General features: G+C 32.1%; 1 protein-coding gene and 2 long non-coding RNA genes across 5 annotated transcripts; 2 read left to right on the top strand and 1 right to left on the bottom strand.

Moving 5' to 3' along the window:
- The first annotated feature begins 40,629 nt into the window (after positions 1 to 40,629).
- Positions 40,630 to 73,997, top strand: LOC143072428 (uncharacterized). Its single transcript, XR_012977179.1, has 9 exons — positions 40,630 to 40,790; positions 49,705 to 49,769; positions 50,283 to 50,469; positions 52,230 to 52,355; positions 60,516 to 64,204; positions 67,981 to 68,188; positions 69,162 to 69,296; positions 70,147 to 70,424; positions 73,846 to 73,997. It is a non-coding gene; the product is annotated as an uncharacterized LOC143072428 (long non-coding RNA).
- Positions 63,965 to 65,089, bottom strand: LOC143072429 (uncharacterized). The gene is made up of 2 exons (XR_012977180.1): positions 64,350 to 65,089; positions 63,965 to 64,209 (listed from the first exon to the last, which is right to left on the bottom strand). It is a non-coding gene; the product is annotated as an uncharacterized LOC143072429 (long non-coding RNA).
- A 1,772-nt stretch (positions 73,998 to 75,769) lies between the features above and the next one.
- On the top strand, positions 75,770 to 120,783 carry LOC143072427 (cilia- and flagella-associated protein 206-like). 3 transcript variants are annotated; one of them, XM_076247347.1, is made up of 13 exons: positions 75,770 to 75,882; positions 76,566 to 76,914; positions 79,547 to 79,632; positions 80,004 to 80,116; positions 81,926 to 82,030; positions 82,793 to 82,891; positions 88,426 to 88,568; positions 88,997 to 89,096; positions 105,769 to 105,914; positions 106,316 to 106,402; positions 107,389 to 107,547; positions 110,917 to 111,188; positions 112,124 to 112,245. In XM_076247347.1, the coding sequence occupies exons 4-10, from the start codon at positions 80,018 to 80,020 to the stop codon at positions 106,335 to 106,337; spliced, it is 714 nt and encodes a 237-aa protein (XP_076103462.1). In that variant the 5' UTR covers positions 75,770 to 75,882; positions 76,566 to 76,914; positions 79,547 to 79,632; positions 80,004 to 80,017; the 3' UTR covers positions 106,338 to 106,402; positions 107,389 to 107,547; positions 110,917 to 111,188; positions 112,124 to 112,245. The 3 variants fall into 3 exon arrangements, with proteins under 3 accessions (XP_076103462.1, XP_076103461.1, XP_076103460.1); XM_076247346.1 differs by lacking the exons at positions 75,770 to 75,882; positions 76,566 to 76,914; positions 79,547 to 79,632; ... (5 more) ...; positions 105,769 to 105,914; positions 106,316 to 106,402 and adding exons at positions 108,985 to 109,037; positions 113,405 to 113,746; positions 114,108 to 114,221; ... (2 more) ...; positions 119,380 to 119,513; positions 120,409 to 120,783; XM_076247345.1 differs by lacking the exons at positions 75,770 to 75,882; positions 76,566 to 76,914; positions 79,547 to 79,632; ... (5 more) ...; positions 105,769 to 105,914; positions 106,316 to 106,402 and adding exons at positions 113,405 to 113,746; positions 114,108 to 114,221; positions 115,791 to 116,028; ... (1 more) ...; positions 119,380 to 119,513; positions 120,409 to 120,783.
- Positions 120,784 to 137,155: the final 16,372 nt, after the last annotated feature.

A 137,155-nucleotide genomic window follows, 5' to 3' on the forward strand; every position in this document is an offset into this window, starting at 1 on the left:
GCAAACATACAGCGTATAAAATGTTCCTCTCGACGAGCTCTACATTTTATATGATAAGCCCAAAAATGTCCGACCGTCTGTTCAAAAGTTACAACGGGATGATTCTTAAAAGTATAGTATTTTGTGTATATCTTTTTAAAGGTAACAGATATCAATCTACTATAAACTGCAAAGATGATCAGTAATTCAAGACCTTCAATTTGAGGTCAATGTCAGGTCATGATGAGATTTCACCTTGACCTTCACATTATACTATGACCTTGACCTTGTGATATTTGAAAGGTTAAGTGGTCCTGAGTTGAATGGTGGTAATCCCATGTCTCTACGACTTCCGGTTTTCAAGTTTGGTATTGCATCATATATTTGATGATTAATTGTGACCTTGGTGAACTTTGAAATTGTCCCAATTCTTTTTCTATAATGTTGTCCTTTAACTGTAAATCATTTACCATTTAACAGATTTGAGATATCTATTGTTGTTTTAGAGATAATGCAGTTTGAAGTTTTGCGAGCGGAGGCATGTATTTCTGAATCAACAAGAGCTTACAACTTAAAATGTTTTAGAAATTGAAGAAGTTAACATAGTTATATGTTTGACCAAATACCAAAAACATTCCATTTAAAAAAACACCAAAAAATCATTTTGAAATTTTCAAGTTTTGCATTGACTTTGTAAATTTCATAACTTCTATTTATATCGTTGATATTGCATCATTTTTGGCACTTTGTCAAATGGGGTCATCTGATGTATCAAATTGAAGGTCTCAATAAACTCTACTTAAAAATGAAAATTTTAAACCTCTTTTTCATCCCAGGCGGCAGGGTGGGGTCATTTAGTGCAAAAATTCTAATTTCTCAGATGGTAAGGTTGTCGCATATCAAATGAAAGAACATAAAGCGTACATTTCAAATTTCAAATTGACGTCCACCAAAAATTGGTTGGATGGGGTCATTGAGTGCAAAAAATAAATTTTCTTTTACTATAGGGTTGTTGTATATCAAATGAAAGGTCATGATGTGTACATTTGAAATATCAAATTCCCAACCTCCAAAAATTGGTTGGATGGGGTTATTCAGTGCAAAAATTAAACTTTTTAGAACATGGCGTTGTCACATATCAAATGAAAGCTCATCTACCTTATGTTACATGTATCATACTTCCGATCTCAAAAATGTAGGCGGATGAGGTCATTAAGTGTAAAAAGCGAAAAGTTTCAGAAGGTATGCTTGTCGTATATCAAACGAAAGGTCGTACAAAGAACATTACGAAAACATCACTTTTACAGGAAAGACCTTTCAATTGTTTTACAAACAATTGAGATACTAGTTTTATTGGAATTTTGTTCATTCATATTATTGTAATATATGTCTCTGGGTTCATCAACACGTAAACAAACAATAATTGATATTATGATAGGTTATTTGTAGAAACAGCGGTCGATAATAATTCATTGTTTAATTGACACAAAAAAAACATAAGAGCAATTAAGCTATCATGCGGTTTGTAATAAATTTGTCTTAATATGTTTATGAAAGGTAATAACAAAAACACTGAATTCCACCTAAAGTCTCAACTTTTCAATAGACGTTTAAGATTCATCCGAGTACTCGAGTATCACGACAGAGTATCCGAGTATTAAAATTCAGATATTTTGACATCCCTATAATTTGTTTGTCAATTTACATTAACACATTTATGTCTATACATGTTCATCATTCTGTCTATGTGTCTACAAGTTTGTCTTTATTTTCACCAGTCCTTTATAATAGTCTGACTACATTCTTAACAGTCTGGATATGTTTCCGCAAGTCTGTCTTTGTTCACTAGTCCGTCTACATTTGCATGATCCATCGGTCTGTCTATGTGTCCACTAGTCTGTCTTCATGCCCAACAGTTTGTCGACATGGCTATATCGGTCTATATATCTAACAAGCTGTGTCTTCATGTCCAACAGTCTGTCGAATCGACTGTCAGTTGATCTATATGTCTACCGAGCTGTGTCTACATGTCCAACAGTCCGTCGACATTACTATCAGTCGGTTTATATGTCTACCAAGCTGTGTCTTCAGGTCCAACAGTCTGTCGACACGGCTATCAGTCGATCTATTTGTTTACCAAGCTGTGTGACTGTCTACATGTCCATCAGTCTGTCAACATGTTCACAAGTCTGTCTACATGCTTAAACGTTTGTAATTGCATTTTGTTGTACATTGATTGACTGAACGTCCAACTCATCAATTTGCTAACAGCTTCATGCATTCTTTTGAACTGAAAATTCACTGCGTGTATTCTCCATACCAATACCCTTCACCACACCACCCTTTGTTTGCACCGAACTCCAAACCCAGGGAAAATCCTCTTTTACTTTCTTTTAATTAGCATGATTTTTCACACTGAAATGTATGCAACGCTTTTCTTGGTGGGTATTTTTCGGGTACTACAAGATGCACAACTAATTTGTTCTCAATTTGTAATTTATAATTTTATGAAATATATAATTTTTGTTTTCACATCGAAGGTGCCCGTAAGTGACAAAGTCAGTCTTCGTGCTCATTTATGTTTGTGCACCCGATCTTTAACTTTGTGTTGTCAGGCGCGTAGCTACGTTTACGTCAAAAACGCCCGGGCGTACACTTGAATTTGGATAAAAAAAAATATTTTAATCTAAATAAAATACAAAGAACTGATTAAGAGAACATCGGCCTTGTAATTCTTTTTTTCGGCCTTGTAATTGCGAATAAAAGAGACGAAATTTACTATTCAACCAAATGGTATAAAAAAAAATTGTAATTTGGGAAATAAAAAATTAAAGCAATTCATTATCTTTGGAGATTCGAAATGTGGTTCGCTTTTTTGTCGAGTCTGTGACATTTTTATATGTCGCAAAAGCAAGACATAGTGATCCTAAATTTCGTCTGCGACGTCAATTCAGTATGTTATTAAAAGGTTTTTTAGATATCAATAATTTTGTCAAACCTTATTATGGAAGTTGGACAGAAACTGTTAATGACACTTTTTGAGGGGAGATTGCAGGCGAGAACCATGGTTCAATAGAACACTTCATGCTTTAATATTGTGCCTGATAATTTCTAAACATTTATTATTTCATGTTCATTAACGACATTTACCCCCATGGCTCCTTTTAAACATTTTATCCCCTTCCCTTTTCATAAATGTGACCTACCGAATTAGACTATTCACCAGGCTTGTAATAACGACGGGTGGCACATGTGGAACAGAATCTGCTTACCGTTCCTCAGTGTTTGGTAGGGTTCGTGTTGCTCAGTCTTTAGTTTTTCTACTTAACATAAAGATTTAGCACCTATGTTGTTTCTTGTGTACTATTATTTGTCTGTTTGTCTTTATTAATTTTTAGCCATGGCGTTGTCAGTTTATTTTCGATTTATGAGCTTGACTGTTCCTCTGATATCTTTCACCCCTCTTTTCAAGTATCTGGTTTTGGACATTTTTGTGAAACCAATGACCATTAGATTCCAACTTAACACAATGAATAAGCTAAACATAACTGAAAATAAATCATTTAGATTCCTTAAGTTTGTTGCTATTGATGAAAATTTTTAATAACGAAAATTGTATCTCACTCTCGAAAACCTTCTAGCTTACGGGGGTTTCGTTCCGTCGAACCATCTACCAGCAAATGCCATGACCAGTCACCTGGACCCTCATATTTCTCGCCGAGGTTCGGGCGTACACGTAAAAATCACCTAGCTACGCCACTGGTCTATATGTCTACCAAGCTGTGTATACATGTCCAACAGTCCGTTGACATGGCTATCAGTCGGTCTATATGTCTACCAAGCTGTGTCGTCATGTCTAACAGGCTGTCGACATGGCTATCAATCGGTTTATATATGTCTACCAAGCTATGTCTACATGTCCAACGGTCTATCGACATAGCTATCAGTCGGTCTATATGTCTACCAAGCTGTGTATACATGTCCAACAGTCTGTCGACATGGCTATCAGTCGGTCTATATATATCTAAAAAGCTGTGTCTTCATGTCCAACAGTCTGTCGACACGGCTATCAGTCGGTCTATGTCTACCAAGCTGTGTCTATATGTCTAACAGTCCGTCGACATGACTATCATTCGGTTTATATGTCTACCAAGCTGTGTCTACATGTCTAACAGTCCGTCGGCATGACTATCAGTCGGTATATATGTCTACCAAGCTGTGTCTACATGGCTATCAGTCGGTCTATGTCTAACAAGCTGTGTCTTCATGTCCAACAGTCTGTCGACACGGCTATCAGTCGATCTATTTGTTTACCAAGCTGTGTGACTGTCTACATGTCCATCAGTCTGTCAACAAGTTCACAAGTCTGTCTACATGCTTAAACGTTTGTAATTGAATTGTGTTGTGTTGATTTGTCTGATCGTCCAACTCATCAATTTGCTAACAGTTTCATGCATTCTTTTGAACTGAAAATTCACTGTGTCTATTCTCCATATCAATACCCTTCACCACACCACCCTTTGTTTGCACCGAACTCCAAACCCAGGGAAAATGCGTCTTTTACTTTCTTTTAATTAGCATGATTTTTCACACTGAAATGTATGCAACGATTTTCTTGGTGGGTATTTTTCAGGTACTGCAAGATGCACAACTAATTTGTTCTCAATTTGTAATTTATAATTTTATCAAATATATAATTTTTGTTTTCACATCGTAGGTGCCCGTAAGTGACAAAGTCAGTCTTCGTGCTCATTTATGTTTGTGTACCCGATCTTTAACTTTGTGTTGTGAAACACAGGTCTGAAAATTGCAAATTTAGGGCCAGCTACAGCCCGACTCCGGGTGCGGGATTTTCTCCTTGTGTTGAAGACTCATTGGTGACCTTGGGCTGTTTTCTGCTCTTTATTGGATGGTTGTCTCTTTGACACATTCCCCATTTCCGTTCTCAATTAAGTTGTTTTCAAGATGGAAAAAGGCACAAGGTAGCAATACACAGTTAGGAGTTTAGTTTCGCATTTTGGCCCTTTGGATTTTTTAAATAGGAAAGTTATTGTGTAATAAAATTCTTTTTTAGACAGATGAGTGCTAATTTAGCCGTCAAAGATGGTTTATAAGTGCATCAAGATGATTTATTACTATTACATGTTTTATGGGCTGTTTTCTGTTTGACAATCCGTATTTTCATAGCTAGACCGGCCATCGATCCAGAAGTTAATGTACTGTTTACCAACACTCTTTTTCTACACGAAGTTTTTGACGCAATTTTACAAAAAAATTAGATGAAAGACATATGATTTTCATTGGATTTGCTGAATGATATATGTACACAGTTTCAGAAAAGGTATTACTTCAAGCGATTGAAATTCTACTTTTAGCCAAATTTTATAACAAATAAATGCAGATTGTTGCCATGGATACACCAAAAAGAAATTATATTTTACCATTTTATATACTGGATATAAAATCTATGGAAGATTCTGATACATACATATGCCGATATATGACACAAACAGTAAGCTTGATATTGCAAGAAAGCATGGTAAAATTCATAAGGGCAAATTTTAGTATTTTTTCCTAACTGTTAATTGCTACCTAACTTAATTTATATAAACTAGAACACACCCGCGAAATCGCGGGGAAATAGAGTGTATGTAAACTGTAAAAAAAAATACAACTGGAGAATTCCAGGAGATGTATCAAAAGTCAAAGGTACTTTGGGACTGGGCACATTTATTTTCCCTCCCCCTTTTTTCCAAATACCGATTTTTATTCTTTCTGTTTTTCTGTATACTGTGAACATACATATACTATAATTACTATATAAAACGGTCACTGATATATTAAAAGTCACCCCAGTAAACTATTGGAAATTATAGTAAATTATAGCAAATTTATACAATTTATTCATAGTATATGGGTCGTTTTCAAAAAATGTCGAATTTTCAGTACACCCATGCTAACTTTATTATTTCTAATGGAAATTTCAGTTGTAATGGTTTAAATGAAAGCTTGTCGGATTTGTGATTCAGAACTTTAATAATAAACACACCTTACATCTATTTTGATAAGATTAAACTGCATTTAAGACCCATTTTGGGGGTATTTGTCTGCGTACAGTGTCAGAACAACACATTTCAAATGATTTTTTTTCGATTTTCTGATCGCCTTGATATCTGCAAAAGGGACTTTTTAAGAACGTTAAATATTACTCTAACGAAAAATCGTGGCTTCTATATCATTGTATGTAACATATTATCTACAAACTAAATTGAATCTGCGTACAGGAGGTTCATGTCTTTCCTGTTACCGCTACTTAAATCAGCCGTTAAATTATTCTCCCTATGAATATTGAATCAGTCAGTGTTGATCTCAAAAGTGCAAAGTAATCTTTACATTTAAAACGCCTCGTTTCTTGAACGACAGTGTAGAGAAAAAAAATTTCAAGACATTTAGTGAAAAAAATTTAGCGTACTTTTTTTCATGTCTATGCTGTTACCGACAATTTTGATAAAATACACCAACAGTATACTTGTAAAAAGTGCAATAACGTGTTGGAAACCAAATCCACAATAGAAAAACATAATCACTTCACCAAAGGGAGTAGTTATTTCACAACAGCAATCAAAAACTAAGAAATTTGTCTATCCTGTTATGTCTATCCTGTTACTATGGTTGCTATGGTTACAGTAACAGGATAGACAATTGTAGACAAAAACGTCGTTAATTTTTTTATCTTAACATATAGGTGCAAAACAAGTGAAATATTTCGTTGTTTGAAGACATCTTAAGGTTATAACGTCTTAATCTTCCCAATTAAGCATTCGCAGGTGCAATACTGATATCGGTAACAGGATAGACAAAAAGGTAACAGGATAGACTTTTATATAGTAATATATCAGAAACGTACGTTCCTGTTACCAATGAAATATAGAGAAGAGTAAACTAACTTATGAGGGATTTACTTGATGTTGGGTTTATTTGAAAGGGTGAAAAAATGCCGAACAATATAAATTGCTATCTTAGACTTGCATTACTGGTGGTAATTTTTACAACCTTTGAAAACCAATTTTTAGAGGCATTTTTCAGTACAACCTGGAAAATTGGCAAATAATCTATTATATCACAGAATGAATATATATAGAAGTTTATTCTCTTGAAAACCATCTAACTGTCTACGTAAAACAAGCTTAACATTTTATCTAAACCTTTTCTTAATAACCCAAAATTCCTTTTGAAAATGGTAACAGGATAGACAAAATAATGTACCACCGACCAAAAAATGTTTTAACATATTCTTGTATGACATCATTAAGATTGCATCTTTTAATATGTTGTTCTTAAAGTACTGTGTGTTTTGATTTGCTTATGTAGAGGGTTGTTTGAATAAGTAAATTTTAATAATTTTTTAATTTCAAAATTCGACATTTTTTGAAAATGACCCATATATGTATGTAGTATACAGAAATATTTCAGTGAGCGCCGTGGATAGAAAACTATTGGAATTGATAATATATATAGATAGCAAATACACTTTATCTATAGTATATTTTTGATCATAGTATACAGAAAAACGCAAAAAATAATTTTTCTGTCTCAAATACTTATGCAAATTATGTTTGATTTCAAAACAGGTCTAAAGGGCAGTGGAAGTCTTTTATATTTCTCAAAAAGTCAGTCCGATGAAGGAAACAATATATGGCCGCCTATATTTTCGTTTTCCTTCCAAAATAACCCAAACTGAAATACTTTAAGTAAGGAGGATAGATGCTAGAACACACCCGCGAAATCGCGGGCTTCAATAGCGTGGTTGAAAGAATGTAAAGTGATGTAGGATGAATTTTTGTAAAAAGATTAATGACTGGAGAATTTCAGGTAAGGTAATAAAAAGTATAAGTACTTGGGGACAGGGCAATTGTTTTTCAACCCCTTCTCCTTTTTTTCCCAAAATTTCCAATTTTTTGTTTTCTATTTATTTCAATATGAACATACGTTTAGTATATTATGAACATAAATTACTATAAATGAAGTGGGTTTGTTTTTTACTATCAATTCTCAGTCAACTAATTAATCCACGGCGGTCATTGATATATCATATAGACCCTCTCTATTTCATTTACTTAGTGACCAGATTTTCCATTTTTAGATGGTGATGTTCCTTTGGCACCATCTTACGGTGTTTATATTTCACAACTTGTTCGCTATGCCCGTGTCTGTTGTGACGTTTTTGATTTTAACGAACGCAACCTATGTATTACTGGTAAATTATTAAACCAGGGATATCGTTACCTTAAATTACTTAAAACCTTTACTAAATTTTTCCATAGATATAAAGATTTGGTTTTGAAGTTTGGTTGTACCTGTAGAAAACTTATTTCAAACGGGATAGCACATCCTCATTTTTACGGAAATGTTGTTAACCTTCCCCGGAAATTTAGAAATGATCCATGTAAACTTGTCGCTCCTTTAAATAAACTTATTCTAAAAGGTTACCTATTTAACACTGTAATAAGATCATTGAATATTGTTTTATTGGCATAAACAGAGACATATAATACAATGTATTATATGTCTCTGGTATAAATATTGATTTTGTTATCAGTAAATTAAAAGCTAACTAAATATTACTAGTATGTTATATACATATACATATTCATGGATCTACAATCTGTCGATATCTGTAACTTGGCATTGCACAAGGTCATGTTTTTCTCTGGCTGTTTATGACGTCTTTACACTAAATCCATTGGATGTTGGATGTGTACGGATTGATAGTTTAGTCTTAGATGCATGTGATTTTTTTATTAGTTGTTAGTGGCTTTGAACTAGCTGTCAGATAACTGCGAGTACTCTCAGATCTGTTCATTGCGTCTTTTTGTGTCGGGATGTATAAGTACCCGGCCACGTCTACTTGTATTTTTGTCCATCTGATGAGTTAAAAGCCTTTTCAACTGATTTTTATAGTTCGTTCTTATGTTGTACTGTTATAACACTGTCCCAGGTTAGGGGGAGGTTTGGGATCCCGCTAACATGTTTAACCCCGCCACATTATTTATGTATGTGCCTGTCCCAAGTCAGGAGCCTGTAATTCAGTGGTTGTCGTTTGTTTATGTGTTACATATTTGTTTTTCGTTCATTTTTTTTTACATAAATAAGGCCGTTAGTTTTCTCGTTTGAATTGTTTTACATTGTCTTATCGGGGCCTATTACAGCTGACTATGCAGTATGGGCTTTGCTCATTGTTGAAGGCCGTACGGTGACCTATAGTTGTTAATGTCTGTGTCATTTTGGTCTTTTGTGGATAGTTGTCTCATTGGCAATCATACCACATCTTCTTTATTATATATAGACCAATTGTTTTAGTTAGTGTTTTATCCAAACTATACACTTCTATTTTAACCAATCGTTTATTGTCGTGATCAGAGGAAGAAGAAAAACTCATCAACAATCAATTTGGCTTCAGACCCAGACGATCTACTATAGATGCAATATTTGTGTTACATGGAATTATTACTAATACTCTTCAACAAAAGCAAAATATGTGCTGTTCATTCGTAGATTTCCGTAACGCGTTCGACAAGCTGGACCGAAGAATACTTATGTATGAACTCCTTAAAAGTGGAATTAGCTCCAAATTTGTTACTATTGTGAAATCTGTCTATTCTTCTGTTAAAATGTGTGTTAGATCAGGTGGTATTTTATTCAAATCGTTCGAAAATTTAATGGGGGTAAAGAAAGGGGCAGTTATGGCAGCAGTCCCTTTGCGTCAATTACTGTTTTTCAATGGTATCATTTGCGCCAAATTTTGTTTTCCAAATGTATCAATTGCGCCAATATTCGGAGTTCATTTGCACCAATTTACCTGTACACATCATGCACATATCTATCATAAATATATATTTATTCTTACTTTTGGCTTAAAAAGTATCATATGTTCGGAGATATTTCACCATGTAGATGAGCATCTGGAGAGAAATGACTTAAAATGCATTAGACAGTCCATATACAGAGGGAGAAGAAAACTTATTGCTTTGCTGAATATTAAATACAAGATATGCCAAAAGAGACGAACATAGAAGCATTTGCTGATTATGTTTTAGTCACATATGTTGATGACACCATGCGTATGGGCTGAAACTACATGTATCTACCGCAAGACGTATCAGTAATGGAGCAGAAGCATTCCACAAGAATTACATTGAACTGTTTTATGCATTTCATCCTTCTATTTTTTTGTTTTTTGGACAATAAAGTGCAGTTACAAGCTACTAACTACATACATGCAATAATTTGGGAAGTATACCCAAGCAGCAACAGTAAGAAGAAGATATGTTTCAGAAAAGGAAACATTTGAGGTGTAAACTACCAGTTCTAAGTCAGAATAAAGGTGGTGGGAAGTTTTTTTTCTTCTAATTGGCGCAATCGTATGTTTTATTTTTGGCGCAAATGATACCATGTAATTTTAAAGCAGGTGGCGCAAACGTAGCATTGGAAGAAAAAAGTTGTGGCGCAAAAGGACGCATTTTTGGCGCAAAAGGATTTCTCCCAAACAAGGGTAACCCTTGTCGCCTCTTTTGTTTTTATTCTTCATCATTGACTTGATTGAGGACATTCATATTGATATGCGGGATGATACCGTTACTGTGAATAATATTCTTATATATTTTATTCTTTTTGCGGATGACACTGAGTTGTTTGGAAAATCACCAGAATTATTGCAAAAACTTTTAGATAAATTATTGAAATACTGTCCTAAGTGGAACATACAAGTTATAATATTTAGAAATGGATGGCAACCAGTAAGTGCCAGATTCTTCTACGACAATAAAGAGCTACAAATAGTAAATTCCTGTATATATCTTGGAATGATGTTTTATTTTAATGGAAAATTCGTACAGACCCAGAAACGTGTGTCCCAACAGGGTTCACGAGCTTTATCGTCATTGTTAAACTCAGTGAAAGATTTGCACTTGTCAAAGAAACAACTTGATCTATTTGACAGTATGGTGGCGTCTGTTCTTAATTATGCTTCGGAAATAAGGGGTTTCAATCGAGGTAAAGATGTTGAGATTATTCACTATCGTTTCTGTCGATGTATTTTAAAAGTTGTAAAATCTGGGTTTTTTTATATGGAGAATTGGGCCATTTTCCTATGTATATTATGAGAAAATTTAGAATTTTTTTTGAAATATTGGTTGAATATCTTAACTAACAAAACACCTATTGTTTATGATGTTTATAAATTGTTACTTGATGATGCCAATAATGGCAAAAAAAACCCGGGCTTCTAATGTACGTGACTTACTATGTGATAGTGGTCTCAATTATATATGGTATCAACAATCAGAAATACATACTATTGGATTTATTGATGTAATTAAGAATAGAATTAAAGATCAGTATATACAAAGCTGGTTAGCATATGTAGAAAAGAGAGAAAAACTTAATTATTTATAAGGATATAAAGTTAGAATTTAGGTTTGCCGGAACATTATTTAGATTGCTGTTAAAATTCACACTTTTTAACTTAATTGCGAAGTGGTACACTAAAACTGTACATTGAAACAGGAAGATTTACTGGCATGGCTAGAGAATTACGTTTATGTAAATGTTGTAATATGCAGTGTGTTGAAAACGAATACCACTTTTTATCAGTATGCTCTGCCTATAGATCAATTAGGCCTATATATTTGCCAGAATTCTATTGCTCTTGGCCGAACCTTAATAATTACAGTATCTATTTAAATTAAAGTCTGTTTTACATATTAAAAAAATGTGTAACTACATAAAATATGCGTGGTCAATCAGATCACATATTGTTACTTAATGTTGTTTGCTTTCTTATAATGATTTATATATATTAATCTCTGCTGTTTATCATTTGTCATGTTGTAAATATGTTTTTCGTTGTTATAGCATATATATATGTTTTTTGCAATAAAGTATTCATTCAAACAGTTTTCATTGGGGTTCATTATAAGCCAAGGAAAATTTTAATATGTATCGCCAAAACAATTCAGGTTGTAATTTTACTTTTTTTCTGACAACAGGCTAGTATAACTAGTAGCCTAGGGATGGCAACGAGTACTCGAAAGGCCGAGTACTCGGATACTCGTTTGCTGTTATACATCTTGAGATATTTCTCTTCACATTTCCACTCACTTTAGTTCCAATGAAATATCCCCTTCGTTAGGCAGCAACCATTTGATTTTCTGGGGGGGGGGGGGGGGCTATGGTTTTTTTCTGGACAATCTGGTTTTTTCGCGACAAGTCGAAAACAATTTTTTTCTTTCAATTTTAGCATTACATATAGTGGCAGCTGAGGGTGAAACAAACAATTTTTTTTTCTCAAAATCAAAAACAAATTATTTTTTTCTCCAAAAACTGGAAACAAACTTTTTTTCCCAAAAAAAAAACCATAGCCCCCCCCCCCCCCCCCCCCCCCCCCCCCCAGAAAATCAAATGGTTGCTGCCTTATACTAAAACAATTAAGGATGAACTTAGGTGATCTAAGGTAAAATTAAATAAATCTAGAAATCAAAATTGATACTTTAAGCTGGAATAATATTGGAAAAGGATCAAACTAAGCTAAAAATATTGATAGGTCATGGAGCTCCTTTTCGAGATATTTGATTTATAAAATATGGCGGGAAAAGGCTGACTCGGACTTTTACCTTAATTTTGCATTGGTATTATTTGGGTCTCAAATCAAAAGAAAGAAAATAAGAATCTGCTTAAATTTTGTAAAATGACCTTTTATGAATTATTAAGTCTTATGTTAAAAGATAAATAGGTGTTATGGGGCAAAATATTTTTACATTGTATCGTATAAAAAACACCGAGGAGTCCGAACATTTGACACTTATTTCAAATCCTCACCTAAGTACATCCTTAACAGCATAAATATGTTTCCCTTAGGTTAACTTACTATTTGTTATAGTAGTACCATCAACGTCCTTTTCTTCCGAGGGAATGTTTTCATGTGCACTACTTGAAACAAAAAATAGAAAGTCAAACAGTCTTTCGTCTCAAACTGTTGACCGATTAGAGACATTTGAACGGTGGTTATTCACGGATCAACACTTTCATGGATTAACAATTAACTCATCACGAGTGTAAAACTTACCTTTGTTCGTTAATCAAGACTTCTATATAAACGTGATTGGTATGAGATGTATAATTTAATAACTTAATTACTCTGTGTTTGAAACTTAACTAAAGATAGGCGAAATCAACTTTCAAACCCAAAAGTCGAAAATAAACTGACATTGTCATGGATAAAAAAAAACCAAGCTATGTTTGTGATAAATTTGTCTTATGTTTATGAAAGGTGATAACAAAAACACTGCATTCCACCTAAAATCTAAACTTTTCAATAGACGTTTAAGATTCATCCGAGTACTCGCGAGTACGCGAGTACTCGAGTATCATGACCGAGTATCCGAGTATTAAATTTCATATCTTTTGACATCCCTAATAACTATTAAACTTATTTTAATGATGCAAATAAAGCCTCAAAATTAAAAAGCCTACTTATATCCGGTTGACAAACTGTCGTTTCACAACCATAATAAATATACGTTTTCGCAGTTTATGTCTATCACTGCATGATGTGTGTCCTTTTTTTATATGAAATATAGCATTTGCGCATAGATCTTATCTCGTTAGTAGTTGTTTCGTTATTAAAGAACAACCCGTCTGGAAGACTATAATCATATTAGTTGAAATGGGCTTTGTCATAGCTTTCTGTAAATGAGTGTGCTATTTCGGTGCTTTTTTTTTGTAAGTTAATTGTTTATTAAAAAACACTTATACTCCCATAATATGTACCCATGGCTTACTGTACAAACATTACACAGTCATGATATACATATAATACAGTAAAACAATGAAGATGAACAATATTGTAACCCGTACCTCTACAATTTTAGTGAAGCAAATTGTAATTGATATTTTACATTTAGTTCCTATTGTGTGCTGTCCTAGGTAGGAGCTTTCTTGTGTGTATTTTTTTTTTGGGGGGGGGGGGGGGGGTGTAGTGTCGAGCGCCCATGAATATATTTATTCCCACCACATTCTGTATGTGCTATTCCGAAGTTAGGTGCTTGTAGTACAGTAGTTGTTGGTTCGTTTTGTTTTCTTAAACTATTTTGTTTTAACAATTAGGCCACTAGTTTTCTCGTTTGAATTGTTTCACATTTTTATTGCCGGGGCATTTGATAGCCAACTATATATGGTATGGGCTTTACTCATTGTTGAAAGCCGGACTTCTTCTGAAAGAAAGCTTTTAAGCGGCGAGTATTTTTTTCTGTCCAGCTTTCGATGTGTTCTTTTTCTTTGTCATCTCTCTTTTAGTTGTTATCTTTCCTAATGGCGGCCATCTAACTGGTAGAGTGTACTGTCCATTCCCCCTTAGCTAAAGACCAGTCGGCAGTTGTACTTCCTTGTAAAGCTAGTACATGTACCGGGTAGCCAGTGAGATAGAGTAGGTTCTTTGCATGATTCATATGAAGTCGTTTTACCATACTAGTATTACGAGACATCATAAACATGTCTGTCCAGGGAAATGTCTTAATTCTAACTGACCTGAAGTGGTTTAACTAATTGTATTCGTCTAGTCATATAAAACTAAGGGTTCACGATTGAAAATGGATGTGATCACCACATAAGAATGTGCTTCATACGCCAAAGGTTCGGTACCGCTAAACTAATCAAAAGAAGTTATTATTTTTTTTTATAATTTCTAACTGACATCGCCGTTAATAATCAACAATGGGGAAAAATCAGCTTCTCGTGCTATAAGGGGGAGGGGGAAATTGGCCTGATCCTGGTTTGCCCCTCCCTTTCACATCACGCCGAGTGGGAAAAGTAGGATCATGCCAATTTTTCCGGGGGGGGGGGGGGTCTAGATCGATCCAGTTCTATACCGCCCGGAAAATAGCATGGGGGGTAGAATAGCTTTAGGACACCGGCACATAAAGCATTTGGCGGAATTCAACATGTGTGTGACTCGCCCCTTTAGTCTGACTGTTCCGTGTCAATTATCAGACGGTTCGATAGTCCGACAGTTAAATATTCCGACAGTTCGATAGTCCGACAGTTCGATAATCCGACAGGGTGACACATATAATTATACAAGTCAAAGGCTTTAAAAATATTCTTATTTTTGTCCCGCTATCAAAAAAGAGTTTATTCAGGTTTTTTAACCCATCTTAACTTGTCTAAGCACTTTCTCTTCTCGGTTTACCCCGAGTGTGATTTAACGTACTAACATATTGTAACAATATGCATGCATGCACGTGTCAATGTGCTAAACCAAGCATAAAGTGTACATTTGAACTTCTGCAAATAACTTGGATTAACCATAAATCACATACTTTTTTCATGAACTTTATGATTTAAACAATTATACTTCTTCATGCATGGTAAAAATTCTGCATGCTGAGGAATCTGTCATATAAGGGACTTATGAAATGGTCATTTAAATTGATTTATATTGTGAATACCAGTGAAAATGGTCTTTATGTATTTAAAAAAAAAAGTTCTAAAATTCCTTCAGTTACGTACGGAAGCCGATAAGGGCCATTCAAAAAAAATATTTTATGTCGTAATTACAACATAGCATGTCGTAATTTCGACATAACATGTCGTTATTACGACATCGCTATGTCGTAATTTCGACATAACATGTCGTTATAACGACATCGCTATGTCGTAATTTCGACATATCATGTCGTAATAACGACATCGCTATATATAAAAGAATATGTATTATGATTGCCAAGAGACTAAATGACACAGAAACTAACAGCTATAGGTCAGTATAATGCCCCGAATAATTAGAAAAGCCCCCGATTAGTCAGCTATAAAAGAGGGAGGAAAGGTACCAAAGGGAGAGTCCCCGAAATGCTGTGTGGCAGACAGTGTTATTAATTAATTATTAGCTCCCTTGGTAAAACTCCAAATTTCATATTTAATGTATTTCACTGTTAAATAATTTACATGAAACTTAATAAGTATATATTTGTTAATTGCATAGCTTTTGCTATTTGAATTCATTGGTTAAATATTTTTTATTTATATTGTAAAGTTTAATATTTGCCTCGTCGCAAAATCTTTGGTTACCTTCTTTGGATACCTTCAGTGAGAAACTTATATATTTTTAAAATCCCGTCGAAATTATATAAGTTACCTGCCGTGGAATGGCTATACAGCCAGACAAGTTTGAGTTAAACAAATATGACGTGGAAATATATGAGGATTGACATTGCATGCCAAGCATTCCATTTCCCTTTATACAAGCGCAAACTACGTTGCTTCTTGTAATAAGTGTGAATTGAAGTATTGATAGCTCTATTTCTACTTTCAAACGTTGGGCACGACATTATTGCATTATTGTGTCATTTAGTCTCTTGGCAATCATAATACATATTCTTTTATATATAGCGATGTCGTTATTACGACATAGCTATGTCGTTTCAACGACATATTGATGTCGTTATTACGACATGATATGTCGAAATTACGACATAGCGATGTCGTTATAACGACATGTTATGTCGAAATTACGACATAGCGATGTCGTAATTACGACATGTTATGTCGAAATTACGACATGCTATGTCGTAATTACGACATAATTATTTTTTTTTGAATGACCCTATTCGGCTTCCGTACCAAGAGACTAAATGACACAATAATGCAATAATGTCGTGCCCAACGTTTGAAAGTAGAAATAGAGCTATCAATACTTCAATTCACACTTATTACAAGAAGCAACGTAGTTTGCGCTTGTATAAAGGGAAATGGAATGCTTGGCATGCAATGTCAATCCTCATATATTTCCACGTCATATTTGTTTAATTCAAACTTGTCTGGCTGTATAGCCATTCCACGGCAGGTAACTTATATAATTTCGACGGGATTTTAAAAATATATAAGTTTCTCACTGAAGGTATCCAAAGAAGGTAACCAAAGATTTTGCGACGAGGCAAATATTAAACTTTACAATATAAATAAAAAATATTTAACCAATGAATTCAAATAGCAAAAGCTATGCAATTAACAAATATATACTTATTAAGTTTCATGTAAATTATTTAACAGTGAAATACATTAAATATGAAATTTGGAGTTTTACCAAGGGAGCTAATAATTAATTAATAACACTGTCTGCCACACAGCATTTCGGGGACTCTCCCTTTGGTACCTTTCCTCCCTCTTTTATAGCTGACTAATCGGGGGCTTTTCTAATTATTCGGGGCATTATACTGACCTATAGCTGTTAGTTTCTGTGTCATTTAGTCTCTTGGCAATCATAATACATATTCTTTTATATATAGCGATGTCGTTATTACGACATGATATGTCGAAATTACGACATAGCGATGTCGTTATAACGACATGTTATGTCGAAATTACGACATAGCGATGTCGTAATAACGACATGTTATGTCGAAATTACGACATGCTATGTTGTAATTACGACATAAAATATTTTTTTTGAATGGCCCTTATCGGCTTCCGTATCTTGGCAATCATAATACATATTCTTTTATATATAGCGATGTCGTTATTACGACATAGCTATGTCGTTTCAACGACATATTGATGTCGTTATTACGACATGATATGTCGAAATTACGACATAGCGATGTCGTTATAACGACATGTTATGTCGAAATTACGACATGCTATGTTGTAATTACGACATAATTAATTTTTTTTGAATGACCCTATTCGGCTTCCGTAGTTACGAGACATTCAGTAGCTGACAAAATTGATGACGTCAGTATAGCGATTGGACGATATAAAAGGACAGACAGAATCAAATTAAAATGCATGAACTTCAAGCTTTACATGTGGAAAAAACGGTGATGTGTGTTCCCCGGTTGATGATGCAAGCACAGGAAGTGTCAAAATAGGGCTCTGTGTTATATTTGTAAAAATGTCAGTATAGTTTTTTTGTAAATTGACATATTTGGTATGTTGAAAGTTCACATGTAACAATACAATTTCTGTAATGAAAGCTGAAACTATATTTCTTATCATTTTCTGTAATAGTCACCGAATTATTTCACTATTGGAATAACCGGGCTTGGCTGAAGTGTGCTTCATACGAATACAAGAACAAATCGACTGAAAGGCGGTGTACAAATTGTACCAAATTGATGTTAACTTTGTTCAAACACAGGCCCCAAAATCAATAATATGCTGTCAATAAGAAATCAAGTATCTTCCAAGTACAATTTTGTTGGAATTTATAGTTTATAATTATTTTATATGTTCAAAGAGTCAAAACGGTTATCGAAGCACGTTTTCGAACTTAGGAAGTCTCCTCCTTGAATATACTACAATTTAGTTTACATGTAAAATATATATGCACTAATGTTGTACAAAAGATAATTTCAAGGAGATAGATTTAAAGCAAAACTAGAAAAAGAAGCACACAGGAGAAACAGCTACAAAAATAGACGAAAAAATGTGAGTGAAGTATATGGATACTGTCACGGAGTATGATAATGTATACAGCATAGAATAGTAATGTTCAATAAGGTATCTTAGACCCTTTGATAAACGGTACGTCTAAACACCGCTCAGGACCTCCTGAGTGCACTCAGGACATGAACTATATGTTTTAGTGAGTGGTGGAGGTATGCATTCGATAGATAATTTAATTCTCCATTTAATAATTTTTGTTTTTATTAAATTATTTTAACATTTAAGGAGTTATTGAAGATTTCATCGGCACGTGCCGTTTTGGGAAATATGTCAGTCATGAACGTGGATTATATTGAATACCAATTATCATGTTGATTAGGTCATTTAATCTTTAATAATTAGGAGTGATTAGTGATGGTACAAACCCCATACAAGTAAGCTTTTAAAAACAAGCAAAATCAAGATGTCTTTTGAAAAATAAAGAACAATGAAGATATATTGTTTTAGAAAAAAAAACTATTAAATAAAGTTAACCTTTTCTTTTTGTTTGTAATAATTGAAGCCAGTCGAGAAATATGAGAAATGTACATATATAGTTATATATATAAGAAATTTTCGTTCATAAAATTCATTTTATTTCATTAAAAAAAATATCGTTATTATATTCTTTGTATAGAATCAGATTTTCGTATTTTATTCAAATTTCGTGCAATAAAAAGTTAAGATTTATTTTTAGTTAAAAAAAATTAAAAAGAATAATTCTTTCGTATTTTCATATCTCTAGATATATTACAATAGTACGGAAGCCCTGGAGTTCCATGAACAAACATTACAACTTGCGCACAAGATAGTAACCCATGCGCAAGTTGTAGTTTTTTTTTGCGTGGCACTCCAGGGCTTCCGGACAGATCACTCACTAAAAATAGCGTTGAATTTAAAAATGAATATATTGGTATCATTCTGTTCTAATTCTTATTCATATAATTGTGTGTGTGTGTGTTTTTTTTCTATTTTCTTGTCTTTGAGATTCATTCAAATAATTAACCGACTTTTTAAGCAATGAGAGGCTGTGTATGTATAACATAACGATTCAATCAAAATTTCATTTAGGTAGATTGATTCCCCTATTAGAACTCGTTCTTGTCCTGTAATAAATTCCTTAAACGAGTTTGAAAAGGGAAATACATTTGTCATACTTTTCATGAATTAAGATTTAGTTTTGTAAATGGAATCCGTTCTTAACTGTAGAAGCCGTACTCACTAAAATACGCTTTTCAAATAATCAAATCTCATGTAGTTAGACGTGAACTTTCTCATTTTTATCGTTCTTTTGCAGTAATTTTATTCTTGAGTAATACGAGTGTTTTAACAAATTTGGTAAGATTTATCTTACTCATTAAAGTTGTTCTTGTCTAGCTGTAGCCTTCAGTTGAACGAATTCAAATGTGAAAATAAATTCTGAAAAATTAATTTGTCTCCGTTTTCTGAAAATTATCATATTTGGTAATTATTTCTAAATGATTTGTAAGTAAACGAAATCCGTTCAAACCACGTTCAAAACCACGACTAAGTCTTCTTGCACAGAGTTTGAAGTGCCCCCCCCCCCCGAAACTTTCTATTTCAAAAAATTTGTTATATATACCAAGGCTGTAAAAATCTTTAATAAATTTTTAACATTCATGAAAAAGGTCATAAAGTGTGCATGCCATAAGAAAATGTTTATCAGTCTCTACACTGCAACTTTCACAAAACTTAATAACATAGTGCTATTCATTTTAAACGTAACACGTACAGTACTAACAACACAATTCATAAACAACAATAAACATAATCCAATCAATTTTGTTGATTGGATAATTCACGGCTCAGTAGTTGTGTAATCAGTGACACGTGCCCTCGTTATTTCATAAGAATTAACATATCTATCTAAGTTCGATTTCAAATTCTACCAAAATCTAACTCTTAAATAAGCAGCATGTAACGAACATATTCATCCATCCTGTGTGTAAATACGATGACCATAAAGGGTCCTGAGTGCACATTGTATGTCCTGAGTGCACCCAGGAGGTCCTGAGCGGTGTTTAGACGTACCCTCTTAGACCCTTTGATAAATATAATTATAGACATTTTTTTTTAAATGTTGCAGTTTTCTTCATGACTAAGGTCCGGTGGTACTTCATTTGGTCACCTAAGCAAGATTATCAGTTATTCTTTCAAGATTTCGTATATTCATTTTAAAGTTGAACTTTCACAATAAATCTGGCCAAGTGTTTCTATATATATTTGTATATATTTTCAACATGTTGGTTCCTTTTTGCATGAGAAGAAAGAGTTGCTTCTAAGTGTTTTGGCATATCGTTGAGAATAGTGTACACAATTTCATCATGAATGAAAATGGTCATAATCGCCATAAGTTTCAAAGTGCGTACAACTTACAACTTTCTTACATTGTCTGAATTTTTATTCAAAGATTTTTAGATGTCAATATTGTAACCAACCATTGTTTGAATTACACCAAAAATAATGGCACAGTCATGCAAGAACCTAATGTTCAGTGGTTGTCGCTTGTTGATGAGGTTCATAAGTGTTTCTATGTGGTTCTATGAATAATGGACGTACTTCAGCGCGGTCTTTTTTATATAGATTAGACCGTTGGTTTTCCTAGCTGTTTGAATGAGATTACGCTAGTCATTATTGGGACCCTTTAAAGCTTGCTGGCGGTTTGGTGTGAGCCAAGGCTACGTGTTGAAGGCCGTACTTTGACCTATAATGGTTTAAATTTACAAATTGTGACTTGAATAGAGAGTTATCTCATTGGCACTCATACCACTTCTTAAGATTACCAGTTGCCTTAGTTACAGGGTCATGAGACGAAAATAAAGGAAAATTAGGTATAAAAGTCAGGAGCCTCTGGCCTTTGTTAGTCTTGTATGATTTTTAATTTTAGTTTCTTGTGTATAATTCGGAGTTTAGTATGACGTCCATTATCACTGTACTAGTATACATATTTTTAAGGGACCAGCTGAAGGATGCCTACTGGTGTGGGAGTTTCTCGCTACATTGAAGACCCATTGGTGGACTTCTACTGTTGTCTGCTCTATGGTCGGGTTGTTGTCGCTTTGACACATCCCCAATGTCCTTTCTCAATTTTATAATAGACAAACGGAAAAGTGGGAACATACAATCATTTAATAGAGTAGTCCGATGTCGATAATCTGCATCTTTTCTGCCTACTTGGCCCTGATACATGTATACATTTTCTGTTGATAATCAATTTCAGATTATAATTATAAACTATTATGATTACCAGTGAAACAACTCTCCAAAAGACACCAAAAATGACACAGAAATTAACAACTATAGGTCATCGTAAGCATGTCTTACTATGGCATAACATTTTTTTTTATGTCTGACAGTGACAATAATACAGCTACATCCAGTTTAATGAATCGATGTTACCACTGTGCTACCATCTTGTTGTTCTATTTCTTTCCTCCTTTCCAACAGCCAAGAGAGAACTGAGGAATGTTGAAAATTAGTTTACGAATTGTCATGGTCAATTTGTATCGATTTAAAACTGTCTGAACATCGGAAGATAGTGTTTATTCTTTACAGGTGAATCTGGTCACCATAAATCCTTCGAAAATGCTGACAAATACAAACTTTGAATATCGATCAAAGGGAAATGACACTATTTATACTACTAATAATAATTCATTGAAATTTTACATGTAGACAGATCTTACTTATTACAATATTTTATGCGAAAAAAAATTTGGGGTCACCGATGTTGTTTTCGAGATATGACGTCATTAAAAAGTAAAGAATTGCGTTATACCGAAATATAGAAATAGCGCTCTAAAATGTTAAAAGAAGGCAGCATTATTGAAAAACGATGTTTAACTGGTTTAACTAAAACAGTCAATTGTAACTTTTACCTTATACACATTTGTTTTTCTCAGTTTCCTTATTTTTTAAGGCCTTTTTACATTTTCCGCCATTTTTAATTGCTATTTATTATAGATTTTTCTTGAAATAAAAAAAAAATACTAATGTTTTCTCCTTCAAACATCTGCATAAATTGCAGCTTCAGGGGAAATTTTAAAAGCATAAATAAAAAAGGGGGTCATCGATGTTTTAAATCCGCTACAACGGAAATAATCTTATCGATTTTTGGCGGGAATTATAACTTCTTCTCTTAACGTTATAGAACGACGTTGCTAGCACATCAGCATTTCTTGCAATTCTTTGAACTATTGGGTTAAACCTTTTTACTAAAAAATAGATTAATAACATTTTTTCAAGGTATGTTCGGTGTGAGACAAGGCTCCGTGTTGAAGGCCGTACATTGACCAATAATGGTTTACTTTTATAAATTGTTATTTGGATAGAGAGTTGATTCATTGGCACTCACACCACATCTTCCTATATCTATTTTGAATATTTATTGTTAAACATACAGCAAAAGTTTGTTATAAAGTTATTGTCAAAGTTGAAGTCATCTAAAAATTTTAATTGCATTTGTTGTATAGGAAAAACGAATGTTTTAATAAAGAATTAGTTTACGGCTTAAGCTCGGCACTTTAAAATAAAGACCTCAATGACACCGTTTTTGGAAGAAATTTAAAATTTGTAACATATCAGTAATTACACAACGCTCCATAATCGAACCAAATTAATTTCGAGTTCCAGTTAAATTTTCAGTAAAATTTCAAGTTTTATTTTGATTTCGAATAGTTGTTCTAGTTAGAGTTCTAGTAAAAGCTCGAGTTACACTTAGAAACTTCTGAGTTATACTGTTAGATAGAGTAAAAATTCTGTTAAGAGTTTAGATTTTATGATCCGATGTAGTTTAAGAGTAAGACTGCGGTTTCTATTTTCTGTTGGTGCACCTCTTTTTTTTTTAATGTATAGAATGAAATTCGAAACAGTGTGGCTGTGGCCATTGATTGACACATTAAATTCATCCATTGACTGGGACAATTTACATGAACGTTTGTCTGTAACGACCACTGTTCACGACGTACCTACGATAGACATTTAAACTGTGAGGTCACCAAAGGTTTCTTGACGCCTTTAATTATAAAATAATTCAAAAAATTAATCAGGAATAACCTTTATGTTTCGATTTATATAATTGATATAAATCAAAACATCGTGTTATTTCTGATTAGTTTTTCGAATTACTTTATTAAGGTGTTGAGAACCTTTGGTGACCCCATAGTTTAAGTGTCTTTAAAAAGTACATAGTGAGCAGTGGTCGTTACATACAAACGTTCACCTAAATTGTCCCAGTCAATGGATGAATTTAATGTGTCAATCAATGACCACAGCCACACTGTTTTGAATTTCATTCTATTCTTTTATCCCATTTAATTTTCATTGTGGTAAATGCACCTATTTTCGCAAAATTTAATACCGATTAAAGATAGTTAATTTGAAAATAATTGATTGAATTTGTGTGCCAATTTAAGCACTCTCTGCTATATCATGTTGGCTATTTTTTTTTTAAAGAACCAATGAATCAAGGGTTAATCAGCTACATGGTCGTCATCGGGATCCGACAAACTCCCTATATCACTATCGACAGTGATTAACATTGAGTGATCTGAACTCGAACCTACATCTGAACTATTATTACTAGTTTTTTATTTCATTGTTTTCTTGATTTTTGCAAAACTTTCAGTGGCAAATATTACATGAACATCAGCACAAAACATTTGTCTATATGAGTGGAATATTCTTTCAACAGACGGACCTGGAAGTTCACTGTTTCGCCCTTTTTACCGTTCGGTCAACTCGGATGCAAAACCTTTCAACGGTATTATGTTTTTCTTAAAATGTTCTCGGTTTAACGAATATGAATAACATACCGGTATGTCACTGAGCAATACGAAAACCACAAAAAAAGTACACTCAAGTAAATGGTGCAAATATAATGCGGTGACTGAAGGCAGATTTTTTTAAATTTAATCTCCCCACCGAATACACACCTACATAATATATAATTGGCAAGAGGAAATCGTGTACTATAATCATATACCTGTCGTCAGGACTTGATATGGTCACATTTTTTAAATTGAGGTCAAAGGTCATATGTAAAAATCTGTGAAAATTTGGGAGGCCGTTTCAATTTTGACATTTTTTTCTATTTCTAAACTCTACCTAAATACAAATGATACTGTTTTGGCTTTAGTAATGTTTGTTTTATACATAAACCTTAATCATTGAGATTTTTTTTTCTCAAAAAAATGACGTTTTATAAACAAAACTTCAAAAATCAAGTTTTCAACATATAAAATGTTTAGAGCACCTTTGTGGCACCGTTAAACTCCACAATTCCTCTAAAGTCCACAACAAATTTCCGCTAAGGTCCACAACGCCGCTAAAGTCTACAAACTTTCCGATAAAGTCCACAAAATGACCTCCGCTAAAGTCCACAAGAAAACGCCGTTAATTTTATTTTTATCTAATTTTATTTTTATCCCGTTAGTACAATACAAAGCATGGGCCTTTCTTCTCGGTATTATTTTTTTTTAATCAGTTTGATACATGAAAAAAGTACAATATCGGTATATGATTTTGTTCTATCAATTTTGATCTTGATGGCCAATTTGGACATCATTTCTAAAAAGTTTGTAAATTTATTACTGCATTCAACAAGTAATTTTTCAATTTTTGACATAGTTAATGTACAAAGCAAAGGTGCCTCCTAATCTATAACATTTGAACGGCATGCAACAATCTTGATTATATTATTAAACAAAAAAATACTAAGTTTATGAATTCCCAATCCCAAAGGTCTCCTGTCGCAAAACTTTTCAGTAACCAACGTTTAACGTTATTAATTTCTGTTATGATTTTCAGAAAAAGAAAATATTTTATGCTTTAAGTTATATTTTTATCGATTAGTATCAGATATCGATGCGTTGAATGGGTTTCTACCAAAATGTCACAATAAAACCGGATTTGATCGATATAGGAAGATGTGGTATGAGTCACAGTGCCAAAAAGACAACTCTCTATCCAAGTTAAAGTACGGCCTTCAACACGGAACCTTGGCTCACACGGAACAGCCAGCTATAAAGGTCCCCAAAAGTTACAAATGTAAAACCATTCAAACGGAAAAACCAATGCCCATAAATGGGGCTTAAAAATATACATACACTAGTTGTTTATCTTGGTAAAGTGTTTTAATCACATGTAAAATTACTCACAAGATTAATATGTATAAACTCACAAAACGCTAAATCTGTTCTACAGTATTAAACCAATAGAATTGTATTGAAAAGAACAGAAACATTCTTTGATATTATATAATTCGTAAAAGTTTCAGCTTAAAACTTCATACAAGTCTTCCATTTAGCCTTTTCAAAATACTAAAAAGTATCTTTAAAAAAGAATAAAGAAACGAAATTAACTCTGAAAGCGATACCGTGAACTTTGATGTGACGTACATTTTATCAATCAAGTATGACTATAGGATAGTTCAACAATTGTTGGTGTTCGGGCTCAATGCAAGATGAACTCTCCTATCGCCTTTATTCTATATCCACATCCTGTCTTTATCCTATATCCACACCCTCCAATGCTCATAGACGCTTATTTTTATTAGTTCTGGATTTCTCAACACACAAATACATCGGCAAGTGAATGCAAAATAAATTACATTTGACGGCATTTACAGTTGGATTTTCACAAACCATTTGATGAAAGGCGCAGAATTGTCTGAATATATATTTGTTTATTTGGTCACACTTTTCTTCGGTTAGTTTTGTTTTTCATTTGTGGTGTAAATCAAATTTTTGGATAAGATATAAACTTTGTGTTATATCATCAGAAATTGAGAATTAACGCTTCAAAATAGATAAATTACCAAATAAACAAATAAACCTATGAGAGTTCTGCTTCTATTGGTACTATTTTTGATTAAAATCTTACATGAAATAGTTCCTAAATATTTGTTATGAAAAATACCCGTAGATTTTATGATATATATAACTACTAATTGTAGGTGACAAATACTTCTGACCATTATACTTTACTGGCTTGACGGTTTTTGAAGTACAACGTTCCTAAATGTTCTAAAAACTTATCTTCCAAAAATATACATGTATGTACTTCCATAACTTCAATTGCAATTTGAGCATTTGAACTCAATTTCGGCGTTTTACGTTTCCGCAAATTGGCATTACTTTTCCGGAAAAAAAAGATGACGTTTCCGGAAAAAAAAGTTTACGTTTCCGCAAATAAATATTTGTATTTTCCCGCGGTTCGTATAGTAAAGCGGGAAAATATTGTATTGTCGTTACGTTTTTCATAAATATTCATAAGGCATGACAAAATTGACCAATCAGAAGTCGAATTTTGTCCTACGATATATTGGTGTTTTTCAAGCGCTTCATTTTCTAGCCGTCGTTCAACATAGTAAGCTCCTTTATTTTTAATTGCTGATTGCAATTAAAGTTGTTTTTTCTGATTTTCTATTTGTATATGTATTTTCTAATTAAAGGTGTGGTCCGCCACTTTTATCCGGAGATAGGCTCGAGCATTGGCACGGATACAGGTTTCCATTCATATTCATATATCATGTGAACGATTGTTGGTTTTTCCTGGACGGCCTTGACTATCTATGAAGGGTAACATTCAGAAATTTAAGCAAATACTGTGGATACATTGATATTTGAAATATTGTATATATGTTTTAATATTTGTTAAAATGTGTACTGCTGGAAATTATTTGAGATACAAATTAAATACGGCGTCTATCACGTTCGACGGGCTGTCGGCAAACTTATATTTGTGTTTTAGTTATATTTAGTCATGGAGTAGAGGTAATACCTTACTTTTCCGGAAAAAAAAGTAACTATTCCGGAAAAAATAAATTATTGCTTTTCCGCAAATAATTGAGGAATACCTGTTGATCGAAAGCAAAGCCATAATATAAAATAAATATTAAGTAAGTCAAAGGTCATCATAACATGCAAGTATAAACTTCATCATTTAAATCTATGCAAACGTATGTTCAAAAGTCAGCACTAATCAGAAATATCTTGATATGAGTTCATAAGTCAGTTCTAGCAGAATATTTGTAGCCAACCAGTGGCGTAGCTGGGTCGTTTTTACGTGTACGCCCGAACCTTGGTGATGAATATATGAGGAGTTCCAACCGCTCAATGTTAAAGCCGTGACCTGCTGGTAGTGGGTTCGAAAGGGAAAGTTATCGAGAATGTACTATAATGATTCCTGTCAGTAAAAAATCATTGATTGAATCTAAATGGTTTATTTGTTTTGGTTAAATTTTGTAATATGTTAACTTATTCATCGTGTTAAACTGGAAGCTAGCCTAATGGTCATTGGTTTTAGAGAAAACGTCCAAACCAATATTACTTTTAAATAAGTCAGAGACATATATACACATATATATATGTGTGTATATATGTCTCTGAATAAGTTTAAAGGGTGCCGTGAGTGAGCATACAATCGACAAAAGCACCTTTTAATGAACACGAGAAAAAAAATTCTAAGAGAAGCAATATAAAAAAATTCTGGAACACCTAGGATTTCTTCCAACAAAAAGTGAATCAATTTATGATTCCTTTAAAGGGATTTAAACAAAAATTTAAAATTTTCTTTTGATATTTTTTTCTTGATCTCAAATATTTCACGACAATCTATGAAGGTTTTAAAAATTGAGCACGTAAAGAAGAGTCCGGCTATCTGTCTATCAGAAAAGAACAGAAAATGAACGAAAACAAATGCTTTCAAAATTTTAGCTTTAGACATTAGTCATAGAAAAAGCTTCTTCGGCATTTTCATAAAATTCGATGAAGGTTCGACAAGTAGTTTTAATGTAATTGAAAAATAACAAAATGTAAGCCCAAACTGCGGCCACTTATTAATTGCAGAAAGAAATACATTTTGTCCTTAAAATGCGGGAAAATTAAAGATATAATTGCATTATTATATTGCTCTGAATACTCTTTTGATCATAAACAGTTTCTGTCCAACTTAGGTAAAATTTCACGGAGAGTCATTCAAAAGACTTTATTCACATTCGGAACCTAAAAATGGACACCGATTTGTCTCGCTTTTAGGACATAAATCACAGGCTCGACAAAAATACAAACAGCATATCGAATCTGAGCAGATAGTGAATTGCTTTAGATATAAGAAAAGTACCTAGAATTCATAGTTGATTCAGACTTTTACAAACGATTCGAATAAATATATTAAATGATCTATTTGAGTAAATTTAGTCCCTCTTTATTTAAAATTACAATCCATTGAAAAAAGAAGAACAAGGCTGATGTGCTTTTGACCAGTTTTTCTTATTCTATTTCGATTATTTGTTTTATTTTCAAAATTCAAGTGTACGCTCGGGCGTTTTGACGTAAACGTAGCTACGCGCATGTCTACATCGACGAAGATAATTAAAAGTGTCAGTTTCCTAAAGTCAAACTAGATAATTATGCCTTGTAATCTTTGAAATATAGAGTTTCCAACTATCCAAATTTACTTCGAATGAGTTATGTGCTAATGATAATGATCAAGGAGTTTTTATGCCCCATTTTCGTTTGTCCGTTTTAATTTTAATGCCAAATTAGAGTTTTTATCCCAATTTCACGGCACATTAAAGTATAAAACGACAGCGCGAGTGGGGCATCCGTGTACTATGTACACTTTCTCGTTTTTTTAATATTTAATATTTTATTGTTCAGGGCCTTTTCCTAGAACTACTAAATTTAATTAGGATAAAACATAAGAAGACGCGGTATAATTGCAAATGAAACAACTCTCCACCACAGACCAAATAAGGAGCATATTTTGCCTAAACAATAAAGATAAATCTTTTCATATGAGTGCAACATGTCTTAAAATTTGATAGCTGAATACACTTGAAATATATAATGGATGGTGTTGAAAAAATAAAAAACAAAATATTACTTTTTTTTTGCTTTTATTTTACTTTGTCCAACAAGTTTGAACTAATCCCTCCTTTGCACATTTTTTTGACAGAAAGAAAAGCACTTTTAACTAGTCTCCATTACCCTTTGGGTTATTATTTTTGTGATCAGATTTTATACGGTACACCATACGAAATTCATAGATATACGAAGATGTGGTGCGAGTGCCAATGAGACAACTCTCCATCCAAATAACAATTTATAAAAGTAAACCATTATAGGTCAATGTACGGCCTTCAACATGGAGCCTTGTCTCACACCGAACAACAAGCTATAAAGGACCCCAAAATTGTATGAATAATATGAGATAAGGAGTATACGCCAATGAGACAGGAACTCAACAGCAAAAAATAACTTAAGGACATATAGATGCAAATATTCAGTTAGTTACATATGAGAGGTGTCATCCTGTTTAGCTCTGAATTGTCCCGATTCTTTATTAAAACAAACTTCAGATGAACTTAACAGAAGCAATAAAAGATGTTCATTAAACCCCAGTTCCCAAATAACGATAGACCCAACGATTAAGAGACAATCGTTTATTTACAAGTGACCAATCGCAGGCCTCTTTTAAAGGCTTATTTTCACTTTCTTAGTACAAGATAAATCTCTCATGGGCCGTGAATTGACCATGTCGTCCGCATTTTCTATGGTGTGTCTTACGCTGGTTTCTTCTTATATTCGATAAGTTCAGAGGGAGAGGGATGTTTTAAGCTTCTTTTTTTAAAAACAAAATTGTAATCCAAGACCACAACAATAGACCATCTTGTACTGTTATACCACTGTCCCGGGTTAGGGGAGGGTTGGGATCCCGCTAACATGTTTAACGCCGCCACATTATGTATGTATGTGCCTGTCCCAAGTCAGGAGCCTGTATTTCATTGGTTGTCGTTAGTTTATGTGTTGCATATTTTTTTCTATAAATAAGGCCGTTAGTTTCCTTGTTTGAATTGTTTTACATTGTCATTTCGGGGCCTTTTATAGCTGAATATGCGGTATGGGCTTTGCTCATTGCTGAAGGCCGTACGGTGACCTATAGTCGTTAATTTCTTTGTCATTTTGGTCTCTTGAGGAGAGTTGTCTCATTGGCAATCATACCACATCTTCTTTTTTTTTTATATTAGCCTATATAAAATTGAGAATGAAAATGGGGAATGTGTCAAAGAGACAATAACCCTACCATAGAGCAGACAACAACAGAAGGTCATCAACAGGTCTTCAATGCAGCGAGAAATTCCCGCACCCGGAGGCGTCCTTCAGCTGGCCCCTTAAACAAATATATATACTAGTTCAGAGATAATGAACGCCATACTAAACTCCAAATAGTACACAAGAAACTAAATCAGTATCGTAACTATATCCCTTCTTAATAAGTCTATTTAAAGGTTTTGTTAGCTTCTGATGTGAATACTGACATTTTTGTGCTTTATAAAGAATATTTCCATAAAATATTGGATGTGCAATACCTGAACGTATAAGAAGTCTGCATGTTGAACTATATTTACGAATGATGTCCTTATACCGATGATAAAATTTTGTATATGCTTCTTTCAGAAAGAGTAAATGTACAAATTTGTATAAAACTTAGGAGGAGACAAAGTCTATTATTTCTTTGTAAATTAAAACTATATCTATATATATTACTTTCAAGACAAAGTTTGGTCCTTAAAGAAAACGTTTCCCTGAGCGAAAGATAAATTTCACTCGATACGAATTTCGTCACATAGACAATGTGATAGACAACAAATTCTATCATTTTTATTTTAGACTCCCATACCACCTTAAGTGACAATTCGTGTATAAAATATTAAAAATTATTACCAATCATATATTCTATTACTGTAAACAGAAATAGAATTGTAAATTCATTTGATCAATGATTAAAGCAAGGGGTTTGAGAAAAAAAAGTAAACAGTTTGCTGTGCTTTATCCAGATTATAGCACAGTAAGCCTTGAACAAAGAGATTTTACCCATGTCATGTGTTAAGTATCCATAGGACAGTATGACTCGCTTAAAATATGAAATGTTCATGTTCAATGAATCGCAAAGTATGGCCCAAATTCCTAATTTGGAATACATTTCCAATTGGAATACGTTTCCAAAAGAACATGTGAATAGTTAAGAAATAATTCATGGAAGCCATAGATTGTTGGAAATTTACACATGGCCTGGGCCGTGATATTCGAATTTTATCCTGAGCGTTTTCCAACAATCTATGGCTTCCATGAATTATTTCGATTCTAATAGGACAAATACGGTCATTAAAAAACTGAAGCGAGGGTGTAGGTATGCTGTGTGTGTGTGGCTGTTCTTTTTTACTCCCTGTTAGATAAATCTCAAATATCTTAATAAATATGTAGCTTGCGTAGGTTATTTCGTGAATAACCGCTAGAAAGAAACTTTTTAATTCTTTAAATCATGTACAAGAATTAGGGGAGATAACTCGTATGAATTTTCTATTCTGGTTCCCATATTGTTCTCATCGTCTGGTGACCAGAAGATAAGAAAAGATAACTCCCATAAACGAACACCCCACCAATAGATGTCGCTTTGCCGTTAGGCATATCGCGTAATTAACATGTTAATTCCGATTTAAAGATGTGGAAACCCGTAATAAAAATAGATGGCCTCAAAATGATTTAAAAGCAACGCAAAAAATTCCGTTAATATAAACATGTTGAACTTCGATCCTGAGTTCAACCGGGGTTATTAAAACCGATTCACAAAATTTTATAAAGATCTCCTTGAGCTCAAATGACCTCAAATGTATTTCTTAGTGAAGTATACTGGTAAATTCGTACACTTTATCATTAATATATTACCAGGCTTTTGCATATTCACGTTTTTTTATGCTCAACTTTAGTCAAATTCAATTCTATACATTTTTTTTTACGTAAAGCAATAGGAGTAAGAATATTATTTCGCGCCAATTTAACCAGCATCATCACCATCATCAAAATTATTTGCCGTTATCTTTGTGAAAATCAGTTATATAGTTTATTAATTAGAGAAATTTTGGTAAGTATTACTTATCAATGTTAAGTTCTACTGATGTGCTTCTCTTCTAGACCTTTTTGACGGTCAGTTGTATCCCATTTATCTCAATATTATCCCCAATGACAGAAATGTCAACCCGACCTATTTGTGTCAAAAGTGAAAATCGCATCTATTTCAGTGTTTGATGAACTAATTTCTTCATAAACTGTACATGCAATATTTCTGTATTATTTGATAACCAATCACATTCACGTTGCATGTTTGCATGATAATGGGTTAAGGGGGGGGGGGCAAGGGGGGTCCCAATAACAGCAAAACAGCAAATTGATTTGGCTTATAACAGATGAAAAGGAATTAAAATGGACAAAAACAGATAACAGTAAATGAAATATTAAAATAAGTCGGGTCCTTGACAAAATCCAGTATTTCTTATTACGGGTATAATCCTAAAATTGTAATAAATTCCATATTCTTATGAATATGGTTTTTAGAATTATGTATCTAGATATGTATTTGGTATATTCTTGTCCGTCCGTCGTCAATATGTCGGACATTAACTCAAACACTCTTTAACCAATTTAGGCCTACATAAAACTTTGGGAAATTATTTACATCTATTGACATGAGCTCCCTATAGGTTTTTTTTTTTATATAAATTTTAGATTTTAAGTTTCTGAGTAATGGAATTTATTCAATAAAAATGTTGTTTTTTTTTTCAGTTTCTTATATCTCAAAAATCCTTTCACAAATTTGCAAAGAATTTTGGTGAATTGTTTACTATATCTATTGAGATGAGCTCCCTTTCAATTTTTATAAATTTTAGATTTTACGGTTCCGAGTTTAGGGGTTTTATTAATTAAAAAGGGGGGATTTTCTAGTTTTCGGACATTAACACAAAAACTTTTTCTGCAGTTCTCATGGAACTTTGCTAAATTGTTTATATCTATTGTTGTAAGCTCCCTTTCGATTTTTATTAATTTTCGATTTTATGTTATTCAGTTAAGGGGTTAATTTATTCATTAAAAAAGATGGTATTCTCCAGTTTTCGGACAATAACTCAAAAATGTTTTCAGCAGTTCTCATGAAACTTTGATGTATTGTTTATATACATAATATATATTGACTGATTTTTATAAATATCTGATATGGCATTGAGAAGTTATCGAATATTTCAAAAAGATGACGGGCGTATCATGCACTCATGGCGTAGCTGTTAATTTGTTATAGAATACTTTTTTCAGCATTTATTTTCGTACAGTTATCGAAACTCACACATGCTTGTAATTTAAATAGAGTGTAATAAAATTAAGAATGGAAATGAGGAATATGTCAAAGAGACAAAAATGATATCTAGTAAAAATTCAAGGGCACTTATGGTATCAAAGTAGGCTCAATTGACATAGTTCTTGTGTTTGTTGCTACTTAAAAATTACCTAAAAGAGTTTGAATATATATATTCACATTCTGACTTTTTTAAATGCCCATTTAATAAGGTGTGTGATTTTTTCTGAATAAGACTATGAGGAAAAGTTGTCATGATGATATAGGGTAGAAAAATCAAAAGCACCAATTATAAGCATGCAATTTGTCAAGTACCTTGAACCAATTTTGACACTCCAAAAAGTAATTTATTTCACTATTTTCAAAGGCCTTATTTGAACAATTTTTTATCAGGTTTTTGATTGTACTGCTTTGAAAAGAGCTGAGTCTATCATATGTAAAAGGTTAACTGGTTGAAAGGACCTAGCTATAGTCCTTACAGTGGCGTAGCTTGCATGTATGCTCAGATGCTCAAGCATCCACATCATTTTGACAGGAATAAAAATATAAATAAAGATATGTTCGCAACAGATAAACTTGGAGGTATCCGTATGTAACAAGGGTTAGGATATGAGGATAACATCCATGTTTCATCTGAAATTGAGCCTAGCGGAGCGATGGCTTCTACAACTGACAAACAACATAACTGACAACTAAACCACCATATCCTGATATCGTTTCCTGTGACATGAAAGACGACGTGAAAAAAAAACTAATCTGTAATAGAGTGTGATCATTCCTAGGCTTATCAGTAAATTCCAGTTTCTATCTAGGTCCACATATTAATTTTATTTTCAACAAAAGAACAAAGTTCCTTTGTCCCCTCTGGGAACAGTATATCTAACGGGAATTGAATCTCGTACGCTTTTCAGTATAAAATTATTGAAATCCCGTACTACACGAAACTTCGCAAGATTATAATATGTTCCTGGTCCCCTGCATTGCACATATTTTATGTAACCAATGAACAAGAGCAATAACTAATAAAAATTAATGTTTTTCCTTTTCCTTTTATTTTTAATGGAGAAATAAAAGCTTTAGAGAAAATGCAATGGGATTTCCGTTATAATTTATATTTCAAAAGGTCAAAGCTTAGGACTTATTTTCGAAATTGTCATTGCTGATGATATAAAAATCTGGCAAGAATTGTACACATGAGAGTGCAAACAAAACCGGATGGACGGACACCAGGTATTTCGATGATTTCCCCTGCGACGCGTTAATGGGTCACTTCAGTTCCTATATTCCGAAGTGCTGCTGTGATAGGCCCGTTTTTTTGAGAAATGCTAGGAGAGACAACAAATGGAAGTTTTTAACGACCTTGACTGGCTATACAGCCCTTGCACGGTCGGCCGCTAGGAAAGGGGATCACTTCAGTTCCTTAATACAGAAGTGCCGCTGTGATTGCTGTGATGGGGCCATTTATGAGATGTCAAATATTAAGATTCGCGGGAAATTTTTACATCAAATAAATAAATTATGAATTACATTCAGTTTCGAGAATTTCAAGAAAACATTAAAATTATGTTTGAAATATGATTATATGAATTGGTGGGTATTTTGAAATTAAACAAAAATCTAACCAGTGTCGGATTCTATTGGAGCAAATGTGCTTACAGGAACAATGTCTGTAAAAATATAATTTTCTGCATAAAATAGTCCAAAAAAAAATTCGCCTCGCTCCGCTCGGCAAAGGCATCCACATCATTTCAACCCTGGCTACGCCACTGCCTTAATTGAAATCCTTGTCAGAAATTCCTGGCCATATGTTTTCCTTTTTGTCATATTAAGAATTGTTCTAATTTGATATGTTCGTACGGGATAATTCTAAATAAATGTTAAAAAAAAAAAGGTATATATTTATTACAAAGGACAATCATAATATATACTGGAATTTTTCTGGACCTCACTTCTGTGATGGGTATATGTTAATGGAATCCTTCTCCGGATACGGGACCAACATATTAGTTGTGGTAGACTCTAATGTCCAATGATCTTTAATTTCTATCGAATTTTGGCTGTCAAAAAAATGCTAACATTTCAATTTTCAATAACAGTTAACAGCCAATACATTCACAATAACAGATAACAAAAAAACAAAAAACCCAATAACAGCTAACAAAGAATAAGACAATAACAGCTAACAACAAATATATTTTCAGAATAACAGATAACAAAGAATTAAAATGCCCCATAACAGCATAACAGCTAAACCCCTTGCCCGCCCTCGGTTATGTATAAGTGGATTGTAAGGGCGATGCAACATGTGAGGTCTGCGCGATCACGTGACATTATTATTTGTAAACAAACATGCTCCCCGTGTAACACGTGTGAATTATCCTTTCAAAGTGTTATGAATCTTTCAATCACTATTTTATGATATATTTTTATACGACCGCAAAATTTGAAAAAATTTTCGTCGTATATTGCTATCACGTTGGCGTCGTCGTCGTCCGAATACTTTTAGTTTTCGCACTCTAACTTTAGTAAAAGTGAATGGAAATCTATGAAATTTTAACACAAGGTTTATGACCACAAAAGGAAGGTTGGTATTGATTTTGGGAGTTTTGGTCCCAACATTTTAGGAATTAGGGGCCAAAAAGGGCCCAAATAAGCATTTTCTTGGTTTTCGCACTATAACTTTAGTTTAAGTAAATAGAAATCAATGAAATTTAAACACAATGTTAATGACTACAAAAGGAAGGTTGGTATTGATTTTGGGAGTTTAGGTCCCAACAGTTTAGGAATTAGGGGCCAAAAAGGGACCCAAATAAGCATTTTTCTTGGTTTTCGCACCATAACGTTAGTATAAGTAAATAGAAATCTATGAAATTTAAACACAAGGTTTATGACCATAAAAGGAAGGTTGGTATTGATTTTGGGAGTTTTGGTCCCAACAGAATAAGGGGCCCAAAGGGTCCAAAATTAAACTTTGTTTGATTTCATCAAAATTGAATAATTGGGGTTCTTTGATATGCCGAATCTAACTGTCATGACTGTGTATGTAGATTCTTAACTTTTGGTCCCGTTTTCAAATTGGTCTACATTAAGGTCCAAAGGGTCCAAAATTAAACTTAGTTTGATTTTGACAAAAAATGAATCAGTTAGGTTCTTTGATATGCTGAATCTAAAAATGTACTTAGATTCTTGATTATTGGCCCAGTTTTCAAGTTGGTCCAAATCGGGGTCCAAAATTAAACTTTGTTTGATTTCATCAAAAATTGAATAAATGGGGTTCTTTGATATATACCAAATCTAACTGTGTATGTAGATTCTTCATTTTTGGTCCTGTTTTCAAATTGGTCTACACTAAAGTCCAAAGGGTCCAAAATTAAACTTAGTCTGATTTTAACAAAAATTGAAATCTTGGGGTTCTTTGATATGCTGAATCCAAAAATGTACTTAGATTTTTTATTATGGGCCCAGTTTTCAAGTTGGTCCAAATCAGGATCTAAAATTATTATATTAAGTATTGTGCAATAGCAAGTCTTTTCAATTGCACAGTATTGCGCAATGGCAAGAAATATCTAATTGCACAATATTGTGAAATAGCAAATTTTTTTTTAATTAGAGTTATCTTTCTTTGTCCAGAATAGTAAGCAAGAAATATCTAATTGCAAAATATTGTGCAATAGCAAGATTTTTTTTTAATTGGAGTTATCTTTCTTTGTCCAGAATCAACTTAAATCTTTGTTATATACAATATACAATGTATATTCACTTTTTACTACCAACTGATAAATTAAAATAATCTTTACCATTCAGTGATAACAAGCAGTTTTTTTACATCTTAATATTTTATGATGTATTTAAATGAGTAGTTATTGTTGCAAACTCCATTAGAAATTTTAATTGAGATTAGTTTTGGAATAAGGGAAAGGGGGATGTGATTAAAAAAATTGGGTTCAATTTTTCTCATTTGAAATTTCATAAATAAAAAAGAAAATTTCTTCAAACATTTTTTTGAGAGGATTAATATTCAACAGCATAGTGAATTGCTCTAAGAGAAAACAAAAATTTTAAGTTCATTAGAACACATTCATTCTGTGTCAGAAACCTATGCTGTGTCAACTATTTAATCACAATCCAAATTTAGAGCTGAATCCAGCTTGAATGTTGTGTCCATACTTGCCCCAACCGTTCAGGGTTCAACCTCTGCGGTCGTATAAAGCTACGCCCTGCGGAGCATCTGGTTCTGTTTGTTTTTAGGTTTGCATATCAGTAGTCAAAGTGAATTGGACATAGTTCTGAGTAGTGTGTGTGTTTTTTTTAGAATTAGAAGGTAAGTCTACATAACTTCATAAGTCATTATTTAACTGAAGTCTGAAAAGATGACTCAACTTTCCCTCTAATTCTCCCTCTATTTTTGAAAAAACCTGCATACCAAATTAAAGGGCATTTGCTCCCCTTGAACACTATTTGGCCCCTTCCCTGTCATTTCCCTTTAAATTTGCTCAAAAGTCATACTTTCAGTCCATTTACAGTAACGGCTGATTTGTGATTTTACCATCTTAACTGCAATCAGTGCGCCTTCACGTGACATAATTATTTGTAAACAAACTGGCTCCTCATGTAACACGTGTCTGAATTGTACATTTAAAGTGCAATCAATCTTTCAATCACTATTTTATGTTATTTATGTGTCTGTTTTTAGCTTTGCATATTACCTGATCAGTAGTGGAAGTAAATCAGACTTAGTGTCATTTTTCCTGTTGTGAGTTGCATTTTTTTTTTTATAGAATTAGAAGGTAAGTCTAAATAAGTCATTATTTAAGAGTGGGATTGGAGTTGTCCTGATCACGAAATCCTGACATAAAAAACATGAAATCTTGAAGTCCCAAATTAAAAAAATATCAAATCCCTACATCCAGATTAAGAAAATAAAAAAAAAAGACACACACCGAAAGGGTCAATAGAAAATGGGTTTGAATGCATGAAATCTCTTGTCTAAAAATGCCAGTGATAGAAAGATAAACAGATGAGCAACTGTCGAGGGCCAAATAAGGGAGGGGAAAAAAACAGTATTAGTACTATTTCGCAGGACTATAGACAGATGCATACAGACCAAGGGGGTGGGGGAAATTAAGTTGATTATATACACGTAGGAAATCATTGAACCATGACGGGAGAGGGCAACCCTCTGGTCAGTCAGAACCCACCACCCCTTTATGAAAAGTTCTGGATCCGCCACTGAGATTTGCAGGTTTTCTTGGTAAAGATACCTTTAAATATCACCAACTCTGATTGCATGAGCACACAGTTTGATTCACTTTAGCTCATTAGCTGGGCTCACTTGCTAAAAATGTTCATTGCGGTTCACTGGCAAATATTTTATGATAATCATGTGCAGGTAAGCTGATAATTTATACATGTGTGCGAGATAGAATGATAAACAGATAATCAGGTTTTCTTCGTATAGATCCCTTAATATATCCCCCACTGAGGACACAATTTGATTCACATTAGCTCATTAGCTACACTCACTCGCCATTAAGTTCATTGCGGCTTACTGGCTTATATGAAGAAAAGCTGATAACATGTACATACATGAGGGTGGTAATGCCCTTAGATTTACTGTCAGGTGTCGAACAGTCATTCTCCGCTACTGTTAGCTTCAAATTAGTTTAAATTTAACTTTGTGATTCGTGAAAATATTCTGAAGGTGATTTGACAGATTTTCAAATAATTATCATTACTGTTATTTTTGGAAAACATATAGCATGATTTGTCAAAATTCAGCTGATTTTTTTTTATCTTCTGAAAAAAAGTGTACATTTTATCGTCATGTCTAAAAATTACCGTTGTTTTCATTTGGCAAGAATACTTCAATTCCACGTTCCATGGAACATAGAAAATGAAATTGCGAGTTTCAGGTTAAATTTTTTGGTCAAGGTAGTTTTTGATGAAGTTAAAGTCCAATCAACTTGAAATTGGGTACACATGTTCCTCATGATATGATCTTTCCAATTTAAAAGCCAAATTAGACTTTTGACCCCAATTTCATGGTCCACTGAACATAGAAAATGAAAGTGCAAGTTTCAGGTTAAAGTTTTTGGTCAAGGTAGTTTTTGATGAAGCTGAAGTCCAATCAACTTGAAACTTTATAGTACACATGTTTCTTATGATATGATCTTTCTAATTTTAAAGCCAAATTAGACTTTTAACCACAATTCCACGGTCCATTGAACATAGAAAATGAAATTGCGAGTTTCAGGTTAAATTTTTTGGTCAAGGTAGTTTTTGATGAAGTTAAAGTCCAATCAACTTGAAACTTAGTACACATGTTCCCTATGGTATGATCTTTCTACTTTAAATTCAAAATTAGATTTTTTACCCAATTTCACAGTCCATTGAACATGGAAAATGATTATGCGAGTGGAGCATCCGTGTATTTTGGACACATTCTTGTTTATATGTAAATTACAAATACCCTGACTTAAGCCATGATTTTTATACCCCACCTACGATAGTATTAGTTTCAGGTTAAAGTTTTTTGTCAAGGTAGTTTTTTGATTTAGTAGAAGTCCAATCAACTTGAAACTTTGTACACATGTTCCTTAGGTTATGATCTTTCTAATTTAAATGCCAAATTATATGATTGGAGTGGGGCATACGTGTACTACGGACACATTCTTGTTTAACTTTGTATCTCCCACTGATTTAGAAAAAAATCAACTCAACATACATGACATACATTTACATGTAATGCAGTATTTCTGTAACTTATTTGAAACATGCATGTATCTCAGTTTACTGGTATTAAGCTTAAGGAATGCAACAAGTTATGCTATCATACATATACAATGTACATGTAGACCCGTTTTGTAAGCTTTTGTAAACAATTATTTCTTTTTTTTGTTATTTATAAGCATGATAAGAAACAAAATCATAATACTTAATTTATCTTTCTAACTTTTTTTTAGGTCGATTACCGCCAAAGTAAAAGAAAAACTAATTTACAAGGACCTACTAAGCTGGCCTGTAGGGCTCTTGTAATGAATCAGTATAAGACTGCACTGAATCATCTACTTCAAATTGACAAGGTCAAGAAAGAACTAGTTAAACACTGTTTAGAAAACTGGAAACCAGTAAGTAAAAATAGTATGTTCAGATAAAAACACTGTGTTGAGATCATCAAATATAGCTAGATTTTCATGGAAGTACACAAGCAATTGCTGAACACATGCCCGACTTTAGTTGACCCCCTAAAACTTCTTGCTGGCAAAAAGAGAATAATGTACCTAAAGTTGTGTCTAGTTTTGCCATCCTACTTTTTTCAAGAAACCAACAGATCACACTTTTTAAGCAATAAACAGTGTACTGATGTTCAGGGGTCATGTAAGAACTAAGGTAAATATATTTGCATTTGGTTAAGTTAAAATTTTAACTTGTGGGCTTGAGTTAAAGTGGATTAATATGAATTTTAAATTTTCAGACTGGCAATGGCATACTAAATATAGTTATAACATGTATGCATTTGGTAGATAAAAGTGTAAATGGACAAGAGATTTGTATTTAATCAGTATTATTTTTAACTACAACTAGATTTTTTTCTGTATTGGCTGAGTTATTCTATATTGGCCGAGGTGACACAATACAGGATTTCAGAACATCTCTAGTTTTCATATCGAAAGTCATGATAAACACAAACTGAAAGTAAACAGTTGGAAGACACAGTTTTCATTTAGTCATCATAAACATGCTGTAAAGTTCAGTATGGCAGATTAGTTCAGGCTAAAGACGGTCACTTTAATTTAAAAAGCATTTTGAAAGCAGATGATGGAATTATTTTAGGTTTGGGGAACGAGTAGATTATCACAAAGTTCATTTCTTGACGACCTCATAAAGTATTTCAATGGTACAATACTACAAATCGATTAACTGTTTACTTTCGCTTTTTTTTGTAAACTGTCATTTATTTTTTAACCCGAACCAGGCATATGCATTCTGTAATTATGCAAATCTTCCTTCTTTGGTCATTTGGCTTATGGATAGTTGTATCATTTTCAACTCCTACATTATTTTTTTTTAAATACATTCAATTAGTTTCTGCATAACACATGCAATGGCAATACCTTTCCAGTTATTATTTATGTGTTGCATCTAAATAAAAATTGTAACACTTTATAGTGACTGAAAAGGGTAGAAAAAATCATCAGATGAGAAAATGCTGAAGACACCTGGAAACAGCACCACTTTGTCCAGATCATTACATCTAATCATATAAAATGAAACTGAGATTTGGATAGATCCACTTTAAGGTAAAAATATTTATCTCTTGTGAAATGAAATTAAAAAAAATATTGTAACACTGTACATGTAGTTAATTAATAAAGATACTATTACGTGTATTTCTGTATTGGCCTTGTTATTGGTCCGAGGCTTGCTGTATTGGCCTGAGGCGAACAAGGCCAATACAGCAAGCCTCCGACCAATAACAAGGCCAATACAGAAACACTTACGTAATAATATCATAGTACAGTAAATGTACAAGTAATTACACACTTATTTTATGCCAAAGTATTAAGAAAAGGAACTTGTTTAAAAGATGAAAGATGTTTATCTTGTTTATACAATTTGTATACATATAGCTGTGGATATATATATGCATACATGTACATGTTTATATTTTTTATTAATTGTACATGTCAAGTATTAGCCGCTGTACATTTACTAAGTAACTAACGTTACCTATTGTTTTACGTTGCCTTGTGCGCAACGCCACATAACTTGAATACAATTTGATATGAACACAACACCTTTCATTACTAACCCTTAAGCGAAGTACTAACCACAAGAAACACGATACACTATATTGGTGCCGTGACCCATGGAGAAATTAAAAGCAATTTGTGGTGGTCACCGTAGTGCAGTTACAAGATTAATTAATAGAACAAAGGAAAGAATTCGCAAGATGATATTGGAAATGAAGAACTTTCGGCTGCCGCAGACAACCTTACAAAGAAGAGGAACCTGCTTGAATCTTTAGACTCACAGATCTTAGATGGAACCGAACTAGAAGACATGGAACAAGAAATTCTTGACGCGGACGATTATGCAATGAATATGGAAGTCGCCATTCGCCGGTTCAAGGACATAGTTTCTGGAAACAAAACAACCCCATTTCAGCAAACGGTGAGTGAAACAACTTATGTTCCAATAGCCAATACACTTGATTCATCAAATTTTCCGTCAACAAGTATTGCAAATCATAATTCAAACCATTCAGAAAATGTATTTTCCTTAGATAATAACTCCGTTTATACGAATGCAAACCCAACAACAACTACAAACTTCTATCACAAACTACCTAAGCTTGATTTACCGAACTTTACGGGAGATATATTAACATGGCAGACATTTTGGGAATTGTTTGAGACAACCATTCATCACAATCCCTCTTTGACAAATATACAAAAGTTCAGCTATCTCAAATCTCAGGTACACAGTGAAGCCGCACAATGCATATCCGGTTTATCTCTATCAAACGCCAACTATGAACACGCAATAATATTGTTAAAGGAGAGGTATGGACAGAAACAAACCATTATAAACGCGTACATGCAGAATCTACTTGAACTTACGCATCCGTCACTTACATCGCACAGCATAAGAGTATTTAACGATAAAATGGAATCGTGCATAAGGGGATTAGAGTCGCTTGGACAATCGCAAGACACATTTGGATCACTTTTAGTACCAATCATATTTGGAAAGTTGCCCGACGAAATGAAAAAAACTCATGACCAGAGAACACGGAAAATGGAATTGGGATATAAGGTCCCTTAGAGAAGCAATTGGCAAAGAGATGTACGTACAGGAAACTGGTAATTCAGATAAATTAGACAGTTTCACACCACAGCGTCATTTCACACAGCAGTTGAACCCAAAATCACTGCACGACCTCAATATGTAATAAATCAGTTCAAACCCAAAACCTGTATTTATTGCAAACAATCGCATTCGTCCGTCGAATGTACCAGTGTTGTAGACAGAGAGAGCCTCTTAGCTACATGTATCATTGAACAGAAAAAAGTATGTTACAGTTGCTTTGGAAGTCATAAAGTTTCAGAATGCCGCTCGCGTTTTAGATGTAGAAAATGTGATAACAAGCACCACACTAGTCTTTGTGACAGTAATAAGAATCAAGAAAAAGAAAGCGCAAGTACAGCAAAACCTTTACCACAAAATACCATAGTAAGTACAGTAGAGAGCGAAAATGATGCATTAACATGTTACACGTCGACATCGACCATTAAACGAAGGACAGACGTTTTATTTAAGACAGCCATTTCACCAGTTTGAGTAGATGACCTAATATTCTTTTAGATGAAGGATCACAGAAGTCGTTTATTAGCGAGGAATTAGCCGCTGAATTGCAATTAAAACCGAATGGAACCTCGACAGTTAGCCTAGCAGCATTTGGAGATGAAAACAGAAATATACGCAATTTGGACATTGCCGTAATAGATTTACAAACTCAGAATGGGGAGAAAATACCAATGGAAGTATTGATTGTTCCTACTATCGCAGCACCGTTACACAATCGCACGACATATAATGCTGCTAATCTGCCTTACCTCAGTGGACTTAGATTAGCGCACCCTGTAAGCGACATAGATAAATTCAGGATTTCATTTTTAATAGGTTCTGATTACTATTGGGATATCGTAGAAGACACAATTATCCGTGGACCAGGCCCGACCGCAGTAGAATCAAAACTCGGATACCTACTTTCTGGACCAATGAAAGCCTCAGCTGGACCCACATCCTCATCTTTCATGTTACAACACAAAACAGAAAAAGTCGACTTGAAACGTTTTGGGAAAATCGAATCAAGAGGAAGTAAGTAAGAGAAGTATCTGACAATTAAACTGAATTTAACAAAGACTTTTGTGAGATGTCTCAATCAAACAGCAACACAATGAAGAATAATGGTAGGATACACACATTTAGCAGGGAACCTGAGATCTAGAAATGATGAAATTCACGGAGACAGAGCACCTAGTAAAACTGAAGCCAAGCTAAAGATTCAAACATGGACTTGATATTTTCATGACAATATACTTATTAAGTGTGCCATAATTTTGATAATGATCATAGTTCAACAATTTCATTTATTACATGGACTTTAAATGATTAATTATCATTTCAAACTTTGTATGCTAATATCTTTTTCATAATTTTAGATTATTTTCAATTTTCGTCGCCCCCCAGTGTCAAGTATTAGCCGCTGTACATTTACAAAGTAACTAACGTCACTAACGTTACCTATTGTTTTACGTTGCCTATTGTTTACGTATAGTTGCCTTGTGCGCAATGCTACATAACTTGAATACAATTTGATATGAACACAACGCCTTTCATTACTAACCCTTAAGCGAAGTACAAATGTACTAACCACAAGAAACACGATACACAATAGTACATGTTGATCTTCGAGTCAACAATTTCAAGTGATATTATTATCAGATTATTACATGGCATTTTTCATATCGCATGTATTATCAGCCCTAGGTTCAATATCAGCCCAAGAGCTGCATGGCTCGAGGGCTGATATTGACCTTACATGCAATATGAAAAATGACATGTTGTGATCTCTTTAAATGACTGCAAAAATTAAAAATTTCCTGGTCATATATTGGTATCATGTTGTCGTCGTCCAAAGACGGATGGTTTCCAGATAATACATGTAACTGTAGTATAAGTAAAAAGAAATCAATAAAATTTTAATACAGTCAATGTTTGTGACCACAAAAGGAAGGTTGGGATTGATTTTGGGGGTTATGGTCTAAACAGTTTAGAAATTAGGGACCCAAAGGAGCCCAAAACAAGTATTTGTCTAGTTTCACTGTTTCAGGACAATAAGTTGTGTATAAGTACAAAGTATTTCAATTGCTCTGATATTGTACCACAATTGTCATACAATGAAGTAGAAGGTTGAGATTTATTTTAAGGGTTATGGGGCAAACAGTCTAGGAATTAAGGGCCAAAGAGAGGCCAAAAACAAGCATTTTTGTTGAGCCTTCAACTTAAGGGGGTTCGCGGGTCTAAATCATTTATATAGGATTCTCTATATTTTTCTATAAAATTAAATGAACTTTATCTTATAGTTAATAGAAAAATAAAATAAAAAAGTGGAGTCACCGTTCATTTGCGCTCACAATCTGCCTTTGAAAGAAGCATACATTTTTGTAAAGGTGTTTTTTTTCTGTTGAAGTAATGGGAGAAATAAAGGTAATATCGAAATAAAAAAAAAGAAATTTATTACAGAAATCGCTAAAATTTTACAATAATTTAGTTTAAGTACAGCTTATATGGAAATTATATTAAAAAAGATAGGTCACCGATGAGTTGAAAAAGATATTTCAATTTTAGAGCCAAAAAATGGCATTTTTCCACCAAAGGGAGATAATTTGGAACTTTTTCAGTGATGTATACATTTTGAAAGTCATCTGGGGCCAACACGAATTGATTGTTTTGAATGATTTTTGTACCATATGATAAAGTAACAACTACAAAATGAAATAAATAAAATTTGTAATGAAAAACAAATGTTTGATTTTTTTCTGAAATTTTTATACCCTCGAGCCTCCTTAAGCGAAAAAGCAAGACCAAGCAATCGTACATTCTGTCGGTGTCTGCGTCCACAAATATTCACTCTGGTTAAAGATTTTGAAATTTTAATAACTTTCTTAAACAATTCTTGATTTCTATTAAACTTGGACAAAACTTGTATATGAACAGAAGATAGTATCTAGAAATAAATTTTGTAAAAATAAAATTCCATTTTTTCTGTATTTTACTTATGAATGGACTTAGTTGTTCTTCTGGGAAACACTACATTCACTCTGTGGTTAAAGTTTTTTTTTTATTTTGGATTTGTACCAAACTTGGACAGAAGCTTGTTTATGATCAAAAGCTATTATCTACATGTAGATGAATATTTTTATTGATTTTTTTTTTAGCTCACCTGACCTGAAAGGTCAAGTGAGGTTTTCTCATCACTTGGTGTCCGTTGTCCGTCGTCTGTAAACTTTTACAAAAATATTCTCCTCTGAAACTGCTGGGCCAAATTTAACCAAACATGGCCACAATCATCATTGCATTATCTTGTTTAAAAAATGTGTGGCGTGACCCTGCCAACCAACCAAGATGGCCGCCATGTCTATAAATAGAACATATGTAGGGATAAAATGTAGATTTTGGCTTATAACTCTAAACCCAAAGCATTTAGAGAAAATCTGACACGGGGGTAAAATTGTTTATTAGGTCAAGATCTATCTGCCCTGAAATTTTCAGACAAATCGGACAATCCGTTGTTTGGTTGCTGCCCCTGAATTAGTAATTTTAAGGAAATTTTGCAGTTTTTGGTTATTATCTTGAATATTATTATATAATTTAATTTTGAATATAACGCGTCTTCTGATTTGCTGACTTTTTTTTGTTAACAACCCATAGACATAATTAAGTCATGTGACTGTGACGTCATCAATTTTTTTTTATGGTTTTCTAAGGTTTAAAATGGAATTTAGAATTAAATTATAAGAAATGACTGATTACATTTATACATTAAAATCGAAATAACAAAAATGTGGTGCATACTGTTAAATAACCCGCTACGCGCGTTATTCAGTGTGCACCAGATTTTTTATGTTATTTCTTCATAGACAGAAAAAATATTACAGTCATTCCTTAAATAGAAAGAGATTAACTGTTTGGATTCATTTTAGGGGTTATGGAGCCAAAGTTTAGGAATTAAGGGCAAAAAAGGGGTCAAAACAAGCTTTTTTCTAGTTTCAAGACAATAACTTGTGTGTAATTGTATGGATCTCTCTGAAATTGTACCACAATGTACCATATAACAAAGGGGAGGCTGGGATTAAGTTTTGGATTAATTGCCCAAAATATGTAGGAATTGGGGGCCAAAAAGGGCCAAAAAGAAGCATGATTCTAGTTTCCAAACAATCATGACAATAACTTGTGTTTAAGTGTATGGATCTCTCTGAAATTGTACTACAAAGTTCAATACTGCAATGGAAAGCATGGGATTGAGTTTAAGGGTTATTGCTCCAAGGGGGGTTCAAAAAGTTGGGTGGATTTTTTGTTAACTATGTTTTGAAGGGCTTCCTTTTTTTTCAAAGAAGTTTCAAGAAGAAATCTTCAATTGCACAGTATTGTGCAATAGATTTGTTAGATCTTTGACCACATTAATTTTGTGACAAAAACCTATATTATGTCAAAAATTTGATCACAATCCAAATTCAGACAGAATCAAGCTTGAATATTGTGACCAAATTTGCCCCAACTATTCAGGGTTCAACCACTGTGGTCGTATAAAGCTGCGCCCTGTGGAGCACCTGGTTGGTTATTATCTTGAATATTATTATAGATAGAGATAAACTGTAAACAGCAATAATGTTCAGCAAAGTAAGATCTACAAATAAGTCTACATGACCAAAATTGTCAGTTTACCCCTTAAGGAGTTATTTCCCTTTATAGTCAATTTTTAGCAATTTTTCTGCAAACACATCATGATCACCAAAACACAATTTTGTCATGAATTAATCTGTGTCTATTGTTTAATACATGTATGCACATAGACCAAGGTGAGCAACACAGGCTTTTGAGAGCCTCTAGTTTCTCATTTTTGTTGAGTCTGTGATTAACAGCAAAAGAAGGCAAGCCACTGGGTTCCGTGGAATCCTTACAAATTTTTGTAGTTTCGGGACAATAACGTGTAACTGTATGGAGCTCTCTGACATTGTACCACAAGGTTCCGTACATGTATAACAAAGTGATTAAGCATTTTTGTAGTTTTCAGTCAATAACTTGTGTTTAAGTGTATAAATCTCCCTGAAATTATACCACAAGTTTCCATACTACAAACGGATGGTTATGGTTCAAATCATTAAGCAATTAGGGGCAAAAAAGGGGGAAAACAAGTTTTTTTTCTGGTCAATTTAGACAATTTAAAAGCATTGTAAGGGAGGTAATGCAATTAAAATTTAAAGTATACTGTTATATATATGTTTGATTACTTGATTCCCTCGAGCTCACTGCTTGTTTTCAAAAGTTTAAAGAAGAAATCTTCAATTGCACAATAGTATTGTAAGATCTTTGAACATATTTATATTGTGACAAAACCTATATTATGTCAATTTTTTTTATCACAATCCAAATTCAGACAGTAACAAGCTTGAATATTGTGACCAAATTTGCCCCAACTGTTCAAGGTTCGACCACTGCAGTCATATAAAGCTGCGCCCTGTGGAGCACCTGGTTATCACATGCTTCAACAATGGAGAAAAATAGCAGATTCATATATTGATCCTTTTACGTGGTTCCCAAATAGAAGTTCAAAGAGTGAAAAGTTCATGGACATCGTACACCAAATTTGGAACATTCAATATGAAATCTTTCTATCATATGCCTCTACAGAGAAGAAAAATATTTTGATATGGACAAATCAACAAAAATATACATAATGAACACTGTTTGGAGAAGTCAACTTTTTCCAAGTAACTTTTTAAATTATGTTTGAAACTTTTAAAAATGCATTTATTTAATAATTTGTTTTTTTGTTTTGTTTTTTATTATTATTTTACACTATACTTTCTTGTATCCAAATAATTGTTTTTACACTACTTTGTAATGTTTCTCACTGAAAACATAGCATTGAGGTGTATTTTCCAGAATTTGCCGAGCGTCACGTAAATTCCATGTGATAACGTTACGGAAAGGCATGTGATAACAATAGAAGCATGTGATAAATTTTTCATATCAGCCCGCTAAACACCATTTTGGAAAAAAATATGGAAATCACGTTAATTTAATGCTATTATCATACTGTAAAAATATACGTTATTTTCTCTAAGTATATGATAAAAAAACTTGTACTATCATAAGCAAATGTGAAATAGCAAAACTGTTCATTTATTTTTGGATACTAGTACATAGCTGTATTTGGGCCATTTTCTCAAAATATTTTTTTTTTTATAGGAGGATGCCACATCATGCATAGCAATTGCTGAGGAAAAACGAGAACGACACACACTATTGTTGAGGTCAATATAAATTTAGCTACAAATAAGCAATTGAATCACAGCCTGAACAGTAAATAATGCTTGTAATTGGGACTTGAATACATGTATATACATGCACATTTTAAAAAGAAGATGTGGTATGATTGTCAATGAAGCAACTCTCCACCAACACTCAACAAGAGAACAAAATTAACAACTATAGGTCACTGTATGTATGGCCTTCAACAATGAGCAAGACCATACTGCAATGTATTTATGTAGAAATATCCACTCTGATATACATGTATTTAGATTGATCTTTTTCACCTATACGAAAATAGCACTGACCTAGAAGTATGTTCCCACAACGCAATAAGTTTCTATTTTGTTTGTTAGGATATTTGACAAAAAGTCTTAAAGAAACAGAAAACCAACATAAAGGTAAATAATGATCTAACTTAAATATTAGTGAGCTTCTTTTAATTTAACATAATTGATTAAGACATCCATTTCTTTCATATAGACAAGTTGTCCAGTTTTCTTTCACTTTTACAGGTAAATTGATTTTCTGATGCTGTCAGATAGTGAAAGCCAGCCAATATTCAGCCAAGACTCTGAGGAATCTGTGTGTGGCATTGTGAAACTTGAGATGCTAAATGCTTATCTTGAAATAAAAAATTTTCCTCCAATAAAAGAAAAGACAAAGCCATTAAGTACTTCCTGTAAGAAAAAAAGAAAAAAGGTGTGTATCCAAAGCATTGGAGTGCCTTACTGCTATTTGCAGCACAATATGCCCAGGTGAAGGGAAGAATTGGAAACCTCAGGCATAGATTACCTTAGCTGTATTTGGCAAAACTTTTAGGAATTTTGGTCCTCAATGCTCTTTAACTTCGTACTTTATTTGGCATTTTTAACTTTTTTGGATTCGGGCGTCACTGATGAGTCTTTTGTAGACGAAACGCGCGTCTGGCGTATATACTAAATTTAGTCCTGGTATCTATGATGAGTTTATTTGCAACCACTGGGTCGATGCCACTGCTGGTGGAGATTTATTTCCCCGAGGGTATCACAAGCTCAGTAGTCAGCACTTTTTGTGCTGACACATGAATTGTCATTGATATGGTTATATTTATAAATTTACTGTTTACAAAGTTTTGAAATTTTTTGAAATACTAAGGCTTTTCTACTTCAGGCATAGATTACCTTAGCTGTATTTGGCAAATTTTAGGAATTTTGGTTCTCAATGCTCTTCAACTTCGTACTTTATTTGGCATTTTTAACTTTTTTGGATTCCAGCCTCACTGATGATTCTTTTGTAGACGAAACGCGCATCTGGCATATATACTAAATTTAGTCCTGGTATCTATGATGAGTTTATTTTACAGGCAAAACAAACTCTTTTTAATAAAACGGTAAGAATTTAAATTGCAAATATGGCAGTTTTACAAGATAAACTAAAATCTATAGTTAAAACAATTGTCCTTGAATATAGAACAAATCAAATGGAAATTAGCCTCCTCAAAGTTACCTATAATTGCTTACATCTACTATATTTGAAATTTGGTGGATAGTTGTTTAAGTACGTAGATCATAAGTAAATATTTTTTGAGACATAATTTTCTTATACTTAGTCAAAATGAAGATTTTACTAAGCTCTTTCAAAAATATAATAAAAAGTATGGGTCACCGTGCTATTTTTCAAGCTACATGTATGAGTCGTTGAAAATTGTCTAAATTTGGTTAGGTTGTTCATGGAAATGCATATTTGTGCGCATAAAAAAAAATCTATGAGATAGAATTTTGAAATAAATTGTGAAAAGATAGCTTATAGGTTTTGTAATATATTTTAAGAAAATAAAAAGAGAAATGGTGTCACCGAACTTGTTTTCTTGCTTCAAGTAAAAAGATTTTTTTTTTCTATCAGTCCAGTAAATAAAAATTGCTAAAAGAGTTATCTTCCCTTAAATGGCTCATTTGAAAAAAATAATTCTAAAAGAAAAAAAAATATATGTTAAAATATTTTTAATTATACAATAAATTACCAAGTTTTCTTTATATTATTGAACAGTCTAACCTTTAAATTGCAAATCTGTCTCCAAATTTGCAGATTTAGGCAAATAACTAGACCGATTTTTTACTGTGATTGTACAATCCAAGATGGCGGTATACCATGTATCTACCTTAACTGGCAATTATACCACATGTTTTTTTATATTTTTGAACTGTACTTGATGTATGACCACATTACTCTGATGATGTCTATATAAATGTACAATTAAAATATTGTTTTTCTAGAACTCTTTATTATATATTTAAATGCATCTGTAATAACATAATTATTGAGTTTAGATGTGTCATAGATTTAGTGTTGATATTGCCTTTATTGACCTAGGCTCAGTCTCAGTCAGTGTTGGTTCTTTATGGGGAATCTCACCATATATGTATGTACATGTATAAATATTGACTCACATATCTAAAAACTTTCCATTGTTACAATTACAGATTACAACATTAGATCAAACTAGCTTTTTACTGAAGGAAGTATATTTACAAGCTGAGTCTTGGACTTTATAGAGGCAAATACTGTCTATTATTTGCAAGGACAGGACTTTTGGAGAGATTAAGGAAGTAAGATATTTTTATTACAGAAATAAAAAAAAATTTGATACAAGCAGCTTTCTGTGAAATGTTATCAAATTATTTCATGGCATTTTTCATATCGCATGTATTATCAGACCCAGGTTCAATATCAACCCAAGAGCCACATGGCTCGAGGGCTGATAATACAATTCAATTCAATTCAATTCAATATTTTATTGGAAAGAGCACAATAGAGGCGTGATCCAAATACAGATAATTATAATATTAAACAACAAATAAATGAAATAAAGATGCATATAACAAGTCATAAGTTAATTCTATGTATACAAATACATTATAAACTGATATTGATACCATAAACTTATTCTAGATTTTCATAAATTTACTTAAAACACACAATATAAGATATATATATGTATATTCACAAACTACGGTAAAAGATTATTATCTGATGAAACGGTATGGTGGTCTCTCAAATCAAGAGCTTCTTCAATATACATACAAATAGATTTTAGTTCATTTTCAGACATAGGATTTAACATTTTGGTAAAATTTTCATCCAAATTATTTGAATTAATATCATTAAATTTATATTTAGATCTAATTTTGTTATATTGCGGACATTCAATCAAGAAATGTATCTCATTTTCAATTTTTCCTGTGCAAAAATTACAAAATCTCTCATTAGAGGGTATTTTTGGTCTTGCATACCTACCAGTTTCTATTGCTAATGAGTGTGCACTTATTCTTAATTTAGTGAGTTTTTTTCTAAGGTATTTAGGAATATTAAAGTTTAAATATTCTTGTTGTTTAAATTTAGTATAAATTTTACTAAAAAATGAAAGTTTACCACAGTTTTCATCTTTTATCTTAGATAGTTCAAATATAATTTTATTTTGGTAGAAATCTTCTAGTTTCTGTTTGAAATTACTATTACAATGCTTGTTTAAGGGTATTCCAATATATTTCATTAATTCAGATAGTTTATTAGACCATGAATTTTGTCCACTTCAAAAGCAGCCTTGAGAATTTCATGTGGACCACAAGACCGTTCACCAATATCACTGAGACGCACATAGTATTTATACATAAGTTGATAACATTTAATGCTAATGGGTAAAGTGCCCAATTCACACGGCACTGCTAGATTGGAAGACTTTCCATGAACCCCAAGTATGTTTTTGAATATGGAATTTTGTGTTTTTTCTAATTTACTTTTGTCTAATGCTCCAAAATTTGGTTTGAATTCTGATATCCATACTTCTGATCCATAAGTTAAAATAGGAATTATCATTGAATTAAAAAGCTGGAGCCAAGTCTTAACAGACAAATTTTCACTATATGGTAGTTTGACTTCAATGCAAAATATGCTTTTTTAGCTTTATCTGAGAGGCTTGACACTGCCTGTATAAATTTTCCAGAGCTATGAAAATCAACTAAATATTTATAACAATCAACAATTTCAATTGCATTAGAACTGTAATAAAAGTGAAAGTTTTCTTTATTTACTTTATTTTTAGAGAAAATTATAATTTTTGTTTTCTTAAGGTTCACGTCCAGTTTCCATTCAGTACTATATTTTTGTAAAGAATCAAGAGAGTTCTGGAGACCATCTGCAGATTCTGATATCAATAATAAATCATCAGCATATAATAAATGGTTCACTTTTTGACCGTTTAAATTAACTGCACTAGTTGAGTTTGTATCTAAGTATTTTCCTATGTCATCAACAAATATATTAAATAAAGTTGGACTTAAACTGTCTCCTTGTTTGACTCCCTGATTAGCAAAAAAAGGCTTAGTAAAAATATTTTGATATTTACATGAATATAAGGTATTAGAGTACATGTCATGAAGTATATTATAAAATTTGCCTTGTATTCTTTTATTTTGTAATTTTAAGAATAGAGCTGATCTCCAGACACTGTCAAAAGCCTTTTTAAAATCTACAAAACACACATATAGTTTCTTTTTACATTTAAACAAATTTTTGTTTATTATTGTTTTTAAAATAAAGACATGATCTACAGTTCTGTAATTTTTTCTAAAACCACCTTGATTTGAAGATAATAAATTTTGTGTTTCAAGAAAATCACTAAGTCGTTTTTGTAAAATGGAGGTAAAGACTTTACCAAGACATCTTGTTATGCTATATACCTCAATAGTTCCCACAATCAGATGGGTCACCAGATTTATAAATTGATGTCAATAGAGAAATGTTCCAAATTTTGGGAAATTTTTCTGAGTTAAGTATCTTATTAAAAAGTTTTGTCAAAAGTAAAACTAGAGTGTTTGACCCCACCTTTAGAAATTCATTGATTATCAGATCAGGACCTCCAGATTTTCCCTTTTTTAACTTCTTAATGCAGTCTTTGATTTCTTTACATGTAATAGGGACATAATAAGGGATGTATTAGTAAAGTTGTGGTTTTTGTTCTCTATATTTTGATTTGTATCAGTTTTATCATTATCACTTGAAGCAAGCAAATTTTTATAATGAATCTCCCATTCTTTGGCAGAAATAGCAGGCTCACAGTTATTATTCTTTTTTTTGTAATTATTAATGCTTCCCCAAAATTCTTTGGTGTTCTTTGGGTTTATCTCATTTATTTGTTTTATCAAGGAATGAAAAAAATCCTTTTTCAATTTATTTTTCAATTTATTGTACATGTGTACTCTCTTTTACAGTTGCAATAAGTCAATCTTAAGGTAGATGGGGTGTCTAAATTATAATCCATAGAATGTTTTAATAATTTGCCAAAATGTAGTTCATATCCTGCTTGTTTAAAAACATTAATAAAAAGAATGGGTCACCCGACTTATTTTCACACTACAGGTTGTGCAAAATTGTCAAGATTTTGTATAGATTATGCATGGAAAACCCAATTTTCCGCCATAAAACGCAAACCACACCATAGAATTTTGAGATAAAATATGAGAAGATAGCTCCAATATTATGCTTTCAGATAAGAAAAAGAAAAAATGGGGTCACCGAACTCGTTTTCTTGCTACATGTAAAAATGGGTAAATTCCTAACACATTCTATTGTAAAAGTAACACTATCTGAATTATCTGCCCTTGTATTTGAGTTGCCTCCCCTTATTTGACAAAGTTTGAAAAAAATGAATCAAACAAAAAAAATCTTTTTATTGTAAAATACAATTATAAATATGATCAAACATGGCATTTACTATATTATAATGAAAATTCTCACACATGAATTACCTTCTACTCTAAAAATTTGCACATTTCATCAAAGATCTAGACCTTGTTTTCTAGTATTTCAAAATCCAAGATGGAGAAAGACACCCTATCTACCTTAATGCATTATTATTAGGGGCTTTAGCTAATCTATTTCCAAGGGAACGAACTTTTTTTTGTAAGGAGTAAGCAATCATTTGACATCCATACTTTTTTAGGTTTTGCCTTTTTTGTATGTCTTTGCATTATGGACTTTTTTTTAAATTTGCTTTAAAAGAAACTGATTTTTTTGCAGCCTCTAAATAGATTTCATTAGTTTTGGTCACTAAGAAGTCAATATCATTAAAATTATTATCATCAATTAGTTTATTATACCCCACGCAACGAAGTTGCGGAGGGTATAATGTTTTTGACCCGTCCGTCCGTCAGTCCTGTTTCTTGTCATCGCAACTCCTCTCAAACCACACAACAGAATTTCACGAAACCTTTTCAGATAATAAGGACATACTATGTAGTTGTGCATATCGACGGGAAATTGCGATTCAATTTTTTTTCTAGGAGTTACGCCCCTTTGAACTTATTTACTTTAATGTACTACTGCAACAGTTTGTCATCGCAACTCCTCTGAAACCACACAACAGAATTTCACGAAACCTTTTCAGATAATAAAGACATACTATGTAGTTGTGCATATCGACGGGAAATTGCGATTCAATTTTTTTTCTAGGAGTTACGCCCCTTTGAACTTATTTACTTAATGTACTACTGCAACAGTTTGTCATCGCAACTCCTCTCAAACCACACAACAGAATTTCACGAAATCTTTTTATATGAAAAGGACATATTATGTAGTTGTGCATATCGACGGGAAATTACGATTCAATTTTATTTCTAGGAGTTACGCCCCTTTGAACTTATTTGCTTCAATGTACTACTGCAACAGTTTGTCATCGCAACTCCTCTGAAACTACACAACAGAATTTCATGAAACCTTTTCAGATAATAAGGACATACTATGTAGTTGTGCATATCGACGGGAAATTACGATTCAATTTTATTTCTAGGAGTTATGCCCCTTTGAACTTATTTGCTTCAATGTACTTCTGCAACAGTTTGTCATCTCAACTCCTCTGAAAACACACAACAGAATTTCATGAAATTTTGTAGATAATAAGGACATACTATGTAGATGTGTATATTGACAGGAAATTATTATTCAATATTTTTTCTTATACAATTTTTTTTTCTTATACTTATTTAATTTCTCCAATGACAATGTGGGGACGTGGGGTATGTGAGCGTGCTCACTAAGGTTCTTTAATTTAAAGATAGAATGTCTTCTACACTGTTTTCTTCTAATAAAGCATCAATATAAATGTCCTTGCTCTGATCCGTCCATTTAAAAGTACCAGGAAGGACCATAGTTCTTCCTTATCTATTTCTTTAGAATTTTTATAATTAAAAATATTCAATGCTATTAAACAATGATCTGATAGATCAGTAGGTGGTTTTACCATAAAGTTATTGATGGTATAAAATAAATTCTGTGATGTCAACATATAATCTACTGTGCTCTTACCATTACTATTATAAAATGTAAAGTAGCCAAGTGAGTCACCAAGGAATCTTCCATTCACAAATCTCATTTGAGAGGACTTACAGATATTTACTAGTAAATTCCCATGTAAATTGTTTTTTTGATCTAATTGATTTCTTTCTAAGGGTAGATCAGGTGTATAATCTTCCGGTACTGGACAGTCTGTAAAATTGTCATTAACACCATCATTTTGAATAAAGTCATTTAACCCTCCTGTGCGTGTGTTAAAATCACCACTTAAAATCACCTCACCTTTCGATAAGAAAAAAGAAATATCATTTTCCATTTTTGTGAATGTCATTTCAGAAATATCTTTATTAATATATGGTTTGATGTAGGTAAAACAAAGAAAAATGTTTTTCTCCAACTTGAGAAAGTTCCATCTATTTTCAACCATATTGAGAAGTTGTTCTGTTTTATTTCAGAAATAACATTTTTAGCTCTGACACCTGGCCCGAAGGGCCAAGTGAGCTTTTCTCATCACTTGGCGTCCGGCGTCCGGCGTCGTTAACTTTTACAAAAATCTTCTCCTCTGAAACTGCTGGGCCAAATTAAACCAAACTTGGCCATAATCATTATTAGGGTATCTAGTTTAAAAATTGTGTCCGGTGACCTGCCCAACCTTCCAAGATGGCCGCCATGGCTAAAAATAGAACATAGGGGTAAAATGCAGTTTTTGGCTTATAACTCAAAAACCAAAGCATTTAGAGCAAATCTGACATGGGTAAAATTGTTCATCAGGTCAAGATCTATCTGCCCTGAAATTTTCAGATGAATCGGACAACCCGTTGTTGGGTTGCTGCCCCTGAATTGGTAATTTTAAGGAAATTTTGCTGTTTTTGGTTATTATCTTGAATATTATTATAGATAGAGATAAACTGTAAACAGCAATAATGTTCAGCAAAGTAAGATTTACAAATAAGTCAACATGACCGAAATGGTCAGTTGACCCGTTTAAGAGTTATTGCCCTTTATAGTCAATTTTTAACCATTTTTCGTAAATCTTAGTAATCTTTTACAAAAATCTTCTCCTCTGAAACAACTGGGCCAAATTAAACCAAACTTGGCCACAACTATCATTTGGGTATCTAGTTTAAAAAATGTGTGGCGTGACCCACCCACCCAACCAAGATGGCCGCAACAGCTTAAAATAGAACATAGGGGTAAAATGCAGTTTTTGGCTTATAACTCAAAAACCAAAGCATTTAGAGCAAATCTGACATGAGTAAAATTGTTCATCAGGTCAAGATCTATCTGCCCTGAAATTTTCAGATGAATCGGACAACCCGTTGTTGGGTTGCTGCCCCTGAATTGGTAATTTTAAGGAAATTTTGCTGTTTTTGGTTATTATCTTGAATATTATTATAGATAGAGATAAACTGTAAACAGCAATAATGTTCAGCAAAGTAAGATTTACGAATAAGTCAACATGACTGAAATGGTCAGTTGACCCATTTAGGAGTTATTGCCCTTTATAGTCAATTTTTTACCATTTTTCGTAAATCTTAGTAATGTTTTACAAAAATCTTCTCCTCTGAAACTACTGGGCCAAGTTAATTATAGATAGAGATAATTGTAAGCAGCTAGAATATTCAGTAAATTAAGATGTACAAACACATCACCATCACCAAAACACAATTTTGTCATGAATCAATCTGCGTCCTTTGTTTAATATTCACATAGACCAAGGTGAGCGACACAGGCTCTTTAGAGCCTCTAGTTAAATTTGGCTTTTATAAATATAAGCATGTCACCTTAACTATATAGGGAGATGTAAATCCTGGAAGATTTCCTGGAGACTCTCTCAACATTGTTTCTGCAAAACAAACTATATCATATTTACAAACATTTTCAATAAACAAATCATCTTGAAATTTGTCTTCATTTAAACTATGAATATTCCAATAGGCAATATTCATATAGCAAGTAAAAAATCTATCTATTTTCAAAGGACATGGGGAAAGGGAAATAACTCAATTATTATTACTTTAAAGATCTTTTTGGTTAATTAAAAAATATATGCAGGGGCATATATATTTGTAAAATCATTGATATGTGTAATGTTAATTTTTCTTAAAAATTTCTTTCAGTTATCAAAATTATATATAAATTTATAAGTTTCTTTTACTTTAACTTGAAACACCAAAATGAGATTCAAACATGGAACAAGGGTAGAAATTCTAAATTTTTGTTTCTTGAAATGTATGCTAATTTCATGTATCATAAACATTGTTAGCAATATGTATGTAATAGTGCCTAAACTATGTAGTAACCATATACTTTTAAAAAGTGTATAATACAATATACATGTTATTAAGCAACTTAAATAAATAAAAATAATACATGTGATATGAAAAATGACATGTTATGATCTTTTTATCACATGCTTCAACAATGGAGAAAAATAACAGATTAGCATATCGATCCTTTTACATGGTTCTTAAATACTAAAGGAGTTTAAAGAGTGAAAAGTTCACGGACGTTGGACCTGAAATGTAGTACATTCGATTTGAAATCTTGAATCATATTCTATCATATGCATCAATAGAGAAGAAAAACAGCAGTATGAAATATTTTAATATGGAAGATACCAAAAATAATTAAACAATATACATAATGAACACTGTTTGAAAAAGACAACATTTTTAAAGTAACTTTCTACATTATGTTTGAAACTTTTAAAAATGCATTTATTTTATCGCATGTTTGTTGTTTTTTTTTGTGTGTTGCTTTTCATTTTACACAATTTATACTTTCCAGTATCCAAATAACTGTTTTGTACCCTGTTTTGTAATGTTTTTCACTGAAAACGAACCATTGAGGTGTATTTTCTGGAATTTGCAGAGTATCACCAGAATTCCATGTGATTAAACTTTGCGGAAAGGCATGTGATATAAGACGAAGCATGTGATAAAATCTTCATATCAGCCCACTAAGTGCCAATTTGAAAAATATGTATTTTACATGAACTAAGTGCTATTATCATACGGTAAAAATCATATGTTATTTAGTCTAAGTATATGATAAATATATATACATGTATGTATAGACATCTATTTCTACATTTATGTGTATGCCATAAAACACTTTTTATAATCTCAAATATTTAGAGGTTATGATTCAGTGCTCCATTAGTCTTTTTGGTTTCTATTAAAACTTTAAACAGTTTATTTAATTTTCAAAAGTAATTCATTTTAATGGGTTTAATAATAAAGAATAGATTTTTTTTTTAGAATATTTGGGGATTTTAAAAAAATGTAGTTATCAGATCTTAATTCAGATGTTATATTATTGACAGGAAATAATTTACTTTCTAGACTTACAGTTATATTAATACATAAATTTTCCGGCAAAATAATAAAAATATTTTACTTTATCACTTTTTTCAGTTATTACCTAATGTGTCAGCCTGGAAGTTTAATAAAGCCAAGCTCCATACAAATGATGTTGGATGTGGTGTCAGCCTGGAAGTTCAATAAAGCCAAGCTCCATACAAATGATGTTGGATGTGGTGTCAGCCTGGAAATTCAATAAGGCCAAGCTCCATACAAATGATGTTGGATGTGGTGTCAGCATGGAAGTTCAATAAGGCCAAGCACCATACAAATGATGTTGGATAAGATAAGATAAGATAATTTTATTAACAAATCATGGTGCCCAAAATTTGAGCTATACAATAAAATGAATTACAAAATAAAGCACAGAAAATGATTAGAATGATTGAAATACATTTAGACTAAAAAAAACTATAATAAAAACCATGAATACACATTCACACTAATTAACCTGATATAAACCAAGTTATTGACAAAACAGTTATTATGGGTGCCACTGTGACCTGGAGAAATTACATAATCTTTATAGTTCTAGGTCTATGGGAGACAACTCCTGATCGATTTTATTACCTATATATCTATATATATCTTTTTCTTTTATTTTTTTTCAAACAACAATGATATTTTCTATGATTTTCTTTTGTTCTTCAAAAAGGGAATGCAAAAAATTAGATAAGTTTGAAGTAACAAACAAATCTTCTGATGAAAGAATCCAAATAAATTTCATTTCATCAGATAATCTTGAAAATTTGAAAATTTAGAATTTAAATTAGACAGATGTTGATATCTAGTGTTGGATGTGGTAAGGCAGTTGTACAGGAAAAAAACCCAACTAGGAACAGGGTAGATAATGAAAAACTGGAACATTTTATTGATTACATACTGTCATCTAATATTATAAAGGATTTGCCTTATGGTACAAAGACCATGAAACTTTCTCTAGGAGAGATTGTTAAGTCCCAAACCTCACAAGACAGGCCATTCATTAGGAGGCGGTACCCAGTACTTTTACCCTCCTATGCTATTGACAAGTACCGCCCAAATGTAGGAATTTTTATATAAGATATTCATGGAATAAATTGAAAAGTACCACCTAGAAATGTGGAAAGTACCAGGCAACATGAAAGATAATGAAACGGCCCTGATAAGAAGCTTAGCACCATCTTCACTGATAAGGCCAACTAAAATTAATTAGTAGATTTTCATCCAGATTTAAAAAAAAAAAATGGGGCAGGTGGGAGGATTTTATCTTTTTTATTTTATTTCATATGAAATATGGTATATGAGAACATGCATGCATGGACTACTTATGTGTCTTTGTGGTTGATCTTCGAATTCCCAGTACCATTAGTAAAATGTTTCATTTAAATGTCAAAATTGTTTCTCAAATTATAAAATATTTAATGGTTTTAAGTAATGACAATTCCTTGCATGATGCTTGGATGTAGATGAGCTAGAAAGTAAACTGAATCAATAATATATATACATATCTATAAGACTCACATTGACATCCAACATCCAGTCTTTACTAATAATTCTTTTTAATCATTTACTCTATTTTGACTATTATTTGAGACTGTTTACTGACCTCCAGATGTCTTTCAATTACATTAAGTTTTGCATTGGACTGATTGCTGTTCATGTAATATCTGACAATGTGGCTTTGTTCATAGTTGAAGGCTGTACAGTGACCTTTGGTTGTACATTCAGTTTTGCATTGGACTGATTGCTGTTCATGTAATATCTGACAATGTGGCTTTGCTCTTAGTTGAAGGCTGTACAGTGACCTTTGGTTGTACATTCAGTTTTGCATTGGACTGATTGCTGTACATGTAATATCTGACAACGTGGAATGTGAGTAACAGCTATTCGCCAACGTTCAAATAAATTAGATGTAAGCAATTATAGACCACCATACAGCCTCCTACAATGAGAAAACCCCATAGTGGCATACTGCATAATCCACTGTAAACGAACATTTATAGCTGACTATGTGTAAGATATTGGCTTTACTCATAGTTGAAGGCTGTACAGTGACCTTTAGTTGTTAGTCTCTCTGTCATTTGGTCTCTTGTAGAGAGTTGTCTCGTTGGCAATCATACCACATCTCCTTTTTTATATGTACATTTATGTAACCTGTTCATAATGCGATACAATTTATATTGATAAGATCCATTTAAAAAAAAAGACATGGTGATTATTTTCATAGGATTGATAGTCATGATAGTGGTAAAATGTATAAGGACTGAAATAAGATCAAATATATATATATATATTTCTGCCCAACAGTTTTATGATAAATCAGTTGCAGTAGGTTGTTTAAGGTAGCAGCATTATTAACATTGCATATCTTTTTGGGGTCTGCAATCAATATAATGCTGTAATTATACCCCCGCTTTAAAAAAGGGGGGGTATACTGTTTTACCTCTGTCTGTCCGTCCGTCCGTCAGTCCATCAGTCCGTCAGTCCGTCCGTCAGTCAGTCCGTCCCATGAAACTTTCGTCACATTTTTCTCAGGAACTGCACATCCACCCTTTCTGTAATTTGGTATCAACATTTATATATGTCAGCCATACCGTGTGATGCGTTTTCAGATTCATCACTTGACAACTTCCTGTTTACCGAACACTTGTATGATTTTACACATGATAGCCAAGTTGAAAATTTTCGTCACATTTTTCTCAGGAACTACAATACAAGGATTTCTGAAATTTGGTTTCAGGATTTATATAAGTCAGCTATACCGTGTGATGCGTTTTCAGATTCATCACTCGACAACTTCCTGTTTACCGAACACTTGCATATTTTTACACTATTAATATTATCCACTTGCGGCGGGGGTATCATCAGTGAGCAGTAGCTCGCAGTTTCACTTGTTTGAATTTGATTCACAATAACTAATTTGAATCAGATAAATTTCGAAATATTTGACGTCCAAATGTAAAGTCTTACACAAATTGCATTGCACGTCAAATATGTGTCACTCTTGGATCGATCAGCGTGACCTTTCAACATTATCAATTTCTACAATAACCCACATTTCCTTATTGGTTTTTATGATGTCAATGGAAGAATTAAGTTCCTGCGGAAATGTCATGTGTTAAACAGGATAGACCAAATAGAATTTTAGGTTGATGTTGTGTTTAAACAGTTAAGGCCATAGTTGTTTTTTTATTTGTTTTGCGTCCGCGTGCGGGTAGGTTTTCGGCCAATTTGTGTCAAAAACAAACACAAACTTTTTTTTGTTCGTCAGTAGAAAATCCGTATTTTCCGGGTTTTTCCAGCCGTGTTTTTGTGTATTCTTATACTCAAATCTATTTTGCGCTTTAAATAACAAGTACGCTCCTTATTTAAAGCGTTTAAGCTATCTTGACTTCGATACATGTGACAGCAGAAATGGCCAGTATAAATGTGCCGGCAAGCGAGATCGTTTGTGTTTGAAATATAAAAAAAAAAAAAAAAAAAAAAAAAAGATCGTTTGTGTTTCACTTTTCAAAGATAAAAGGATCGTTCTGGCTCCATATGCCTTTCCGCTCGCCGGCACAGAAACTTTTTCTCAGATCCTAGAGAGCCTTTACGTAGCCAGCATAAGAGACACGTTAAATACAAGATTCAATGAACCTATCACCATAGGGGATAAAACTCTGATAAAATGTTATGTTTCATCTAGCTCAAACGGGGAAAAAATTGAAATGAATACATCTCTCAAGGCTATAGATGCTGTTAAAATGTTTGGTGCATATGTAAGCTTTGAGCTGACTGACAAGTTTTGATTTATTTGTTTTAAATTTTGTTTTAAGAATTGTTTTCAATTAATAAAACATTTGAATGTATCAGAGCTTTTATTTAATATTAAGATTCACTAAATTTGATATTGAAAAGATCAACCAATTTCACTGTAATGGTTCTTCCTTGGTACAGGTCTTACAGCAGGCGTTCCTTACTTGCTTGAAGCAAGAGTTACCTCCCATTTGCACAGTTATCTTATTTTATAATTGAAATAAATTTTTATACTTTTTTAAATGAAAAATAGTAGTTTTTGCAAATATTTCTAATAAATTTCTTTAAATGATATCTACTGTCTGATAAAATAGGATAAATTAGTATGTACATTTTTAATTCCACAAGATATTAAGATATAAAACATAATTTCATTAGTTTATTTTCTGAAAAAAAAGTATGCAGAACAAAATATTAATATATTGCCAAAAAGTTTACATAAAGTATTCCAATTATAGGAAGATAACTCTGCAAATGGGAGATAATTCATGCTTAAAGCATTATTGATTTGATACAGGGAATTATTGATTATACATAGGTTTTAATACAACATGACACATCTCAGATCAAAACATGTCTCTTCTCAAAGGCTTCAGTATAAATGGGAAATGTTTGAAATACCAAGGCCATTTCTCAGAATATAGTCATATCAAGTTTGTACATTGCTAAATTTCCTGTTTGTCATGTTTGCTCTTTCACTTAGATATGACAGTATTGATCTAAAGTCACTGTTAATCAGTCCAGACTCTTGTGTTATTTTCTTTGTGTGTGTTTTTTTTCCTTGCTGTCTGGTAGGTTTTCTCAGAATCAGTTGACGCAAAACAAAGAAAAAAACAGACACGGCCTAAATAAATTATTAATGTTAACTATATATATTTAGATTGGTTTTGAATTTGTTCCTTTTTCAGACCACTCTAAGTGATATACATTAACTCGACACTGAATCCAAAACAAACCTATGGCATCAGATAATTTGTATTGTTATGTCAAAATATTATGGGAACCTGTGTGATGTCCAGTATTGCAGTAATTATGGCAGACAAATATCAATATGGTGCATAGGAAAACATAATATAACACCTCATTTATTTAAGATGCAAATATATGAAAGCTGAAATCATATCCTTAATCATATGATACATAAACTGAAGTGGAGAGTAACAATTTTTGATAAAAATTCCCTGTTGGAGATTTAATGATGGAGTATAAATATTTCATCGAGCTTAGTTGATTCTTAAAATGAGGGGTGGTAACTGCAATGGAAAAATTTGAGTCGTCTGCAACGTTAAAATGTTTTACCTGGATGGAAAAGTTTGGAATTCTGACCTATTTGGTCAAATGAAAATATCTTTTTATTGTCTCCTCGGAGACGATATTAAGAATTGAACGATGGACAGTCAGTGCGTGAATGCTTCTTACTACCTGATTGGAAGATATTTCAAAATGTGAATAATCAAAGTTTATTGATTGGTTAGGACAATCCAAACCTAGTAAATGTCCTTCAGTCCCGTAGAGTATTGGATTTGTCCTCTCTATTTTAGCAATTAGATTTTGCATGGTCATTAGTAATCATGCATATTCATGATATTGGTACACAGGTAACTTTTATCTATAAATGGTCGATTCTTTTGGAGTTTCGTAAACAACAACGTTAAACGATATATACTACTTCATAACGTGTGAGGTAAAATTTGTTGATTGATGCACGTGGCTATTCTAAATGAACTAATCTACAAAGCGAGAAAACTTTCCATTTTCATCAGCTAAGAGACGGCTAGCCCTTTTTTGAAAGGCTAATACTTGTGTTACTATTGTTGTTAACCATATTGTGACAAGTTCTTCATACCACGGGGGCATAAGCAAGTGTAAAATTAACTTGCATGTCATGTTTTGCGCCTGTCCCAAGTCAGGAGCCTCTGGCCTTTGTTAGTCTTGTATTATTTTAACTTTTAGTTTCTTGTGTACAATTTGTAGTTTAGTATGATATAGTATGGCGTTCATTATCACTGAACTAGTATATATATTTGTTTAGGGGCCAGCTGAAGGATGCCTCCGGGTGCTGGAATTTCTCGCTGCATTGAAGACCTGTTGGTGACCTTCTGCTCTATGGTCGGGTTGTTGTCTCTTTGACACATTCCCCATTTCCATTCTCAATTTTATTTTACATGTATAAGGAATCGTACAGGATTTTCAAACTTTTAAATAAATATCTCTGATTTGCAACCACAGTATACTATATATAGTAAACATAAAAAAAAGTGGAGAAATGCTGTCTTCAGTTCTACATCTACATGGCCGGATGGGTAATCCGTAAAGAGTCGGTTGACACATTACAGGAATGTGTTAAAATTAAAGTTATGTCATTCAAAATGTGCTCTGTGAAAATCATATGTACAGGTGCCAGTGCAGATAAAAACAGTTGGAATATACCTACTTATAATTTATTTTTCTTTCTAAGCGATGGTTTGTAGTTGCCATAAACTTTTATTAATTGGTACAAATGTATGCAACACAAGTGTTAAATAGTACAGAATAAAATTGAAACACAAACCCTATTACTTTCAACACTGTTTGTGTTTTAACTTAAAGCAAGATCCAAATATGATTATGATGTTAAACATAAACTTAACCAAAAAGAAGTTGTATTGAGACAGAGGGTGATTGCTGTCAACAAAAAAAACAACAGCCATGTGTAAATCTAAGGTCTTGCTATGATAATAATGTTTGTTGACTTTTTTTTTAGCTCAATCTGAGACTGTTATAGTAAGGGGGAGCATAGTAGTCTCAGGCTCAATATACAGTCATAAATCTAACAAGTTCGTGCTTGTGTCAATTTCTTTAATCCAGTCATGTTTTTTGTACCAATTTGTTCCACGATACTTGCGCTTTGGAAATCAGACATAGTCCAAATTTCCTGACATAAAGTCATTGTATAAATAAAAAGAATGATCTAATCTAATATCTAATCATTTGTCACATACTGCAAATTGCGTTCTTGGACACAGCCTTTTACTTGTAACCCAAATATTTCATGCCCTTCTCGTGATCAATCTCTTTCCTTGGTAGATGATGTTGTCATCTTTAACCAGCAGAATATGTCGACTTAATCATTTTCGTAAGATTACTCGAAGAAATACAAAACCGAAATTGGACACAGGAAGGTTTGAATGAAACGAAAGTATGATCAATGGTTACTGGTAACGGACATGAAAAAAGTCCAGAAATCGTAAATTTTTAAAAATAAAAAAAATTGGGGTGGGCAGGGAAGAAAACCTATCAATTAATTTTAATTGGCCTAACCCAGTACATACAATATTGTGAAACAGAAGATATCAAACCATTAGGTATAATAGAATATTAACTGTTACAATTGGTCTTAGCTCACCGGGTAAAAATTATTATTTGAACTTCTACATGTAAAAAAATTATTTTGTGGCTAAAATGGAATACTAGGTGTATAATTCTTTAATGAATACAAGACAATATGAAGAGATAATCATGCATGGTGATTACCCCTGAAAATTGGATAATTTAGACCATATTTTTCGAAATTTGCAAATGTTTTAATTTTACTAATCAGAGATATAACGACACAAGATGAAAATTAAGTTGTACCTCTATATGATAACCTCATGAAAATATTTAGTTGACCGCTATATGATAACCACATGAACATTAATTTTATCTTCCTCCAACTTAAAATTGGATTTTTGAGATAAATTTACACCTCATTTTACAGGTACCTCAACATTATACAAGATTTTAAATGATCGTTCTGCATCTGTATGAAAATGTACAGAGGGATTAGACTACTATGTGGCTGAAAGGGGAATATCTTTCCTAGACCTGGAAAACAGAAAAATTAGAGACCACTGATGAGAGAAAGAAAGAGATGATTTCATGTCTTCTAAAGTAGTGGTAAAAGCTATCTAAAGTCAGACTTTAAGGTAATATATAGAGTATGCACATATAAACCAGAATATTTAGAACAATGATATTGGAAATTTGTGGAAAAAAACATGAATGGCTAATAAATCAGAACATGGGCAATATGTTTCTCATAACTTCATATTGAACTAAGATTTATTCATGGCAAGCCATTGTTCTTTCTATTTCAACTTTATGATATCTCATATGATATAAAAGATATACCATATAATATGTAAGATATACCATATAATATGTAAGATATCTCATATAATATGTAAGATATCTCGTATAATATGTAGGATATCTCGTATATGATTTATAAAATTCATATATCTCAATTAATATAGTTTTTATGCCCCACCTACGATAGTAGAGGGGCATTATGTTTTCTGGTCTGTCCGTCCGTCTGTTCGTTTGTCCGTTCGTTCGTCCGTTCGTTCGTCCGTCTGTCCCGCTTCAGGTTAAAGTTTTTGGTCAAGGTAGTTTTTGATGAAGTTGAAGTCCAATCAACTTGAAACTTAGTATACATGTGCCCTATGATATGATCTTTCTAATTTAAATGCCAAATTATAGTTTTGACCCCAATTTTACGGTTCACTGAACATAGAAAATGATAGTGCAAATTTCAGGTTAAAGTTTTTGGTCAAGGTAGTTTTTGATAAAGTAGAAGTCCAATCAACTTGAAACTTAGTATACATGTTCCCTTTGATAAGATCATTCTAATTTTAATGCCAAATTAGAGAATTTATTCCAATTTCACGGTCCACTTAACATAGAAAATGATAGTGCGAGTGGGGCATCCGTGTACTGTAGACACATTCTTGTTATGAGATACATTGTATTAATTTTATAAAATAAATTATTTATCACTTTATAAGATAAATACTTCTTAATACTTCAAATACTTCAAATTGCACAATATTGCACAATAGATTTGTAAGATCTTGACATTTATTTTGTGTCAAAAATTTTATAACAATCCAATTTCAGAGCTGTATCAAGCTTGAATGTTGTGTACATACTTGCCCCGACTGTTCAGGGTTCGACCTCTGCCGTCGTATAAAGCTGTGCCCTGCGGAGCACCTGGTTTAGAATTAGGAGAACAAAGATGCAGTACTTTTTCGGGTACTATACATGTTTTTCCTACTGTAAAATAATTAATTAGAACATGATTGCATAATTATGTTGTTATGATTTAGAATGCCATTTTATTGAGAGAGGTTTTCCTTTTTTTTTTTAGGTCAAGTGAGCTTTTCTCATCACTTGGCGTCCATCGTCCGTCGACATCCAGCGTCTGTAAACTTTTACAAAAATCTTCTCTGAAACTACTGGGCCAACTTGGCCACAATTATCATTGGGGTATCTAGTTTAAAAAATGTTTCTGGTGACCTGGCCAACTAACCAAGATGGCCGCCATGGCTAAAAATAGAACATAGGGGTAAAATGTAGATTTTGGCTTATAACTCTGAAACCAAAGCATTTAGAGCAAATCTGACATGGGGTGAAATTGTTTATCAGGTCAAAATCTATCTGCCCTGAAATTTTCAGATGAAAAGGGTTGTTGGGTTGCTGCCCCTGAATTGGTAATTTTGAGGAAAATTTTGCCATATTTGGTTATTATCTTGAATATTATTATAGATAGAGATAAACTGTAAACAGTAATAATGTCAATGAAAGTAAGAGCTACAAATAAGTCAATATGACCAAAGTGGTCAATTGACCCCTTATGGAGTTATTGCTCTTTATAGTAAATTTTTAATAATTTAAATTTTCCACTGTCACTTCTGGGCCAAGTTCATTATAGGTAAAGATAATTGTAAGCAGCAAGATTGTTCAGTAAAGTAAGATCTACAAATGCATCACCGACATCAAAACACAATATTGTCATGAATCCTTCTGTGTCCTTTTCTTTAATATGCACATAGTGAAATGTGCTTAAAGTATTACAACTTTTTATTTATTAATCTTCCATTAGGTTGAGTCAGCTGGTGATAGCATTACAGACTGGAAAGCCCATTTAATGAGATCACGAAACCAAAAAGATGCAAGGTTAGATCTTGTACGAGATTTGAAAGATGGACAAGTATTAGTGACCTGTGATTTGGCAATGAAGATGTTGTCAAGAAAATATAGGGAGGGTCAAACCGACTGGTTTGCAAAGAGAGGCAATTGAACTAGCACATTTCCTTGTCAGTTTTTAAAGAACAGGGATGCATCAAAAACTTCACACATGTGCATATATTTTCAGCTCAGGTATGAATTCTATATTTCTACTTGCTAAAATACCATTTAATTCACTCACCAATTTTTATACGACCGCAAAAATTTTAATTTTTTGGTCGTATATTGCTATCACGGCGTCGTCGTCGTCGTCCGAATACTTTTAGTTTTCGCACTCTAACTTTAGTAAAAGTGAATAGAAATCAATGAAATTTTAACACAAGGTTTATGACCACAAAAGGAAGGTTGGGATTGATTTTGGGAGTTTTTGTCCCAACATTTTAGGAATTAGGGGCCAAAAAGGGCCCAAATAAGCATTTTCTTGGTTTTCGCACTATAACTTTAGTTTAAGTGAATAGAAATCTATGAAATTTTGACACAAGGTTTATGACCACAAAAGGAAGGTTGTAATTGATTTTGGGAGTTTTTTTCCAACAGTTTAGGAATTAAGGGCCAAAAAAGGGCCCAAATAAGCATTATTTTTGGTTTTCGCACAATAACTTTAGTATAAGTAAATAAAAATCAATGAAATTTTAACACAAGGTTTATGACCACAAAAGGAAGGTTGGGATTGATTTTTTGGAGTTGTGGTCACAACAGTTTATGAAATTTGGGGCCAAAAAGGGGCCCAAATAAGCATTATTTTTTGTTTTTGCACCATAACTTTAGTATAAGTAAATAGAAATCTATGAAATTTAAACACAAGGTTTATGACCATAAAAGGAAGGTTGGGTTTGATTTTGGGAGTTTTGGTCCTAACAGTTTAGGAATAAGGGGCCCAAAGGGTCCAAAATTGAACTTTGTGTGATTTCATCAAAAATTGAATAATTGGGGTTCTTTGATATGCCGAATCTAACTATGTATGTAGATTCTTAATTTTTGGTCCCGTTTTCAAATTGGTCTACATTAAGGTCCAAAGGGTCCAAAATTAAACTTAGTTTGATTTTAACAAAAATTGAATCCTTGGGGTTCTTTGATATACTGAATTTAAAAATGTACTTAGATTTTTAATTATTGGCCTAGTTTTCAAGTTGGTCCAAATGGGGGTCCAAAATTAAACTTTGTTTGATTTCATCAAAAATTGAATAAATGGGTTCTTTGATATGCCAAATCTAACTGTGTATGTAGATTCTTAATTTTTGGTCCAGTTTTCAAATTGGTCTACATTAAGGTCCAAAGGGTCCAAAATTAAACTAAGTTTGATTTTAACAAAAATTAAATTCTTGGGCTTATTTGATATGCTTTATCTAAATATGTACTTTGATTTTTGATTATGGGCCCAGTTTTCAAGTTGGTCCAAATCAGGATTCCATATCAAGTATTGTGCAATAGCAAGAAATTTTCAATTGCACAGTATTGCACAATAGCAAGAAATATCTAATTGCACAATATTGTGCAATAGCAATTAATTTTCAATTGGAGTTATCTTTCTTTGTATAGAATAGTAGTTGATAATATATGTTGGAAATTTGCCAGACATGACTATGATGTCATTTTCTATTTGTATTTGCCAATAACTTTATGTAAATAACTTCATTGGAAATTTGCCAATATAAAATGTTGCTGATGAAGCTTTTTTTCCTTATCTTATCTAAAATGTTTTTAGATAATGTATGTTGGACATTTGCCAGACATGACTATGATGTCATTTTCTATTTTTATTTGCCAATAACTTTATGTAAATAACTTCATTGGAAATTTGCCAATATAAAATGTTGCTGATGAAGTTTTTTTTTATTGTTTTATACAATAAACAATGTATATTCACTTTTACTACCAACCAATCTTTACCATTCAGTGATAACAAGCACTTTATTTTACATTTTAATATTTTATTATGTATTTAAAAGAGTAGTTATTGTTGCAAACTCCATTAGAAATTTGAATTGATATCAGTTTTGGAAAAAGGGAAACGGGGATGTGAAAAAAAGGGGGGGTTTAAATTTTTCTCATTTCAGATTTCATAAATAAAAAGAAAATTTCTTCAAACATTTTTTTGAGAGGATTAATATTCAACAGCATAGTGAATTGCTCAAAGGCAAAAAAAAACTTTTAAGTTCATAAGACCACATTCATTCTGTGTCAGAAACCTATGCTGTGTCAACTATTTAATTTTAGATTTAAAAAGTTTGAAGAAGAAATCTTTAATTGATTTGTAAAATCTTGACATTTGTTTTGTGTAAAAAAAAAAAACCCATGTAATGTCAAAAATTTGATCACAATCCAAATTCAGAGCTGTATCACGCTTGAATGTTTTGTCCATACTTGCCCCAACTGTTCAGGGTTCGACCTCTGCGGTCGTATAAAGCTGCGCCCTTCGGAGCACCTGGTTTATGTTACTTTTAGAATATTGTGATAAGAACATGTTGTCACTAGCATATATCAAACTATATAGTAAATATGCATAAAACAACATGTCAACTCACATACAGTGAAACAAGAAAGAAAAAATTGCATTGCAACAACCCTTTTATTATTTTTTTGTGGATCAGAAAGTACCTGCATGGAAGCCTTCAACAAAAAGAAACAAAAAGAAAGCACCAATAGCAAACATAGCTCTAAACCTATGCCTTTTTTACTCACAGATGAAGGGCTTTTAACAAATTATAGAATAACTAATAAGATATGTTTACAAACTCTTTAGTCAAATACAGAACAGTTGCGCTACAACAATTACAAGATAAAGGAGTAGGTTCAGTTAGACCCTTATTTGGCCCAAAATATAGCAGTTTTACAAAATTGTTAAAATGTAACCTTTGAGTTATTTTCTGGAAACTATAATACCTCTGCTACATTAATATGGGCTGCTTGTGACATTATAATGCACATATATCGGGTACTTGCATCATTAAGTCGTGCTAAATTACTGAAATCTTCACAATTTAAGCATTTTAGTTAAATTTTAGACGGTTTCCGTCTTTAATAAATGAAAGTGGCCGCATTCGTGTTTATTCTTGATATTGAAATGTAAGTTGTGTTTGATGATAATACATAACATATATAAAGGTCGAGGATGAACACGGATGCGGCCACTTTCATTTTTGACAAAAACCATCTGAAAAGTGACAGTTTTTGGCATATTTGATAGATTTCTCATATTTAAGCTAGAATCGGAGTGTTTTTATTGAGTAAATTAGTTAAAACCTTTCACTAAAAATAATTGAATCAATTAAAATAGACACTTAAGTGTTTAAAAAGTGTCCAAAATCTTTCGTCAAATTATCTTGAAATTTGAGGCCAAAACTGGCCCTTACCGGACCTACTCCTTTGTAGGAAATAATTGTCAGGAAGTAGAAAGAATTTACATATATGTGCACAAGTGTTGCAAAGAAAAACAGAAACAAAGTTTGAAAACAAACATTTTTTGCATATTTGTTGTTTCAAATTTAAGTTAAGAAATATGTGTCTTGTTATATTATCATTTGTCTTATTAAGTCAACTTTTTGTTATTCAGATATCTCAAGATTCCCCTATAACATCATCTCTGATCAAAGATACTGTTGCTGGTCTTCATACCTTGATACCAGATATTAAAGAAATCCACATATATTCAGACAATGCAGGATGCTATAAGAACACATTAATGATGGCTTCACTCAGAAGAGATGTTGGCAATAAACTCAAATTGAACAACTTTTCATAAGCTCAGGATGGCAAAGGTATGATCTGCAGCATTTATTATATACACTTGACAAAAAAATGCATATAATAAATTCACCATTGAGTATTTTATTTTGTTTCAAAACTTAACATTATGAGGACCGCTCACAAAAGATTGGCAAAATGTAAAATGAATTTCTTTACAAATTAAAGTTGAAAAGATGACACTGTCTACAAATTTTTGTGCAGATACTAAATTAATTTGCTTAATAGTTGCATTTTGTTTCTTTATTTTAAGGCAATGTGATCGTAGAGCCTCCCATTTTAAGTCAGTTATCAAGCAATACATAAATGAAGGTCATGATGTTACTTCAGCTGAAGAAATCAAGTAGTATGTATATATAGTAAATTTGTAAATATTTCCAGTAATCTTGATATCTCATAATTTTTTATATGACCGCAAAACAACTTAATAGTTTTCTACTTTCTAGACAATAACTTGTGTTTAAGTGTATGGTGCTCTTTAAAATTGTACTACAAGGTTCTATTTTACAAAGTTTATATTTTTTTCAAATTTCATATATTTTAAAAGTTTCAAGAACAAATCTTCAACAGTTATTGCACAATAGATTTGTTAAATCTTTGTCCACATTTATTTTGTGTCAGAAACCTATAATATATCAACAATTTGATCACAATCTAAATTCACAGTATCAAGCTTGAATTGTGTTCCCAAATTTGCCCCAAATAATTAGGATTTGATCTCTGCAGCCGTTTTAGGCTGTGCTCAGGGAAGCATTTTATTAGCATTTAAAATGAAATTGTTTTGTATGATAATTTTTTGCATGCAAAAAGAAATTGTTTAGTGTGATAAATTTTAGCATGCAAAAAGAAATTGTTTAAAGTAAATAGACTTCATCAGTCCTTTAAACCATGAATTGATGGACAAACTTCAGTGACAAAACAGTGTTTTAAATAGTTTTGTGATTTCTCTTTTCCTGTATTTGTGTCTGTTTAGACATATACTTTAAATGGTACTGTACAGACACAAGTCGATGCTGACTTTGTTATGAAATTATGAAGTTATATCGTAAAATAAAAACCCAACTAATGTATTTTGTGTCGTATATAAAATGTGTTTTCAATACATGTATCAACAAGGTATATTTTTTAGGCCATAGATGCAAGACAAAATGGTCAATTTATAGTTATAGTTGTGGACACAGTAACTGTTATCGATGGTGAAAAGAACAATATGAAATCAATTCCAGGAATTACCCAACTTCATAATTTCCAGTTTGTGTCTGATGGATTGAGAGTATGGAAAGCTTACATAGGAAAATAGGAAAAGGTAAAGGGCTCTGTGAATTACATAAAGATACTTTCTCATATACCAGTATAAATAAGAAGATATGGTATGAATGTCAATGAGACAACTATCCATCTAAGTCACAATGTATGAAAAGTTAACAATTATAGACCTGTCAAAGTATATCATACTTTATCAGTAGAAGTTTTAAGAAGTATTTATAATTCAACCCAATAATTTGATCACTTTAACCTTGAAACAACTCAAGCTTTTGCAGCAATACTCTGTCCGTCCATCTGTCCCTCACTAAGCCATTACAAGTCATAAAAATGAAAACTAAGTATATATAGTGTGACCAATATTTTCTGCATGAAAGACTTGATGACTTTGATAAGTGTTTCATTCATATCTAAGGGTACGTTATCATTTAGCTCCTATTTGTAGAAAAAATAATTATTTTATTTATTTTAGGACAACTTATTCCTTGGAAATCACTTGGGTCTCAACCAAAGCCAGCTGAACGTCTCGTGAAATTGAACTGGACAAATGTGAAAACTGTCAGCAGATCTTAGAATACTGAAGGTAAGGAACCCTAAATAATAATGTTGTATTCAGCTGTTATAATTAAGAAAATGTTAAATCATATAAGGAAAATATTTCAAACTGGATGAAATAAGCATAAAATTATTATACTGAATGTCAATAGCTATATTTTAGATAAATGTCATGATTGAAAATGAAACCTCAGTGCATTTAAGTACTTTATTAAATTTGTAAAATGACTCTAGAATTAAGGCATAGTATGATTGTCCTAAAGATTGCTTCATCAAATCATTTAGCTCTAATGAGACATTGGATAACCACCTTCTGCTGGGAGATTGTAACTACGTACAAGTCATTTCTGTGCATGACTAGGCTAAAACTATGTGTGACACAGAAGTAAATTTCATTGATACCCAATCAGTGTCAATACCATCAGACTCAATTGTAGGAGAAAGTGGGCTGCGTCAGGGTTTGGCACTTAAAACCAAGAAATGATACCCAGTCAGTGTCAATACCATCAATTGTAGGAGAAAGTTGGCTACGTCAGGGTTGAGCACTTAAAACGAAGAAAAAAAGAGTAATTTTCAGTGAGGCTCAGTGGAAATACATGCACGATAGGTTCTATGCAAGAAAAAGAACTGGCAGCTGCATAGGAAATGAGAAATATGAATGAAGAAGATCAGCACCTATTCAATGTTGATGAAATTATTATTTAATTTTAGGCTGACTTTTTAGAAGAACACAGAAGAGTTTTAGAATCTAGGTTACAACCAGTGATCCGAGAAATCACAGACATTAGGGCAAGAACAAGAGAAGAGTTAGAAAGCTTGTATCGTAAAATTGTCTCAGTTGTTTTATTAAGATCTGGCCTTGGGAGCCCTACATATATAGCTGTAGTAAGGGAGGCAACTGCAGATCTTCAGAGTGTCTTCCCACAAACAGAATTGGGAACTGTCATGTCTCTGAAAAAGCGTGACAAAGAAAGACAACTCCTGGAATTGACAATGATTGTGACTGGTATTAGACTGTTCAATAAGGAATGTGGTAAAGGAGGAGAAGAAATTGATGATTGTAAGTTTTATGTTCAAATTATTTTAGCAAATTTCACAAGATTTTAGACAATAAATGTAAAAGTTCAAAAAATGTACTTTGAAATTCTGAATTCAAGAAAATGGAGACAAAGCATGATAACTTAGAGATAAATTTTGTCTGATCCCATGGTTATTTTAAACAGCAACATTTAGCACCATTTTTAAAAGAAATATTGAATCAGCAGAGCTCCAGATAAGAATTCACAAATTGGGTTTTTTACCCACCATTTTCTTATATAATTGGGTGATAAAGTTTTTTGATTGCATTATCAATTCCAATTCACCCCTCATGTTAATATCAAATTGGGTTTTTCACCACCAAACTCCTTAATGTATTGGGTTTTTTTATCAACACAATATTGAATATTTAGGCAATATCAACCCCAGATTTTTTTTCCATCTTAAATATGTTTCTTTCTTTGTTTAGCTGTTTTATTTGGTTTAGGGTTAGGGTTAGGGTTATTTGCTAGCTGTTTTATTTGGTTTATTGACTGAGAAGCAATTGTAGGTTTAATTTGTGTTCCGTTTCAAACCTTCTGCCAGTTTTGTATTTTCTCATATAAACTGTAAAAAAACGGATATGTGTATTCACAGGCACTCGTCTTATACCTTTATATAATAAATTCTGAGACCAGTGCCTGTGTGTGTATTCATTAATTAACTGTAAATGAAAACAAAGAGTATATAAACTCTAATTATACTTGAATGTTTTTGTTTTATTCCAATTTTCATAAATCTGGGTTTAGTTGTCTTTTATTAGAACTTTTGGTTTCTGATGCTTTATGATCATGTCAAAATTAATTTGGCCTTTCACTTTTTCCAACTGATTTCATTTTTGAGGAAACCCTGCTTTTATTAGCAATGTTCTCGTTAAGGTACGTACACACGCCTGTGTGTTCGATGGACGCTTTCCTAAAAACACTGACTGAGTCTTGTTATCATCATAACTTTCCCTAAGCTTTTCAAAAGAAGCAGAAAACATGCTTCTATTCAATAATTTTTACCGGACATTCACTTTTGTTTTAATTCAATGTATGTAATGATAAATCCCAAGCAATGCGAAAAAAATATGACTTCATGACACACGCTAATTGGATAAACGCCGAGAAGATCGAAATGTTTTCAAAAACACGTGTACCTATTGAGCAACGGAAAACTCTAACAGGGACCCATTTCAGCTACTTGATGCAGGGATCTATTTTTAGAACGAAAGGAAATTTCCAATTATAAATATTATAAAAATAGTTTAAAATTGTAAACAGATAAGGGTAAATAACGCAAATGGTAGCCAATAAAAGGGTTGAGAACTCATGGTTTTGGAATATAATTGGGTTTTCCTTTGAATTAATTGGGTTATTGAACCCTGCAATGGGCAATTGCATTGGGTTTTTATACGCCCGTCGTCTTTTAGACGGGACGTATTATGGTATACCGTTGTCCGTCCGTCCGTCTGTCCGTCCGTCGTCCACACTTCGGACAATAACTCAAAAACACTTTCACCAATTTCCATGAAACTTAAGTGAATTGTTTATATCTATTGACGTAAGCTCCCTTTCGTATTTTTTTAATTTCAGATTTTAAGTTTTGGATTTATGGGGCTTTATTCATCAAAAAGGGGGGATTTTCAACACTTCGGACAATAACTCAAAAAGGCTTTCACCAATGTCCTTGAAACTTTGGTGAATTGTTTATATCTATTGATGTAAGCTCCCTTTCAATTTTTATAAATTTCAGATTTTAAGTTTTGGATTTATGGGGCTTTATTCATAAAAAAGGGGGATTTTCAACACTTCGGACAATAACTCAAAAAGACTTTCACCAATGTCCATGAAACTTTGGTGAATTGTTTATATCTATTGATGTAAGCTCCCTTTCAATTTTTATAAATTTCAGATTTTAAGTTTTGGATTTATGGGGCTTTATTCATAAAAAAAAGGGGGATTTTCAACACTTGGGACAATAACTCAAAAAGTCTTTCACCAATGTCCATGAAACTTTGGTGAATTGTTTATATCTATTGATGTAAGCTCCCTTTCAATTTTTATAAATTTCAGATTTTACATTTCCGTGTTATGAATTTTTATGCTTAAAAAAGGGGGGATTTTCCAATTTTGGGACAATAACTAACTCTTTCACAAAATTTTATGCAACTTTGATAAATTGTTTATATCTCATAAGCTCCCTTTCCATTTTTATAAATTTTAGATTTTACGTTTTCTTAAGTAATGAATTTTTATACTTAAAAAAGGGGGATTTTATGAAACTTTGGTGAATATATTAATGTAACATCCCTTTTGATTTGTATATATATTTCTAGTTGATCATATAAATTCATTTAAAGCATAAAAGACAAGTTAAAATAGCAACGGGCGTATCATGCGCTAAAGCGCAGCCCTTTATTTATTATTTGTATTGCGTGATCACGCAAATACGCAGCTTATCTGGAGCTCTGAATCAGGCTACTGAACTTTTAAAGAATCAGTTTTCTTGAAATTATAAACAGTAAGTCTTATTATAAAATGATAGTAGCATCTGTTCAACATTGATATGATTCATCACATTTTTATTAGTTTTTAACTGACATGGCATCTTTTGTCTTTCTATTGTACCAGCCATTTTAGATAAAGCAGTACCTGCCACAACACAGAATGTAGATTCAGAAATCCACCCACATTGTGTGCTGCCAATAAATATACAGGTAACTGTGTTTTGCTGAATTCTTGTTTCAGCACTGTACTACATAGAGAATTGATGATGGACAAATGAACATGGGAGACAACTCATGATTATCTTGTGTGACATTGGTTTCATTTGAAAGTTTAGGTTAAAAGGTAACCTTGTCCTTTTAGATATGGCTGCTTTGAAGATGGGACACTTTATGAATGAAAGCGGACATCAGTTTCTACTACCATTTTCTTTTATCTTAACCATCTAATCAGACTTAATTGTCTAGAATATTTGAAAGTTTTATGTTTATTGTTTTAAAAATGTATATATAAAATTATCATAATTCCACTTGATACATAATATACAGTTACAGCATCAACTAATGTTACTGCATTTTTGTAGATTTGATAGAAAAGATGCATTCTGGTGAATCAAATGAAGGTCCATCCACCCAGTTGTTAAAGGAATCACTGATAAATACAAGACAACATGAGGCTTTCCTTAGAGTTATATTAGTAAGTAGATTTGAATTGATATTCAGCATCTATATCATATCAAGACATCTGATTCTATTATGTTGGCAGGGAAAAAACAAAGGGTGGCTGCTTAAATATAGTTCAATACCCTGTAGAATAAATATTTTTTTGAAAAAAGCAACACTTTTATTGTGCTTTGAGAAAGTCAATTAGTTTATGATCTAAAATATGTTATATAAAAAAAATATTACAGAAAATAACAAAAATAGAATTGATTTGGTAGTATGCTGTGTCTAATAGACAAGAAAATGCATTTAATCATACTATAAATCAGTCTATATCAGTAGATAAGCTTGAGTTGATGCATGATTGATGTTGGTTATAATTAATCGGTTTTCTTGGTCCTCAAACGCTTTATGCTCTGTATTTGTAAGATAATATATATAGAATACAAGTAAATTTTAAAACAATGACAGCGACAAAGTCAGTATTGCACCGTAGTAACTGATCAGCATATCATTTTACACTGACATAACAAAGACTTTTTAGGTTACAAACTTAACATTCAAATTGGTATATTTGTACGTAATCTGTATAAGAAATACTAAGATTAGACTGATTTTCTCTTGATATTTGTCAAAGAGTTACTGCAATTTAAATTATTTATTTGTAATTTTAGAATGATGTTATTAGCTGTGCTCATCAAGTTGAATCACTAGAAAAGCATTTAGCAACTAGAATGGAGCAGCTACAAGCCACAGTGCAATCAAAAACGGCTGTGCCTACCGCTTAAGTTTATGTACCGTATTTATTCTAATAAACGCCCCGGGAGCGAAGACAATTTCCGAAAGGGGGGTGTCAATTAGAGAAACGAATTTCGTACCTTACTTCATTGACCTTTACCTGAATTTTGTTGAAACTGACTAGTAACATACACGTGTTTCTTATTGTCTCCATAATCTATAAATAGCGTTTATCTGTAATGTGACTCATCAAATAATTTGTTAAAATTTTCGAATGAACAAGCGTGCACATCAATGGAACATAATTTCAACAGTGTACTGTGTAACTGACAGATCTATTTTTGGAACTTGTACACACTGTGTTGGATTATCGGAGTGGATTAAAACATGGGCATTATTGATTTTTCGTTTCATGTTTCTGAGTGACCGGGTCGATGTCTTTGCAATATTGTAATGGGTTAGTTTCAATTTTATTTGTTTAACTACAAAATGGGGGTGTTTATTAGAAGTCAAAAGTTCTGAATGCACGATTTTCGGTAGGGGCTTTAAATAGAATAAATACGGTAAGTATTCATCCACAAACACACATGTAGTCCACAATAAAATGTATTTTTATTGAATAAAAAACAATCAAAACATTGTTAAGTTAGAAGAATGGGAATTAAGATCTAAATCCGGCTCGAAATGTGGAAATAAAGGTCAAAATACTAATAAACAAATATGTCCTGATAACATCAAGTCAAGTGATGTCATAAAAATACATCAAACTTTTACATACTTTATCTAGAATGGTAAAAAAATCATATTTTGAAAAATAGTTTCTTGATTTTCTTTGAATGTGACTTGCATTTATCCTGTATAAATTACATGGTAATAAACATCATTTAAAACTTGATTGCACAGTGGAAATTATGTCTAGCTCCTTCAAATTTATATACATGAATTATTCAATTGTTTTAATTTGTTTTTTTGCCTGACCATACATGCTATACATGTACCTTTTTCGAAATATTTAACATTTGCAAGCAGCATCAAATACCTCAATGCAAAACTCCCACTTAGCTGACCATTGAAGACATTTAATTTATCTTGCTTTATTTTACAGCCTCAGTTCATTCATCTGTCACAGTTGTGGAGTGGTTTTCAAGATGAGATGGTATTACTCAGTGTTCTTAGAAATATATTGGCTAGTCTGGAACCATTTACAAGGGTAGGTATCCATTGAATTAGTCACTCAGAAATATAGTCCCTTAACCCTTTAACCCCCAATCCCGCCTGTAGGCGTGATGGCGACAACCATTATTTGATGGCCCGTATGACCCTCTATACTTTTTTTGAATTGCCCCAACTGAACTGTCATGATAGCAGGGACTTCAACCAAGCAGTTCATGGTCCATCAACTCTTCTCAGATGTCTGTTCATGAAAATTTGGCACTTTGAAAGCCATTTAAGAGTTCAAAATCAGAAAAACATGAAAAGTAGCCAAAATCAGGTGGGGGTGGGCATCTTTTGATGGCCACTACGTAACTGGAAGTGACTGTTGGTAAAAACTATTATCATATATGCATGCATACTAAGGTGGTATAGGAACACAACGAGGTATAATATGGCCAATAGGAATCTAGTCTGTAAAATCTAGGTCACCGTTTTGTCAAAAATCCATAAAAACGGACATTTAGGCAGACCTGACTTGACAATAATAATTCCCAAGCAAGACACTGAAGTCCAATATACTCCCAGCTAGCATGAATGGACTACTGTAACTATAGGGTAATACTTGAATATTTTACAAGTAAATGGGGGAAAAATACATCCTATATCCCAAATATCAGTCAATGTATCTGACCAAATAATTTTCCAATATGAAAAGTCAATATGTATATTAGAAGAATACAAAACAATGCTTTGCAGCAGGATTTACATCAACATTATCAATATAATTGTGACAGGGGAGATAATCTATCTTTTTCAGTCAAAGGGAGAGAAAATTAATCCTAGTGATTTTAAAGATTTGGATTGGTTGTTTCCAGATACAACAAAGCATTTTAACAAATTACCACTGCAATATAGGGTAAGTTATTTCACAATATTATAATTGATTTATTAAAATAAAAATATATAAACAAGAATGGTATCTTCTTAGATCTTTAAATGTCAAAAGTTCATAGTTTTCTTTTTGTATTGATATGGTCAGAGAGTAAATAAAATTTATTCTAATATGACAGCCTATTATCGTCAACCAGTATAATCACAATATATCTACCTTTAGTGAAAACGCAGTAATACACAAAAACAGCTGTTCCGCGTTACGACCAACTTATTTGTACAAGCTGCCAGATATTCTAAATTTTTGACATCAAAACCCCCAGTTTACGTAGGCTAAGATTCAGATACAATATTATTTATCTCTATTCTACAGCAAAATAAACAAATCAGTCCATTTCTATTTATTTTTCATGGTAAAATATTCATAAAACGAAAATTCCACGAAATGATGTTATTGTCTTGGCATGGCAACGAAACAAGGTGAAGTCACAAGTATGGTTTTCGTAAACAAAAAATTAAATGTAAATACCGCAGGGTTTAAAGCTTCTTGTATGCCTCAGAACGAATAAAATTACATTGAAAGAAAATATATAATCATTGAATAATATAATATTACTCATATTATCAAAATTGGGTAAAACGGAACAGCCAAAATAGTATCGTATGTATAGGCCTTTCATTGCTAACAAAATTACCAAATTTGTCCTATTAGAATTGTATGTATAGGGCTTTGATGGCTAATATTCTAATAGCAATACCCTTCAGATGTATTTGTGTGTAAAATTAAGAAATAATTCATGGCAGCCGTAGATCTGTTTTCATTTAACCATGGATTGGGCATTTATATTCGTTTATTTTACCCTGAGACTTAGTGAGGGGTGAAATACGAATATAAATGCCCAACTCATGGTTAAATGAAAACCAATCTATGGCTGCCATGAATTATTTCTTAATTTTACACCATATACATCTGAAGGGTATTGCTATTAGAATATTACAAAAAGTAAATAGGTACAAAATTAAAAAGGAACAGAATTTTGACTTGACCCATGGTATACTAAAAGGATTACTTTGTTATAAATGGTGATTGAGGCAGTAGCAGCTACTTGATTTATGCAAATTAGAAGTTTAGAGGTCAGTTTGCAGCATTCCAACATGTACATTAGTGCATGCAACTTATCACAAACTTTAAAAATTTTGTCTTTTCTAATAATGTTTAGAACAATGGAAAAAATAACAAGAGACAATGACTATCATTATTGAGATTCAAGCTGGGATAATGAGGATCGAGGCTTAACTGAAAAATTTTCCTAGGAACCTTGACATTAAAGGGAAAATTCGCGATTTTTTACTTATGGTTTAAATATGTTCATTATGACATAATATATATATTCACAAAGTTTTATTGCTATATGTGCAGTAATAAAGGAGAAATTCAATAATTAATGAAAAAATATTAACAACTTCCTGTAAGTCGTGACGTTTTCTCCTGGTTTTTGCATGCCGGGATTTAAAATACAATCATTAAAAGTCTTGGTTTTTAATCATATTTTAACGTAATCGTAAGCGCGCCGATGACTTATGCTTTATCTAATAACCAGCCGATAATAAGAAGATAAAACGCACAGACGTGCAATTGTACACATTCATGAGATAAATTTTCTATGTTCAACGTATATATTCGAATTATTTTTTTAGACAACACATAAAGTTATCAATTTATTTTTAATTAATGCATTTTCGGACTGACAAGGTGAACAAATTAAAGTACAATAATCTGTAAAGACAATATGTTGGTGTACTCTTATTGACCTTTTACTGTCTCTGCTATGACTAGGTTTATACGATGTGTGTATTCACGGTTCTGTGGCAATACTCGTAGATGGCTTGTTGAAAGGTAAATTGTTATTTGCACTTCGGTATTTAACCACGCCTCTAGGGCACACCTTGCCAGGTGTGACTGTCTTTTCGGATCAGTGGATTATAAAACAAGGGAGCATTTAATACATACATTTAAAATACATATTCAAGTTGGTGACAAATGAAAATAGATCGCCGTGGAATAATTTAATTATATTTGGTGCTATTATTTATTTGAATTCAAATAAATTAATTTACTAAGAAATAAACAATTTTCGGTTAAAGACGGGAAACTAACTTTGATAATTCAATTAACTTTTACTCACATATTTTTTCTCTTATGATTTGTGCGTGATTGTTTCTATAGGACAGTGTACATGTATAAATGGTCCAAAAATTAATCATATAATCATAACTAAAAATGTCTTGTTCGGAGAATGATAGTACTAACAGTGGTTCCAGTCTGTCAAGAGAGGCAGATTTTGACGAGTATGGTCAATTAGGGTACGCACTAGAGCCAGGGTATACCGAAGAAGAGCTCAATGAAATGGAAGCTGCAGAAAGTTCCCGAAATCAAGTTATCCTTAGCAACCCTCGCCAGTTGAACACAGATTGGTGTTCGTGTACTAAATGCATAGTTATGCCGTTATTGAAGGAATGTCTTTGTTGCCACGAATTTACTCTCTTTGATGGTAATATTGAATTGGGTGAATGCATTAGTGACAATATGGATTTCAGAACAGTTTGTCTGAACCCGGTTGTTTTTCAAACCAGCTATATTCAATTCAAAATATTTTATTGTTCAAGTATCAAATGTACATTTAAACAAAGGGATTGGACAAAAGGCAGCTATATAAGTTTTTTGAGGTACAAGCGCCACAGAGGGAGAGCTCCAGACGTACTAACTCACAGCCAAAGCCGACTAATGGCTTATCGTCAGTTTGTTTGTTGGGTTAGAAAAGGGCAACCACTTGGCAAGAGAAACAGAGCTTGTGTTGTTAACATTATTAGGGAAGCATTTCCGTCACAAGATGGTGTTTATGAAGGCTTCAAAGAATGTGAAAGTGACACGTCAGACTCGGAATAGTTGTAAAATAGACATATGTTTGATTTGAGGCTCAAAGTATTCTTTTGTATATGTATAGATAAAATATATATGTCTGCTTTAATTCTTTCATGTTCACATTTAGTTGACTTATACAATATACTTTTACTATTGGTCACTGTTGAAGGCCATACCGTGACTTATATAGCTGCTTAAGTCCACTTTATTTCGGTACGTGTCTCCCAAGAAAACAAACCACCGTTTGAATGGTTTTACACTAGTAATTTTGGGGCCCTTTATAGCTTGTTGTTCGGTGTGAGCCAAGGCTCAGTGTTGAAGGTCGTACTTTAACCTATAATGGTTTACTTTTTAAATTGTTATTTGTATGGAGAGTTGTCTCATTGGCACTCACACCACATCTTCCTATATCTACTCACAACTTCTTATTTAATCAAATGACAAATCTTTTTGCGAAAGTTTGGTATGCAAAAGTACTAAGTTATAAATGGGTGTCTTGCAATATCAAAGTGATAATCTATTTGTCAGATCTCTTATATCTTTTGACGAAATCAAACCATCATGGTATATTCTGCATTTGTATAGACCGAAGTATTATTAAACCTATCTTTTTATTGTTTTCTGCCCATGTCTGCTCATCGCCAGAAATAAAGTATCTCACACGAAAAAATGGTATTAATTCCAGAGTCAAAATTTAAAGAACTTATTTTCCATGTTTTCTGGTATTGTACGAAAGAGAATTGACCTAACAAAAGAATTGCTATCTCAGGCTGTTAGTAACACATGTAGAGCAGTGGGTCGTTGTTGGACATATAAATCTTAGAAAGTGTATCATCTGTTAAATTTGCAGGTCACTGAAAGGGGAAGTCCCATACGGAAGTAGGTGTTGAGGATGATTTTTTTTTTATATCCAGTGACACATATTACATGCGTATTCTTGAACGTTTGATACATCATTTACTCTCAAATTGCAAAAACGAAAACTTCCACTTGTATTTATAGTATTTGTATTTTTATCCATCTGATGAGTTAAGGTTTTTTCTACTGATTTGTATAGTTCGTTCATATGTTGTACTGTGACACCACTGTCCAAGGTTATGGGAGGGTTGGGATCCCACTAACGTGATACCCCTAAAGCGGACAAGCAGTTTATTCTTTAAATTGCTGTCATTGAATATCAAGAAAGAAAATAAATCCCGAAATTGATTTGAAACTTTAATACTCAATAGTTTTCCTAGAAAATATTCACATCCCTTGGGGATTATTTGTAGTGTACGTCCAGTTGTATATATATTACATGAATGTCGGAACAATTGTGATGATGACGAATTTCTTCCTTTATTCGAGAACAATCTAATTGATATATAAATCTGTGATTTAACTATGTTCATAACTTCGATCTGTATTTAAATCAAATTGGTTCTCTGCTTCTTCTTCTTCTTTTGGTATACAATAGTCTATCGAATTCGTTGATTACATACTGTTCAGTCTGTTGGCATACGTGGACTAGTCTATTTACAAAACTTTTACCCCAATTTACACAAAATGTATGTTTCTTATGTTCAATGTATACATGTATATATTTTAAATTGCGCTATAGTTCCGTAACTTTCTATCCAGGCGTATAAACGAATCGTCGACAAGTGCGTACATTTTTTAAAATCAATATTTCTGGTATGTTCCAGTCTGTCCTTTACTATTGACAACGAGTATATATTACATTTTCCCAAATTAACCCTTGGAAAAAATATGTAAATAGATTTTTATTTCTTCAAATTTTTGTTTTTTATGGTATTATTTATATTTTTATAAATAATGTTCTTTACACCAGAAATGTTGTTTATAAACAAGCGTACGAGTTAAGTAATGACTAGTATATTATATCACTTTCGGACACGCAAGACAGAGATGTATATTATACACCTGATAGTTCAAAATGGAGAGTTATAAGTTATCGGCCGTGTACACTGATCAATATTTACAGAAGTGAAACGATGCATGAACTTGCAAGCCCGACAGGAAATCGCTTGAATACCTGGACGTGTCACCACACACCCCTCACAATACCTTTGGGAGAAATACCTTTAGCCATGCTGGTGATCAGATGAGGGAAGATCCGAATTTATTTGAATAAAGTTTATTACTTAAAAGAATTATGAACAAATTAGATTTTCGAATTTTCACGGAACACTTATTTAAGATTTGAATTTTGACTTTTTAACTAATTCCAATATTAACAGTTTAAAAATAACAGACTATGGTTATTTAAAAAAAATAAGAACATTTTCCGTATCAAGTTAGTTAGTCAGATAAAACAACCGTACGATTGACAAGCTATCAACATGCAATTACGACTACATCGGTTACTGTAGTTTTGGTCCTTTGTGGTTTATAGACATATCGTGATTTTTAATCTTAGAAGATGACAAAATGGCGGAACGCAGAGAATTGATACTCATAATTTAAAATCGATGGTGATCTCTTATCTAGCGGAATAAAACTTTAATATCTATAAATTTGAGAATCTTTATACAGAATGGACATAATATCAATTTTTGATTTTTTTGCGAAGTTTCCCTTTAATTTTCTTGTTTACAAAGGTCATTACTATGTTTATTCATTAACCATGTTAACAGGGTTACTGTGCTTGGGCTTTAGCAAAGTTTGACAGATTACTGTTACCTAGCAACCCAGATATTGATGTACTTAGAAATAAAGATCATTATTATGGATTCAGCAATAAACAAGCAGCAACAGAATTTTCTCAAAACCCAGATGGGTAAGTTTTGTTATGTTACATTTAAGGTTATAGTAAGTTATTCTTAGCAACATTCAATCATCAATTATAGGTTTTATTACAAAACAAGAATCATAGATAGCAAAACAATACAAAATGGATTATCTTTTATTAAGACACAAAGCTAATATATCATTATTACATTATTAAGGATTGATTGTTACTTTTTTAACATCATAGTGGCCATTATTTGGAAGGAAAAAAAGAATTGTGGATATATATCATGTATATTTCTTATCAAAACCAGAATTCAAATATGGTAGCTGAATTTAGCAGTTCCTGATTTACAGATTATATATCAAAATACTATAGTTAAAATGTCTTCAGAAGTCAAATGTAAAACGGTCATGTTCAGGTTATTGCTTGAGTCTATGATTGAATCTTAATGACTTGTTTGATATCTGTTTTAGATTTATTCGTCTGGTAGCTGAATGTGCCAAAAGAAGTCCAGACTTAAAACAGCTATTAAAACTTCATACACAATTTGCCAGTATAACACCTTACTCACAGGTATACATTATAATAGTAATACTTATATGATAATCAAATTGCCACATCAACACTTGTTAAGATAAGTATTTATATTGAGATAAAAAAAAACACAAGATTTTGTCAAATTGAATGACATTAAGAGTCGTTCTCTGTAAGCACCAAAATGACAAGGAAATGGTATGTCATGAAATCAGACAAAACTTGGCTGAATGGTGCATTATAGGCATAAAACAATATTCATATGAAAAAAAATGTTAAAAAAATATGTGTTGCCATGGTAACACATCATATTTAAAAAGACTGTTTTTTTCGATTCAAAATCTGGAGAAATTTTTTTTTTTTTAAACAATCTTAACATAACAAGGAAGTAGTTGTAATTTTATCACTGTTAATACCCTGAAAGGATTATTATAGTTCTGCACAAATTAAAAAAATGAAAGGTTTTACTGTACCAGCCTGTGGAACATCTGGGAAAATACACTAGTTTTCAAATTTAACATTTTCAGCAATTTTCAAAACAAATTAAAAAAAAAATTGGACAACAGATCTGTAGAATTTTTAGGGATAAATCTTGAAGATATTGTTTTCAAGGTATGTTAAATTATAGAGAGGTGATATTTAAAATAAAAAAGTTAAATGCATTGCTTTGGCCCTATATTTGCATATGATTTGTTAAAAAAAATGGTGACGTTTTTGTGATTTGAAATAAATATTCTTTTCAAATGCTGCACTAGAGTACTATTTTTAATGTATTATATAATATAAATAAAAATAAGTATCTTTGTTTACTGCATATAGCTGTCTATAAAGTTCAGCTAGTGCTAACATCAATATTTATTCCAACATAGATATAAAGTTATCTCCCTTGTTAAGAACTCTTCCTATTATGAGGTAACAAATAAACAAGATGTCAGCAGACAACAAGATGTAAACAACCATCACCTTAACTTTATAGTAGATTCAAGGCTTTGTGATCGACAAATAATGATTCAGGGTGATTGAAAATGACTGACTTTCTGCCAGTTAGGATCGTTATCCAAAGAATTTATCAGATGTTCTGAAGACTTTTTCCATTTAAAAACATGTTCATTTGATGACATTATTATTGTGCTTACTGAAGCTGGTATTTTACCACAAAATGTGTTAGCTAATACCTATTCTATTTGTTCGTCACATTTCAATAACTTCCTTAAACTGAATGAAAAGAAAAGAAATAGACTTCTTTGCCTGGTACCATCTCACATTAGTACACATCCAGAAATAGACCACACCCATTCGTCAGAAGTTGTTAGGCACAATGAGAAGAAGAGAAAAAGAAGCAAATGTCTTCACTTTGATGATGTAACAACTTTATTAAAAAAAACTGGTGTTGTTCTGCCAGTAGGAACATGTAAGTCAATGTACTTTTGTATATGGGTGGGTGTGGGGGATATATGTCCAATACATCTAATCGCTATTTATTCCATTCCGGATAAGTTCTAAAATTACACAACTTTTTCATCCAGTTGAAGCTATCTGGGACCCTGTTTAAACAATTCACCATACATGATACTTTTTAATGAGACCTGTTTAAACTACCGTAAATACTTCAAACAAAATATTTTTTTACTTCAATTTTAATTTCGAAAAAAGTGGATAATACTATATCAAAGTTTCTTGATGATCACTTTCTAAAGTTTATTCTCCCTCAGCTCACTACTGATGACCTCCATTTTTCGGCCGGTGACCCCAAACAGGAAGTTGTATAAATGACTGTTTTTCCCGGAATGGACTAAATAGCGATAAGGTGTATTGTAAAACTCATTTTTTAAAGCAAGGGAGGATGCTATGCCTTTGTATCATACAAATATCCAATACCTTGAAGACATATTAAGTTGAACAACAACAAAAAACATACTTAAATCCACAAAGATATTTTAAAGTCGATATTTGTCAGATAACACATTTACTTTATTGAAAAAATAGGCATATTCCACATATATTTTACATAGGTGCCGAAATTACTAAATTAATGGCCGTTTTAACCAGGTGCCGATTTGACTAGAATTACATTTGGATATTCTCAATGGGGACAGGTTCTAGTTTAAGAAAACAGATATTTTTATTCTTCTTTAGTTTAAGTATCCATGCAGTCTTCACAAAGGCCCAGCAGCCCAGGCAAGTAAAATTGTTTTCGGGCCTGTAAATATCATTTCTACAGGCCAACATAATCTAACTAAATTTGTCCCACAATTAAGTCCTGGGTCTGAAGATTTAAAAGTTCATCCTGAAGTCAAAGTATCACAATAAATTATTTTCTTTATTGTGTAAGTTAGTTTCAAATAATCTTTAGGCAGAAATGATTTTTGCTTTTAATAAAGTTGGACCATTTATTTCCAAAATCCCCTTGAACCCTCTCTCCCTTACCTCCTAGAATATCAAAGCCATCAGGCATCTATAGTAAAACTATAACAAATAATGTACACTATGACAAGACTATCACTCCCCTATCACTATTTCTTATGTTAGAGGTCAATGGGTACAGAAACCCAGTAACACAAGAAAGACAATTTGACATTTCAATTACAATTAAAAAAGTAAAAGGGGGTAAAGATTATGGATGAACAAATATAGTAAAAAATCTGTTAAAGTTTTTATAGCTTCCAAACACCTAACAGGTCAATAAGCCAGTAGTGTTGTTTAAATCTAAAGTTACATTCAATTATAACTGAACATATAGCATGTATAGAAACATGATTTATAAATATCAAAGTGAATTAATAATGAAAATCTCACTTGCCACAACTACTCAAACAGAAGTCTAATTTTCATGTACATGATGGCAAAATTTATCAAACATTTTGCATATATATATATGATAATGATGATGGTGTTTTATAAAAATATTTAGACTTGAAGTTTGAAATTATTGTTTTTGAATAAATTCATGTCTGTACTTGAAAAGTGGTTAAGCTCAACTGTATATCAATACAATGCTAGATAATATTTTAGATAAAATATTCTTTATAGTTAACAATATATATTCTACAAACATACACCAGGCAGATTATGTTACTTATAATATTTTGACTTATCTAATTTTACATTTGTAGCTGTCTGTATTAGCTGCAGAAAAGAATTTACAAGAAAAGAACTAGATGAGGATATATATGCATATGAGGAATGCATACCTGTCAACCTCTGAAAATGAAAAGTCAGGTCATGACCTGCATTGAGAAAAAAAATCTCAGGTCATAACGCGTAGGACATTTTGCGGGCTCAATTGAAGAACAAAAATATGTTTATATATAATTTATATAGTCAATATGTATATGAAACAGTTAGAACATGTATACAAGTTTATTTCAGACTATTGTTATATTCCATAGTAGCAGACTTGGCATTCTTTAAAAGAACTGCACTTGGTTTCAGTTCATAGCAATGCAAATGTGTATTCATTTTACAAGAAAGAAGAGCACACAGTGTATCCTTATTAAGATCAGCCCTAAACTCTGTAGCTATTTTCTTTACCAAAGAAAATGCCCTCTCACTGTCTGCATAGCTGTTTGGCAAAACCAGTAATGTTTTAGCAAGTTTTGACAAAACAAAAAATCTTGGCTTGTTTTCAACTACCACTTTGTTATTTTCAACTGAAAGGGCCCTCTTTACTATTTGGGTGGTTTTAGTTTTTCCACAGGAATAACCTGAAGCTATTTCACTGTCAGAGAACATTAATTTACACGGTACGTAGCTCAGGTAAACAATCCTACATTTTGACTTTTGGTTACATTGAAAAAGACCGATAAAACCGAAGGTCGTATTACTTCTAAATACCGGAAACAATTCTGGTCAGAAATCCGGGTGAAACGGGTAATGGTAGAAAAAATCCCGGGACCCGCCGGGTAAAGAAAAACTCCCGGGTGAGAGGTGAAAATAACGGGTGTCACCCGCAAAAAACGGGTGAGTTGACAGGTATGGGAATGTTCATCAAAGGTAACAAAATAAGAGCAGTTTGCAACAAAAATATATAGGATAAATATAATTTTTCAAAAGTTTATATTTGATTTTAGCTTTTTTTTGCAATCATTTTATCTTTACATGTACATGTTGAAGGCCGTACATTAACTTATAATGGTTTGCTTTTATAAATTGTTATTTGGATGGAAGGTTGTCTCAATGGCACTCACACCACATCTTCCTACATCTATATAAATATGTTAAATTGAATATGTCTAGTAAGAATGATTTTATAGATGTCATATACTGATAAAAATCGCATTTATAGTACAGATATGATATTTTAACACATTTAATGAAGCATAATCTTCATCTTTGGTAAAAAGGGTTTTAACTTCTTTCAGACATGTCAGATTTATGTCTGTCTGTCTGTCTGTCTGTCTGTCTGTCTACAGATATGATAATTTAACACATTTAATGTAGCATATTCTTCATCTTTGGTAAAAAGGGTCTTAACTTCTGTCAGACATGTCAGATTTTTGTCTGTCTGTCTGTCAGTCTGACTGTCTGTCTGTCTTTCTGTCTTTCTGTCTTTCTGTTTGTCTGATTGTAGTATTCAAGTATGTTATCTATTTTTAGGTTAAAGACAGTTCAATACATTGTATGGATACTTTGATTGAGAGCCAAAATACAATTGAGACACAAACAGATGGAATTGTAAGTACTACAAAACTTGTATAGTCTTTATGGAAATTTGATTTTATGCTCAATTATGATAGAATAATTCAAATTTGGTATATGGCATATTAGATATGAAAGTGGTCTGTTTAACATACATGTCTATTATTGGAATTTCATCATTTTGATAGTTGTTATAAAAAATTGGTTGGATCAAGATTTCATGTATATAGTTTTATAGATATGTTGATATTTTTTATTTTCACAATTGCAGTCATCATGAGCATATTACCTCTGAAACAAATTTCTGGTGTCAACAACATAATTATTTTTCATTTTGATCTTTTTTAACAGATATTAGTTAACATGTTATAGTTTTATAATATAATAAATTGCTTTGCTGAGCGCGTCCCAATACAACCGCAGATGTTAAACCCTGAACAGTTAGGGGAAATTTGGACACATTATTCAAGCTTAATATACTGTCTAAATTTGGATTGTGATCAAATTTTTTACATAGTATAGGTTTCTGACACAAAAAAAAATGTGAAGATCTAACAAAACGCAATACTGTACATTTAAAGATTCTTCTTGAAAATTTCCAAAATTTTTTTAGAGCCCCTTTAAAAATTAGAACCCAGTGGCCACCCCCCAACTTTTGAATCCCCACTTGGAGTAATTAACCCCACACTGAATCCCAGCCTTTCCTTTGTAGTATGGGACCTTGAAGTACAATTTCAGAGAGATTCATACTCTTAAACACAAATAATTGTCTCGAAACTAGAAAAATGTTTGTTTTTGGCCCTGTTTTATCCCCAATTCCTGTATGAATTGGGCAATTACCTCCTAACCTGATCCACGCCTTCCTTTTGTGATATGGAATCTTGTACATGGTACAATGTCAAAGAGATCCATTATCTTACACACAAGTGATTGTCCAGAAACTACAAAAATGCTTTCCTTTTGTAATATTGAACCTTCTTCTTAGATTTCATAGAGATCATTGACAAACTAAAGTTATTGTTCGTAAACCAACAAAGACGAAGAGGACGATGCAGACAACGAAGCAGACGACCACATCATACCATTATAAGATCCCAAAAATTTGTTTGCGATCGTATAAAAACTCAGGATATAGAGTATCCATCCATAACAAAAAATCAGTAGACACACTATAACAAATAAACACAAAAAGCAAAAGAACAGCACTGCATTGTTGTTATTCATCTAAAATTCACAGTAAGGCCCATCAACAGAATGTGCAAGTTAAAAAAATGTAATCCTCTCAGATTTACTGTTGCCTTGTGCCTTCCCTTACCAAAAAGTGCTAACATGTTGCACATAAGTTGCACATATGATGCTCACGTTAGAAACTAACATGATTGCACACGAGTTTTTTAACATGCAAATTAGGTGAGCATTTTGTGAGCAAAAAATTGCACATATGAAACTAACCTAATTTGCATGTTAAAAACCGTACGTGCAACTGCTCATATAAGCTTTTGTTTCACATGCACATTTTATTAGATTGCTCATATGAGCAGTTGCACACATGAATATTATAGTTGACCAAAACAAAATGGCTGCTTCAAAATAGGAATAGTTTTCAAATTTAAATGAAAATCTTAAATATATAATTCAGTTGAAAATAAAATAACTGATACATCATGTTAAAAGAGTTATTATTTAATTATTGTCAGTTAATTATGATTTTCATATCATTTGGTCTTCATACATGTAGTACTAATTTTGAAGCAACCTGCATATATAATATTCCCATAAAGGACTTAAAATTGTAATATATTTCAAAATCTGACACAAAAATGAACATAATGAAATAGAAATGATATAACTTACAAATAATTAACCACAGCCACACTGGTTTTATCAGATTTCAACAATGTTATTTTCTCCAAATAGCACAATGTAGGACTTAATATTTTTCATATCCATCTCCCTCCAATTATTGCATGCTTTTCATGAATTTGAATTTACAGGAAGTACATGACTGGGCATGTCATTTTGAAAAAGCTCATATGAGCAATGATGTAGGTTAGTTTTAAATGGTTAGAAGAATGGAAAAACTTTTCAAGGTACAAAACTAACATAAAACTAACATGGATGATAAAAGCTCACCTGAGGTTTGAATTGCACACGTGAGCATTATGTTAGATTTTTGTGGGCACATATGAACTACCAAACTGCACATATGAGCAACCTGATTTGCATATAATTCTTACTTGCATCTCATGTGCTTCACATGTGAAACTTATGTGCTTTTGTTAGCAATTTCTGTACGGGTTGTGGTGAATTTAATTTTTATATGATTTACTTACAGACCCATGAGACATGTCAAATGGAGTATGATGGAAGTAATATATTTTCAGATTCAGAAACAATTGAACAGCAATCTACACAGGTATAAAATTTTATAACTCTTTTATGATATCATTTATTGCTCAGTTAAGCTGAATCATTATAACACTGCTTTAATAAAGGGGGTATACTTTTTTACCTCTGTCTGGCCATCTGTCCCTCTGTCCTATGAATATTTTTCATCGCTCCTTTCTCAGGAATTACATAAGAAGGATTTTTGAAATTTGGTTTTAGAGTTTATATATGTCATCTATACCGTTTGATGTGTTTTCAGTTTCATCACTCCACAACTTCCTGCTTACTAAATACTTACATGATTTTACACATGAGTAGCTAACTTGTAAATTTCTGTCATTTTTTTTAAGTTGGGGTTTATTTTTTTTACTTCTGTCTGTCTGTCAGTCCGTCCCTCCATCCCATGAATATTTATCGTCTCATCTGTCTCAGGAACTTAGACCAAAATTTTCTCCTCTAGTCACATTCAATTTGCCATGTCAGAAGTTTTCCCACACATAAGACAACCTGTTGTTGGGTTGCTGCCCATAAATTAGAAATTTTGCAGTGTTTGATCAAGTTGGTTATCAACTTGAATTATCTTTGAAACCTTAACAAAGATCTTCTCCTCTGAAAATACAAATTAAACCACAGTTGGCCTAAAAAAATTAAGTGTATCTAGAGCCTCTATGTTTATGTAAAATGAACATTTTGTGTTGCTCATATACTCATCCTTGTTTATGCATCAAAATAGCTGCTGAATGTTGGGCTTAAAATAAAATTTCTCTTTGTTTTTTCCAGATCCCTACATATAAAATTAGCACTACCCGTGTATGTTATATCTTTTCATAAGAAGAATAATTTCTCTATATATACCTACGCAATAAGAATAATATACAAGTAGGCAACAGGGAACACAGAATTTTTTTATCATCATTTAATTTGTCAACCTAAGCTTAAGTTTTCACAGACTTTTGCTTGACTATTCACCATAGTGAGTTTGTAGATCAGACCTGATACTGAATATCAATATTGATACAATGAGTAAAGAATACTGTATTATTTTACCATTAATTTGTCGTATTTATTTTATGAACCTAAATGATGAACATTTTTTTTACAGGAATCACAGGCCAGTTACCAAAGAGAAGAGGCACTTCAGTATTTAAATCGCTTTTAAGAAGATAATGGCAGCAAAACTATTTCCAGCCTTCCATCAAAGTCCTGGTTTGAACTGTCCAAGAAATCTCAATACTTGTATGTTGATAGACTACAAAATATTATTGACTGTGTCATAGGATGTTTTTTCCCTGATTCCCTGAGAATTTTAGTGATGTCTCACAGCAGATTTTTCTGTCAAACTCAACTGCGAAGGTCTCTTCTGAAGAAAATATCAAACCTCTTGCAATGTTATCAACAATTGCTAAGTTTTACCAGAAATCAGAATCTTGGCAGCATAGAAGACAATTATTATCAATGCTTTCGTTGTTTATGACACACCAAGAAGTATTGCAACTTATCCCTGACTTAACAGAGTTTAAATACTACACTTCCAAAAAACATGGAGAGAAATTTGGCTATGGGCTGCCTGTACCACAGGCAGAAACACACAGACAAAAAATGGATCCAATGAAATTGGACAGCTTCTTGGAATTCATAACATCACCACATATTATCAGAGATTTACCATATGGTGAAAAGAAATTGAAATTATCTGATGGAACAGTTCAAAATGTGCCAAACCTGATTCGATGCATGGGCTCATCAGATATTATTCAACAGTACAAACTATATTGTGAAGAAAACGCTATTATCCCATTAGGTAAGAATAAAATCAAGAAGTTTCTCTTCATGTATTATACATTTATGTACCTATAAAACACCATTAAAGTGCATGTAGGTGATTAGATTTGGTGTTAAATTCAACAAAATAATATTAAACAAGAATAACAACTTTTAAAAACTGTATTTAATTTGGCAACATCATTACACTGCTACATTAATCAGAAGTAATTTCAAAATTCAAAACTAGACTTATCCCAAATACTTTTGATTTTATTCCTAATGGACTAGGTCATGTAGGTGAGTTACTTGAAATTACTTTGTCAACACATTCAATACTGCTTTTTCTAAGGATGATATTTTTGTATGAGAGAATGGTATTATAAATTAAAACAAGTCTATTACAAATGCTTTTTTTAATCATCATTGATCCTTTCTACTAAAATTTATATAAACAAGAATGTGTATACAGATGCCCCATTCATTTTCTATGTTCATTATACTGTGAAATTGGGATCTAAATTATAATTTTGCATAAAAATTAGAACGATTATTACATAGAACATACATGTATAAAAATGAAGATGTGGTATGAATGCCAATGAGACAACTCTCCAAACAGGACAAAATGACACAGAAATTAACAACTAATGGTCACTGTACGGCCTTCAACAATGAGCAAAGCCCATACCGCATATAGTCAGCTATATATAGTAGACTTTAGTTTTATTAAGTCTACTGGATTCAACTTCCTCAAATCTACCATCACCTAAAACTGTAACCAAAAACATTAACTTGAAGCAGGACAAACGGAGGAATGAAAGAACGAAAGAATGGACAGACAAAGGGATGCACAAACATAAAAACATAATGGTCCTAAATGGGGCATATAAATGGGGCATAAAAAGTGTATAATATTTTGATTAAAAATATAAATCTGTTTTAGATTTTTGTAAATGACAGCAATTTCATAGTTTGAAACCAAAAGCTTTCAATTGTTCATGGTCACAAGATATTGATTATCAATGCAAAATTATCCAAATTAGCAATCAATATATTGGTGTTTTTTTTTTCAGGCCATTGACAAGTCAATGAAGAATGTTAGATACAGAATAAAAGTGGTAGACAATATGACAGCAAAACCTAAAAGTGTGGACCGTGTCATTCCATCAATATCAAGTTATTCAAACTTCACCTTTGAGAGGAATGGAATCAGAGTATGGAAGGCATACAATATTGGCCAAGGTATGTGTTATAAATTGACAATTTTCGTGAATGCAGAGGTTGATGAAGATTTAGTTCTATATAATGCTCTGCAATTGAGTTATAGTTTCAAAGAAAGAAATTTTAAATTATATATAAGACTAAATCTTTCATAGAAGTTAATTTCCACCAGTTGCTCTACACCAAAATTACACCTGTTGAAGAATTATCAATCGTGCCTCTGTCCTAAACTTTTGAATTCAAAACTTACTAAAAAATAATGACCAGCAGCTTCATCATGAACTTTAGAACAAAATTGGGCTAAAAGCTAACACTTATACACATGTAGTTTTTAAAAAGATTAATTGTTTATTATACGATTAACTCACACAAACTGAATAAAAGTCCAAAGGACTTATATCGTAAGTTTGTGAGTTAGAGACCCAGTTTACACATCAATAACATCTAGAAAAAATTTGTTTAATCCTTTTAATTCTTCAGTCAAACATACGCCATTATTAATTTAAATTATTTGTTTGACGGCTACTATAATTTACAATCAAAAGCACAATGGCATGTCGTAACTAAGGAGTATGCCGCCATCTTGATTTGCTAAAAAACATAAATGTCCAATAAATGCAACAGAATCTAAAATGAAATATTACCTACCTCAAAAACTCCATTTTAGTTAGATTTTATCCTAATTGAAAATTTTCATTCATGTGACGTACATCATGTTTTGCCATGACGTAAATTCGCCAAATCCTTCATGAAATTTCTTGGAATTGTAATAAAATTTTATTTTTATACATTTTTGAAGCTTTAGGGCATTTTTTTTGGTTTTTTGTTATATATGCATTACAATAGAAACACCTGTTATGCAATTGTTTTATAATCTCAATTTGCTGAAAATCCCAGTATCCTTGCAAAAATATGTACTGCGCATGCATAGATTACAAAAGTAGTTTCGGAAACATGGTTTATCGAAGTGTAAACCAAGAGAAAAATTGACCAATCCAATTCAAGTATTTATAGATATGCAAATGATATTAGAATTATTGTATGATTAAAACAGGTTTTTAAAGAAATTTATTGGTGCATATTTACTAGATTAAATCACCAATTAGCACATACAAGTCTGAATATGTGAGTGAAAGTTTGTTTTTTTTTCTTTCTAGGATGTCTTATTTCAAACATATCTACAGTAGAGTCAATACAACTCCAAGTGATAGAAGATTCAGGTCACATACATTTCCATCAACTGAAACAGAAGATGAATATACCTGAAACAGATTCAGAAGATGTGGTGGTTTGCTCAACTGAGGGTCGCACAAAAACATTTGCAACCAATGAAGAATTAACGAATCACTTATATGGGCGTTTTTCAATAAAAGCGTACATTTCAGACCTAAAAAAAATGGAAAATCAACTTGTCTAAAATTTAATTTCAAGAGTTATTTTGAATACTTCTATAATAGACCTGTTTGTAAACAAAAAGTGCAATCTTAAATATTCTTTAAAATGATATTATTTTCATAATTTGTGTACTGTTTCTTCTAAACACACATATTTTTTTCAATTTTAAATGTTTCCTATAGACATTCCAGTTTGTTTACTTTAAATACTAGAAAAATATCATTTTTTTTCTGAATTGGAAAACCATTTTTATCGATAAAGATTAGACAGTACTTCACATATGAAGGTTCAACTCACGTTACGTAGTGGACATTTTGATGCGTTTCGTAGTGGACAAAAAGTTTCGTAGTAGACATCAACCCTATTATATGTTAATAAAAACATAATAAAAATTACATGAAACTAACCCTTGTTATTTGTTTTGCACGAATATAATTGAAAAAAGATTAAAAAAAGACTCCATGGTAGTGGTAGTGTCCACTACGAAACGTTTTTCTCCCATACTTGTTTCGTAGGGGACCGTTTCGTAAGGGACGTATTCGCATGTTTTATTTTTTCCCCACAATCCCTATATTGCAATAATAACAAGACTGATTGTATTCATCAAAGCATTTATCAAGCTGTAAACTGATATTTTTTTCATAATTTTAAAACCAGATACTGAAGGAGATTTGACCCGTTTCGTAGGGGACATTATCAAAAATACGGTATCACTCTGGTCCATTTGATGTGCTCAATTTTTCTTACCAACAATTTAATTGCCGTTATAAAAGCATCACTTCTTTTGTAAGACCCTAATGTATATATCTCTTGCAAACAAAAATTACATTGATTTTATAAAACTGTTTATTGGCAAATTTTAATGACTTCGTTTCGTAGTGGACATTTTGTGAGGGACACACCTTCTGAAATTAAAAAACCTATATTGAAATGTGTTTATTAGAATATGTTGGCTCTGAACATACTTTTGAATTATTAAAGAACTTATGTAAAGTAAAAAAAACATTTATTTCTTCATTTTTTTACGATATTTTAGAGTATGAATGTTGAACAGGCGGTCTAGGGACATGCCATTTTGGTTGTTTTGGACCATTTAGTAGTCAATATCTTATCAATCCCTCTAAAAATAAACTGTTTCTTTGCTTAAAAATGTTAAATCTAATTCAATGTACTGACTGCACAAAAAATTACTTGCAAAGATCAAACACATTTTTTTAAAGTGGATAGGACAAGAAAATACGTTTTTATTGAAAAACGCCCATATTCAGAAAAATGTACACTTGTATTTGATCAAAAATCTAGTTGCAGCTCTGATATATCCAAAGTCAAATACCTTGAAAAGGTTGCTGAATCAAGTGTTAATAAACAACTAATGATCATGCCATCTGCAACTAAACTATCAACATCTGATTCAGAATTGGACATGGGATGGGCGTTGAAAGAAGAAAGAAAAAATAAGAGGTTTAATAAAAATCAAACAGATTATCTTTATGAAAAATTCAATAAAGGACAAAAAAGTGGTAGAAAAGAAGACCCATACAGTGTGTCTGAAGCAATGTTACTTGAAAAAAATGAAGATGGTTCTAGGCGTTTCCATTATAGTGAAATACTCTCTGTCCAACAAATTACCAGTTAATTTTCCCGGTTATGTAGAAAGTTGAAGCTTGATGAATCCGGTTCTGACGCAGCCAGGGAGGAAACCATCAGCAATTTGACTCAGCAAATCAATTCAGACAATTAACTCTATTTATTGTGTTATATATTGTTATATAAGTTCATTTCTCTGTGAGAGCCTCTACACAGAATTAAAGAGAGCTATTTTTATCCTGTAAAGAACCTCTGTAAGAATTGAAACCAAACTTAAGTGTGTATGTTAATATCAAGGTCTTGATTAATGTATTATAATTATCATCAATTTGATGCTAATCAGAATTCCAAAATGTCAACTCAAAAAATCAAACTCTATATTTTTTTTCCATTATTAATCAATCAATCTAAAGGGGTTAAGGATATTTGCTTGTCATGTTTTAGTATTTTTGTTATATTTTTTAGAAATTCTCTGCTTTTATCCATTTAAATGCCTTGAAAAATTTTGCCCATGGACCCCCATTTTTCTTTTCATAAATCTTTTACATATACAATTATAAGCCATTTGTAAAAGTCTTATACAATCTTATTTATTTTTTAATAGTTGTTGAGAGCTTAAACTGGTCAAGGATAATGCTATGAAAAATCAAGAAAGAACTTTTTCCTGCCAAATTTCAATGGCTAATACTTGGAAAACAAGCACATTGACCCCTATTTTTTTTATTTTTTTTTTATTCATCAATTAATCCCTATTAATTTAGACTAGTGTTATAGAAAGCTCTTTATTTTGAAACTGAACAGCGAACTTTCTTAACATTTAATACAGAATTCCTGTTAACAACTGAGTTATATAATGCAACATTGGTAATTGGTCCTTGGCCAGAAGGTCACATACATTAGTCTGATGCTGTAAAAGAACAGGGTATCCAGGTCTGAATGTTCAATATTATCAATACAGGGCTGATATTGTATACAAAATTCTTGCCCGTTCGAATTTTGTAAAATCAGGAAAAGGGGGAGGGGTGGGTGTGGTTGAGGGTTGGTTGTTGTTGATGAACTGATTTTTTTTGTTTACATGTATTATCTTAATTCATGCATGTTTAAAATAATTTCACACTGTCATGTTGTTTTTAATAATCTTGTGCAAAGCGATATATGATATCTATTGTTTTCATGCTAATAATAGGCTATTTATAGACAAAATTATGTTTCCATGGCAACCACATAAAATGATAAAAACTGAAAAAGTGTTGTCTATTTCTCTCAAAAGGCTGTTCATAAGATTTCTCTTGGAAAGTTTGTCTCAATATTACTCTTATGCAGTTTGGTTATATACTGGTTATGTATCACTGCATGTATGTAGATTTTGTCAAATATCAGGATTTAGAGCAATTTCCAATTAAAAAAAAAAAACTACCAAAAATATCACCTCTCTAATTTTTTAATATTGTGATGATAACTAATGGAACTTCATTGTCAAATAGTTTCAATAAGGTCTGTTGTCCAGTTTTTTGTTGTTAGACTCTTAAAAAAGACTGAAAAATCACTTTTTTAGCTTTATGACAAAAGTGCCAAATGACTACTTTATATGCATGCCACTGCATGTCTAGAATTAGTTTTAATCTTTAATACTTTAGTTATATAAAGTTAAAGTGTGATAGATTTGAACATAATAAGTTTCATTATTGCAAGTTCCGTGTATTTTGCATATGAAGTGCTGAAAATCTGAAAAAATCATGTTTTTCCAATGAAAAATGGCTCAAAATGAGGGTAATCAGTTTCCATGGCAACCAGATTTTTTTTCCCACTTTTTTTATTTTTTCCACAATAAGACATCTTAAAGAAGTCTTGATACAAAATTTCATTAAAATCTGTGACTATGCGTTTCTTGCTTTTTCCAAATACTTTGATATTTATAGAGAATGAAAATAGTTAACTAATAATTCATATTTCAAAGAAAAGTTTCATATTTCTATGAACGCCTGATAGAATGGGTCACACTTATTCTGTAACATGCATGTTAGAAGACATATAAACATATAAGTACTGTAAATTCAGAAATTATTGCTTTTATCATTGTGAAAAATGCAACAGGGTTATAATAATTTAAACTCACATTTAAAAAAATTAACTCTATCAATTAAGGTAGCACAATAAAAAGATTTTTTCACTCCCAATCAGACAACTTTGAACTGATGTAATTCATTTCATCCTTCTTTATATTTCATAAATGAGGTACCAAAAGAAAGAAGAAAGATTAATCTTTCAAATTGTGATAATTTCATTATGACATAATTATTACATAATCAATTGTTATGTAATTAGTTGCTATAGTGTCCACACTTGAATGAATTTAGCATCTTTGTTCTTCATAGCATCCCAAAATATTTTATAGATTCTTGTACAACACAGCTTGACCTCCAAAACTGTGTCTCAGATTTCCAAAAACATCAGTAGAACACATTTTATACCCAATTGAATTAAGTGATCTCTTATGAATTGATGTTGCAGACTTCATTGAAGATTTATGAGAGAATGAAATACAATAGGAAAAATCTGAGACACAGTTTTGGAGGTCAAACTGTGTTGTGCAAGAATCTATAAAATATTTTGGGATGCTATGAATAACAAAGAAGCTAAATTCATTCAAGTATGGACATCACAATATAGCAACTAATTACATAACAATTAATTATGTAATAATTATGTCATAATGAAATTATCCCAATTTGAAAGATAAATCATTCTTCTTTCTTTTGGTACCTCATTTATAAAATTTAAAGAAGGATGAGTGGAATTACATCAGTTTAAAGATGTCTGATTGGGGATGAAAAATCTTTGTAATGTGCTACCTTAAACAGGATTTTTCTTAATATTGCAAAAATTACAAAATCGCAATAATAAATGTATACAATAATATCTGAATTTACAGTAGCTTTCATCCTTAAACCTTCAAAAAAAATATTAAGGAATACAATCACCAAAATTTATAATAAATATTAAAGTTAAAATATATATTTTTATGCCCCACCTACGATAGTAGAGGGGCATTATGTTTTCTGGTCTGTTCCTCCGTCCGTCTGTTCGTTTGTCCTGCTTGAGGTTAAAGTTTTTGGTCAAGGTAGTTTTTGATGGAGCTGAAGTCAAATTAACTTGAAACTTAGTACACATGTTCCTTATGATAGGATCTTTCTAATTTTAAAGCCAAATAAGACTTTTGACCCCAATTTCACGGTCCACTGAATATAGAAAATGAAAGTGCAAGGTTCAGGTTAAAGTTTTTGGTCAAGGTAGTTTCTGATGAAGTTGAAGTCCAATCAACCTGAAACTTAGTACACATGTTCCCTATGGTATGATCTTTCTAATTTTAAAGCCAAATTAGATTTTTTTTCTAATTTCATGGTCCATTGAACATGGAAAATGATAGTGCGAGTGGGGCATCCGTGTATTATGGACACATTCTTGTTCATAGTAATTTTGAACATTAAAAACCTACAGTATTAGTTAAATGTCAATATTAACAGACTGTTGAAAACTTGAAGGTATGACTTCCTGAAAAAGTATCTGGTATCTATTAGGTCGTTCAAATCTGGTTTAAAAATTGATCTTGATTCCAAATTTTACCTTTTCTAAACAAAGATCTATACCTTATGTCATATAAATCAAAGAAAGAAAATATAACTGTTAAAACTAGGTAATATTCCCGATTCTATTATAGGGCGAAGATGCTGGTCGGATGATAGAGAAACCAATCCCAAAGTGTGACAGTCTGGCACACAGACAGACACACATTTCATGGAGACAAATATTGTCAAATCTTATGAATGGAATGAAGGGGAACTTTGGCGGAAAGCAATTAAACTGGTGAGGAACAAATCATGAACTAAGAACAGAACGAGTTCCAAATATTACAATTTTTTTTTATTTGTAGTATGATCTTGAAATAATTTACTTAAAAATGAATATGTGTGGTAAAAGTCAGTGGGACAGTAGACCAACAAGCACATCCACCAAACACTAGAGGTTCCATACAGTCTTTTCCAAAGGCACAAATGATTTCTAGAAGCTTTTGGTACTTTTTTGTTGGTTTAAGCTGTAATACAACATGGTAAAAATTTACATATGAAAGATTGGGTATACATGTATAAAAGGCGATGCAGATATGCCAATAAGATGACTATCAAATAGCCCAATAAAACCACAAAATGGACATTACAATATACACCAAAAATGTCATTATGCATTTATTGTTTGTTTTATTTCAGGCTAACCTGTGAACAAGAATAACCCACTTTACAAAGTAATCTGAGTAATATAAGAAGAGACACAGCCATTCAAGTCTGGCCTTCAAAGTATGTATATGCAAACATAAGAATAATAATGCTTCTTTATTAGTTTTTAACCAATATTTTATCATTTAAAAATTTGATAGTGGTTAGTTATATTCACAGTATTGAAGTCTAATAGAGAAGTAAAAATATTATTTAAATGTTTTTGATAAAGCTATGCAAATGCAACTTTTGAAATGTACTATTATTGACCTGTAGATTTTCAAAAAGCTTGTCTGTTTCTTTATTTTGTAACATACAGTACCTGGCCAAAAGTATTTGTCACCTGCATTTTTTTGCTATATATTCATACAAAAACACTTTTTTTCAAAAAAATATTTTGAGGGCATTTATGGTTGGATTTTGATCAACAAGGCCTTAAAAGACATAGGATTGTCTAAATTATGTTTATTTATTTAGTAATAGTTTTGTCTTCAGTTGTTTTTGTTTTCTCTTGATGTGAACACATACAATAAATTTTTGTAATTTAATTTGGTTGAATATATAGCGAATTTCTGAACAGAAAATAATATTTGTGTTTATCTTGTGAAAAAAATGAAAATGATAAAAAAAAAATATATATATAACCAAACAAATAAATAAACCTGTGACAATTCTGCTTTTATTGGTACCAAATTGCTTAAAATCAAACCAAAAATGACCCCAAATTATTTTTGAAAAAATGTAGTTTTATATACAATATAAAGTGAAAAATCCCAAGTGACGAATACTTATGGCCACACTCTGTATATTGCTAAATTGTAGCTAAAAAGGTTTTCTATTGAAGTGAGAGAAAATAAAAGAGAAAAATAATACCTTATTGTAATGATATACAAGTTTAAATTTTCTTTTCGAGTTATATATTTGAGAACCCTTTACCAACAGAAAAGAAAGTAGCAGAGTTCTTTCAAATATTGAGTTCACGTATTTCATTCATTCGGTACATTTGATTTTGTTTCAATACATGGATTAAAGTAGCATTGACAACATTCCTCTTTTTCTTCTTCCAGAGATCATACAACACAGACCAAGACAGATTCCTACACAAATGTACCCCAGTCAACTTCCAAGCATGGACCGAAGCTCATGAACCTGTCAATCAATCCTTGCCGTCACCTGTTTTCACCAGTTCTCATTCACTGCTGGATTGTAACAGTTACTGGTATAAGGTAGATAACTCTTACTCCATTTATTCAAGATTCCCTGGGAAATAAGCCTGAACTATTTTTTTTAAGGAAGTGACATAATGAGATCATTAGATGGAACGCTGGATCAGCTGATTGAGAATTATGATGAAGAAAATGAACTTTAAAAAGAAATGCAGAAGAACCCCATACACAAAGATTGTTAATTATACAATCTAAATGTAAATTCCACAACAAAACTTTCAACAACAATTTGATCTGGTGCCTTATTTAATATAGAAGCCCCTTGTTTCTGGTGTTTTTCACAAATTTTGTTAAGATGTACACGTCTAAATAAATAATAATATTCTGTGATGGCAACTAATTTACCAATAACTTTTTAATCTTCTCTGAAGCCTTCAAAAACTATTTATACAAATGGAAGGGAAAATACAAACAAAATGAAATAATATAAATATAATATACAGGTCTGAAAGTTATATAAAACTTCACTCACCTTGGAACAGAAACTCCTGTACACACACATGTATAGTAATTATAACTTCTACATTGCCTTGACAAAATTCCCTAAATCAATCCATTGAGGGACTGCACTTCAGAATAATAAATAGATGTTAACACATAAAACTGAATAAGCATGTACTTGGATCTTCACCACTCATGAGACCATCATACTCGTAAACACCCCTTAGTATCTACATTTATTGCTTTATTAATTAAGAAATAATTGATTTAAGCTATACTATGTTGTATTTTTAAAACCACAATAAAGTATAGCTTGCATCAATTATTTCGATTCTGAATAGGACAATTAAGGTAATTTCTATGTTTGATAAGTATAAGTGTAAAAGCGATTGTGTAGACTCTTCCAGGAACCTCCCTTTTTTGTTTGTAAAGAAGCAAATGGATGGCACTGTGATTTTTCAGAGGGAGGAGTTTAAACAGCTAGCATGAACGGTTGTCGTTTCTAGGTCTAATATGTCAATTTCGGAGTGCAACACATTACAATTATAATAAATGAATTAGTAAGATCATGTGTACTACCATTTAAGAATTTAGAGTGTTTTAAAGTTAAGGAAATATATTAAGTGCATGACAATTTGATAAATTCATTATTTTGAAGTAGTCAATATACGCATGTGCAAACAAATTTTATTGGATTTAGAGCAGGTTTGTTCACAAAGCGAAAAATGCACGTCATATTAGAATACAAAATGTTTCTGATTTAAAATGTCTTTAGAATAAATAACTTTTATCATGTTTATGAAAACAGATGTTTTGTCTTGCAAACTGAGCAATTGAAAATTGTCATTTATGTTTATGTTAACAGACAACACCCTGGACAAAAACAAAACTAAACATTATTAAAGACATACGGAGAAGACAATCTTAAAGCAAGTCACACTTACTCCTCCTAAAATGAAGAGTAAACACTTTTATCTTACCTCCTATACATTCTAGGAATATGATTGGTTAAAAGTGTCTGTGTGGAGACCATGTATATTTCATATTAGGTTAGAAAGGAGGCGGGGCTTATTATTTTATACATGGTAAGTAGTGGTGTTATGTCCCTTTATATTCCATATTTGGTAAGAAGGGAGGCGGGGCTTATTTCATCCACGTTTAGTAGTGGTGTTACATCCCTTTATAAAAACAAAACGGTACTGAGAAAAAATCTTAAAGGTTTCAACAGAAGAAGAAATTGATGAATAAGATGGAAATACATTTTTAAAACACATTTAAACCTAACAAGTCTTCATAGTTGGCATCTGTTTTGGTGGCATCAATGGAAGTAGTTTCTTAATGCTAACAGTATTGAAGACTTGCTCATTTTGATATCTTTGATAGGTCACTAGTCTAAATTTTACACGTAATACTGTATATATGAGGTCAGTAAGTTTCATATGGGGATTTGAGCTTCACTCTCATGATCCCATATGAAATTTACTGACCCGGTATTAGGTCACTAGCACACTATGTAACTAAAAGTATCAGCTGTTGTGATGATGAAGTAAAGACCTGTCAATAAGTTATATCGCAATCAATTTAATCAAAAGCATCAATAGAACAGGTCTAGAAATTCAAATTAAATTCTGCCATGGAACATCATTGTTTATTATCAACAGGCACTGTAATGCCATGTTTATCTACCTCTAGTCTGTTTCCCTGCCGTTATTGAAATTCTTAACAATACCGTCTGGTATGGGCTAATTTTTCTATTTCAAACAGCCAATTTTGGAGCATGCACATTCACACTGATCGTTTAAATTGTTCGCTTCGAAGGGGCCTCGGTGGCTGAGTGGTCTAAGTAGCTACTACTGTAATCACTAGCCAGTGAACACTGAGGTTGTGAGTTCCAATCTTAATTGACTAGGATTGTCAGTTTTCCTATCAAAGGTAGGTGGTTTTCTCCGGACACTCCAGCTTCCTCCACCAATAAAAACTGGCCGCAACGAAATAGCCAAAAAGTGGTGCTTGAAAGTGGCGTTTAAACACCAAAAATCAAATCAAATCAATCAAATCGAAGATGTGAGAGCTGGACAGAAAGCCCTGAAACTGTTGACTGAAGTAATTTTGAGTTGCCCAAATTGAAAATAAGAAACATACATATCATCTGAACGATATCATTCAGTTTTTGAATATGAAAATTCTATATTCTCAGATGGGCAAGCTTTTGAAGTGGTCAATTTGTCCATTGTTTATGTTTTACCATGAAAATTGTAAATATTAGCTATGAAAATCTTCACTTTCCAGTTCATTTAATTTTAAAGATAAGGAAATGTAGTTTTATTGCCAATGAGACAACTCTCAACCAGAAATCAAAAGATGTGATATAGTAGCAACTATTGGTCACTGTATGGCCATTAACAATGAGCCAAACCAATACTTCATATTAAATTACTGTAGCAATTAGAGCCTTGGTGTAGTGGTTAGTGCATTGGACTACTAACACAAAGGTTCCTGGTTCGATTCCCATTCGGGATGAAAATTTCAGGAACTCAATTTTCGGCTCTCCCTTGACACCATCTGAGAGTATGGTCGTGAGGAAATGATGATAGTCCGTCGGAAGGGGACGATAAAAGGCTGATAAAAGATATTTCAATTTAAATGACCAAAAATAGCTTTTTTGCACCACAGGGAGATAATGTGGAGATTTTCAATGTATACACATTTTTAAAGTCACCTGTGGCCAAACTGAATAGATTTTTTGGGTTCATTTTTGTATCATATCATAAAGTGATAACTAATAATGGAAAAACAAATGTTTAATTTTTTGCTGAATTTTTTGTACCCGCAAGCCTCCTTAACTAGATTGAAACCCTATTTACTTGGTTCAAACATGTAAAAAAAAAAATATAAATTAAGCATAAATTTAAACTTTTTTTTTTATAGATGGAAAGGTAACAGCAGAGAAAAGTGGACGACCATTAGGAAGTGTAGAGCCAAAAACATTGACTGCCCTAGCGTGGCTTCAGGATTTTGCAAACTCTTATGCCGGTTTTATGCCAGACAGTAAGCAGCTTCATCTACCTTGTTGTTTAACAAAATCTTCAGTTTACAGTACAATGGTCAGTGAATTGGAGGCACCAACTTCACAATGTATATCACTGTCTCATTTCCTTCTTGTATGGAGAACAGAACTACGCCATATTGCAATACCAAGAGTAAGTCATGAAGTTATAATTGGAACTGTATTTTATCCATAGAAATGTACAAATTCATTATTGCCCAGGCAAACTATGTTTCCATAAAAAAATTATTTCAAGATATATGCAAACACAAGCTTGTTATTTTAAAACAGAGTAGCGAACATAAAATGAAAATTAAAACTTTTTTGTTAAATTTAACTGACTTGGACCTTAATGTTCTTTTGAAAAAGGGGGATATGGATGATTTTTTATGATGATGGTCATTGGGAATTTGTTATGAAACCCGTCATATTAGTTTTTTCTTATTATAGATAAAGGAGTAGGTTCAGTAAGACCCCTTTTTGGCCCCAAAATATAGCAGTTTTACAAAATTGTGAAAATGTAATCTTTTAGCTATTTACTGGAAAGTAGAATGATTGTGCTTCACAAATATGGGCTGTTTTTGACAATACAATGCACAAATATCGGGTACTAGCATCATAAAGTCATGCTAAATTACTGAAATCTTCACAATTTTAGCATTTTAGCTAAATTTTTGACGGTTTCCATCCTAAATGAAAGTGGCCGCATTCGTGTTCATTCATAATATTGAAATCTAAGTTGTATTTGATGATAATACATAACATATATAAAGGTTGAGGATGAACACGGATGCGGCCACTTTCATTTTTGACAAAAACCATCTGAAAAGTGACGGTTTTTGGCATATTTGATAGATTTTTCATATTTAAGCTTAAATCGGACCGTTTTTAATTACTAAATCAGTCAAAATCTTTCACATACACGAATTAAATCAATTGAAATATACACTTAAGTGTTTAAAAAGTGTTCAAAATCTTTCTTTAGATGAACCTAAAATTTGAGGCCAAAATCGGCCCTTACCGGACCTACTCCTTTGTATCTCCAAATTCATGCAAATCATTTGATATTTTACTTATAATATTTTGCAGAGATCAAGATTTTCAGAATGTAATACTTGTGTTCTTCTGAAAAATGAAATAGAATCTACAAGGAATAAGGAGGTACGGAAGCAGCTGATGCAGCAACGTGATACGCATCTTAAACAACAGAAGTAAGTTACTGTTCATTCTTTGAAATATCTTATCATAGGTACGCCTGATTAAATTTATTAGGTATACAGGTTTAAAGCACCAAATATTAAATACCCCCCCCCAAAAAAAATATAATAAATAATAATAAATAAATAGATAATTAAATAGATAAATAAACAGAAAAAAAAAAATGAAAAGCTTCTTGATTCCTGCTAACCAATCTTTTCACATTAGTTCTCTAACTTCAGTTTGCATCAACCTAATCTTATGGAACTTATACACAAATGTTTTTAACACAAAACACTGATCAAGTTTGAAATTTGGTAAAAATTGGTTTCATCTGTTCTGAAGTTATGCCCATTTACACATGGAAAAAATATTAAAATTCTTGTTTCCAATCTCCAACTTTAGTTAGTCTCAACCAAATGCCATGAAGCTTACACACAATGCTTATTACCACAAAACAATATCATTGGTTTCTGGAAAACAACTTTAGTTGACATTAATGGATCTTATTTGAAATATTATAAGAAGGTTCATACCACAAAAGGAAGGTTGGGGTTGATTTTGGGGATGATGGTCCAAAAAGTTTAGGAATTGGGGGCCCAAAACAGGATAATAACTTGTGTATAAATATTTTGATTGCTCTGAAATTGTTCCACAATGTTTTATACCTCAAGTAGAAGGTTTGTATTCATTTAAGGGGTTATGGTGCCAACACTTTAGGAATTAAAGAGGGGCCAAAAATGAACATTTTTGTAATTTCTGGGCAATAACTTGTATGTAAGTGTATGAATCTGTCTTATATTGTACCACAAGGTTCCATATCACAAAAGGAAAGCCCAGGATTGAGTTTGGGGGTTATTGCCCCATTCATGAAGGAGCAAAGCATTTTATTTCTTTATATAGTTATAGGAAGATGTGGTGTGAGTGCCAATGAGACAACTCTCCATCCAAATAACAGTTTAAAAAAGTGAACCATTATAGGTCAATGTACGGCCTTCAACACTAAGCCTTGGCTAACACCAAACAACTAGCCTGGCATCCGGGCCCAATCTAGCTGTGCGTCGCAACAAGATTAGCCAGGACCCCAGGCTAACCGAACAACAAGTTATAAAGGGCCCCAAAATTACTAGTGTAAAATTTTATGTTTTTATTTCTATTAATTTTATATTTCAGATCTGAAAGAGAAAAGTACTACAAACATGCCATGAAGGCCAGGAGGAATCCTGATAAGTACCTATCTATTATCATGGACGCAATGGACCAAGCAAAGACTATGATTCCACATTTAACAGCAACACCAAAGTTTGCAGACGGAATGTGGAAGCTTAAAACCCATCTTCTTGGTGCCATTGTTCATGGGATAGGTGCTTATGGATTTTTTGACATATTCCAATGGCCTCATGGCAGTAACTTAACCGTTTCAACTTTAATGAATATTCACTTCATGATGAAGGACTCGTTACCTGAAGTGCTATACCTTCAGATGGATAACTGTGGGAGGGAGAACAAAAACCGGTATGATTATTATATTAAGAATAGTGACAAATACAATGCACAAATAGAAATCTCTAAAATTCACCATTGTCTTATTTTGATGTACCTATTTCATAGAAATGAAACTGATTTTGTAATAATTAACTGCTTTAAATAATTCCAGGATTCATAGTTATGAAAATTTTTGAGCTGTTTGATTTTTAAACAATATTGCAACAAGCATATTGTAAATATTCAATCTTCTAAGTTCTTAAAACAATTGGGAATCCAGAATTTGTCATAAATGGGGGACAGCGACGATCATACTTTATTGACTACCTAAAAAAATGTTAACCTTTTAAAGTTTTTATGTCTATTATTTAGCATCAAACAATTTTTTCAGATATCTGATGTCTTTCCTGGCCTTCTTAGTGGAACTGAAGGTATTCAGGAAAATAAAATTAAGTTTCCTTATGGTGGGCCACACTCATGAAGACATAGATCAAATGTTTTCAAGGTAAAGTATAATCTATATATAAGAGTTGAAAAGTATATATTTTTTTTAAAACTTTTTAAAGTCATGACTGTAAAGGTCACATGATGTGTGAGTTAACAAGTAAGGCATCTACAAGACATATTAACTAACATAAATGTAGATGTTCATCTTTGTTAACATCTGTAACACCTAGCTACATTCCTCATCTGTATCAAAGATGTCCACATTATAGTTCATATTATATATTCAATTGACTGCATAATACAATGAAACTTATATTCCAAAGTTTAGCACTATTCAACAGCATACTGAATTGCTCAAAGCAATAAAAACATTTTAAGTTCATTAGACCACATTCATTCTGTGTCAGAAACCTATGCTGTGTCAACTATTTAATCACAATCCAAATTCAGAGCTGTATCCAGTTTGAATGTTGTGTCTTAACTAGCCCCAACTGTTCAGGGTTAGACATCTGCGGTCGTATAAAGCTGTGCCCTGCAGAGCATCTGGTAGATATAGGTTACTACTAATTTATCAATAAATAAAAGCTAGCCATGAATATTATTTGCAGACAAAACAACAAAACACACACTTTCCTATCAAATTACTATAGTATTAATGAATGGGTGTTTTTATAATGGGCCTGTTATATGTCCAAGGTCTGTAATAATGGTCGAAGAAGTCTGTAATGGCCTGAGGCAACGCCGAGGGCTATTACAGACATCCGAGGCCATTATTACTGACCGAGGACATATAACAGGCCCATTATAAAAACACCCATTCATTAATACTATAGTAATGAATAATACAGGGCCATTATAAAAACACCCATTTCTTAATACATTTATTAACCAACTGAACAAAAGTTTATGTGTTGCTGCTAACTTGATGTACTGTCTTACTCTTTTAATGACAGTTTAGTTTGAACAAAATAATTTGCACTTCACCATTATAAAGCTTTAAAGATACCAAATATCCAAGATATTAAGTTGAAAGAGATATGTGTTAAAAAACAAGATGAACAGTGATCCCTTTATATGGTTCTTTAATGTTGGTTGCTGGTTACAAAATTAAATAAAATACAAAAAGGTATTATACTCTTTACAACTTAGTTTTATTAACATTATTAAAAACCCTAACAGGGCTTAATACAAACAAACTGGGCATTAATACAGGGCCATTACAGAAAAACAGGGCCATTACACAAAAAACAGGGCCATTACAGAAAAACAGGGCCATTACAGAAAAAACAGGGCCATTACAGAAAAACAGGACCATTACAGAAAATATGTAGTTTTTAATGAACAGTCACTTTTGGCAATAATGCACTTTTGGTTGGTTAATAAATATAATTATCTCCACTTGATTTTCAAATGACCTTTTTATACAATTTTAAATCTGTTCTAAAACACTTGAACTTTTTAAAATTCACATTTTTTAGGGTTTCTGTTTTATATTGAATGATAGGTGTGAAATTAATTTAAACTAGATGTTTTTCCAACATTTACAAGAAAAAGACTCCAGACCTACTTCGTATGTTATATATACATGGCTCATTTTGAATTCTTTATAATTTTTTTTCAATTTTAGGTTTTCCATTTGGTTAAATCACAATAGTTGTAAAACCATGGATTCACTAATGAATGGATTTCAAAACTGCTATAACCCCAAACCAACCAGTATCAAAACGTGCCAAGTATACAACTATTCAGAATGGATTACTCCCTACCTTGCACCAATGAGTGGGCATTCCACACACCATGTGTATAAGTTTAAACTAGAAAATGGCAAAACAAAAATGGTCTTCAAAGAATGGACAACTACAAAGGTAATACATTGTTAATATATTATTCACTAGATCCTGGAATATATACTTGAATCTTTTTCCTTCAGGCTCACCAGATATTTAACAGTGATAAAGTCAGTATCAAGAACAAAAGTCCTTTATTTTATATATACAAGGCATTTAAAAATTTTGTGACTTGTTTTGTGTCACACATAAATTCAATGTTCTTGGCTCAATTACTATTTATCAATTTTAAATTTAATTTCCAAGATGAATTTCTGTGTAGGAAACTGTCAATTGGTTATACATGAAATAAATTTAAAAAAAATTAGATGTGGTCTATAAATAACCACTAAAAAAAAAAAGTTCACAATTTAAAATGTTTCTTTGTCATTCATTAGCTCGAAAGCCTTTTACTGTAAACTAATTGAAGTATGAAATATCTTTCACTGGTATTATATTTGTCAGCTTAAAATAATTGATGATTACTTTTCATGTTTTAATCTTAATTATAGGCTTGGAGAGAATGTGAGGGCAGTGATAGATATCCCCTATTAAGGCTGCCCACTACTCAACCAAAACTATTACAACCTAATTTCCAAGATTTGGACAAAGTGGAAAGCTCAATCTTGGGAGCAAGGAAATTTATAGATAAAGAAGATATGATATGGTGGGAGAGATTTTTCCAGGAAAAACATAATGAAGGTAAGGCCTGGTAATTCAGAGTTATTATTATTTATGCACAAACTATTTGTAGACCTGCAGTTTATGACTGTTGTCTTTTATTTAGAATTTCCTTTTCCTTATATTTTCCTTTACTTGAGTAAAACAGAGCTGAAAAGAAATTCTAACTTGCTTCCAAGGATGTTTGCTATTTGAATGTATAAGTTCATGGTAAATTTTTATATCTAATAAAAAAATAATAAAAATGATAGGTCAACAGGCATTTTCTCATGCTACAGGTTGTGACAAAATGACACATTTTGTATTGCTTATACAGGAAAAAACATAAGCTAAACTAAATAATAGAATTGTAAAATAAAATGCTCTGAGAATATTTAAAAAAAGGCGGGTAACCAGGTGTTTTTCCAGCTGAACTAATAGCAAAATTCCAGGAAGATTCCTTCAGAAAATGCACTATTTTAGAGTTACCTTCCCTTAAAATGTAAATTCAAAAACAATCAAAAAAGAGCAAAAGATAATCTTTACATGATGTAGATATGAATATTTATGAATTATAATCCTATAAATGAGTTCTTTTAAATGCTTATTCACATTCATCAGCTGTATTCCTGCATCAAAATTTTTGAAAATCTGGAACTTATTATTTTTTAAATCGAAGAATGAGAAGGACACCTATACCTTAAGTAGTAATTGTATGCCTAATTTTGGTACATCAAATTTAAACTAGGCCTAAAATAAAATTTCATTTGTTTGGCATTGCCGCCCGACCCACTGAAAAACTTGCCGCCCAAATAATTTTATTTGCGTTTCAGAAATTTATTTTTTTTTTTATTTAAAAAAAAATCGAAATTGTGCCGGAATTCGTTCGTATCCGCCTAGTTTGTTCCTGGCTTAACTTATTTCAAATCACGATCTTAAAAGCGCTTGCCTTACACTATATTGGGAGCAAACATTTAAATGACATGGAATAGAAAAAGTCTGCCAAAAGTAATGTCAAAGAGGCCGGCAGGGGAAAGCATCTCCCTATGCTGCAATGCATTGGTTAAGGGAGATGGATTTTATCAAAAATCAAATTTTCAGCTATTCTTTGAAAGAAACGTTCTGAGAGACCTTGTAGAGGACTCAAATTTTATCTTTTGTAAAGCAGAAACAGATGATTTCTGCTTGACTTTGTCGCTTCATGAGATAGAAGTTTTTTCACCGGGACATCACAGAACAAATATGCGTGGCTTTTTACATTTGTTGAACTTATTAAATATTTGAAATTTATCATTGACAAATTTTCCCTTGAACCAGAGAACAAAGTATCTACTATAGTCAGAACCACAATGATGCATTCAAGATAATTATGGCTGTAAGCATCAAAGCTTAAAGACCAAAATGGTCCCAGATTTACAGGTTTATAGTAGTTTTGTACCAGTAGATGCTAGCCTGGTACAAAACATACATATTTTAAAGACTAGCATCTTGTGTCAATTGAAGTACTTCCCACTTTTCTTGCCTTTCTTCTTAACATGAATAAGATAATTCTTAAAACATAAGAGATACTGACAGAAACATATTTATAAATGTATCTAGTGTACTAGTGATGAATAAAATCCCCTCCTTTTCCACAATTCAAAGGGCTCATTAATTTATCTGTATTCATGTAATGCATGTCCAGATTTCTGTTCATCAAACGCTTTACAACCCATAATTTATTTATCTGCAAAATTTGTCTGTCCTGCTTCATATTTCCATTTTGAATTTATCATACATTTTAAACCTAGCCCTGAAAAACCTTGCACTTGGATAATATTAGTATAAACACCATGTCTATTTGTGCCAACCTTCCAAATTTTTAATATTTTGTTATCCTAATTTGGTACAGATCCTTTATCCTCAAAACTTATCAGGGGCAGTAGGCGTGTTTGTATGGTAGTTCGTCACACCTTACTGCTTACATGTATGATTACTAGCCTCTAGGTATTGGTTTGAGCCCTAGTTGGACAGTTGAAAAATTAAGGTTTGATTTTCATGTCATATGTGATAAGGTTAGTAATTTCCTCCCGCAAGTTGGCTTTTTCCTTCAAGTACATGTACTTAGGTTTAGTACGCCACTAAAACCGACTGCCATGAAATTACCCATATGGTGTAGAAAGTGATGTTTATAAAACCAAAGCAAACAATCAAAGTTTTAAATCTTTGTCCATTTGTACAAGGAGCCGTAGTGGTTGAGCCATTTAACTTGTGGTAATTTTACCAAACTGTGACCCACTGCTGTGACCACAACTTCAAGATGTGACATCAGGCCTCTGTTCAACGGGCAGTCCCACAATAAAAGTTCAATTTTCAAGTCATACATTTTATATGGTTAATTTGTCAGTTTCCTGCCTCAGTTCTGTTTTTTTTCTGGGTACTTTGGTTAACTCTGCCAATAAAACTGACTGTCTTGCATGAAATTATCCATATGATGTAGAATGTGACATTGACGGTTGACCCCTTTCAAAGAAACAACCAGCATGTACACACTGCAATGCTTTAGACAACATTGATCTAGAGACTTCATGATTTACCTGTATAAAGCTTTTAAATGAAAAAAAAAAAAAAAAAAAAAACCCTACCTACCTACCCACCTGCTGATAGTGTGGGTCGGCAATGCCAAACCAACAATTTTTTAAGGGTGGCCCTAGTTATGCAAAATTTATTTCAAATATTTAATGTTTGCAGAACTGGAATATGAAGATGATGACTCGAGTTTTAAACTATTTGAATTGGCCCGATTTGTGGCGCAAAGACCACTTCCTGATATAACAACATTTTCAGTGCCAGAGATAGTAGTGAACAGAGATGTCATGCCACCTGTAAGTTGAACTCTTCATAAATTCCTCAACATTGCTATAGTTTGCAATAAATGAAGATTACATATGAAATATATGAATATTATGACACTTTATTTTACTTTGTTGGTACACGAACTTGAAATAAATATATACAAAAGGAGTAGTTTTGATAAGGCCCTTAAATAGCTCTCTTTTTTACACTAAATTTCAAATTTGGATTTATTGACCACTATCACAATGAATAATAGCTAAAATAGTGACAAGGTACAAACGACGCCTTTTTGTTGAAAATTGAAGTTCTTGTGTTCTGCTGATGACGTCATAAACAGTAATTATTTTTATTGTCCATGAAAAATCAATAAAAATTAGTAAATTTTATCTGTTTTTTGGACAAGAAACCTAAAGCACATATGTAGACAAAATTGATTTTTGAAAAAAATGTTTGTAATGACATTTTACATGTTAAACCTTGAATATCTAGTTTCTTGACACCTGCACTCTATGTTTACTGGTCCTAAATTTGGTTAAAATCTGGACAATTTTGTCAAATTTCCTCAAAATCACTTACTTTTTACCTATTTAGGATGAAAAAATCATCATTTTCGAATAAAACTTTGACACAAATAGTTCTATTTAACTTTCTCACATGTCTTTATGACAACTTAAACATTTTTTACCTCTTACCATTGAACTTAAAATCAGGGTCAATTCTGTATACATCATGCATTATACCATTCTTTTTGATTATTTGGTAAATACATGTACAGTAAATTAAGACAACTCAATAGATATTCATTAAAAAATAAAATATATCAAGTACATTGAATCAAACAAATATTACAAATATTCATATGTTTTATTATCTTATAATAAATGTATCAACCATGCACTTCAACTGGTTGCTCATCCTTTTTAGGTTATCCTTGGGAAGAAAACAAAGCCTGCCAAGTCTCAACCAATCATAATGGAGGAAGGTCTCAAGGCAGATGATTTTGTTTTAACAAATGTGGAAAAGTACAGCGATGAGTGGCCACAAATTGGAAAAGTAATTTCAATTTGTGGTCACAATATACATATACTATGGTATAAGGGCAGTAAGCCTACAAGCTGGTCTCCATGCACAGTGCCTATTTCAGGACAAAGAAGAAAGAGGGAGCCTTTCACTGAAACAGTAACAAGAGACCAAATTTGGAAAAGTGGTTTCGAATTAACCAACAATGGACACTTACCAAAATCTGTCAAGGATGCCATTGACAGATATTGAATAAAATATTTATTTTAACAGATAGAATGCACTTTATTATTTTAAAAAAGTTTATGAATAGCAGCTAATTATATAAAAGAGCCTAGAAGTTATTAAAGAGACCAACCATAATTTGCAATCATAAATAAATGATGATTATATGAATAAAAGGTGATGTGGGAAAGGAGTCAATAAGACAGCAACATCTGTTATGAAAAAAACTTATCATTTACCACAAACACTTCATAGCAGCTGTACTATTAAAAGACACTTAGTATTTATGGAAAGCACATTGAAAATAAAGTAGCAAACCATAGAAGGTGATTTAAATTCCTGTATTTGTTTCACTTGTGTACAATATGAAATTTTCACCCATCCAAAGTGGTAAATTCAATTTTTCATTCATTGGGTCCCCAGTATACTTTTTATAGAACTTTTCACACTATAAGTTAAATAGTTAATCTGATGCAGGTGAACTGAATTAAGATGTGGTAAGATTGCTAATTAGACAACTCTCCCCCAGACAACAGATGTCATAGAATTTAAAAACTATAGGTCATCCTTCAACAATGAACAAAAACAAACTTGATCAATTCCAGAAAGAAAGTATAAGCTTTCTTGCTGTTCTATCTTTAATTAAAAAAAAAGTCAGGAGTGTAGTCAGGTCAAACTGTAACAAACAAAAAATGGTGCTAATGTATTAAGTATCTCGGTTTTGGATATGCGCTTAAAGTAACAGACTCAATATATGAATTATGGTTGGGTCACATATCTGTCAGAATATTTTTATTATCCACTGAAATTTAATCTTCAGAAATTTATTTAGACTGATAAAATCAGTCTACCTCCATAACACTGACACATTTCTTCATCCTCATTCAGAATTTGTAGTTGAAAAAGCTAACTGCATATATGTAAACATTTAAATGAAAAAGATGACAATCAAAATGAATAGTAATAAAATCAATTTTGATCTTAAAGGATAACCTCTGTATTGGCTTCTATAGTAGATAGTAGGTGACATAGTTTAATAAATTTACATCTGGCTCATTTGCTGACGTCATCATGGAATCTTTGGTCCTCTAATTGGAGCAGTATGCTATAATTTGAAGTTTTCAGTGATGGATTATTAATTTACATATCTTAAGGTTCTATTATCACATTCATTTTTTTGTACTACCAATCTGGATCTACAAAAAATGCAATCATTGTTCAAAGTATTATTTTTGATAATGTTGAATGAAGTGTTACCATTCCAGAATGGTCGATGTAGTGTTACCATTCCAGAATGGTCGATGTAGTGTTACCATTCCAGAATGGTCGATGTAGTGTTACCATTCCAGAATGGTCGATGTAGTGTTACCATTCCAGAATGGTCGATGTAGTGTTACCATTCCAGAATGGTCAATGTAGTGTTACCATTCCAGAATGGTCAATGTAGTGTCACAGTGTTGTGACCATACATACATGATCACGGGTTTAACCACACATACATAACATGATCACAGTGGTGTGACCATACATACATGATCACAGGTGTGTAACCATACATACATGATCACAAAATAGTTTGTGGCCAATGAAAGGCCTTTTTTTAAGAAGAAAACTAATGACAATGCTACAGTAACATCCCATGATCCCATGATCTAAACCTTTCCATTTATAGAATTTTTAATAAACTCTTAATCTAAAAAATTCGCTGTTTAATATAAGTTGCAAAACTTGTTGCCCAATCCACTATAAATAAATATGTTTAAACTAAATTGCTGTACTTTATATAGTCATGCAATGTTTTAATAAATTTTAACCTTTTTCTACAATTTATTAATATTCAGATTAATAACCTCCAACTTCTGGAGGGATTAGACAATAATGCACCTCAGAAAGCATGGCAAGATGCCAGTCCAGTTGACTTTATGACAACTAGTGAAGAGCAGGTTGAAATTAAGTTATCATATATCCAAATGATATGTAAAGTAATTAGTAGATTTATACCAAGTCTAAGTTTTATGAGAGAGGTTGTTCTCCAGGTTATGAAAGGAGATCATTCCAAATTATTGACAGTTGAACTATGCAGAATGTTCTTATGAATTCATATAAGTTTTACATGCATTACATAAATAGTATACATATTTTTTTTGTGGGGCCAGCTGAAGTACAATATGGGAGTTTCTCGCAATATTGAAGACCCATTGGTGGCCTTCGGCTGTTGTCTGCTCTTCGGTCGGGTTGTTGTCTCTTTGACACATTCCCCATTTCCTTTCTCAATTTTATTAACAAGAATAAAGCAGATTATTAATAATTTTCATCAAATTTTAAGAAAAAACAGTTATACCACTTGAAACAAAACCCTTGAATGAACAGAAGTATGAAGATGTGAAAATTTTGGAGCATTATGAAAATGTTATTGATGAACTTCATCAGAAGGCCAATGTTCAGTGGCGGATTCAGAGGGGGTGTAGAGGGCTGAGCATGACAACCATGACACCTTCAAAGCCAAACAGATTGAGCAAGAACGTGTTGACTTCTATTTCACAATTCCAAGAAACAGAAAGTTATACTCTACTACGCTCTATTGAAGAAAAAAAATTCCACAGCAATATTATTTACCGAAATTATGTCTAACCCCAAACGCCCTAGTCTATTTTAAAATAACATAGCTGATAATGATCCCCAGTCAGTATAAGCTTTAGATAGATTTAAAGTTTAAGGTATGAACCATTTGTTTGAGGAGGCAGTCAGAGATATTTAAGAGAAAAAATCTGAATGACTTTTGCCTGAAAACATAAAATCTTGTCCACTTTTTAGCTCACCTGCCCCAAAGGGCCAAGTGAGCTTATGCCATCACTTGGCGTCCGTCGTCGTCCGTCGTCTGTTGTCGTAAACTATTTCAAGAATCTTCTCCTCTAAAACTACTAGGCCAAATACTTCCAAACTTTAACTGAATGTTCCTTAGGGTATCTAGTTTATAAATTGTATCCGAAGTTTTGATCTATCAACAAAAATGGTCGCCATTGCTAAAAATAGAACATAGGGGTCAAATGCAGTTTTTGGCTTATATCTAAAAAACAAAAGCATTTAGAGCAAATCTGACATGGGGTAAAAATGTTCATTAGGTCAAGATCTATCAGCCCTGAAATTTTCAGATGAATCAAACAACCCATTTGTTGGGTTGCTGCCACTTAATTGGTAATTTTAAGGAAATTTTGCAGTTTTTGGTCATTATCTTGAATATTATTATAGATAAAGATAAACTGTAAACAGCAAAGTAAGATCTACAAATAAGTTAATATGACCAAAATTGTCAATTGACCCCTTAAGGAGTTATTGTTCTTTAATGACAATTTTTCACAATTTGTTCATCATATTTGCTAACTTTAAAAAATCTTCTCCTCTAAAACTACTCAACCAAATTCAACCAAACTTCAACTGAATGATCAGTAGGGTGTATAAAATAAAGTTTGTGTTTTATTTTCTATTTCGTCGAAAAACATGGCCGTCATGGCTAAAAATAGAACACAGGGTAAAATGCAGTTTTTCAAGAATCTTCTCTGATGAAACTACTAGGCCAAATACTTCCAAACTTTAACTGAATGTTCCTTAGGGTATCTAGTTTATAAATTGTATCCAAAGTTTTGATCTATCAACAAACATGGTCGCCAGCCTTTAAAGACAATTTTACACAATTTGTTCATCATATTTGTTAACTTTCAAAAATCTTCTTCTCTGAAAGTACTGAACCAATTGCAGGTAAACTTATGCTAAATGATTCTAAGGGTATCTTGTATAAAGTTTGTGTTTTGTAAAAAAACATGGCCACCATGGCTAAAAATAGAACATAGGTTAAAATGCAGTTTTTGACTTGTATTTCAAAAACTAAAGCATTTAGAGCAAATATGTTGAGGAGTTAAAGTGTGTGTTAGGTCAAGATCTATCAGCCCTGAAATTTTCAGACAAATCGATACTCATTGTGGGGTTGTTGCCACTTAATTGGTAATTTTAAGCAAATATTGCAGTTTTTGGTTATTATCTTGAATATTATTATAGATAGAGATAAACTGTAAACAACAAAAATGTTTATCAAAGTAAGATCTACAAATAAGTTTAATGACTAAAAATGCCAGTTGACGCCTTAAGGAGTTATTGCCCTTTAATGATAATTTTACACAATTTTTCATTGTTTGCTAACTTAAAAAAAATCTTTTTCTCTTAAACTACTGAACCAATTTCACTTTAACTTAAAACTTAACTTGTATTAATTTGTGTTTTTTATATCCCCCAAAAAACAAAGTTTTGGGGAAGTATATAGGAATTACCCTGTACGTCCGTCTGTCTGTCCATATGTCTCGTAAACGCAACTCCTCCTTAATGGATGGACCAATATTAATGAAACTTCACACAGTTGTAGTACACAACCTGAGGATGTGCATGAAGGAAAATATTTCTGGTCGGAATTATTTTAAGGGAGATAATTGATTTTACTTAGTTAAATATAGCTATAAATGGCAACAAGTCTGTAAGCGCAACTACTCCTAAACAGATTAATCAATATTGATGAAACTTTACACAGTTTTTGTACACAACCTGTAGATGTGATTCAGATGTGCATGAAGGAAGATATTTCTGGTAAGATTTTTTTTCAAGGGAGATAAGCACAACTCCTCCTAAATGACTGTACCAATATTAATTAAACTTTACACAGATCCAGTACATGACCAGAGAATGTGCATAAAGGAAGATATTCTTGGTCTGAAATATTTGAAGGGAGATAATTAACTTAGGCAGCAACCATTTGATTTTCTGGGGGGGGGCTATGCTTTTTTTTTCTGTACAAACTTTTTTTTTCGCCTGCGGCGAAAAACAATCTTTTTTTTTCGCGAGAAGTCGAAAACAATTTTTTTCTTTCAATTTTAGCATTACATATAGTGGCAGCTGGGGGTGAAACAAACAATTTTTTTTTCTCAGAATCAAAAACAAATTATTTTTTTCTCCAAAAACTGGAAACGAACTTTTTTTTCCAAAAAAAACCATAGCCCCCCCCAGAAAATCAAATGGTTGCTGCCTTAATTTATATAGATTTAGTTATTTTTTGGGTTTCTACACACTGACTTAAAATATGCAAAGAGAGATAACTCTAATTATTATTAATTTTAAATGTTCTTTCATTTCCTTTTACTTCAAGAAAAATAGCCAATGTTGCTAGGGGTAAAATGCATTATTTTTGCCTGTGAAGAAAATATGACAGATACAAAGAATGTTTGAATGGCATATTTTAACACACACTGAAAAGCAAAAATAATCATTGATGAATGATTTAAACAAAAATATTGAAGGTGAGCGATTCAGGCTCTTGAGAGCCTCTTGTTGCTATTAGAAACGAAAATTTCCAACAGAATTATAAAGCATTAAATGAACATGATGAATAAAAAACGGGCCCTTTTTTGGGCTGGGGGTTTGCATGTCTGACTGGAATGTTATTTGACCGATCTGATATATTGAATACTTTTTTCAAGACCAGACTGAAACCTGTCTGCTTGGTGTTGCCTTTATGTCTCTTTTTGGCGACTGTTGTTTATAAATTCGTTGTCATTTCAGACTAATTCGTAGCCTTTGGTTAATTTAGAACCCCTCACTTCCCTTAATATTGTATGGTGAAACATATCAACAAAACATTTGGATAAAAAATGCTTGTTTGTTTTTTTCATCTCGTGTCGGTCGTATTGTAAATTTCATCGAATAGCCCGGCGTATATCTTCTTGCAACAAGAATTCTGTGAGGTTATGCCAACTTAACATACAACAATCGAGAATTATTTACGGACACATCAAATATATATCAGTACATAGCTTTGAACCCATACTTATGATAGACAAATGATAGAGAGAATACAGCATCAAAAGTGTCCAACCCTTACACTTTACAGCAACAATAAAATATGCATGCCCATAGTCAGGAACCGTTTAAAAAGTGCATTTTATGCTAAGTTATTTTATGTTTTTTAGCCCAAAAACTTTAAGCCTCGCTCTGCTCGGCGATCTTTAAATACTTCCCCCCCCCCTTTCCAAAATCCTGGATCTGCCCCTGATGTTGATCTTAAAGATGAAGATTGTTTCCATATTGGTATGTTTACAGTAGTCCTAGTTAATCACTCATTATTGAGAAAGTATGAATAAGTTTCTTCCTAATTTCTTTAATTTTTTTTTGCAGGTTGTCCATGTAATGCTGATTTTTTTAGTAGTTAAAAGAACATTTTCCAAGAGAAATTGGTGCATAAATTGGTCTGGGATTAACTTATGGCTAATTAGAAAGATATTTTCAACTCTGCAATATTTATGATTTCCAGATTTTTGGTTTGTGTAATTGGGAAGGAATAGCCAATAATAGGATTTGGAGGATGGATTTATAGCATGTTATGTAAAACTATGGTGATTTTATTCAGTTCTGTCAATAGACTCAGCTACTTGACAAGGTGTTTTTTTATTACCTTGCCATTTTAGCTTAATCTGTTGTAGAGCATTTGTTTCAACAAAGTATAAAAGATGTCTGGTTTCTTCATAAAAAGATGATGATCAGTTGACAGGTGAGCGGTTTTCTGGAGCCAAGAGAGTAAGAGCTAGGACAGACAACATACAAGACAAGTTTGGACATCTTCATCCAATAAAATTTGAATTTTTTACATCTTCTCATGAATTTTCCAAAAGCATTCAACTATTTCTTGTTTGATAATAGCAGCATCCAGGTAGTATTCAGTAAGAATAATTATTGTCAAAAATATACAAAATATATATCTATTTTCTGGTATGTTGTTTCTTTCCATATATTAATGGATATGGTATTGACTAATGTTTGATTGATTAACATCTAGTTAAAAAGTATGTCATGCATGTTCATGGTTCAGATAAGTTAACATGAATAAAATTGAGAAAGGAAATGGGGAATGTGTCAAAGCGACAACAACTCGACCATAGAGCAGACAACAGCCAAAGGCCACCAATCGGTCTTCAATGTAGCGAGAAAGTCCCACACCTTTAGGCGTCCTTCAGCTGGCCCCTTAAAAATATGTATACTAGTACAGTGAAAATGGACGTCATACTAAACTCCAAATTATACACAAGAAACTAAAATTAAAAATCATACAAGACTAACAAAGGCCAGAGGCTCCTAAATGAAATTTGTTTGACTAATTTCAAATATCTGACATTTTAATAGGTAATTTTGGCATTATCTGTTAATTAAATGCTACTATAGCATGTATAGTTCAACATGAGAAATAATATAACCCATCAGGAAAAAAAATTATTTACAAAAATGGCACTTGCTGTAACAAAATATGTCAATTTATACCTTTTAATAAGTTTTTATGAACTATTTGCATTGCATTATAACTATATTGTGCTATTTTATTATAAAGGAAGTTGGAACTATAAGAAGAATAAAGAGGACAAACTTTTAAAGAAGATTTAACTCTGCATATGATGCTGACAGGGATTTTATTGTGAGCTTCACTGATGCACATATCATAGAAATGGTTTTGGAATATTTTGGAATGGAAAGGATACACTCAAATCAAACAAGACATATCCCTCCTGAGTTTATAACAGATGAAGGAAAGAAAACGTGGATTTACTTGAAAATAGGTTAAAAAATATTAATACTGTTTATAAAAAAAATGAAAGGATTGTTGATGAAATTTTCATTCAGTATTTATATAAAAATGTATTGAGATACTGCTTTTTCTTTTTTTCATTTCTTTAATGATAATGACAAACATATCTTATCATATATGATTTCAAAATTTTATCTGATCCTATTCATTGCATTCAGAAAAACTTTTTTTTTTTTTAATAATCTATGCAAAAATGGGCAATTGGATAAATCTTATACATTTAAAAATAACAAAACGACCCATACTTTTTAGTATGTTTAAAGAAAAATTAGGCTGAAATCTACATTTTTTGCAAAGTATAGATGAACCACCTTAATTGTTATTTTGGTTTAATTTGTATCACACAATTTGAATTGCAGTTATCTCCCTTGTACCACAAAGAATGTTATTTCTTTCATGCAACAATTTAATTCTATTCAAGAAATGGCATATGAGTTTATTACATATTTTCAAGAGACTTATTGGATGAATATTTGTTCAAGCCACAGTCAGCGTTTCATTATAGTACTACTGGTATCCATGATTCCAGAGAACCTCATCACCAAGATGTTATTGGTAAACCATAGTAATATGTAAATTTGCAAAACAAAAAGTTAAAATAATAGTAATAAAGGAATAAAGTGAAAATAGTGAAAATTGGATAAATGCATTCAAACTGAAAAGTCATTGTACTTGTTATAAAATATAACACTCTAACATTGAATTAGACAGAAAAATATTACATATGTATGTTGTGTACAAGTTGCGATTGTGTACAGGTTATAACATGTACAAAATATTTGTACAAAGCAAAAATACAAGTTATAACATGTACAAAAGTACCTCGTAGACGTTATTTCCTGTACAAAATATTGCTTAAAAATGGTACAAAATTTGAAATGAAAAAATGTTTCTATTACAACACTTGCCATTAATCTCAATAATATTTTCAGCATTTTATTTTATAGTCCATTCATGTTAGTGTGTTTTGTATGATTGGTAATCTCATGTAGGTCTTTGTTGAAGATTTTGTTTGGCCAGAATATTTGCGCCATCTTCCTCAGACCTCTGTTATTGAAGCTGGAGCCATAAAGGAGTACAGATAATACACAGCTTTTGTAGAGTCTGAGCTTGGTCTTCTCTGAAAAGACTTGTTTTCAAGATGTCACCTAGTATAAAGAATGCTGATCTAGCTTTTCCTAATCTGATCTTTATGTCTTCCAGCACCACCTTCTGTAATCATACACCATCCTTGGTAACTAAGTGAGTCTAAAGCTACGAGTTGTGTCTCTTCTACAAATATGACAGGCAGTCTCTCTGTGTTGATGTACATTAATCTTGTCTTTTTGTCATTGATTGTAAGTGCACTCATTTTAGCTTTTTTTTTCTAGCCTTTTTGTTTTCTCCTGCATATTGTTTACAGTATGGTGGTAATCATCAGCTAGTCTGTATCCACAAGCGTGGTACATAGTGTCAATCTCAGTGACAGAATTCAATACTGACATAATTACTGAGCTTACTAAGTCATACATGTATATGACCTGATCTTAAAGTTTGTTTATGGTAGACCATACAGGCCATTTATGTGTAATGTAGAAGAATGATAGTGTTCTGTAACTCAAGGTGTCACATGTCTCTGTCGTGAAGCAACTGTAATAAGAGAGTATGATTTTTCTCACAAAATCATCTTTGTCTCCAACAGTACCCCTGTGTTGTGTTACAAGGGAAGTACTTCCTTAGCTCAAACATTTACAGATGAAATAATCTTATATATCTTATATACATACATAACTTCCTTTCCTCGTTAGTTTTAATCTAGCGTCGTAATACAGTACATGATATATAAGACATGAGGATGGAATAGTTGCAGATATATATATAAGTCTGAAAATTACACCAAACAGTGTTAGAGTTAGATTTTCTGATGACAATATATATATATATATATATAAGTACGTCTGAGTCAGTGACAACTCTACAACAGATGTATCCATCGGATCGCCATCAATGATGGTGATAGAACCAAAAATTTGCGAAAGCAAATTTACAGATCTAACATTGTTGGGTTGATCAACCCAACAATGTTAGATCTGTAAATTTACTATATATATATATATATATATATATAATATATGGAATGTTGGTTTCATTTAATATCATTTCAACTATTACTTTTACCTGTTTGCCTTCTATCATTTTTGCTTTCAGTATTTCAGCTGCTTTTAACACACCTTATAATAAATATTGGCCTCATTTAAAGGTAACATGTTACATGAATTTAAATTTCCCTTTTTATTGTTGATTCAATCTTTGATAAGGCATCATCTTTTCTGGATGTTTAATAACTGCTGCAATAGAAATAGAATTACAAAATTAAAAACATTAAAAAGAAACCTTGTGAGAAAAAAGAAGTTTTAGACAATGAATTAATTTAAGTTTGAAATGAAACTGTTATTTTAATCCTGTTCTGTTTAGTCAGCTTCCATGATTTGTATGTCTGTGAGCTTGGATAACAATGGTTGCACAACAATGGATAAAACATAGTGCAGAAAAATCAAACATAAAATCTGACACAATGTGTAAACCAGTCAGGACTGGGGCCATTACATTGCAATGTAATACATTACATTACAATTACTTTGTGATTCTTCCATTACAATTGCAATTACAATTACATTTTTTCTCACATGTAATGCATTACATTACAATTACTTTGCCTGTGTAATGCATTACATTACACATTACTTTTTCAATATAAAAACTAAAAACATTTCAAACAAGAATGTGTCCATAGTACACGGATGCCCCACTCGCACTATCATTTTCTATGTTCAGTGGACCGTGAAAATTGGGGTCAAACCTTTAATTTGGAATTAAAATTAGAAAAATCATATCATAGGGAACATGTGTACTAAGTTTCAAGTTGATGTAACTTTAACTTCATCAAAAACTACCTTGACCAAAAACTTTAACCTGAACTTCGCACTATCATTTTCTATGTTCAGTGGACCACGAAATTGGGGTCAAAACTATAATTTGGCATTAAAATTAGAAAGATCATATCATGGGGAACATGTGTACTAAGTTTCAAGTTGATTGGACTTCAACTTCTTCAAAGACTACCTTAACCAAAAACTTTAACCTGAAGTGAACGGATGCACAGACGGACGCACAGACGGACGAACGGAGGCACAGACCAGAAAACATAATGCCCCTCTACTATCGTAGGTGGGACATAAAAACAGATTTTTATAAGAAATTGATAAATATTACAGGGGTATATATATATATGAAGATATATATACAGTGTTAGTGACATAGACTTCAAAGACTGGTTAATCAATATGTCCATTGAACTTTATAATCATAAGAGGTTCAAAAGTGATGTCATTAAGAGAACAGCGATCAGTTCTGTACACCTTTCTGGCAATACTAAAAAGCCTTTCTACAGCAGCTGATGTGTGTGAAATGGCTAAATACTTGATAGCTGTATTAGCCAAAAAAGAAAGGCACACTGAATTTGACTTCCATCATTCCAGTGCATTTATTGAAATTTCTTCACATGGCTCAGACAAGTAGATGTCAACATCATGTACTGCACCATACCTGTGTCTATACTCTTTGATGGAGTAGTAGGAGGCATTTTCAAGATTCTTAGGTGGTGGAAAAAAATAAATAAATTATCATATAATTTTGTTTCTTACATTGATCACTTAATCATTAAGACATCATTAAGGGATTTCAAAGGAATATAATAAATGTGTCATTAAAGGATTATCTTTTGAAATGCTTAAGGGCTCTGTGAGGACAAACATAAGTTGAGAAGATTTGATTGCAATAAAAACATTTTGATTTTAATTAGGTGAAATAACAACACAGACAGGACCCAAACCACAGTTTGGTTTAAAAATGTTGTTTGACATATTTAATCTTTCACTGAAATACATGTAAGGTGTCTATAGAATTATGAAAATTTCATCTTCATATTTTTTCCATTCATCTATACAGTTTTGTTTGATAAATTTTTATAAGATTTTTCATTGAACACCAAAATATTCCTAATATCATTTTAAACAAATATCAGAAACCAAAATCAAGACTTGATAATTTTTACCATTTTATATTTATTACCTTAATACTTTCTTTTGTTTTTGTTAATTTTCTTTTTATTATACAATATTCTTTAATTTTATGTATATTACCAATTTGTAATGAAAAGTAATGTACTGTAATGGAGGCATTACATCAATTTTTAACTAAAGTAATCATTACATTACATGTAATTGTAATGCAAAAAATGTGCATTACAAATTACTTTGCATTACATCCAAAAAATGTAATATTACAATGCATTACAATTACAAATTACCATTACCCCAGGCCTGAAACCAGTGCAGATGCTTAAATTTGGTCTTCTTTTCTTCACAACAAACACAAACAAGTACAACATGCAAGAATATTAGAAATCTGATAAAATAAGAAGATAATAACTAATATATAAACAAACTCTTCAAATTTTAACCTGATTTGTACAAGGAGAATGGTACTGGGCTACTGGCTGCTTTGTGTCATGTATTGTCAAGTGTCTCTGACATTCTATAACACCCTGCCCCACACCATTTCAAGTTACAGTATATCTGAGTTAAGAAATAATTGATGCAAGCTATACTTTATTTTAATTTTAACATGGGTAGGCATTTTATTCGTGATTATTTTGCCCGAGCGATAGTGAGGGCGAAAATAACCTGTTTCTGTTTGGCAATTCCATACACTGTTATGCTTCAGGTTTTTTTTATAGCCATGGAATGTATACTATTAACCATTATCCATTTCACAAATAGGCTTCAATCGTTATTATTTATTAGAAATTAAGGGGATTCATCCTTTAAAAAGTTTTCCTGGATATATACAAGACATAAACATTGTTTAAAAAGCAGCCTGCTAATCATCTGCAACAGAGTTCATTATTGCAACCCATATGCAATACCTACTGATGAGTCCTAATTGCATATGAACAAAAACACATTTTTTAAATTTTTTTATTTCAGCATTTAGAAGGGACGAAACTCACAAGGCCTGACTGACGCAAAATGAATTCTCTTTTATGATTCAGTGAAGTATATTTTGACACAATATAATTAATCATTCTAGATTATTTTCACTCAAAAGTTTAAATTTATATAGTTGTGATAATGTCAACATGGCCTTGGGAGTCTAGGTGTTATATGAAGCAGCAACCTTGATGTCAAGTATTGTATGATCATTATATGATCGACCAAACATGAACATACTATAATCAAATCAAATGCAGATTATATATATCATAAACCAGCATATTAACTATGTAATCATTCACGCATCGGTGACCAACTGACAAAAAAAATATTCTTTTGACCCTATAATTTATGTCTCTTTAATGACCCAAAAGTTATGTCTCTTTATAATTGGATAAATTGCTAATTATTCTGTTTCCATTCTCTAACATAAGTTTCCCTTAACCAAATATTATTCAGGAGTCGATTTCACAAAAAAACTTACTACTAACATTGCTTGTAATTTTGGTTAATCTATTCCCAAGTTAGAACATCTTTTTTAAGCAATACAAAGTTTTGTAAACAGATCATTTTATGACTATTTTGACCTAAGTATTACTACTGGGCATGTGATTATAAATATTACTGAGAATATTAAACCATGCCTTTTTAGAATAAATCATTACAGTTGACAAATACTACCATCTACTCTTCCCAGTATCAAAATACTTTACATTCAATAAACTCATCATAGATACCAGGACTAAATTTTGTATATACGCCAGAAATGCGTTTCGTCTACAAAAGCCTCATCAGTGACGCTCCAATCCAAAAAGTTAAAAGGGGCAAATAAAGTACGAAGTTGAAGAGCAGTACAGACCGAAATTTTAAAAAGTTTTGCCAAATACAGCTAAGGTAATCTATGCCTGAGGTAGAAAAACCTTATCTCATTACAATACATCATTAAAATAGAATAATATGGCAGATTGTTATGTGAGACAACTTTTCTGATCAACACACATATATATATATATATATACAAAATAAGAAGATGTAGTATGATTGGCAATGAGACAACTCTCAACGAGACCAAAATGACACAGAAATTAACAACTATAGGTAACCGTATGGCCTTCACAAATGAGCAAAGCCCATACCACATAGTCCGCTATAAAAGACCCTGAAATGACAATGTAAAATTAATTGCAATTAAGGCAATACAATACAGATCAAGTATGAATTTTGGTAACATCTTATTTACAGTCCAAAAGTTATGTCTCTTTATAATTGGATAAATTGCTAATTATTCTGTTTCCATTCTCTAACATAAGTTTCCCTTAACCAAATATTATTCAGGAGTCGATTTCACAAAAAAACTTACGACTAACATTGCTTGTAAGTATACTGAATTGTTCATAACTTACGATCAATCTTGGTCTTAAGTTTTTTTGTGAAATCGACTCCAGACTTATTACCAAACAACTCACATCACAAGTACAAATTTAAGTAGCATCACCTATACTGTTCTTCAGTTATTTAAGTAGCATCACTTATACTGTTCTTCAGTTATTTAAGTAGCATCACTTATACTGTTCTTCAGTTATTTAAGTAGCATCACTTATACTGTTCTTCAGTTATTTAAGTAGCATCACTTATACTGTTCTTCAGTTATTTAAGTAGCATCACTTATACTGTTCTTCAGTTATTTAAGTAGCATCACTTGTACTGTTCTTCAGTTATTTCCTTTATAATTTTATATGATATACAAGAGCATGCATAATCTGTGTCCAAAGGATACAAAACAATTATATATTATATTACTCCTTCAGTGAGACAAGATTACCCCATTTCAAGACCTATAAATTTACAGATGTTGAAACCACAATTATAAAAAAGATTATTTAATCTGTAAACCTGCTTACAATACCAAGGTAAATAGGTCACTAAAAGATCAAAGAGGAGTCATGATATCAGCATAAAACATGTATTTTTATTCAGTACTATGTATGTATGTTGTTGGTTTTTTTTATTGACTTTGTACTAAACAGTTGCATTAATGCAGAAATTCACTTCTATTTACAAAAAAAAGTATCAAATATATGAGTATTCAATTATAAACTACCGAGACAATTAACTGCAATATCATTTAAGGAGGCTCGAGGGTCTAAAAATTTGAAGAAAAAAATAAACAATTATTTTTCATTACAAATTTTATTGATTACCTTTATTAGTTGTTACTTTTTCATTTTGTACAAAAATCAATAAATAAATCAATTTGTGTTGGCCTCAGATCATGACTTTTACAATGTATATATCAGTGAAAAAACTCCAAATTATCTCCCTTTGGTGCAAAAATGCCAATTTTTGGCATTAAAATTGAAATATCTTTTTTAACCCCTCAATGACCTATATTTTTTAGTATTATTTTCAAACAAGCTGTACTTAAACTAAACTTTTGTAAAATTTAAGCGATTTCTGTAATTTAGTTCTTTTTTTATTTGGATGTTACATATTTTTTCTCCTATTATATATAGTTCAACAGAAAAAAGGAACTTTACAAAAATGTATGCTTCTTTCCAAGGCAGATTGTTAGCGTAAATGAACGGTGACCCCATCTTTTTATTTTATTTTCTTATTAAGTATAAGATAAAGTTCATTTGTAGAAAAATATAGCGAAATACTACATTGAAATAAAATTTTGATTTAGACCCGCGAGCCACCTTAATGTGTTTTTTCAAATCTGTTTTTGAAGATCTTATAGCCATATGTGCTACCTACTGAAGAGTCCTGAGTACAAATGGTCTTTTATTAATGTTTATTTACAGGACGAAACTTGCAAGGCCAAACATACTCCCAAAACCCCAAAATTTAATACTAGTTTTTAAAATCAATTTACCAATTACAAGGATCATTTGTATCTCCATCTTAATATAAATAAAAACTCAAAATCCTGCACTGCTTTCCATGTTTGAAATTCATGTTTACTAAATTACTACCCCTACAGAAAATCATTTGATATTCAATTTAAATAATGTCAACAAGGCCTTGGAAGTCTAGGTACAACAGAATTAAAAATAAAAGGATATAACTAAAAAAAAAAAAAAAAAAAGAGTATATATACTGTACTACTCAACTGACCTATCAATATATATATATTCATGAAAGCAACAACTATGGAACATGCTTCATCAGAGAAAACCTTAAATAAAAAATTACTATCCACACTTATCAGTGTCCATACTTGTTCTTACAACAACAAAAAAAGAAAAAAAATTATTTGACTTGCATATACTTTTCAAGAAAATGATTATAACAATGTTTTTGAATAATTCCACATTACGATTATTCCTTTCTTTGGTTGCAGAATAATGAAAAGATTTTTTACTAAAATTTGTATTTGGTCTTGGAACAAATAGATCATTATCAGAGACATATCGTAAGTTATGGCGTTGCACATCATCAATATTTAGCATTGCTAAGTAATCAGGTGATACTCTTGCATTAGCATAAAAATATCCCTTTGAGAAGGTTCATTCTAAATTTTGTAATTAATGCAGTATTAGGACTAAAAAATACAGCCACTAACATAGGTGCTAGATCAGAATTGGGTAGATTTACTTTGGACTCCTATATAAAAACTCAAACACTTATGTATTTTTATGCCCCACCTACGATAGTAGAGGGGCATTATGTTTTCTGGTCTGTGCGTCCGTTCGTTCGTTCGTTCGTTCGTCCGTTCGTT

This window comes from Mytilus galloprovincialis, chromosome 4, assembly GCF_965363235.1.
Source record: "Mytilus galloprovincialis chromosome 4, xbMytGall1.hap1.1, whole genome shotgun sequence".
Taxonomy (NCBI): domain Eukaryota; kingdom Metazoa; phylum Mollusca; class Bivalvia; order Mytilida; family Mytilidae; genus Mytilus; species Mytilus galloprovincialis.

Coding starts and splice junctions, on each gene's coding strand:
- LOC143072427 (XM_076247346.1), top strand. CDS start 111,027: ATGCCAGACAGTAAGCAGCTTCATCTACCTTGTTGTTTAACAAAATCT. Junction 111,189..112,123: donor GCCATATTGCAATACCAAGA/GTAAGTCATGAA, acceptor AATATTTTGCAG/AGATCAAGATTTTCAGAATG. Junction 114,222..115,790: donor ATAGATCAAATGTTTTCAAG/GTAAAGTATAAT, acceptor TTTCAATTTTAG/GTTTTCCATTTGGTTAAATC.